A 122,220-nucleotide genomic window follows, 5' to 3' on the forward strand; every position below is an offset into this window, starting at 1 on the left:
GTGAGCTCAATAAAGACCATAGATAATTCCTTTTTGAATCCCCAGGGCAGAAAGAAAGCATGTTTGCTGAGTGAATGAATGAAGACCAGGCCTCAGTCTAACTCAGAAAGGTAGATTTACTACATTTAGTAGCTGACAGAGCCCGGGTTTATGGTGAGGGTTTTGCTTCACAGTTTCAGTCTGTTAACTTGGTCTAAATGTTTGGACTACCCTTGAAGAAGCTATGGGTTTATATTTTGACAACCAGTATTTAGATTAGCCATGAGTTAAGACTTAGAAATGTTTTTCCAAATCCCAAAATGTGGCTCTGTCAGGCCAAGGAACTGCTTGCTCTTGATCTGTTTGAATCAACCAGGAAGGAATCTAGTCTTTTTTTTTTTTTTTGTCCACTCAGATCTGTTCCAGAGGATCATCCATCTCATAGTTCTTGACCTTTTAAACCTAGTGAGATAACTGCCACCCCCACCCCAGCCAGACACACCCTGGACCTTGTCATGACTGATTCAGCTCAGAAATGCTAACATACCAGCCTCTGGCTAGAATTTCCTAGCCTTCAGCCTGCCTACTTCTTCCACTCCCCATTTCCCTGCCCTCTGACATCATGGCTTGCTGGGTCTCTTTTGTAAGCCCCAGCCCATGAGTGGCCTCCTTTCTTCTTCCCCTTTCACAGGGAGATGCTCCTCCTCCTGTCTGAGGCGGTCCCTCACCTGGGCACTGGACTCCACCTCTCCTAAACCCTGGGCACTCTGCACCATCAGCATCTCCTTTTCCTACTCCTCCAGTCTTTCCTCTGGCTCTTTCCCTCCCACACATAAACGCTGTCTGGTTTCTCTCACCTTTATGGCTTCCTTCCTCCATCTATCAGCCAATTGAGGCTCTGGGACCAATGGAGAGATGCCAAGTCCTTTGCCCATTTTTGAATGAGATTGTTTGTCTTTTTGTTGTCAACTTGTAGGCGTTCTTTCTGTAGTCCCGATGGCAGCCCTTTATCAGATATGATGTGCAAATATTTTCTGCCATTCCACAGGTTGCCCTTTTACTCCGATAGTGTGCTTTCATGCATAAAAGTTTTTAATTTTTATGTAGTCCATTCTATCTGTCTCTTCTATTGTTTGTGCTTTTGGTGTCCTACTTTCCAATAAGCTTTCAAACACAGAAATTTATAACCTTTCGCCCTCCCGGTGTTAATCCCCTGATGGTTCCTTTTTCAAAGTCCTTAATGATCTAGCCTCTGTACTTCTTCAGTCTCACCTCTTGCTAATAACTCCACCCCAATATACTTACCAAGGCATTCTGAGTTACCACATAGCTCTGAGCACTCACCGTGTTCTCTGACATCACCATGTCTCCGCACTTGCTAGTCCCACTTCCTCACCCTTTTTGCTTTTCACTAAACCTTTCATTCACCTCTCTCTCTCTTTTTCTTTCAAACAGAGGTAGAGAAACATTGATGTGTGGGAGCTACATCAATCAGTTGCCTCTCACACACCCTAAACTAGGGACCTGGCCCGCAACCCAGGCATGTCCCCTGACCAGGAGTCAACCTGGCGACCCTTCAGTTTTCAGGCTGGCACTCAATCCACTGAGCCACACCAGCCAGGATTCATTCGTCTCTTAAGACTTCTTCAAGTACCTTCTCCTCTGGGAAGACTTTTTTTGCTTTTCCTGGAGTTAGATGCCTTCTTTGGTCTTCCATTGTTTAGTTTTACTGTAACGCTTATTAGACTGTGTTTTAATTCTTTCCCGTTTCCTGTCCCTCCAAGCGGACTACAGATTCCTTAAAGGCAGGGACCCTATCCCTATCGTGTCATCTGCATGCTGCTCAAACTTGGTTAAACAGTTGAACTGGGATCTCGGCCACTGGTTAGGTGCTTTGACCTTGAGCAAACTAGTTAAATTCTGTGGGCCTCAGTTTTCTCATATGATTATTGTGATAATTAATTGAGATTAAGTTTTAAAAGTGCTTGGTGCTTACTTTAGCCCAGAGTAAATGCTTAATAAAAATAAGCTGTTATTATCATCAATTGGTTGAGTTGGTTTCTCAAACTCTAATCAGTTGTATGACTTCAGACAAAATTCTTAAACTCCTGGGGCCTCAGGTTTTCCTTCTGTAAAATGAGGTGTTTGTGTTGGATTATATTTAACAGTGGTTCTCAAACTAGGCTGCATGTTGCAATCATCTAGGGAGCTTTAAAACTACGGACATCTAACAGAGAATATTTTGATGGTTGCCAGATGGGAGGTGAACTGGGGAGATGGGTGAAAAAGGGGAAGGTATGAAGTGTACAGATTGCCAGTTATAAAAAGCCATGGGGATGTCAGGTGCAGCATAGGCCATACAGTCAATAGCACTGTAACAACTATGTATGGCGTTGGATGGGTACTACTAGACATGGGTGTGATCACTTCATAAATTATATGAATGTCTAATCATGATGTTATACCCCTGACATTAATATATTATATGTCAACTGTAAGTGGAAAATTTTTAAAAGTACTGATATCTAGGTCTATCTCCCAAGATTAGGCGTGAAGTCCAGCTGGGCATCGGTATTTTTTAAAAGCTCCCTTGGTGATTCTAATGTTCTGCCAGAATTGAGAACCTCCGTTCTAAAGTTTCTTCCAGATTTAACACACTGGACAGTTGAGCTGCCAGGATTCCCTGGAGGCTGGGGAATGGAATGTCTCCCATCAGTCTGCATTGTCATCTTTTGTCAGTTTAGCAGGAAGCATTATCAGATAGGCTCACTAAGCTAGGATTTCAAGAGTATTTATGGATTCCTGAATATTGAATCCTTAGCAGGGTCCACCATCCTGGAGAGACCTGGGGCACCTGAGAAATAGAAAATATTGTCTCTTCCCTACCCTCACTGCTCTAACCCAAGGCCTAGGAATCTATCCTGGAATGTTACACTGTGGACTCCTAGTCAGGCTAAAGGAGAGGGTGGAGGTATTGCCAGTGGAAACTGGGTCCTTGTGGTGTCACAAGAAAAGCATTTTGGGGACCACACATGGGAGGATGAGGTATGGCGGTAAGATTTATTGAAGCTGGAGCAAACACAAAGGACTGTCCCTGGTATAGCTCTGTACCACTGTGGAAGAAGTCCATCCAGCCTTGTCTTCATCAAGCCCAGAAGAAAGGCCAGGGTCCAGAAATTCTGCTCTATTGGTTTAGTCCATGCAGCCTCTGTTCCCAGCTGCGCTTTGGCTGGCACTGCATTGCTGTAACCCAGGCTCATGCTAAGAGCCTGTGCTTGGCGCCTGCGCTTGGAGTCCACATAGGTGCTGGGCCCTCATGGCTTCTATGGAGAGAAAACACGCGAGTGCATGAGTGCACAGATGAACACGTGTTACTGAGTGAGTGGATGAGTGAGCAAGAGAGAAAACTGCCTTTGTTAGGCTAATTATGTTGTCTCAGGCTTGGGAAGGACCAGGTGCTCTTTGAAACTAACTAATCAATTTTCCAACCCTTCATGGGCTTGTGCTAGACCCTTCCCTTAAATAGTCTATTGCTTACATCTTTTGTGGTTCTATGTCCCTCATCCAATCTGATCCATTTCCCAGGCTAGGTACTTCCCCGTGTGGTCTCCATCTTGGCTCCTACCGCACTTGGCTCATGTCAGAAGGACCGTCCACTGTGCCTGTGCTGACCTGCCCTGCACCATCATGGCTTGTACTGTGCGTTTATCCAGCAGGAGAATTGCTCCCCCCATCCCTCTCAATCCCCTGGTACTGGGCCAGCAGTCCCCCAGGAAGATTCTTCCTGCTCACTCGAGGATGGCTCAGGGATGGCCTTGGGATTAAGTCCTAAGGGCAGAGGATGCTGGTGGTCTCCTGGAGAGTCTGTTGATGCTGAAACTTCTTAATGAAGCAGGCTTAATGTCCTATTCAACTTCCTAGTAAATCAGGCTTAATATCTGGTTCCCTTTGCTCCCTTCCTTTATTAAAAACTAGCTGACTATGCTAACAGAGGGAAGGATCCTTGGTATAAACTTGGGGAAATTTGGGACTAGGAGGAGGTAGTGGCTGAGAGTCACAGATAATCATTTATTTACAGTATTTTAACACCATATCCACAGCCATTACTTATTTGATTTCCAAAGCAACCTTGAGAAGTGCAGAGCAGGAACTGCCTCCATTTTGCAGAAGGGAAAAACAAGCCACTGACTAGTTGAGGACCAAACCAGAAATTACACAGTGGCTTAGCAGCAGGGTCGGCACGATAGCCTCTGTGCCCTGACTCCCCCTCCTGGTCTTTCTCACTGTGTCTGGAAAGAAAAACTCTGCATACTAAGTTTGAGATCATAGAAAACATATATGCCTATGTTGGCTTCCCTCCCTGGTTCCTGGCACAGAGCTGCTTAAACCCTTGTAATTCCTAGGCAATAAGAGTATCTTTTGTTCTAATGAGGTGACTCTGGGTGGGCTCCTTCCTGGATGAGGGTTGGTTATGAGAAAGACCAAGCCATGATAAGAAGTTTGGAAACTTCAATCCTGCTCCCCATTTTCTTAGGAAGGAAGAAGGGCTGGAAATAGAGTTAATGATCATAACTATGTGATAAAGTCTCCCTCCAAATCCAAAAAGTATGGAGTTCAGGGAGCTTCCAGATTGTTGGACACATCTACATACTGGGAGGAAGATGCACCTCCGCTCCATGGGGCCAGAAGCTCCTGTGCTCAGGATGCTTCCAGACCTTGCCCTGTACGACACAGTGGTTACTCTTCGTCTGGCTGCTCATCTGTATCCTTTAACAAACTGGTAAACATGTTCCCCTGAGTCCTGTGAGCTGTTCTAGCAAATAATTGAATCCAAGGAGTTGAAAACGGGAACCTCCAATTTGGCTACAAATTGGACAGAAGTTTTGGGTAACCTGGGGACCTACTCCCTGTGATTGGCATCTGAAGTGAGGGGCATTCTTGTGGGACCGAGCCTCTGATTTGTGGGTTCTGACACTCTCTCTAGGTAGATAGTGTCAGAATTGAGTTAAAGTATAAGATCCCTCACTGGAAACCCCCCACATATCACTCTGGTGCTAGAGTGTTGTGAGTGTGGCAGTAGTGTCAGAGGAAAGAAAGGCAGGAGGAGGACTAGAAAGCTTTTCTAAAACATCCAGGTGGCTCAGAGTCCTTCTTGTGTCCTTAAAATTGGAGCCGAGGTTCTAAATGGCTCCATCAGATGCAACAGGATCAACTACAATGATCCCTCCCAACTCCCGGGTGGTCTCTCCACCTCTGAACATAGCAGCGCTCTCTGAAGTCATTAACAGATGCCTTCGGTTTTGCAGAGTGGGAGGTGTTTAGTAGTGGCTTTGAGGCTTGCACGTCCAGAGAGGTGTTTAGTTAATGTACCTAGTGTGTCCAGGAACACTCAGAGGGCCATATAGAGCAATGTTAACCAAATGCTGGGTCATACATAGAATGGAAAAACCAGAAAAGGGAGTGGTTTTTTACTAAGCTCCATTTAACTTAAAGCTCTGTCCTTCATTCTGAGAACATGCCCTTCTTACTTTTTTGGTGTTAAAATTGCCTTTCGTGAAACATTAATGGTAGTAGATGGTAGTTTATTTTAACATCCTGAACTTCATGGTTAAAAGATGACCACCCTATGTGAATCCTCAAAATTGCTTTTGAAATGTTGCCGATCCAAAGAATCCCAACAACACTCACAATTTTGGAGGGCCACGTGCCTCAACTCCTCAGGGGTATGGGAGGCCGCAGAGAGAGCCTAACCTTGAGAGTGGTGGTAAAACATCGAACAGTAAAAGAATTAAAATGCCTGTAGCTGGGCTTTGCCACCTGTACGTTCATGTAGAAAGAAAAGTGCCATTGCCACTTTGGTGTTATTTAAGGAACATTGATATAGTGCTTACTAAATGCCTAGCTCCATCTCACATGCTGTAAAAATATGACCTCATTTAATGTTCATCAAACCTGTGAGGTAGCTGCTATTGCCTTCACCTTCATTTTAAAGATGAGGAAACTAAGACATGAGAGTATTGGAGAGACTTACCCAAGGTCACAGCTAGTTAGCAGCAGAACCTGAAGTTGAAGCCAGGGAGTCTGGTTCTGGAATCCATGCTCTTAATCCCTACACCGTGCTGTCTGGTTACAAGGAATTTCAGGCTTTCATGGCACGTAATGATCTATTTTCAGCCTCTGATTCCATAGACAGAAGCTGCCTATGAACTAAGCTGTCTGATCTGTATTGAGCGGCTGTCAATGAGCTCTTCTGAGCCCTTCCCACCACACTGCTGGGAGAATCAGAGCAGGCAGCTGGCCCTTGGCAGAGCCTGGCAAAACAACAGTGGCAAAAGCAATGAACTTTTGATAAGGTCAGCAAGCCCTGGTAGCGTGGAACCTGAGTCTGTGTAAAGGCCTTCTGAGAGGTACTGTGGAGCCTGCATTGATAGTTTTCAAACATTTTTTTAAAGCAATCAAACCCCTTTTCAAACATAGACATGTAGGCGGTTAACGCACACACACACACACCTCTATGTGGGATCCCTTCTTAAAACAGATCAAAGTGGAGGTGTGTTGACACAGAAGTGAGATCCAGCTGACGTCACTCTCTCACTCCTTATGCGCTATTGAGGAACACAAGTTGAAAACCATTGCTCCAGGCCAGAGTTTCCTGAAGCATGTCCTACAAATTATTAGTCTCATAAGATACCTATTAGGAAAAAAAAGCTTCATGGTCAAATGCATTTGGCAAAGTCTGGATGTTCTATCTTTGCTTTGAGATTTACAGTTACTTATTAGCAGATAAGGAGCCAGAAGTTCTGGAAGGGGGTGAAAGCACTGGTAATCCACAATTTCCCCTAAAAAATGGATGAATCGTGTTACATGTGCACAATGGAATACTATAGAGCAATGAAAACAGACAAATGATGGCCACATAGGGATGCGTCTTACAGATATAATGTTAGGTGAAAGAAGCCAGTCACAACACCATGTATACTGTGTAACTCCATTTATATAAAGTCCAAAAACAGGCAAACGCACACGTGCGCGGATTCACACGTCAGAATGGTCATTGTCCACGGGAGGTGAAGCAGAGCCTGGGAGGGAGCATGAGGTGAGTTTTGAAGCTCCTGGTTGTGTGTTATATCTTGATCTGGGCGGTAATCACATGGTGTGTTTACTTTGTGAAAATGACGTGTGTACTTTTGGCATGTATGTTCATATGTTATCCTTCATTTAAGAAAAAAATGGGAAAACGAACAAAGCACAGCAACACTGAAGAGACCAAAAAATAAATGTACATGAATTTGGCTCTTCAAAATATAATCTGTCCTTTAAAAAAATTTTTTTTTAAGATTCTGCAGGTTTTTGGAACCAGTTTACCGGGCTCAAAGACAAGACTCCTGGGAACCGGGAGGGCAGAAATCTGAAACGGGTTTCAGTGGGTTCAGATCAAGGGGTCACGGGCCCCGTGTCCCCGTGTTCCTCCTGAAAGCTCCAGGGGAGAGTCAGTTTCCTGGCCTTTTCCAGCTTCTAGAGTCTGCAGGTGTTCAGCTCGTGGCCCCCTTCCATTTGAATAGCTAGCAATGATCACCAAGACGTTCTCACCTCTCATCACCCTGTCACCGATTCTTGGCCTTCCCTCTTTCACATTTAAAGACCCTTGTGATTGTATTCAATCCACCTGGAAAATCCAGGATACTCTCCCTCTGTAAGGTCAACTGACTCGCAAACGTAATTCCATCTGCTACCTTAATTCGCTTTGCCGTGTCACTGTAACAGTCTCAGGTTCCAGGGATTAGGCCATTGTTCTGTTTACCACAGCTGCTAAGGAATTAGATGCAGATCCTAGTACTTAACCTCGTCTCTCTCCTAAATTTCTTTCAGATGGTATTGATCTGACCCCAAAATTCATTGAAAAGAACTCTTTTGGGTTTGCTGCAAGCAAAAATTAATACGCTGAACATATCTATCACTCAAATGAGAGAAGATTTATCTACTTCTAACTCAATAGGACACTCATTACAAGAGTTCCATAGATGCCGGGCCAGGGAGGACCTCAGCTTGCAGCAGGCTTGGAAAGCTGGCTGGGTCTTGGGGACTGCACCCTGTTCCTGCCAAGGAAATGCAGTCACTGAGGGCTGGTATCTGACATCTGAAGTGGAGCCAAGAAAAGGGATTAAGAGACTGGTGTTCTGAACTGTGAGGTGACGTGGGAGTTTCTAATCCCTGCTTCTGCAGCCATGAATCAGTTTCTTTGTTCGGGTTGATTGTAGTTTCTGCAGCATCAGAAGGCTATTGTTCTCAGTGGAACCTTGGGCTAGCAAACAAGGAAGAGACCCAAAAAGTCAGTTGTTGCCTGGGCAGCAGGCAGCAGGAAGTGGTACAGATCAGCTGCTGCCATGGCAACATTGATTACTGTCACAAGCAGGCAAGAGGTAGGTAGTTAGCATTGTCAGAGAACACATGGACCACCTGCATCAAAATTAGCTGGAAGTTTGTTTAAATTTCAAATTTTCAGGCCATGTGGCTAGAGACCAGGATAGGCTCTGAAATTTGCATTTTATATAGCTCCCCAGGCAACCCTTATTCCTGGTACATTTTGAGAACCACTGATTGAAGAAAATAATGCATTACTGTTACAAATCCCTATCAAACCCCTATTGTATATCCTTGGGTGAGGCCTCACCCCTGTGGTCTGAGAACCAGAGCCACTTTCTTGCTTACAAAGGCCCAATCTTAAAAAGACAAAGTGGATGTTCAATATCCTTGGGAAGGACTAGGGTGGGACCAAGCAGGGGTCAGCCTGAGCCAGCAGCCCTGGAGAGGATGGCTTAATTGCGGGACTAAGTTGCTGATACCACTGAGAAGTATTATTCTCTCTCTAGGGAGGTGCACTGCGCGAGAAAACCCCCAAGGATCCAGGCTCATGATGTTTCTGAGAATCATGGCCGTCGTGAGCCACTGTTGCTGATGAGAGTGTGTTCTTATCCCTTACATGAGTTAAGAACGAGCGCATTACTGGATGTATGAAATTCAAAGTGTTGTTTTTGTGTTTCTTTAACACGTACTTGTAACTCCAGTTCTGGGCAGATGTCTGGATTGCTAGCTGTGAAAACTCGTGACTGCCTGTGGAGGATCCCCTTCTCCCTGTCAAAGATCCACTTTTGCTCAGATCTCCCTTCCACCCCCCAGTGACAAAATATGATTAATCACTGTGTGTGCCTTGCTTGGCAATGATTATTGGTCCAGAGGTTCAATGTGTGTCCTAACTCATTCCAGGTACGTTGAAGGGAAGGACTTGGAGTTGGTGGCAGAGGAGAGATACTTCGGTCTTTTGTTGACATGAGCAGGGAAACCTGTAGCCATTCTACATGCACGAGGGGAAGCTCTTCTAGGATGAAGGCCGCACGGCAGGCAGCAGGGCACAGGGGCAAAATGTGTTCCTCATAGCAGTGTCAATTACTGAAACGGGTACCCTGGAGTCTACCATGCCTCTGGACTTTCTTTTTGTTTAAGCCTGATTTAACAGGTTTTCCTGTTACTTATGGTCATAAGTTTCCTAATGCCTACAGTCGCTGGTTTGCTTTGAACTCTCTGGTTTATGCATTTCATATGTGAAATGTAAAAAAGTAAAAAAGAGAAGAGAAATAGACTGTAAGCTGTAGACTTAACTGTACTTACCAAAGAATTGGCTTTCTGAACAGACAAGTAAATGCTCTTTCTCATTCTGACATTACTATGCCTTCGTGTTTGGTATGCGTGCTGCTTAACCCAAATGTGTGAAAAGTGGGCTGTAGTTCTGTTGGGGGGGCTGTTGGATCTGGTGTCACAGTGAAGAAGTGTTCCATTTTAAGTCCAATAACATCACTTGTTTAGATGGACATTTAGAGGCCAAGGTTGGAACAGCCGGTGACATATCAGATATACCTGGAAACAAATTGTGCTAGTGTCTTACTCAGGTTCCTGCCCCAAGAGACTGCTATTGAGTTCACAAGGTAGAGAACAGGGATATAAAAATTAGAGCCCTGGTGTGCCTCCTTAAAAAAATTAGTCAAACTTACAGCGTTGTAAAAGGCGTTAAAATAAAATCCACTCATGCCCTGCCCTGGCTGGTGTGGCTCAGTGGATTGACTGCTGGCCTGTGAACTGAAAGGTTGCCAATTCAATTCCCAGTCAAGGCATGTGCCTGGGTTGTGGGCCAGGTCCCTAGCTGGGAGTGTGCGAGAGGCGACTGATTAATGTATCTCTCACACATTGATGTCTCTCTTTTTCTCTCTCCCTTCCTTCCTCTCTCTCTAAAAATGAATAAATAAACACTTTGTGGGGGGGATTAAAATATTTTATTTATTTATTTTTAGAGAGAGGGGAAGGGAGGGAGAAAGAGAGAAACATCAATGTGTGATTGCCTCTCATGTGCCCCTCACCAGGGACCCGGCCTGCAACCCAGGCATGTGCCCCAACTGGGAATTGAACCTGTGACCCATTGGTTCACAGGTCATCGCTCAATCCACTGAGCCACACCAGCCAGGGCAAAAAAAATTTTTTCTAAATAATAAACCCCACTCAATCCCCCCCCACATTCATTTAGTTATTAATTTATTTTAAAATACATATTGAACGCCTAGTGTACCAGACCTTGGGCTAGGTGCTGTAGCCCCTCTCAGTAGATAAGACAGACACTATCCTTCCCCTCCTAGGGCTTACAACCTAATGAGAAGGCAACTATTAAAAATATGATCACACAAATACTTATTTAATTGCAGTTGTGTAAGTAGAGGGAAGGGAATGGAAGGTACAGGGCAGCAGGGCAGGCTAGAGGGCTTAGAGAAGGCCTCTGTGAGTAACATTCGAGCTAGGCCCACAGGAAGAATAGAGTTCCAAAGGTGAAAAAAGCTTTTTAGGCAGAGGAAACAGTACACGCAGGGGCATGGGGACCAGGAACTGAAACGTGGCAATTGGGAAGGAGCCCAGTGAACTTGGAGATAATGGTCCTGTTTATGTATTTGATTCCCTTTTTCAAAAGTTTTTTGAATTTTCTTACTGTGATAAAATATATGTAACATAAAATTTGCCATTTCAACCATTTTTCAAGTGTACAATTTAGTGGCAGTGCATTCAGTGTTTGCAACCATTCCCGCTGTCCATTTTCAAAACTGTTTTGTCATCCCAGGCAGAAGCTCTGTGCCCATTAAGCAATATCTCCTCATTCTTCCCTCCCTCCAACTTCCAGCAACCTCTAATCTACTTTCTGCCTCTGAGAATTTGCCTGTTCTAGATATTTCACATAAGTGGGATCATATATTTGTCCTCTTGTGTCTGGCTTATTTTATTTAGCATAATGTTTTCGAAGGTCATCTGTGAAGCAGGTACCTAGCAGGTACCAGAACTTCTCATTTTTATGACTGAATAATGTTGGGAACTGTCCCGCCTGGTTTCGGGAGCTATAACCCCACGGACAGGCGAAAAGGCCCCATAGCTAGGGGACCTTGGAACCATAAACCACTAAGGAGACAAAACTTATCCTCCTGGCAGGGGTGCAGCCTCTGCCTCCTTTACTTCATCCTGCCTGGCCTCTGGAGGACGGCTGGATAGTCAGTGACGGGTAAGATTCCTCAAGGAAGGAGCAACCTAAGACAGACACAGCTGCGAAGGGACCATCAGGGAAGGACTTAGGGGATTGTGGAGGAGGGACAAAAGACCCTCACCCCTTGGCTTTATCATAGCCTGAGTCCTCATTCTATCTGTAAAGAGTCTCCTAATCTCTTGGCTGCCTTGCTTCCCCCACCTGATTCAAGCCTGAAATAATGCCAAAGCGGGGTGCAGCCCTGTGCCAGAACCGGCAGATCCTGTCAGGGGGCAATCAGGCCTAGCAAAGAATGCATAAAGTCCTGTGAAAACTGCTTTGCTAAGATGCCCTCAATTTAAATGTTAAGGGTCCAAGCACAAATAAGTTTGTTTCCCAAGGTTTTACAGCTGATTGGTGTCTACCAGACCCTGACTCAGAAAGAACCCCCACAATCCCAGAAAAGTTATCTGTAAACCATACCTCCTTTCTTTGACATGCATCCCTATGCAAGCTAAACTCAATAAAAGCTCATTGAGAGAGAGACTTGACACCTTTCTCCTCTGAGAGACTGGTCAGCCTTTCCTCCCCAAGCAGATCATGTCTTGGTAGACTTATTCTCATCCACAGCGGCCGGGGGAGCTCTGCAGGTGGAGCCCCCCCAAAGAATAATATTTCAAATAATAATAACTGTGTGTGTGTATTTTGTTTTTCCATTCATGTATTTTTTTTTGGTTTTTAAAAAAATATATATTTATTGATTATGCTATTACAGTTGTCCCATTCCCCCCCTTCAGTCTACTCCTTCCTGCCCACCCCCTCCCTGCCACATTCCCCCCCTATAGTTCATGTCCATGGGTCATACTTATAAGTTCTTTGGCTTCTACATTTCCTATACTATTCTTACCCTCCCCCTGTCTATTTTATACCTACCATTTATGCTACTTATTCTCTGTACCTTTCCCCACTCTCTCCCCCTCCCACTCCCCTGTTGATAACCCTCCATGTGGTCTCCATTTCTGTGGCTCTGTTCCTGTTCTAGTTGTTTGCTTAGTTTGCTTTTGTTTTTGTTTTAGGTGTGGTTGTTAATAACTGTGAGTTTGCTGTCATTTTTACTGTTCATATTTTTTATCTTCTTTTTCTTAGATAAATCCCTTTAACATTTCATATAATAAGGGCTTGGTGATGATGAACTTCTTTAACTTGACCTTATCTGAGAAGCACTTTATCTTCCCTTCCATTCTAAATGACAGCTTTGCTGGATAGAGCAATCTTGGATGTAGGTCCTTGCCTTTCGTGACTTGGAATACTTCTTGCCAGCCCCTTCTGGCCTGTAAAGTCTCTTTGGAGAAATCAGCTGACAGTCTTATGGGAAGACCTTTGTAGGTAACTGTCTCCTTTTCTCTTGCTGCTTCTAAGATTCTCTTGTTTAATCTTGGCTAGTGTAATTATGATGTGCCTTGGTGTTTTCCTCCTTGGGTCCAGCTTCTTTGGGACTCTCTGAGCTTCCTGGACTTCCTGGAAGTCTATTTCCTTTGCCAGATTAGGGAAGTTCTCCTTCATTATCTGTTCAAATAAGTTTTCAATTTTTTGTTCTTCCTCTTCTCCTTCTGGCACCCCTATAATTCGGATGTTGGAACATTTCAAGATGTCCTGGAGATTCCTAAGCCTCTCCTCATTTTTCTGAATTCTTGTTTCTTCATTCTTTACTGGTTGGATGTTTCTTTCTTCCTTCTGGTCCACACCGTTGATTTGAGTCCCAGTTTCCTTCGCATCACTATTGGTTCCCTGTACATTTTCCTTTGTTTCTCTTAGCACAGCCTTCATTTTTTCATCTAATTTGCAACCAAATTCAACCAATTCTGTGAGCATCCTGATTACCAGTGTTTTGAACTATGCACCTGATAGATGGGCTATCTCTTTGTTGCTTAGTTGTATTATTTCTGGAGCTTTGATCTGTTCTTTCATTTGGGCCTTTTTTTTTTTTTTTTGTCTTGGCAGGCCTGTTACATAAAGGGGCAGAGCCTTAGGTGTTCACCAGGGTGGGGTAACGCTGGTTGCTGCACTGTGACACTGTACATGGGGGAGGGGCCTGCTCCACTCTCTGCTGGATTTCAGTCACTCCCTCCACTACCCACAATCAAATTGGGCCCCTCTGGTGCTGATTCCCAAGTGGGTGGGCCTGCACGCTCCAGGCCCCCGTGGGTCTCTCCAACGACCTCTCCTGTGAGGCTGGGAGTTTCTCCTGCTGCTGCCTCACCCCCATGGGTGTTTTCAATCAGAGGTTTGAGGCTTTATTTCCCCGCTCTGGAGCCCTGGGTTGCACGGTCTGCTTCGCTCCCCTGCCATTTCCTCCGGGTTTATCATGCGAGAATGTGGGGTCGCAGGGTCTGCTAGCTGTCGCACTGCCTGCCCCCACAGTCCGCCCTCTCTGGGTCTGCCAGCCACTGCCTTGCTGCAAGTCCTCTGCACCCCGGCTGCCTGTCTCCGCCCCTCCTGCTGGTCTGGATGAATGTTTCTTCATCTTCTTGGTTGTCGGGCTTTCAGGCAGTTCTATTTTCTGTCAGTTCTAGTTGTTTTTTGTTTTTAAATTGTTTTTGTCCTTCTTTTGGTTGTGCGAGGAGACACAGTTTATCTACCTACGCCTCCATCTTGGCCAGAAGCCCCGAAAACTCCATTCATGTATTGATGGACATTTGGGTTGCTTCCACCTTTTGGCTATTGTGAATAATGCTGCTATGATGGGATACAATTATCTGAGTCTGTGTTTTTAATTCTTTTGTATATACTACCCGGAAGTGCAATTGCTGGATCATATGGTGACTTTCTGCTTAGCCTATTTTTTTTTAAAATTATTTTTAGAAGGAGAGGAAGGGAGGGAGAAAGGAAAAAGAAACATCAATGTGCAAGAGAAACATCTGTCTCTTGCATGCCCCCAGCTGGGGACATGGCCTGCAACCCAGGCATGCACCCTGACTGGGAATTGAACCAGCAGTTTTTTGGTTTGCAGGCCAGTGCTCAGTCCCCTGAGCCACAACAGCCAGGGCTATATTTAGCTTTTTGAGTAACCACCAAACTGTTTTCTACAGAGGCTACACCATTTTACATTCCTACCAGCAATGCAAGAGGGGTCCCATTGCTCTACATCCTTGCCAACACTTACCTCTCTCTACTTTTTTGTTATTGTTATTACATCTATCATAGCAGGTAGGAAGTAGTATCTCTAAGTATCTGATTTTGACTCTACTGTCTTCTCAGGAATCCATCTCTCTTGGAACTCTGAAGCTCTTTGGGGTTATTAATCTGGCATACCTTCATGTTTTACCCCTCTCTAATTTCCAAAATAGGTGTTCAGCCACCCTGGGGTAAAGTGTAGCTGGGGAATCAATTGGGATCTCCAGTGTCTATCACCTGGTAGGTGTTTCATAAATAAAACAATTGTGGTAAGTGTTGCAGATCTCATCTCTCTCACTTTGTAAAAACTCAAGGGTGGTTTCCAACAGGCACCTAAGAAATTTGTGCTTGATTCAAATGAATTAATTTTCATGAAGGTATGAGGCAATTGATTGATTGGTTACATTCCATTCATTTAAAATGCAGATCTGATCCCTGCTCCTTCTCTGCTTTATGCCCTCAATTGCTCTCCGTGGCACTTAAGGTAAGGCTCCAGATCACATATATGGCCAACAATGCCCCGTGAGGTCCACTTGCTTCCTTCCAGGACTGTTTTTTGACCAGTTTCTCCCTTTCTCTCTGGGCTTCTGAACACTCCATAGATACACAAGGCTCATCCTAACTTTAGGGCCTTTGTACCTATTGGTCCCTATTTCAACAATTCCCCACTCCTTCAAGCCAACCCCTCTCCCTTTGTGCTTAAGTCCCACTCATCCTTCAGGTTTCAGCTGAAATGTAGTTCTTCAGGGAAATGTCTCCTGACCCTCTCCCTACTCCAAAATGTAACCCTCATAGCACCTTTTACTTTTATTACATAGCACTCACCCAAATGGTAGTAAAACAATTGTTTATTTATTTAAAGCCCCTCTTCCCAAGCAGAAACCTCCAGGAGGGCAGAAACTCATGTCTGATCAGTGTTAGGCACATGGTAGGAGCTCTATGTGTATTTTTGGAGAGACGTTGGTGCTCCTGAGTATATTATGTGTGTCCTCTCTCTCAGGATGAATTAGATATTTCTTATCTAGACCAAATGTTTTCAAATTATCTCCTCTCATACTGTCTGTACTGGCACTTACCACGGTAAGTGCAGACCCTATGCTATCAGAGAAAGAAGGAACTCCAAGCTGATTGGAAGGAACTCAGACCAAATGCTTTCTGGCAGAAAGGTTTCTGGGCAGCAGGAGGCTGTTCCTAGGCCCCAGGCCAGGGTGTTGAGCAATGTTTGCATTTCTCTGAGAGCTCCTGCCAAGAAGCAGAGATCTGATGAGTGACCTGTAAGTGCAGCTCCCATTCTGGGTGACGCAGAGTTTATGGTATTATGGGGGAAATGGTGTTGGTTAGAGGAAAGAGACAGCCACGCCGTGCTTGAGCAGGATGTTTGCTGAGAGGCCATCCAAGGCCACAGTAGGGTGGCTTCTCTTGCCAAGCACTGCCCAGGCACTTCAGGCAGTGTTAGGTTAGAGACCCCACGCAAGCTGCTTTCAGCTCCTCATTGCTTCCTCAGGCTCCCCAAACCTCTTTTAGAAGGCTGTTCACAGTTGCCACGGCTTCTTTTACTCTTCCAAGTCATGAAGCCAAATGTCCTACCCTTTTGCTTTTTTTTGCACTTTTAAAAATAAATTTTTGGTTATAAAAGCAATACATGAATACATTTATCTTCTAAAACAGCTGTCCCCAACCTTTTGGCACCAGGGACTGGTTTCCTGAAAGTGGTGGGTGTTAGTGTTAGATGTAGGGGTGGGGGTGGGGGTGGGGATGTCAGGAGGGGAGCTCAGGTGAGCTTCTAGCTCCTCTGCTGTGGAAGGGACTGGGGGGAGACAAGAGGTGGAGCTCAGACAAGAGGTGGAGCTCAGGCAAGAGCTTTGCTAGTGCCCCTGCCCGGGGTTGGGGACCCCTGTTCTAAAACATTACAACTATACCCTCTACATCCCTTGTTGCTGGGCCACAGCCCAGAGTCTCAGGGAGTGACCACATCAGCCAGGGCTAACATTTTATTTTAAAATAATTTAAATTTGCAGAACAGTTGTAAAGATAGTATAGAAAGTTTCGGTATACCCTTCAGCCTCTCCTAATGTTAACAGCTTATATAACCCTGGTTCAATGATCAAAACTAAGAAATTAACATTGGTACAAGTTTATTAACTAAACTATAGACTTTATTAGAACTTTACCAGTTTTTCGACTAATGTCTTCTCTTCTGTTCCAGGATCCATCCAGGGTCCCACGTTGCATTTAGTTGTCTTGTTTCCATAGTCCCCTCCAGTCTGTGACAGTTCTCAGTTTTTCCTTGGCTTTCCTTGACCTTACACTTTTGAAGAGTCCAGCTCAGGTATTTCGTAGAATATCCCTCAGTTTGGGTTTGTCTGATGAGTTTTCATGATTCGACTGAAGTTAGGCATTTTGGGGAAGAATTTTTGACAATATCAGTTATGTTCATACATCGTTTGCTATTTCATTCAATAATATGATTTTGAGATATTTCTATATTATCATATAGACCAGTCACTTCTTTTAAATTCTCTACACAATTCTATTATATGAGTATTCTACATTCTGTTTAGCCATTCCCCTACTGGTGGGCATTTAGGTTGATTCCAAATTTTCTTTATTTGCAATGTTATAGTAACTATCTTTGTACATAACTCCATGCTTCTCAAAACTCCATATCCACGTGGAGTTATGGTAGATAACTAGAAATAACATTGCTGAGACATGGATTTAATAGATGTCCAGTTGCCCTGTGCCAGTTTACATTCTTCTGACATCACGAAGCTTGAAAATTGTTGCCAATGACCATTTTAATTTCCATTTCCCTGGTTACTACTGATCTTAGGCATTGTTTTGTGTATTTACTTGTTAATTTGTACTTCCTTTTGGGTGAACTACCTATTTATATTCTTTGCACATTTTTCTAGTGGATTTTTTTCTTATTTATTTGTTAAAAAGTCCTTTATATGTTCCAGATACAAAACCTTTGTTTTATGTATTACAAATTTTTTTTTACTAGATGTTATCGCTTAACTTTGTTTCTCATTTTTTTGAGTTATTCCAATTCCCTGATATTTTAAATTGTTCTTTCAGATTTTCTGAAGCAAAGATCTTGATTATAAAAATAATATATGAGCTCTGTCCAGAAGGTACCCAGCCATGTACTATGAAAAAGAGACATTTATTGAAGAAGATACAAGATACAAGAGATAATTGTGCATAGGATAATGATGCCTCAGTCCCCTTCAAAGTAAGCACCTTGGGACTTCACACAGTTCTCCCAATTGCCATGAGCTGCCTCACTGTATTTTCCTGAATCTCACTGATGGTCTGAAATATCTTCCCTTTCAAAGGTGATTTTAGTTTTGAGAAAAGGCAGAAGTAGCAGGATGCCAAATCTGGGCTGAGTCACCTGGGTGATTTGATGTTTCTCAAAAAATCTCTGTGCAGGACATGATGCATGAACGGGCGTGTTGTCGTGATGAAGCTGCCAATCACCACTTGCCTGTAGCTGCGGCCTTCTAAATCATCCGAATAGTTCTGTGGAGGAATGTTCAAGCTTAACACAAAATTTGATGCAGGTTCGTGGTTTTACTTACGCAGGCATTTTGAATGTGATGGCCACATAATACACATGCTCACTCAATTGCGTCTACCGCCGCCACTGACTAGTTCAGTGAAGTCGTCACTGTTCACGCATGCACATTCCAGTCCACTCTCCTTGGCTGCCAGGTTACATCAGTGTTGTACAAACTGTTCTCATTATATCATCTGTGGCTGGACTTTTTCTGGACAGATCTTGTAAACAACATAGGCAATCTGGGAAATTATGGAAAAACATAAATAGAAACCACCTCAAGTCTTGTCACTGAAAGAAAATCACTATTCACCCAATTTCCTTCTAGTCTTGTGTATATGTGTGTGCACATGTACATTTTTTGCTCAGTTGAGACCACATTGTGCGCACACACACACACACACACAATTTGCACAGTGTCGTGGGCTTTAGACACAAACCCTGGCCATTTCCAAATGCACCTTGATTGTGATGGTTTTAGACTAATTTCCAACTTCAATTCCTTTTTTCCACATATCCTGAAAAATCTAATAGGTGAGAGGTCCAAGGCCTGTCCTCAGCTGACCTGAACTGAAGTTGGCTCAAAAATACAAGAGAGTGTAGACATGCTCCAACAGAGCACATATTAAAAATCTTGGAGGTTTTAGTTGACTGCAAGCTCAGTCAGTCAATAGCAGATGCCAAGAACTTTATTGTGTGAATGCAAAGCAGTGAGTCCTACGAAGAGAAAGTTACAGTCTTTCTTTGCTCTGATGGTGCCATACACTTTTGGTTCAGTTTTGGGTGACATACTCTCAAAGAGCCACAATCAGACTGAGTAGGTGCATGAGGAGTATGAGGATAAAGACCTTTAAAACCCAGTCAAAGGAGGAACAGTGGAAGGAGTGGGAGATACTGGTCTGGAGTAGAAGGTCAAGGGAGAGATTAGATCTGTTTTCTCTCTGAGGTTCCAAATGATAGGACTTGGGTCAGAGGGTGGAAGTTTCAGAAAAATTTTCAAACTGGTCAGAATTGCTGAGACCAAGGGTTGCATTGCTCTGGAAATAGTGGGCTTTCTGTCTTCTTGCAGATGCAAATTGGTGGTAGGTGGTGGGGAGGTCTGTCAACATTTCTTAAGTGCTATGTGCCAGGGTTGTGCTGAGGACCTTCCATTTTCTTTTTTGCTAATAATTAAAAAAAAATTTCAGCGCTGGCTGGTGTGGCTCAGTAGATTGTGCTAGCCTGAGAGCCAAGGGGTCGCTGGTTCGATTCCCAGTCAGGGCACATGCCTTGGTTGCGGGCCAGGTCCCCAGTGGGGGGGCGCGTGAGAGGCAACCACACATTGCTATTCCTCTCTTTCTCCCTTCCTCCCTTCCCCTCTCTCTAAAAATAATAAAATCTTTTTAAAAAATTTTCAATTACAGTTGACATACAATATTATCTTAGTTTCAGGTGTACAAATAGTGATTAGACATTTATATAACTTATGATCACTCTAACATGTCTACTACCCATCTGACACTGTACATAGTTATTAAGATATTGAATATATTCCCTATTCTGTACTTTTTATCCCTATCCTGTTTTTATAACTGGCAATTTGTACTTCTTAATCCCTTCGCCTTTTCACCTATTCCCCCCAATCCCTCTCCCATCTGTCAACCATCAAAACCTTTGTGTCTATGAATTTGTTTCTGTTTTGTTTGCTCATTTACTTATTTATTTTAGATTCTACATATGTGTGAAATCATACCATACATATGAGTGACAAATACCATACATATGGTATTTGTCTTTCTCTGTCTGACTTCACTTAGCATTATACCCTCTAGGCCCATCTATATCGTCACAAATGGCAAGATTTCATATTCTTTTTTATGGATGAGTAATATTCCACCGTGTGTATATGTACCACGTCTTTATCCATTTGTCTCTTCATAGACACTTAGGTTGCTTCCATATCTTGGCTATAGTAAATAGTATGGCAGTGAACGTAGTGGTACATATGTCTTTTCAAGTTTGTGTTTTGGGTTTTTTTGGATAAGTACCCAGAAGTGGGATTGTTGGGTCATGTGGTAATTCTATTTTTAATTTTTTGAGGAACCTCCATACTGTTTTCCATAGTGATTGCGCCAATTTACAATCTCACCAACAGTGCATGAGTGTTCCCTTTTCTCCACATCCTCACCTTATTTTATTTTTTTCCATCACCATTTATCCCCCCATACCCTCTTCCACCTCCACCTACCTCTGTCCCCCCAAAAATTGCCACACTGTTGTTTGTTGATTTATTGATGATAGCCATCCTGACATCCTGACAAGTGTGAGCTGATATCTCATTATGATTTTAATTTGCATTTCCCTGATGATTAGTGATGTTGTACCTGTATGATCAATTAATCTATGAGAAAGAAGGAAAGAATATACAATGGAGTAAAGACAGTCTCTTCAATACAAATGGAAAAGAATGAAACTGGACAACTTTCTTACACCATATACAAGAATATACTCAAAATGGATTGACTTAAATGTTAACACCTGAAACCATGGAACTCCTAGAAGAAAACATAAGCAGTAAACTCTCTGACATTGCTTTTAGCAATATTGGTTTGGATATGTCTCCTTGGGCAAGGGAAACAACAGAAAGACTAAACAAATGGGACTATATTAAACTAAAGAGTTTTTTGCACAGCAAAGGAAATCATCAACAGAACGAAAAGACAACCTACTGAATGAAAGAAGATATTCACCAATGATACATCCAACAAGGGGTTAGTATTCAAAACATATAAAGAACTCATACAACTTCAACACCAATAGAACCAAACAATTCGATTACAAAAATGAGCAGAGGACCTAAACAGGCATTTCTCCAATGAGGACATACAGATGGCCAACAGACGTATGGAAAAATACTCAACTTCCCTCTATTATTTCATTCTGCCAACACCCTATGACGTAGGTACCATTGTTATCTATGCCGATATTATAGATGAGAGAAATGGGTATTGTGAGGTCAAGTAACCCTCCCAATGTCAATTTGTTAGCAGTGGAACTTGGATTACAAACAGTTTTGACACACTCCAAAGGGGGTACTTCTGGTCATCATTGGGATTCAGGCCTGATATGGGGGTCTGGACCCGAGGGGCCTTGAAATCCGTGGGACTCCAAGACTCTGTGACTGGGAAAAATGATGCCTCCTCCCCCCACTAAGGGAAAGGCTCAGAGAGTAAGCCGAAGCGGGAGAAACTGGCGAGGTAGTCCGGCGCCCTGTCGAGGGACCCCTGGCAGAAGGCCTAGGGATGTAGACATAAAGGACATGTAAGGGTTGTCAGCGTGCGTCACCCCACAGCTCGCCAACTACCGCTGTGCTCTCGTTTGAAGAATCCCAGCCCGGTGCGAGTAACGGAGGCGCAGGACCTCATCGCCGCTTCTCTCGGGCGGCACCGCTAGGGAGCGTCGCTGAAGCCCTGTTCTGCGGCAGAGCCGGAGGTCGGAACAGCGCCCTCATCCCTGGCCGGTGGGCGGGGGGCGTGGCCAGGCGGCGGTGGTGAGGAGGGTGCGCACCCAGACGGCTGCGGCAGTTGCGCGCCAGGATTGCTGCTGTGCGGTGAGGGCGGTGAGTATAGCGGCTTCCTCGGGCTGCAGGGAGGGGAAGGAGGGGTCTAGCGAGCGAGTTTGGGAGGAAGGAGGGTAGCGAGGCCCAGCGTATTACTCGGGCCGGGGGGTGGGGGGGCAGCCTCCCAGCCCCCCACCCCGAGTCCCTGCGCCCCTCAGCCCCCTCTCTCTCACGCCCGAACCCCCTGTGGGCCCACGCGACCTCGCGCCCGCGTCTTCCCACGCTCCGCAGCCCCGGATCCCTGCGCAGCCCCTTCTTCCTTGCTGCGGCGACGCCCCCAGCCTCACGTCACGCTCGCGCCATTGTTTCTCCGCTCTGCTAGTTCGGACCCGCCTTCGCTCCGGATCGTGGCCCTTCGCCTCCTCTTAGCCAACCTTGCTGCGTTCTTTCCTGCCCCCGCCTGCCCCGGCAGTTTTCTCACGGTGGTGGCAGCCCCCATCCCGCGTCAGGGAGACACCCCTTTAGGTCTGCCTTTTTCTGGGCGACGCCGGGTGTCCTCCCATCCGCACCCGAGGCCAGCCTGTCCGCCCAGCTTACCCGGGCTTCCCACCCCTTGCCCGTTCCCGGTCCGCCCGAGAAGCTGTCGGGGGCTGTGGTAGGACGCAAGACTAACGGCTTTTTGCAAGAGCCACAAGAAGTTGATGGCCCGCGTGCCAGTTTTGTCCTTTGCAGCACTTCCTGGAAAGCTCACAGCGAATGGCAAGCCGCCATAAAAACGTACTTATTTCCAGATCGTTCCCGAGTCAGGGGTCATCTGTTCAGTGGCGGTCCATTTCTTTCCCTTTCCTGGGGACCTCTGAAACCGGACAGCCGAGAGTGAGATGCAGATTTGGGGCCCAAACCATGAGTAGTAAGCACATTTGGGGGGCTTGACTCCAGTAGGCCTCAAGCTGGTGTCAGATTTATCCCCGCGCCCCCCCCCCCCCAACCTCGTGCTTTCGGCTTTTGGGCCGTTGTGTTGGAGAGTTGTAAAGTACAGTGCTCTGCAATGACTGGTCACCATTTCGGGGCGCGCGCGTATACGTGCACGCGCGCGCCTGCGTGTCTTGGGGACAGGTTTTTTCATGACGTTTGTACACTGTTCATTTTGTCTCTCAAGGCAGCGGATGGAAACGCTGCTGGCTGTATTGTGAAAGAGAGAATGTTGAAACAGTGCCAATTATGTGGCGACTTCATGTTGTCCAGGTCTTTTAAATATTTACCACGACACTTCAACCATAATTAGATTTCTCTTGATGAAGACATCCAGGTCTCAAGAGGTTTAGTTAAAGAAGACACAGCTAGTTGGCAGTTAAAATCAACTCCATATGCCGGGCTGGTGGTAGCACACACAGGCTTTACTTCTGAAATGCATGTCTGTTGCAATGCAAGCCACTACATCTCAGCAGTATAGGTTGCTGTGTTACCCTCATTAATCCAGAACTTACACTTTTAGAGTTTAGTAATCATCTAGTCTGTAAAGTAAGAGGGCTGAAGGAGATGTTCTGCAAGGTTTCATTTAGTGCTAAGATCTGATTCCATTGTATGAAAATTTACAATCAGCTGCAACTTCCCAAAAGTTTATAATTGCAGACAGGTTTATATAGATGGTATTTACTTACGTTAACTGCAGGCCTTACTGTAGTGACATTAGGTGTATATGCCCAAGGAAAGCCAAGTTAAAGTGGAATGTTAGGAGGGATAATTTATTCATCTGTCTCTAAGTTATTTCTACTGTTTCATGGGGAAAGAAGGCACACAAAACATATTTTTAATGTGTCTTTTTGTTGCTTAACTCTCTTACCAGAAGTGTAATTCAATGAAATACTAAAAAACCCAGCTTTATCATATTTATAATTATGCTTTTTTCCAGTTCGAGATCCAGTGTCCTCGCTACCTCCCATCTTCCCAGCTTCTTCCCAGCTGCTGAAAAGCTAAATTGATTTTGAAATATGAAGTATTTCAAACATACAGAAAATAATGTAATGATCATCTAATTACAGACCCTCATATTTAGTTCATGCGTTTTTCCCCCATTTTCTAATTGTGCTCACTTTTCATTATACAGGGTCTGGCACACATAATGCCCCCTTTTTTATTACAAAATCATAAGCATGTAATGCTGTAATGTAACATTATCACACTAAAGCACACCATATGACATTCTAGATGAAATGTCCGAATTGCTGTCCATCTCGTGCGAGACATTCATGTCCCCTGCCAATCACACTCAAGCCTTACTTCTGCTGGACCCTGTATATTTTTTGAAGGGATCAAATTACAGATACAGTTGCAGCCAGTATGAATCTTTGCTATCTCATTCCCCTCACTCTGTCCTAGCGGTACACACTGTCATAGAATTCAGTAATTATTATTCCCATAACACGTATATGTCCACAAAAGTACATATCCTCTTGAATGGGATTCTTCAACTTGCTTTTTTGTTCAATATTTCTTAAAAATTACTAAATTTATTGGGGTGACATTGGTTAATAGGATCATACAGGTTTCAGGTGTACCTTCTTGTACACTAGATCTGTATATTCCACTGTGTGCCCACCACCTAAAGTCAAACCATCTTCTGTCACTGTGTATTAGGTCCTTCCCACTTCCCACCCTCTTCCCTTTGGCAACCACCGCATTGCTGTCTGTGTCCACAAGTTTCAGTTTTATATCCCACATGTGAGTGAAATCATATGGCTCTTAGCTACTTAATTTAGTATAATAATCTTTTTGTTTTGTTTTAAGGAATTTTTATTAAGCTCCTCAGCACCAGGCACGTGGAGAGGATCTGAGCACCCGTAGGTTCTGGGGGACTGTGCACTTTGGCGGGTTCCACCTCGCCTTTCTTGCTTTGGCAAAGCGTAGCATAATGTTCTTCAGGGCCATCATGTTAAGGTCCATCCAAGACAAATGGCAGTATTTTGTCTTTATTGGTAGTATTACATTGTGTATATGTATCACATCTTCTTTATCCAGTCCCCTATTGAAAGGCACTTGGGTTGTGTCCAGGTCTTGGTCACAGTGAGTAATGCTGCAGTGAACATAGGGGTGTATGTATCTTTGTGGATGCATATTTCCAAGTAGATACCCAGGAGAGATTGCCATGTCATATGGTAACTCTGTTCTTACTTTTTTGAGGAATCTCCAGACACTCTTCCACAGTGGCGGTACCAGTCTGCATTCCCACCAGCAGTGAATGAGGGTTCCCTTTTCTCCACAACCTCTCCAAACTTGTTATTTGTCTTGTTGATAACAACATTGGTTTTTGATATATATCCATGTTGATAGATGTATCTTTATGGACGTTTGGGTATTTCTGATTTTTTTTGCTATTTTTAACTGCTGTAAGAAACATTCTTGGATATGTCATCCTGTTTACATGTGTGAGAGAGAATTCTAAACCTAGGGAATTCTTAGGTATAGGGGTAAAAGGATCTTCAACTTTATTACATAATGCCAAATTATTTTCCAAAGTACTAAATACAAAATTTCCATTAGCAGATTGTGAGAGTTCCCATTTTGTAAAAAGGATTATTCATTTTTACAGAGAAGAGAAGGGAGGGAGAGAAACATCAATGTACGAGAGAAACATTGATCAGTTAACTCTCGAACCTGCCCCTGACCGGCCAGGGACTGAACCCGAAACCCAGGCATGTGCCCTGACCAAGAATTGAACTGGAGACCTTTTGTTTTGCAGGATGATGCCCAACCAACTGAACCACACCAGTCAGGCATGAGAGTTCCCATTTTGCCATATCCTTACAAACATTGATATTGTCAGACTTTTAATTTTAATTTTTTAAAAAGGTTTTATTTACCCTTAGAGTAGAAGGGAGGGAGAAAGAAAGGGAGAGAAAAACCAGTGTATGATTGCCTCTTGAGCACCCTCCACTGGGGACCTGGCATGCAACCCAGGCACATGCCCTGACTGGGAATCAAACCAGCGACACTTTGGTTCACAGGCTGGCACTCAGTCCACTGAGCCACACCAGCCAGGTCTGTCTGTAGCTGTCTTTATACTTTATACTAATCCTCTCTCAGTTATGGTGTTGCATATATCTTCTCACTGTATGGTTTCTCTTAATATTTTGTTGTGTAGAGGTTTTACATTTAAAAAATTTTTTTCTTATTTATTTTTTAGAGAGAGGGGAAGGAAGGGAGAAGAGAGGGAGACACACCTCTATATGTGAGAGAGACATCTCTTGGTTGCCTCTCACATGCCCCCCAACTGGGGACCTGTCCTGCAGCCTAGGCTTGTGCCCTGACTGGGAATCAAACTGGCGTCCTCTTGGGTCACTGGCCGGTGCTTAATCCACTGAGCCACACCAGCCAGGTCAGGTTTTACATTTTTACTTCAGCTTTTTATTTGAAAAATTTTAGTCCTACAGAAAACTGCAATAATACTTTAAGAATATACTTAGACACTTCACCTGGACTCACCAGTTGTTAACATTTTGCCACGTTTATCAATACTTTCATATTTACATTTTTTCCCTGAACCATATAAAAGTAAGTTGGAGATACCATGATACTTTACCCCCCAAAAGATTTAGTTGCATATTCTAAGAACAGTGATGTCCTATAGACTGCAGTACAATCACCACATTTAACATGGATGCATTATTATCTAATACCCAGTGCATATTGAAAATTTCTTAGTGGTCCCAGTAATGACCTTAACAGCTCTTCTTCAGCCCTACCCCTGGTCCAGGATCTAGCCATATGTCATGAATTGCATTTAGTTGTCATGTCCCTTTAGTTACTTTCAAGCCATAAAAACTCTCCAACTTTTTGTTTGCATAGTACTGGTATATTTGAAGAGTACAGGCCAGTTGTTTTGTAGAATGTCCCTCAATTTGGATTTGTGTGGTCATTTCCTCATTTTTTAATTTATTTTATTTTTTATTCTTCCCCCCTGTGCCCTGGGACATTTTCATATGCTTTTTAAGGGAGAGAGAGAAACATGGATGCAAGTAAAGGAGCCATTGGTTGCCTCCCTATGCACCCAGACTGTGGAACCATACCCAGACTGGGGATCTGTGCTGGGGCCAAGGGTTGCTGGTTCCCGAGCCCTGATGGAATGAGTCTGCAACCTAGGCTTGTGCCCTGACCTGGAATCGAACCTGCAACCTTTTGGTTGTGGGATGACCCTCCAACCATTGAGTTACACTGACCAGGGCTTCTTATGTTTTGATTCAGATGAAATGTTTTGGCAGGAATAAGCTTTACGTTTTAATACAGTCAAATTTGTCCCTCTTTACAGTTTGTGTTATCTTTTATCCTAGAAAGCCTTCCCTGCCTTGATGCCAAAGGCTGTTAGTCTCTATTTTCTTCTAAAAGTTAAATGGTTTTGCTTTTCATATGTAGGTTTACATATGGTGTTATTATTTCTTAGCCTACCTTTAATATGCTGTTCATTTAAGATTTGTGTTACACATTGTTTTTCTGTTACTTTTTTTGTCATAAAATTACTCCATAAATTCATGAGGACAAGAGAGCTTATGTTAGGTTCTAAATTTGGGCCATGTAGAGAGTAAAAATTTAGACATCTATTATAGTCTAAATGTTTTACACCACAGATTTCCATAACTTTACAGTTTTTTTCCCCCCTAGAGTAATTTGCCCGTAAAGATGAGTATTACATATATTTTACTAGTTACCCATGGAAAACATTTGGCACACTTTTTTTAACTAGTCATGTTAGAATCCAGTTAGACATGTGTGTATCTAGTTTATGTTTTAGAGTTGCTAAGTAAGGCATCTAAAAGCATATAGGTTGGACCAGGTCAACATTCTGTATCAAAATTGTAAGAATTTTGCCCTGGCCAGGTCGCTCATTTGGTTGGAGTGTTGTCCCTGCACCCCAAAAGGTTGAGGGTTCGATCCCCCTTTGGGGTGTGTATGGGAGGGAACCGATTGATGTTTCTCTTTCACATCAGTGTTTTTCTCTCTCTCAAGTCATTGAGGATGTCCTTGGGTGAAAATTAAAAAAATTGTAAGAATTTTAGGATATATCTATGAGTGTAACTGGTATCATGATATAAATAAGACCAAGCTGTAATTTGGAGGGTAAACATTAGTCTTTCACAAATCTGAAGTCAGTAAATGCCATATTTTTAGCCTTGAATTATTCTGTCGTAGGTTTGATGAGATAATTTTGTGTAGAACTAAGAGTTTTCAGGGGAACAAAAACACCTACAGATAGTAGATTAGATTTAAGATACTTAGATTAACATGAAAAAAATGTGTGAAATTGTATAGCCCTTGGCACCTAATGAGTACTCTGAAAGTAGAAAGCTATTATAAAATTTCTTTAAACATCAAGTAACTGCATTGTGCAGAGGCTGCAGGCATTAAACACCATGGGCTCTAGCATCATAAATAATTTCTTAAGGACTGCGTGTCAGCCACTATTCTTAGCACCTTGCACTTATTATAATGTACTGAATCTGACCGTTTGGGAGTGGAAGAAACTGAAGTGATTGTATAATTTGTTAAGTCATAGAGCTCACTAATGTTGGAGCCAGGTTTGAACCCACGCATTATGGCTCCAGAATCTTCACCACAGGTAATTCTATGACCTTGGTCAAATTATTTAACTTCCCTATGCTGTTTTCTACTTTGTATAATGAAGGTAATAAGTACCTAATTCATACTGTTGCTGTGAGAAGTCAAATAGGTAAAACATGTATGGTGCTTAGAATAACACATAAAAAAAGTGACCATTCAATAATAAATGTTAGCTATTATAATTTTAGCATTATTAAGGCATTGAATACATGCATATCTCTGAATTTTCACCAAATAAATGGACTAAGCCATAATGTGAATTTATATACAAAAAGGTGGAAGTACTGTGGTGATTATTTCTGCCTTCCTGATTTTTTTGTCTTTATTTTGTAAGAGGAAAGATAACAGCTAAAACAAAGTTAAACCTGAATGGTGAGTAGGAGCTCATTTGGTAAGAAAATGAATTTAAAAAAATAAAGCAGAATTTTTTTACCTGCTTTTTAAAAAAAATTTCCTCACCCAAGAATATGTTCATTGATTTTGGAGAGGAAGAGAGATGGGGGTAGAGAGAGGTGGAGGAGAGAACAGGGTGGGGGAAGAGGGGAGAGAGGACCAGGGGTCGGGGGGAGACAGAGACAGACAGACATCAATCAGTTGCCTCTCATACACGGCTCACAACCTAGGTATGTGCCGGGATCAGCGGAATCAAACCCACAACCTTTTTTGGTGTACAGGACGATGCTGCAACCAACTGAGCCACCTGGCCAGGGCTTTACATACTTTTTAAAAGAATGTTCAAGAATCACTACTAAAGTCACAAAGTATGTTTTGGCTGAATGTAAAAACTGGCACTGTTACCTTTATGCTTTTGAAAGACCTTAGTTATTTATAGCTGTGTTTTGAAGAAATAGATGGCATACATACCCTCAAGCCCACTCTTTTAAAATGTTTTCTTTACGTGCTCTCTTACTCCTTTGTGTCAGTAACCATGTACTGAAGGTCTGGTATTACTCAAAACATTCAGTTAGAAGCAACCTTAATATGCTGATAAAGAATGAGTAGCATACTGTGTGGTATGGAAGAAGTAATGGAATTCTAGGAATAACAGCAGTAGAATGTTCAGGAGAACACAAGTTCAGGTCTTTTTTGTATAATTTTGAAACTTTAGAAACATAGAAACAAATTTACTGTGTTTTTTCAGACCATAAGACGCACCTAGGTTTTAGAGGAGGAAAATGGGGAAAATTTTGAAGCAAAAAGTGTGGTAAAATATTTAGTAACATAAATAACGCCCCCCCCCCCCCACGAGCCAGGTAAGCTACATTCGGACTATAAGATACACCCCCATTTTCCTCCCAAATTTGGGGGGTGCATCTTATAGTTCGAAAATATGGTATGTGTCCTAGTTACAGTTTCACATTAGAGATTGGAATATGTCGTTGCTTGAAGAAGAAAAACAAGTTGTCAAGGCAACAGGTAGTGCATTTCTCACTTGACAAGAGCTCAGTTTTATTTTCCATCAGTGTGATCAAGGAACTTTTGTTCTAAGGCCTGATGTTGCAACATTAGCAACATAGTACATTAATCAAGCCAGGAATCTTACTCATTTCTGAACCAAGAGTAAGATTTCATAAAGATTTCATTTGGAGTATTAAAAGGAACTTGTACAATATTCTTGCATTTTCAGAATTAGTGTCTGAAAGGCAAAGAGCTCAAGTCTAAATATTTAAGAGTTCCTTTATTTCTGCCAGTGTGTATCAGACTGTTCAAGGAACTGGGGATACAGAACCAGACACAGTAAGTCTCACCCTCATGGAGCTTACATTTTAGAGAAAGGGATTGACAGTGCACAAACTGTCAAATATGTTTATGTCTGGAAGTGTTAATGTGCAAAAAAGAAAAAGCAGGGTGAGATAATAGCAAGTGATATGTATAGATAGGTTAAGTGCAATTCTGTTTGAATTTGTTAGCCGTCTGCATCACTTGGTGTGCAAACTGAAGTTGGGCTTTGATGGGAATGTATAGTACAAGTTGGGGCAAATGATGTAAAGAACTCTGAATGAGAATAGCAAAATGAAAAATGAACAAAACCTCCTTGTCATGGACTATTTAAAACTATTTACTTGCTCATGTGTCAAGGACTAAGGTTATGAAGGGCCCTGTGTGAAGTGTGCTACTTAATATGGTACCAGGAATGCAGATGGAGGATATGGCTTTAACTTTTCCTCTTCCATAAAGTAAGCTATTTTAATATGTGTAATATGCAATTAAAGTTGTATTTATGAGGACTAAGATAAATTTCAGGTTGGTGAGAAGTTTGAAGAAACCATTCAGCATTATCCTTTCCATTTAAGTTTCAGAGCAGTGTTCAGTGTTCTTAAAATGAGAATGGTTGATTATAAAACTTGTAAGTATCAGACTTTATATTTGAAACACAAAATTAATTCCGATGAAGTTTAGTAAAACATTGAGTGTTCATATTTACTTGTTGTTATCATTACTATCTACATGGACACACTTCCTGAATTGAAAAATGAGTATTTGGTAGGACCTCCCCATCACCAAAAGGGTGGAGAAAATCAGATCAGTGGTCTTTCAGGGTGAAAAAAACATGAGTTTTCTATTTTTAGCTCATTCTTTAAAAATTTCTGTTTGTTTAATAATGTGAATACTATATTGGACGAACATGCTCAGAAGTTTTCCCAATAGGATGTTACTGAAGAAAGTTTGTCTAAATCACAGTGCCATGATTATGCCATGATATATTCTGTCGGAGCTATAGAGCGGGGGATATTTCACAATACTAATTAAACATATTTGGGTCACTAAAAAGAAAAACAAAAATGAATATTTGATTCAAACTGCCATGTGTATGAAACACTTTGCCAAATAGACCTTTGCCACAAGTGAATTATTGACATGACCAGAAACAGACATTTATCGTGGCTTTGCTAACCAGGCTGCAGGTTGCTAACCAGAATTGCCCCACAGTTTCAGTTATTCTTTGCTTCCTGTTTGTGACAGTTGCCCAAAGCTGTCTGGGGCAGCTGGTTTCCCTTTCTTTGAAGAGGAGGATGATGTTACTGGTGAAGGGAATTGTGTATCTTTTGCCCATGAATTATTGTTAAAGTGTGAGACTACAATATTTTAAATGCTTAAGAGTTCACTTCAGTTGTTAACTCTTGTATTTTTCATGCTGGATGCTTTGTATTGTAATAGAATTACCTAACTATACCATTACTGTTTGAAAAGAATTAAAATGTTAGAGCTATTTATTATTAATTGCTGCTGTACCTTATTGAAAAAAATACCCTTTAAACTTGACACTGTAAACAGGTGACAGATGAAATAAATGTTTACCTTATTGGAACTATTTTTTTTTCCTGTGTCGAAGAATCATTATTTTTAATTTTATTGTCACTATGAAGTACAGTTAAGTGTTAGGTAGACTGTCTCTGGATATAGTTCAAAAGTCTGTCATAGTAATGCTGAGATGCATTAGAGAAGATCATAGGAAAACTGTCATATGAAGAATTGTGTGAAGATAACGATTTAAGAAAATCTCATCTTTTACCTTCACATAACTGTGTAGACTTCACGGCAGATTTTATCCCATGTTAGTGATAATACGATTATTTCATTATGTTTACATTGTTAGTTGAATAAAGTTTTGTGTGACCCTTGCTGAAAGTATAAGTTGAATTTTTAAAATAAGTTGTATTTTGTTTAATTCAAGAGAGTGCTAGGATTTTTTTTTCTTGCAAATAATTTGAAGAAAAAAATATATGGGGAAAATCTCTTCTTAGTGTAATTATTAGCTCTAACTTGTTGGGAAAGAGAAAAGAATCAAGACTTTTTTAAAAATTAAAAAAATTTTTTTTAAGATTCTATTTCTTTATTTTTAGAGAGAGGAGAAGGGAGGGAGAAAGAGAGGGAGAGAAACATCTGTATGTGAGAGAAACATGGATTGGTTGCCTCTTGCATGCCCCCAACGGGGGACCGGGCCTGCAACCCAGGTGTGTGCTGTTACAGGGAATCAAACCAGTGACCTTTTGTTTTGCAGGAGGACACCCAACCCACTGAAGCACACCAATGAGTGCTTAATTTTTTGAGATAATTCCATACTGCTTTCCACAGTGGCTGTACCAATCTGCATTCTTACCAATAAATAGTGCAGAAGAGTTCTCCTTTCTCCACATCCTCCCCAGCACTTGCTCTTTGTTGATTTACTTATGATAGCTATTCTGACAATTGTAAGGTGATACCTCATTGTGGTTTTAATTTGCATTTTTCTGATTAGTGACATTTAGCATTTTTTCATATGTCTATTGGCCATCTGTTTGTCCTCTTTGAAGAAGTGTCTATTTCAGATTCTTGGCACATATTTTAATTGGGTAGTTTGATGTTTTGGTGGTGTTTTACAAGTTTTTAAAATAAATTTTGGATTTTAATTCTATCAAATGTATCATTGGTGAATATGTTCTCCCATTCAGTGGGTTGTCTTTTCATTTTGTTAATGGTTTCCTTTGCTATGCAAAATCTTTTTATTTCCCTTTCCTGGGAAGATATATCAGAAAAAAAATAATTGTTGTAAGCAATGTCCAAGATTTTACTGCCTGTCAAAATAATTTCTTATTTTAAAAAGATTTTACTTATTTATTTTTAGAAGGGGGAGGAGGAGAGAGAGGGAGAGAAATATTGATGTGTAAGAGATTTATTTATTTTTTGGAGAGGGAAAGGGAGGGAGAAAGACAGAAACATCGATGTGCAATAGAAACATCAATTGGTTGCCTCTGGTATGCAGACCAGTAACCCTGCAGCTTGCGGAATGATGCCCAACTCACTGAGCCCCACCAGTCAGGGCTGGAACACATTTTAAAATCATTGCCATTTTTACCCATCCCTTCCACTTTTATGTTTTTGTCATTATTATTATTTTTTTATTTTCTTATCCTCACCAGTGGACATGCTTACTGATTTTAGAGAGAGGGGAAGGGCGGGGGAGAGAGAGAGGAGAGAAACACTGATGCAAGAGAGAAACATCAATCGGTTGCCTCTCATACATATCCCGACTGGGGACTGAACCTGTAACCTAGACATGTACCCTGACTGGAAATTGAACCTGTGACCTTACAGTTTACAGGAGATACTCCCACCAACTGAACCATACTGGCCAGAGCAATTTTTGTCATTATTTTTTCATTCTTGTGTGTGTGTGTGTGTGTGTGTGTGTTATCCCTTAATTTATGTTATAATTACACATGATTTTCCTACTTTTGGCTTTTAACTTTTGTACTAGTTTTGGTTCTAAACTAGTTGTACTTCTTTTGTTTTTGTTAGGTGTTTGCCTGTATCTGTGCGCATTTTTTTCTTTATTTTCTTATTCATAGTATTGATTTTGCCCTGGCTGGTGTGGCTTAGTAGATTGAGAACTGGCCTGTGTACTGAGAGGTCACTGGTTTGATTCCCAGTCAGGGCACGTGCCTGGGTTGCAGCCCAGTTGAGGGTGTGTGAGAGGCAACCAATCGATGTTTGTCTCATGTTATTGTTTTCTTTTTCTTTTTCTTAAAGAGGTTCCTTTAACATTTTTAGTAATACTGGTTTGGTGATGATCAACTCCTTCAGCTTTTTCTTGTCTGGGAAGCTCTCTGTCTCTAAATGATAGCCTTGCTACACAGAGTAACCTTGACTGCAGGTCCGTCCTTTTCATCACTTTTGCACCAGTCCTTTCAGACCTGTGATGTTTCTGTTGAGAAATCCGCTAACAGTCTTAATGGGAGCTCCCTTGTAGGTAAATGCTTTTTTCTTGCTGCTTTTAAGATTCTCTCTTTAGTCTTTAACCTTTGGCATTTAAATGATGTCTTGGTGTGGCCTTTTTGGGTTTATCTTGTTTGGGACTGCACTTTCTGGACTTGTGTATCCTTCACTAGGCTAGGGAAGTTTTCAGTCATTGTTTCTTCAAATAGGTATTTAACTCCTTGCTGTCTCTCTTGTTCTGATACCTCTTGTTATGCTTCGTGTTCTCCCAGAGGTCCCTTAAACTATCCTCATTTCTTTTTATTCTTTTTTTCTTTTTGCTGTTATGATTGGGTGTTGTTCTTTGGTAATCTGCTTGAGTTTATCTAATGTATTCTTCATTTCAGTTATTGTAGTCTTCATTTCTAAATAGTTGTTTGTTTTTTATCTCCTTTTTTATGTTTCTTATCCCTGTTGAGATTTCTTACCGAGATAATCTGTTCTTCCCTTCACTTCATTGAGCAGCCTTATGGCCTGTTTTTGAACTCTGCATATGGTAGATCACTTGTCTCTATTATGTTTAGTTGTTTTTCTGGAGATTTGTCTTGTTCTTTCATTTGGGACATATTTCTTTGTCTCATTTTGGTTGCCTCCCTCTGTTTGTTTCTGTGTATTAGGTAATTTGCTGTGTCTCCCAATCTTGGCAGGGTGACCTTATGTAGTAGGTGTCCTGTGGGGCTCAGGGGCGAAGTCTCCCTGTTGATCTAACCTGGGTGCTCCAGAGGTGTCTCTTGTGTGGGTTGTGTTTACCCTCCTATTGTTGTTGAGTCTTGATTATTGTTCCCCACCAGTGAATGGGATTGACCCTCAGGCCAACTGGCTGTAACTACTGGCCTGTGGGAGCTGACCTCATGGAGTGGGATTTGATTTAGCAGCTCTCTGGTGCCTACCAAGCCCACCCTTTGGGTGTATTTGCAGGGCTAATTTGATGTGTATCTGTGTGGTCTGAAGTTGGCCACCAGGTATGGTGGTTCTGGGGCCTTTTGGGGTAGAGGCCATGGTGTGGATCAGGATCTACACCTGGTTATAGTTGCAAAGTGAGCTACGGTTGGTAGATGCCTGTGGCTTGGAGGACCCTTGGAGTGGTTATGCTTTGAACTGAGGGTGGCTGCCACTAGTGCTGGGCTTGGGGCTACTTGGCCAAGAAACACAAGGCACACAGAGACCAACCGCTGCTTGTCTGCAGTTTGTAGACATTGGATAGATTCTAGTCTGCAGTGCAGGCCCAGGCTGGTTGCTTGTGTGGATTAGCTTCTCAAAGGTTCAAGCTGGGTGTGTGAATTGGATGGGCTTCATTGGGTCTCAGAATCACCAGGGTGGAGAGAAAGCCCTATTTGCCAGGTTAGTGGAGACTCAGATTTGGTGCCCACTTGGGCCTCAGGCTTTGTGTGGGAGGGCTCAACAGAGGAACAATGGCACTTGCTGGCACTTTAGTCTGGGAGAGATTTGTTCCTCCAGCCTGTGCCCTGAAAGCAGACAATTTAGTTCCTCTCCATATGTCTCTGGCATTTTCTGAGCTGCTGTTCCTACTTGGAGCTTAGAGCCAGTGTTTGTGAATCTGTGCTTTTGCGTTTTAAGATGACACCTGTGTCTACAGCAGCCCTCCATCTCACCAACAGACAGCTATTGTGGGAACTCCTCTCCCTGTATGTGGATGGGACTTGCAAAGTAAGATACCCCTTCAGATTCATCCCCTGCACATGGGTGTGGGACCAGTCCATTTTGCATCTCAAGCCCCCCTGCCAGTCTTGAGGTGACTTCTTTATATCCTTAGTTATAGGAGTTCTGTTCAGTGAGGCTGGTGGTTCTCAAGGGTGGTGGTTCTCTAATTTTGTTGTCATTATGATGTGGTTGTGGGAGGAGGCAAGCATAGCGTTTACCTACCATGCCATCTTGCCTGGAAGTCCCCAACTGGTGCTTCTTTAGTAAGAATTTACCTTCCCTGTAATTTTTTTTTAAAGATTTTATTTATTTATTTTTAGAGAGGGGAAGGGAGGGAGAAAGAGAAGGAGAGAAACACCAATGTGTGGTTGCCTCTCATGCACCCCTGACCAGGGACCTGGCCCACAACCCAGGCATGTGCCCCAACTGGGAATCATACTGGCTACTCTTTGGTTCACAGGCCCAATAAACTGAGCTACACCAGCCAGGGCGCCTTTGATTTTTAAAAAACAAAATTTATTTGGGTAACATTGATTAATAATAATATGCAAATTTCAGGTGTACAATTTTTTAATATGACATCTGTATACTCTATTCTGTGTCTAGCTGCTTTTTAATGTTTTCTCTTTATCACTCTTTTCAAGGAATTTGATTCTGATGTGTTTTGGCAGAAAGCCCGAAAAGTCTAAATTCAGGATCGATTATAAAGAACTGACACATAGCCTTATTCAAATTCATAAGAGCTTTAATAGAAGAAATTTACAGTATTTTGCTGTATATAATGTGCACCCACATTTTTGGCCCAAACTTTCAGGGAAAAAAATCTTTTGTTTTAATTTTTTAATTCATTTTTAATTTATATTTAGATCCTTGTTTTTAGTATTATAAAGGAACTTTAGTATTTATTTTTGAACATTATGGTACAAGAAATTTTATGTAACAAATAATTTTAAAGACACGAGAGTGGATACAAGGTATGTGAGGTACTACCCATGTATAATGCACATCCTTATTTTTCCCTCAAAAATTTGGGGTGGGGGCACATTATACACAGGAAAATACAGTACATACACAGGTAGAGCAGCTGCTTGTTCCCAGTGGTGGCTGGCTGGGAAGAAATCCACTCCCCTCTCAGGACAGGGTATTTTTTTTATAGGGGGTTAATAGTAAAACCATATGGTGGGTAGTCATGGTAGACCACCATGAACAATGCATTTCTTAGTTAACAGATAACATCAGGCAGTTATCACACTCTCTACATTCATTAACCTCCTTCCTGGGGGCCATGACATTTGGGTGGCATTCCTGCGTTCTGGATAGTCAGCCAAGCCTGAGGCTACAGAGAGTTAAACAGTCACAGAGGTTAAACAGTCCAATATTTCCTGGGGCCTTTACTGCTGGAGCCATATTGCATCTCTAACCTAACCCTACAGTGTGCCCTGGTGTAATTTTCTTGTTTCTTGTGCTTGGAGTTTACTGTTTTCTTAGATGTGTGGATTTATAGTCTTCATTAAATTTGTTTATTTTTTACCCACTATTTAAAAAAAATTTTTTTGTCTTTCTTTGTGGCCTCCAATTACATGTATATTAAGCTGCTTGAAACCATTGCATAGCTCACTGATACTCTGTTAATTTCTTTTAGTCTTTTTTCTATTTTAGTTTGGATAGTTTCTATTCCTGTGCTTTCAAGTTCACTAATCTCCAATTCTAATCTGCCCTTGGTCCTATCTAGAGTATTTTTCTTTTCAGATATTGTGCTTGTTATTTCTAGATATTTGATTTGAGTCTCTTTTTTTATTTGTCATGTTTGTCCTTAACATTTTCAGTCTTTGTATTATTTGAATTATATATTATATGTTATTCAATTATAATAACTTTGAGTATTAATTCTATCCCTTGTGTCACTTACTGGTTTGTTTCTCCTCATTGTGGATTATATTTTCTGTTTCTTTGAATGCCCGATGCTGGATATTTTTGTGTTCATGTGAATCTTCTTCAGCAGTTTTTTGTCATGATAAGTTACTTGGAAGCAGTTTGATCCTTTCAGGTCTTTTAACCTTCGGTAGGCAGGACCAGAACAGTGTTAGTCTAGGTAATTTTGCCCCACTATAGTTTCAAAACCATTCCAACTACTTTACTTAATACTGTGTAAGTAGTTCTTCAGTGATTGGGACAGGAACTATTCCCAGCTTGTGTGAGCTTCAGAGATTGTTCCCTTTAAACCTTTGGGCTGGTTCTCTTTCAGGACTCAGGTGGTTTTCTCACCACTTGTGTGCTAATCAATATGCAGATAAGATGAGAGGGTTTACCCTTTGCATCTCCTAATTTTATTTTATTTTTTTAAAGACTTCATTTATTCTTAGAGAGGAGGGAGGGAGAAAGAGAGGGGGAGAAGAGAAGGAGAGAAACATCGATATGTGACAGAAAAATCAACTGATTGCCTCTTACACAGCCCACAACACAGGCATGTACCCTGAGCAGGAATTGAACCAGCAACCTTTCAGTTCATAGGCCGACGCTCAGTCTACTGAGCCACACCAGCCAGGGTAGATCTCCTAATTTTTAAATACAAAAAGTAAGAGGTAGACTTCTGTGATACTGTTTGAGATTTTTGAAAATTTGAATGTGCCTAAGGTCTTAACATTAAATAAACAAATTTTATTTTCTATGCTTTATTTTATTCACTATAATGGCTGTAGAACTCAGGTTAGAGTCTTTCTTTAATGGCATGACTATTCTGGGATCTCATAATTTATCCTAGAATACGAATTTTACTTCTGAGTCTTATTTAAACTTATGTAAGATAATAGTCCTGGTCCACTCTCCCACCCCCACCAAAAATGAAAAAAAAAATCATTGAAGTTCAATTGTAACACTCTTCTTTTAAAAATTCTCCTTTTTTGGTTGACAAAATAGTCTGAATTTGCTACATGAATTTTTTTTAAATTAAAAAAACTTCAGTATATTTAGATTAAATTATAATAATCTAGCAAATAACTTCTCAAGTTAATTTTATACTTGAATAAGATTTTATCTGGACTCTCTCATAAGTACCAGTGCTTTTATTCTGTAAACATTGTTTAAAAATCTTGATTACTTAAAAAATATTACAGACCAAGTATATGAGCATATCCCAAAGAATTGAAAACTGGCATTCAAGCAGCTACATTGTTAAATACATGCTCATAGTAATGCTATTTATAATAGTCGAAAAGGTGGAAATAGTCCAAATGTCTATCAACAGTAGCATGGATAAACAGGTAGTGGTAATATTTATTATTCCGTCATAAAAAGGAATGAAATGTCTGAGACATAGTACAACATGGATGAAACTTGACAATATTATGTAAAGTGAAAGGTCGATACAAAAGGTTACATATTATATGATTCTATTTACATGAAATTTCCAGAATAGGTAGATCCATAGAGGCAGAATCCAGAATAGTGTTTGCCGGGGGCTGAGGGTTAGGGGAAGTAAGAAGAAACTTCTTAATGGGTAAGGGGTTTTGCTTTGTAGTGATGGAAATATTTTGGAACTTGATAGAGCTGGTGGTTGCCTAACATAATAATGTGCTAAATTCCATTGACTTACTTTAAAATAATTAATTTTCTTATGAGAATTTTGCCTCAATAAATTATTCAAAAAGCTACAAAGATGGTTTATTTAAAAATTGACTTAATGTCATAAATGGTTAGTATTTTCAAAATTGGAAATAAATTAGGTTGCAGATGTTTCATATACATTGGTATTTTAACTTGTTAATTACAGGTAACATTCAATATTCTATTAGTCTCAGGTGTATTGCATAGTAGTTAGACATTTATATAACTTAGCAAAAACAAAAATAGATGTTTTATTATAAAAGACAATGAAATCAGAAAATACCAATAAATACAAAAGAAGTTATAAAGCATAATAAATTTTTTTCCAGAAATGGAAAAATGTCCCTGAAGAGTTCTATAGGTATATGTTTTAGTAGTAGTCAGTGTCTAATAATAAACACTCAGTTTTATATGTTCTGTTTAGCTGCATTAAATGATTTTTAAGTTTAAAGATGAGATAATTCTGATTACTTTTAATGTTGGCACTCAAAAGCAAAGATATAGCGGAAAAGAAAAATAAATGAGACAAAATGATTTGCAAAATGCATTAGCTTATGAATGTGATGTAGACTCCAGTTGTAGTGATGGTGACACACAATCTCGCAGCACCAAACACGCCCCAGACCCTAGTCTGTCTGTCTGTTTTGACAAACATTGGTACTTTAATAAAATGTTATAAATTTTTATCTTTAAAAGGATATTTTCCATTCTTTTTAAAATATTTTATTCATTTATTTTTAGAGAGAGGGAAAGGGAGGGAAAGAAACATCAGTGTGCAAGACATACATCAGTTGGTTGTCTCTCATCGATTGGTTGTCTCTTGCACACCCCCAACCGGGGATCTGGCCTGTAACCCAGGCATGTGACCTGACTGGGAATCGAACCTGTGACGTTTTGGTTCTCAGGTCGGCATTCAGTCCACTGAGCCACACCTGCCAGGGCAAGGATATTTTTCATTCTTATTTAAAACTATTTACAGATTAAAATCTTAAAATAGTAACAAAACCTAGAATGGTGCCTAGTAAAGTATTTAAGGTAGGTAGATAGCTGCTCACCTCGTTTTAGATGTTCACTAATGAGATGAAATGTTTTAGTTTATTTCTTGTAGTCTTTTATACCAGCTGAAAAATAATTCTTATGTAAAAATATAAAAGTATGAAAAAATTAGAAATCAGCACAATACATTATTTGCCATTGATTAAGCTTGGTATGTTGATCAGGATTTAAAAATTGTTTATACATTTTGAAACATGTAAACTGAAAATTTTGTATTTCCATAAACCTGTGGTGTCAGTCCCTTTTCTAGAATTTAGGATTAAATTTAGTTATGCTTTCATATTTTGAAATGATATATATAATCTTTCTGTATAGAAATCACTATATAAAACAATTTTCTAAGTTTACATAGTTTAGATGTGTCAGTATATTTTTTTAGTATATTTACCATATTCAGTATATTTAAATAGATAATTATATCAGACATTTGCAAGTTAGAGTTTTTCTAATTTTTAAAAAAATCAGTTATTAGCATATAAGTACCAGTATTAATCTTACTAAATTACAATACTGATTTTCTTTTCTAGAATTCAGCATACAATTAAAATGACAACCTCCTGGAGTGATCGGTTACAGAATGCCGCAGATCTGCCTGCTAACATGGATAAACAGGCCTTGAAAAAGTATCGGCGGGAAGCCTACCATCGGTAAGTATTTTGTTTTCAAAACAACTATATAAAGTGAGCACGTTACTGTCATATTTTTTAGAGAAATATTGGTTGGACTTTTTTTTTTTTTTAAGATTTTATTTATTTATTCTTAGCGGGGAAGGGAAGGAGAAGGAGAGGGAAAGAAACATCAGTGTGTGGTTGCCTGTCACACGCCCCCTACTGGGGACCTGGCCGGCAACCCAGATATGTGTCCTGACTGGGAATCAAACCAGCAACCCTTTGGTTCACAGGCTGGCTTATTGTCATTTTTCAGATGATGAAATTAATGTATAGAATTGTGTAGGTAAATTTAGTTTATATAGCAAGTTTACGGTTCAAACCTAGTCCAGAGTCTACCAGGGGTGTCCAACCCATGGGCTGCATGCGGCCCAGGATGGCTAACAATGTGGCCCAACACAAAATCGTAAATCTACTTAAAACCTTTTTTTGCTCATCAGTTTCTGTTAGTGTTTGTGTATTAAATGTGTGGCCGAAGACAACTCTTCTTCTTTAGTGTGGTCCAGAGACGCCAAAAGGTTACACACCCCGGGTAGACTCTGAACCACTGGCACATCATACTGCTGCTGCCGCCGCCTTTCTTTGTAAATTTCTCACTGCTGCGTATTAATAAAAGTCCTTAGTAGCAGAAAGTCTTCAGCTGCTAGAAAATTGCCCCTTAATAAGAATGAAATTCTTAATTGATGTTTACCAAAACATTATAATTTTTAAATTGATTTTTAAAATTGTGTCTGTTAGCTACTATGTGTTGAATTGAATGTGGGTAACTCTGGTATTAGCAATGTTTTCTTATATTAAGACTTTAAAAATTTCCTCACATTATTTTTCCTTTAAATGTTTAAAATATATTTTTGATTTATTTGCCACTTTTAGTAGATTCAATTAAATGGCTGCTTCTCCCTAACTCTTAAGTAGCTTAGATACTTGGAAGTAGGTACTGCATTTAGGAATCATTTGTTTTTGGATAGAAATTATAAGTTTATACTTTCTGTGAACTTAACAGGTAGAAAGATCTGGGGCCTCCTAGAACTATCTCTGCTTCCCATTTTAAGAAAACCAGGAAGAAGTAGAAAATGCTTGGTGTATTTGTAGTGTAAAAATGTTGTATGAGAACTCTAGGCAGTCAGCCACAACTCATACTTACTTATCTGTTATCTGGGGGCTAGATGCAGGGGTGTCCAACCTTTTGGCATCTCTGCGCCAACCTAGAAGAAGAGTTGTCTTGGGCCACACATTAAATACATTGCAACACATACTCACAAAAAAAATCTCAATGTTTGCAGGTTGGACACCTCTGGGAGGAAAGAGGAAATACCACTTTTAAAATCTTGCTGGAAGATGTCTAAAGTATTAGTTTAAACAGGCAACTTAAAATAATTCTGACCAAAAAATAATTGATTCCATTCTTCTGTGTGTGCAAAACTAAGTCAGAATTAGGTAACATTTTAGTATTTCAGAAGAATTAATATTTTGAAGAGAATAGTTATTTGATATCAAATGATTCTGAAAGTTAATTATTGTATTAATAGTTGGCTTTTAAAGTAGACTGGTGACATTTCTCTGATGGTAGGTCACTCACTATGTAGCTTTTTAAAAATTTTATTTACCAAAATGTTAATGTTTACATTGTAAAAAATAATGTAATATAAGGACAAGTATTGTAAGTACATATTGTACTTCATAATAATCTTTGAAAACTTATGTCAAGAGATAGTTCAAGATGAAAAATTAAAATGCAGCTTTCAAAAGTGAAAAGCTTTATATCAAATCAATTAATTTGTGGTGTATAGAAACTTACCACTTTTCTGAATAACCTTCCTATCAGCCTGTGTCACATTCTCGGGAGGATGCAAATGGTGAACTCTGAACATCGCAAAATGTGCTAATTTTTGCACTCTTGAATTTAAAATGTGTACTGTTTTTTCCCCCCAAATTTCAAATAATCCTTTCTGCTTTTTTCTTTTTGCTCTCTATGTTCATTGGGAATGCTCGTAACTTCTACATTCTTGATTTGGTGTGGTTAAAGGGGTTTTATGTTTTCTCACCATTCAAAACAATTTCAAGTATTTGCTGAATGGGTTGAACAACAATTTCGTGCAGTGGAAGTCATCCTTTTTCATCAGTTTCTTCCAACAAATATTTATATTTCACATACTCCTGGAGCTCAAGAATGTGACCTAAATTAAACACGGGCTGACAACAAATCTCTGTCTTGACAAGGTAGAAGCTCCAGTCCAACCCACTATTGGCAGTGTACTCATTTACCTTGTTTTATGGCTCCCAGTTTTCTGTTGGTGCAAATTTACCAAAGAAAGAAAAATAAGCCATATTTATACTAGTGGTATGCTCCAAGTAACCAAAAGATTTAATTTATATTGAATTTTTGTACATAATTTTAATAATTAAGACTTAGGAAATGCACACAACTGATTTTATCTGCTTTAAAAATGTAAATGTGGGGGAGTTCTGGCCAAGATGGATGTGTAGGTAGAGACCCTTTGCTTCCTCATGCAACCAAAAGGAGGATAACAACCAATCTGAAATGAATAAACAACCAGAAAATCAAACTGCATGGAACTCTGACAACAAAGGAATTAAAAAATCAACCAGAATAACCAGACCAGTAAGGCAGTGGACCGTGCAGGCCAGCCAACTCAGAAAAACAAGGGACACTTGGACCTTGGGGGTGGGGCTAGCTGCCGAGCTCAGAGGGCTGCACAGGAGGGGCTGACTTAAGGGGCCTCAGAGGTGGCTAGGGACTACGGCTGGGGGTGCCTGGGTAGGAGAAGCTCCCAGTCTCACACAAGAGTCCAAGAGTCCTTTGAAAAGTGCACTAGAGACGAGCAGGCTAGCCACACCTTTCCCACTCTGGCCCCTCCCCCACAGGCAGCGCCACAAAGAGGGTTGCCTTGCCCAGGTGAGGATTTTGGGGGCAGGATAGAGGGGGGAAATTGGGAAACTGTAATAGCATAATCAATAAAAAGTATTTTATAAAAGGGAAAAAATGTAAATGTGTAAGTCAAATACAGAGTGTATGATACGTTGGATGTAGGAACATTTGTGAAGATGACAAAATACAAGATTATAACTCTGGAATTAGTTCTAAGCAGTGTAAAAGAAGTGAACAGTTGGAGTCAGAATCGGAAGAGCTGGTTCAGGTTTTGTGATTTGTGATCCTGGGGAGGCCATTTTGCCTCTCTAGGTGGTGGTTTCTTCAGCTGTAAACAGATGGGATTAAATAGGAAGATCTCTAAGGTTTCTTCCAACTTTAAAAACTGTGCTCAAAAAATGTTTCTTGCTTTGAACTTAATAATTGCTTACTTGGGAGCTTATGATCCACAACTGCGTGTTAGAGTCTTTTAAAATTTTTATTTGTTGATTTTAGAGAGGAAAGGAGACAGGAAGACAGAGAGATTTATTACACTTAGTTATGCATTCATTCGTTAATTCCTGTATGTGCCCTGACTGGGGAGTGAACCTGCAACCTTGGCATATCAGGATGATGCTCTAACCACAGGTGGCAAACGCAAGGCCCGAGGGCCGAATGATCTATCTGGCCTGGCACCTTGTTTCTACCTGGTGGCAGCACCGAGCTCCTTGCCCCTAGTTAAGGAGTAGTTACATTTATACAGCCGTAGAATTACATTTTGCCCTTCCAAGGCAACCCCAAGGCTGATGTGGCCCTTGGTGAAAGTGAGTTTGACACCCCTGGTCTAACCAACTGAGCAACCTGGCCAGGGCAATGTTAGAGTCTTTAATCAACTGATCTGCAAGCATTTACTGAACTAACTCCTACTAGTCACTGGCTCAGTAGGTCATTATTTCAGCCCTCGTAACAGTTCTCTAGTGCGTAGGAAACTGGGTATTTCATAACAAATTAATCTAACTCTATCAAATAGAAACATCTGCTGACTATGTAAGCATTTCTAGATGTTTAGGCTGCTGTTATTCCTTAAATTCTGAAAAGGTAAAAACATTTCAGGTTCCCATCAAAGTGAAGACTCAAAATCAGTCAGTGGTACTAATGATTCTGTGCAGTGTGTGAGACATGTTGCTAAATATGCATGGGAATTAAAGTGTGAAACAGAGTGTTTACATGTATCCATATAAATGAAACATGTAACATGCATTTGGAAGACATTTATATGGATAGAGGTGTTTTATGTTTGCTGTTTAATTATTTGCTTTGCCTTTTTGCTATAAAGTAAACATTTGGTTATGATGTAACATCAGTGGAAACAAGGGTTAGAATTATGCAATGAAGAGAGATCATGTGGTAAACATCAAGTGTCCTAATTGTATTTAATGTCATAGCCTGAGTGTACTTCTGACTCATTTGGGATGGTATTTCCTGGAAGATTTTAGACAGGCTCAGTGCTCAACATTCTTCATATAGTGAAATCTGAAATAATACAAGTAGAAAAATGTCTCGGAGCTTTATCTCTGAGCCCCGCGTCCGCCACGGATGAGAATAAGTCTACCAAGACATGATCTGCTTGGGGAGGAGAGGTGGCTGATCTCTCAAAGGAGAAGGGCCAAGAGCCTTTTCCTCCATGGGCTTTTATTAGGTTCATTTTGCACAGGAATACAGGTAAAGCTCATCAATCATTGTCAGGCAGTAAGGGTCAAACAATACATAACTTACAGAGAACTTTGAGGTCCTGTTCTGAGTTACGGTCAGTTAGTTAAAGGGCTTATAAAACTTTGGGCGCCAGACTCATTTCAGGCCTGGACCCTTATCATTTAAGCTGAGGGTATAAACAAAGCAGGTTTCACAGGATTTTATGCATTCTTTCTGAGGCCTGATTCCCCAGGGAATCCGCCCCTCCCAGCACAGGACTGCACTGCCCTCTGTTATTGTTTCAGGCTCGAGTCAGGCAGGGGAAGTCAGGCAGCCAAGAGATTAGGAGACTTCTTGCAGACAGAATGAGGACTCAGGCAATGCCAAAGCCGAGGGGCGAGGGTCCATCACCCCCTTTTTCTATAGCCCCCTGAGTCCTTCCCTGTGGGCCTTTTCCGTGACCATGCCTGTCTTAGGTTGTTCCTCCCTTGAGGAATATTACCCGTCATTGGCTAACTGGTCAGGCTCGGGGCCAAGCAGGGTGAAGTAAAGGAGGTAGAGGCAGAGCCCCTGCTGAGGAGATAAGCTTTGTCTCTGTAGTGGCTTACGGTCCCAAGGTCTCTGACTCAGCCTTAGACATGGGGGTTACAGCTTCTGAAACCAGGCAGGGCGGTTCCCAACATCAAAACACCTTGATAGATTTGAATTTTTAGATCACTGGAAACATTTCTATATTGTAGTAAAGTATACACAACATAAAATTACCATCTTTACCATTTGTTAAGTGATCAGTGGTATTAAGTACATTCACATTGTGCATCCCTATAACTTTTTTCATCTTGTAAAATTGGAATTTTATACCTATTAAACAATAACTCCCCATTCTCCTTGTCCTCCAGCCCCTGGAAGACAACCACCATTATACTTTGTCTTTATGATTTTGACCATTCAAAGTACTTCATATGAGTGGAATCATATAGTATTTGTCTTTTTGTGATTGGCTTATTTCACTGAGCACATTGTTTTCAAGTTTCATTCATTGTAGCATATTGCAAAATTTCCTTTTAATATAAAAAATGGGTTTTTGAACTCTTGTAGGTATTTGCTTTCGTTAATTAAAAATTTTAAATAGAAATCATTTAGAAGACATTTATTTTAGTTTCCTAGTTAAGGCAATTTATAGAGTATTCTGTTTCCAGGGCTTTTTATTAAAGACATTTATTAGAGATGGTAATTTATCATTGGCTCATTTAGGTAGACTGTTGTGAACATTTATGATAAACTGTCCATTGTATGTGATGCCTTAGAATTCACTTACAGAAGAAGGTATATATTTTTAGTTAAGTAAATAAACATCCAACTTCTAGCTTTTTTTCTTGCTTAATAACTAGTCTTCTAAATTTCAATATAGAAATGTTGGTCATGTGTCCTTATTAAGAAACTAGCCTTCAAAATGTATGACTGTTCTTCCATTTCCTTGTTATGGTTGTTGAGTCTTCTTGGCTGGTTAATCATCAGGCCAAGCCCTTCACTGAAATATGTTTTGCTATATGGTCAAGAGATAGGCTGAGCTGCTCAGGTGTTACAGCGGCGTGAGTCGGGGAGGTTAGACCTCTTAAACAGTTCCTTGTTTAACACCTGGATTCTCATAGTGATCGATACAGACCAGAATCTGTATCTACCAAATCCAAGAATGGAACAGTTTCATTTTTCATCTTCTTTCCATGTTGACTGTGCCCATGATGCTGAAGTCAGGTATTTGGTTTTACCCTTTTAAATTTTTTATGGTTACAGTATAGAAGAATTTCTACAAGTGAGTTGGCTCTTTCTTTGTGAAAACAGTTTATGAATTCAGAAGTGGGGGTTTTTAAATCATGGTGAACTGAAGTTTGATAGTAATTAGGCTTGTGAATTTTTTATTTACCCGTCTTTACCTTATTTTAAAAGAAATTTCAGTCACTTTATATTTAAAGTTCTTTGTATACTTAATCTGAAATCATTTTTAATTGAAATTTAGGTCTCCAAAGCCATACTATTTTTATTTAAACCTGTTGAATAAGTTTATTCTCTAGTAAAAGGAAATTTATTGTATATGCTTAAGGAGTAGAAAGGAATTTGAATAAAAATTATTTTGTAGAACCTGCAGCTTGATGCAGTAGTAGAATTAGAACTATTGAGGATTTTTTTAACCTCAAATTAAAAGCAAGCATTAGGTTTTATGCAGAAGGGACTGCGAGTTTGATGAATTTTATTTTTCTCTTAACCTCTTACAGATATCACATGAATGTCATTCAGCTTTTTAGTTGTGTTATTCATCAGGTTTAATTAACTTGTCATTTTAGTGTGGGTACAAATATTCAGATTGGTAAGTTGTTAAAATTTCAATAGACATTTTATAAATTCAGAATCACACAGGAAATATAGGTTCTCAGGAATGCCAAGGAACCAACTTTTTCTTTTTCTTTTCCTTTTTCTTTTTCCTTTCCTTTTTCTTTCCATTTTTTCTTTCCTGTTCTTTTCTCTCTTCTCTTCCTCTCAGATTTTTTAAAATATATTTATTGATTATGCTATTACAGTTGTCCCATTCCCCCCCTCTTACTCCACTCCATCCTGTCCACCCCCTCCCTCCCACCTTCCCCCCCTATAGTTCATGTCCATGGGTCATACTTGTAAGTTCTTTGGCTTCTACATTTCCTACACTATTATTACCCTCCCCCTGTCTATTTTCCACCTATCATCTATGCTACTTATTCTCTGTACCTTCCCCTCCTCCCCCTCCCACTCCCCTATTGACAACCCTCCATGTGATCTCCATCTCTATGGTTCTGTTCCTGTTCTAGTTGTTTGCCTAGTTTGCTCTTGTTTTTGTTTTAGGTGTGGTCATTAATAACTGAGTTTGCTGTCATTTTTACTGTTCATATTTTTTATCTTCTTTTTCTTAGATAAATCCCTTTAACATTTCATATAATAAGGGCTTGGTGATGATGAACTTCTTTAACTTGACCTTATCTGAGAAGCACTTTATCTTCTCTTCCATTCTAAATGATAGCTTTGCTGGATACAGTAATCTTGGATGTAGGTCCTTGCCTTTCATGACTTGGAATACTTCTTGCCAGCCCCTTCTGGCCTGTAAGGTCTCTTTTGAGAAATCAGCTGACAGTCTTATGGGAAGACCTTTGTAGGTAACTATGTCCTTTTCTCTTGCTGCTTCTAAGATTCTCTCCTTCTGTTTCATCTTGGGGAATGTAATTCTGATGTGCCTTGGTGTGTTCCTCCTTGGGTCCAGCTTCTTTGGGAGTCTCTGAGCTTCCTGGACTTCCTGGAAGTCTATTTCCTTTGCCAGATTAGGGAAGTTCTCCTTCATTATTTGTTCAAATAAGTTTTCAATATTTTGTTCTTCCTCTTCTCCTTCTGGCACCCCTATACTTCGGGTGTTGGAACGTTTCAAGATGTCCTGGAGGTTCCTAAGCCTCTCCTCATTTTTCCGAATTCTTGTTTCTTCATTCTTTTCTGGTTGGATGTTTCTTTCTTCCTTCTGGTCCACACCGTTGATGTGAGTCCCAGTTTCCTTCGCCTCACTATTGGTTCCCTGTACATTTTCCTTTGTTTCTCTTAGCATAGGCTTCATTTTTTCATCTGGTTTTCGAACAGATTCAACCAACTCTGTGAGCGTCTTGATAACCAGTGTTTTGAACTGTGCATCCGATAGGTTGGCTATCTCTTCCTCGCTTAGCTGTATTTTTTCTGGAGCTTTGAAGTGTTCTGTCATTTGGGCCTTTTTTTTTTTTTTTTGTCTTGGCTCGTCTGTTACTTAAAGGGGCGGAGCCTTAGGTGTTCACCTGGGCGGGGTAATGCTGGTCACTGTGCTGTGACGCTGTATGTGGGGGAGGGGCCGAGAGGGAGCAATGGCACCCACTCTACTCTCCTCCGGACTCCAATCTTTCACTCCGCTACCCAGAATCAAACTGGGCCCCTCTGGTGCTGGTTCCCGAGTGGGTGGGCTTGTGCACACTCTAGGCCCCTGTGGGTCTCTCCAACGACCTCTCCTGCTGCCGCCCCAACCGCCACGGGCATTTTCAATCAAAGGTTTGAGGCTTTATTTCCCCGTGCTGGAGCCCTGGGTTACGTGGTCTACTTCCCTCCCCGCCGTTTGTTGGTTTATCTGTGAGCGAATGTGGGGCCTTGGGGTCTGCCAGTGTTCAGACTGCCTGCCCCGTTCGTCCCACACTCCGCCAGTCTCAGTCCTGCCACGGCAACAGGAGTCCTCTCCGCCCCAGCTGCCCGTCTCCGCCCCTCCTACCAGTCTGGATGAATGTTTATTTTTTATTTCCTTGGTGTCGGGCTTCCTTGCCGTTGGATTTCCTGTCAGTTCTGGTTGTGGGAGGAGGCACAGTGTGTCTGCCTACGCTGCCATCTTGGTTCTTGTCTCTTCCTCTCAGATTTATTTTTACAGAGAGGAGAAGGAAAGGAGAGAAACATCCATCGGTTGCCTCTTGCACAGACACCCCCAGTTGGGGCCTTGGCCTGCAAACCAGGCATGTTCTCTGACTCGGCATCAACCCAGCAGCATTTTAGTTTGTGAGACGTTGCCCAGCCCACTGAGCCACGCTGGTCAGGGCAGGAGATATGTTTCTTAAATGATGGACAGATGGCGTGTCTCTAGTCAGAATGAGAATGAGGTAGAGTATGAGAACTCTGTTAAAAATTTTTGGTTAGTATAGCATTCTGATGCTTTGATTAGTGTTTCATATTTCTAGGGCAGTGATTTTCAACCTTTTTCATGTAGTGGCACACATAAACTAACTACTAAAATTCTGTAGCACACCACAAAGTATATTTTTTTGCCGATCTGACAAAAAAATAGGTATAATTTTTATTTAGTCATACCAGATGACTATTGTGTTGGCGGTTATCATTTTTTTTTTGACAATCTAAGGGAAAAGTGGTCAGGCATTGCATGTTTTAAAAACTCCTGCAGCACACTTGAAAATCACTATTCTAGGAAGTGACAAATGAGGATTCAGGATTAGTAAGATTTTTTTAGGCTGTTTATTTCATCCAAAACATTTCATCTTTGGAATACTATTTAGTAATAAAAGGGCATGAACTGTTGATACAGACAGCTTAGATATATCTCAAGCAAATTATGCTGGGTTAATAAAGTCAATAATAAAGGTTATATATTGTGTGATTTCATGTTATAACATTCTTAAAATGACAAAATTAAGAAGATTGAGAACAGAGTTGTGGTTGCCAGTAATTAGGGATTGCAGTGATACTACTTATAGACTACAGATTTTCTAAACTTTCAAAAGAAGATACTGGATTCAGAAACATTCTCAATTTGTTTCTCTGTCACCATTCCTTCTATGCTTCTTCCCAAACTAGTGTACCTAGAAGTAAAGTGAAAAGGAGGAGTGGCGGCGGCAGCAGCAAGGAAGAGAGAGAGAAAAAAGATAATAGGTCTTTGATTTAATGAAATCCTCAGTAAACAGGCTGAGGAAATGCTCTTCATCTTCGGATAGCATATCTCACCATCTTCTGTATGGCTTCTTTTATTCATTGTAACCCCTGAGAGACAGATCTATTCATCCATGTTTTGGTGTGTATCAGTGATTTGTTCTTTTAATTACTGTGTAGGATTCCATTGTATCAGTATACCACAATTTATTTATTGCTCTTCTGTTGATGAACCTTTGGGCTTTTTATAGTTTTTAGCTATTAAGTATAAAGCTATTACAGACTGAGAAAATATTTGTAAATCCCACATCTGATAAAGGACTTGTATCTAGAGTTTATAAATGACTTTTAAAATTTAACAATATGAAAACAACACAATGAAGAAATAGGCGAAAGACTGACTTGTCACTACAGAGGATGTATGTATAGCATAAAAGCACATGTTCAACATCATTAGCCATTAGGAAATGCAAGTTAAAACTGCAATGACTATTCCCATTATCATGGCTATAATAAAAAAAATACTGACAATATCAAGTGTTACCAAGGATGCGGAGCAACTGGAACTCTAGTACGTTTCTGGTAAAAGGCAAAATAGTATAGCCACACTGCAAAACAGTTTGGTAGTGTCTTAAAATGTTAGAGACATTTACCATATGACTCAGAAGTCTTACTCCTGGATATTTATTTACCCTAGAGAAGTGAAAATTTATGGTTGTGCAAAAAACAGTACATGAATAATGTTTATAGTATTTTTATTTAAAATTGCTTCAAATTAGAAACAACCCAAATATCCTTCAGTAGTGAATACATAAATAAGATACACTACCTCTATACAATGAACTATAACCCAGGCAAAAGGAATTGTTGATACACAGCAACTTGGATGACTTCCAGAGACATAATGCTGAGTTAGAGAAGCCAGTCTCAAAAGGTTACATGCTGTATGATTCTATTTATATGACATTCACAAAGACAAAATTATGATAATGGAGAACAAATCAGTGGGTCGTAGGAATTCTCAGAGGAGGGGAAATGTGACTACAAAAGGAGAGTAACATTGATGTAAGAGAGAAACATCAACTCGTTGCCTCTGACATGCCCCCAACCGGGCACCTGGCCTGCAACCCAGGTATGTGCTCTGACCTGGAATCAGACCAGTGACATTTCATTTTGCGGGATGACGCCCAGCCCACTGAGCCACACCAGTCAAAGCAAGATTTAGTAAATATATATATTTTTTAAGGTTTTATTTATTTTTAGAGAGAGGGGAAATGAGGGAGAAAGAGAAGGAGAGAAACATCAGTGTATGGTTTCCTCTTGCGTGCTCCCTACCGGGGACCTGGTCTGCAACCCAGGCATGCACCCTGATTGGGAATCTAACCAGTAACCCTTTGGTTCACAGGTTGGCCCTCAGTCCACTGAGCCACACCAGCCAGGACAAGATTTAGTAAATATTTCTTGAATATATGAACAGAGTTTGAAACAGCTATTCGTTTTCAGACAATACGTTATCTTTTGCACAGGAAGTTCTTTTTAAAAAAATTTTTTTTAAAGATTTTATTTATTTAATTTTAGAGAAGGGAAGGGAGAGAGACAGACAGGGAGAGAAACATCAATGTATGGTTGCCTCTTCTGCACCCTCCACTGGGGCCCTGGCCTGCATGTGCCCTGACTGGGAATTGAATAGGCAACCCTTTGGTTCGCAGGCTGGCACTCAATCCACTGAGCTACACCAGCCAGGGAGCACAGGAATTTCTTATCAGTATATATGTGTGTCTTCTGTTCACATGAGAATTTTTGCTTTCCTTTCTGTTTTGCAAGTAGTAAAGTCTTTTTTTAAAATACATTTTATTGATTATGCTATTACAGTTGTCCCACTTTACCCCCTTTATTCCTCTCCGCCCTGCACACCCCCTCCCACCCGCATTCCTCCCCTTTAGTTCATGTCCATGAGCCGTACACATAAGTTCTTTGGCTTCTACATTTCCTATACTATTCTTAACCTCCCCTTGTCTATGTTCTACGTACTATTATGCTACTTATTCTCTGAACCTTCCCTCCCTCCCCCTCCCACTACCCCACTGATAACCCTCCATGTGATCTCCATTTCTGTGATTCTGTTCCCGTTCCAGGTATTTGCTTAGTTTGTTTTTTTTCTTTAGGTTCAGTAATAGCTGTGAGTTTGTTGTCATTTTACCGTTCATATTTTTTATCTTCTTTTTCTTAGATAAATCCCTTTAACATTTCATATAATAAGGGCTTGGTGATGATGAACTCCTTTAACTTGACCTTATCTGGAAAGCACTTTATCTGCCCTTCCATTCTAAATAAAAGCTTTGCTGGATAGAGTAATCTTGGATGTAGGTCCTTACTTTTCATGACTTGGAATACTTCTTCCCAGCCCCTTCTTGCCTGCAAGGTTTCTTTTGTGAAATCAGGTTATACTCTTATGGGAAGACCTTTGTAGGTAACTGTCTCCTTTTCTCTTGCTGCTTTTAAGATTCTCTCCTTATCTTTAATCTTGGCTAATGTAATTATGATGTTGGTGTTTTCCTCCTTGGGTCCAACTTCTTTGGGTTTCTCTGAGCTTCCTGGACTTCCTGGAAGTCTATTTCCTTTGCCAGATTAGGGAAGTTCTCCTTCATTATTTGTTCAAATAAGTTTTCAGTTTCTCGTTCTTCCTCTTCTCCTTCTGGCACCCCTATAATTCGATGTTGGAATGTTTAAAGATGTCCTGGAGGTTCCTAAGCCTCTCCTCATTTTTCTGAATTCTTGTTTCTTCATTGTGTTCTGGTTGAATGTTTCTTTCTTCCTTCTGCTCCAAAACGTTGATTTTTGAGTCCTGGTTTCCTTCTGGTCACTGTTGGTTCCCTGTAGATGTTTCTTTATTTCGTGTAATGTGACCTTCATTGCTGCCTGGGTCTTTTTTATGCTGTTGAAGTACCCAGTGAGTTCCTGGAACATCTTGATAACCAGTGTTCTGAACTGTGTATCTGATAGGTGGCTATCTCTTCATCGCTTAGTTGTATTTTTTCTGGGGCTTTGAACTGTTCATTTGGGTCTTTTTTTCCCCCTCAGCGTGCCTGTTACGTACTAAGGGGCGGAGCCTTAGGTGTTCACCAGGGTGGGGCAACCCACCACTGCTGCGTTGTGATGTGTGTGGGGGGGGGGAGGGGGGGAGGGATCCGAAAGGGAATAATGATGCTTGCTCAGCTCCAGCTGGCTCTCAGTCACTTCCCCCACCACCCACAAGCAAATTGGGCCCTTCTCGTGCTGATTCCCGGGTGGGTGGGCTTGTGCACGCTCTAGGCCCCTGTGGGTCTCTCCAAGGAACTCTCCTGTGAGGCTGCGAGCGTCTCTCACTGTAGCCTCAACCCCCACAGGAGTTTTCAGTCAGAGGTTTGAGGCTTCATTTCCCCTGGCAGGAGCCCTGGGTTGTGCGGTCTGTCTCGCTGCCCAGTTGTTCCTCCCGGTTTATCTGCACGCGAATGTGGGACCGCCCTCTCTGTCAGCCCCCTTTCGGGGTCCGCCAGCTGCCGCCTTGCTGCAAGTCCTCTCTGCCCAGCTGCCCCTGTCCGCCCCTCCTACCGGTCTGGTTGAATGTTTCTTTAAATCCTTTGTTGTCGGACTTCCATACAGTTTGGTTTTCTGTCAGTTCTAGTTGTTTTTTTGTTTTTAAATTTGTTGTTGTCCTTCTTTTGGTTGTGCAAGGAGGCACAGTGTGTCTACCTATGCCTCCATCTTGGCTGGCAGTCTGCAAGTAGCAAAGTCTTAAAATAGTAATTACATGTACGTATTTCCACCACATTTAGCAGTGATGCCCAAGATGAGAATCAAGAGAAGCCATGAGAAATTGGCAATCTTAAGGATTAGATTATTTTTCCATGTTTATTTCATATTCTTGTATTTATAGAATTTGGTTTGAGGATTGTCAGTGAAAGGCCTTCATGTTTATGGACAATTTGAGAACTGAATTTTTCAAAAGTACTTTTCCAAGAGCTATATTGATAAGGTAATGCTTGACATCCAGTTACTTTCCTTGTAGTCCCACCCTCTTTAGTTAACAATAGTTCTTTGAGTGCTTACGTGTGACATACAACAACCCTACCCGATGTTATCTATGTTCCATAGATAAAAAAATCTCAGGCTTATGTTAAGTACTTCATTCAAGTTTCCAAAGCCGAAAAGTAGGGTGGCTGGGATTTAACTATAGTTGTTCAGTGCTCATTCTCTTTCCATTACACCATACTGCTTTCCTAAATAAACTGAAAATAATTGTAGTTTGAGTTCTTAGGTTTTCTTTTCTTAATCCTCATCTGATGATATGTTTACTGATTTTAGAGAGAGGAAGAGGGCAGCGGGGGGGAGAGACAGACAGACATCGATGGGTTGCCTCCTGCACGCACCCTGATGGGGGATTGAAGCCTCAACCTATGTATGTTCCCTGCTTTGGACTGGAACTTGCAAACTTTGGTGTACAGGACAATGCTCTAACCAACTGGACCACCTGGCCAGGGTGAATTTATAGTTTTTAATAGTTTTAGTTACTTGGTGACTAAACATTTTAATAACTAATAGAAACCTTTATGGTAAGATATTTAGGTAATATTTAAAGACTAAAGTTTTGTCCTGACTGTAGTAGCTCAGTTGGTTGGGTGTTGTCCTGTAAGGTGTAAGATGGCTGGTTCGATTCCCAGTCAGGGCACATGCCTGCGTTGGGGGTTTGGTCCTCTGTCAGGGTGTGTACGAGAGGTCACCAGTCAATGTTTCTCTCTCACATCAATGTTTCTCTCCCTCTCTTTCTTCCTCCCTTCCTCTTTCTAAAAATAAATAATAAAATCTTTTTAAAAAGTAGATCTTTTTTTAAATTTCAAGTTTTAATTCAAAGAGTATTTCTTTAAGGTATGTACATTTTATTTTTAATTTGAACCACCACTAGGAGGATTTATTTGTCGTCTCAATGTTCTTAGACTTTAGCACACTTGTTTATTCCTTTCCCTGTTGCATAATCCCTATGCATTATATTGGTCCAGAGGCAGGAATGTTGCAGATATTTTTCTTTCAAACCTCAATTTGCTCTGGGGTTTGGAATTAACCTTTAGAATGTACTGGATTTATCCTCCATATGCCAAAGATCAGTAAGTTTCTTTTTACATGAGCTGAAATTTTCAGGCGATTGAGTAACAGATGTTTTCCTTAAAAGCAGTTCATGATCAGAGAAAAAGACTTCAGTGTGGAAATACTTTAGGTTTCTCCTGTAATACGATTGGCACATAACTTTCTCCTCTTGTAGTTCAAATTGTTCATATTTTTGGAAAGGAGGAAATAACTAAACTGATAATTGAAACATTATATGTCCTGTTGGTTTTTTCCCCCCAGAGTAAACTGAAAAGGATTTGGACTGAGTAGGGCACTCCATTCTGTGAAACTCACATTGTTTGCGTACTGTTGGCAGGCCTCGTTAGGGGGTAAATTTGCTTTTTCTGTGTGTTTGCCAGTAATGATTCCTGTCTTTTTACCGGAACTTGCCATTTGGATTTTCTCCTTCCTAAACTGGCCAGTCTTAAACAGTCAGACCGTTAGTTATTTTTCCTTTTTTCTCTGTTATTCTTAGGTTTTCAAGTATTTAATAAGCTGAGGATATTGGTCACTGAGATACTGACTGGTTAGGGTTCGGCATGGTGCCCGAGTTTGTTGGGCCTCACAGGGCCCGAGTTCTCTGTGCTCTAACAAATGAGCTACAGTTCTCAAGAGATCAGTGAAGCTTGTTTGTTGATCCTGTATTCTCATCCAGAGGAGGTAGATCTTTGAGAATGTCTCAGGAAGGGTAAGTGAGTTTGTTCTTTTTCCTTCATTTTTCTCAGCAAAGAGGTGTTCTAGTCATCTGAGTGAATTGGAAGATTAATAAGCAGTGCTACCAGTCAGTGGAGGTAGAGGGAGAGAGTGATAGAAATTTAGCTGAAAGCTTACATTGTTAGTATTTCACATGTAATATACTGTGAAGTTACTATTGCTATTTTGAAAAACAGCATTGAGGGTGGATAATCTTAATAGGAATTTAGTGGGTTTAAACATGCTTTTTACTCTGCAGTAAACTCCTTTTGGTTTTTTGGTAGAAAGTATTTATGAAGACTGGAAGCAGTCAGGGATGTCTTACGAAAGAGTTTTACAAAGAAGTGAGTGAAGTTTAAAAATTCAAAGGTATTTTAAAATAAATGGTACCTTTAGAAAATGGGGGGAAAAGAAAATAGTGTGAAAGATTGAGTGAACAGCCTATGATTTTCTTTCCTTCTGGGCATTGTAGGCAAAAAATAAATTTTTTTGAACCCCCTCTTTTTCTTTACTATGTAAAATAGTCCTGTTATTTATTTATTTATTTTTTATTGTTTAAATATCTCTCGTGCTTCAGAATCTGAATTGCTGCTGATTTTCTTGTGACCACTATAATAGGTGACAGGTAAGTTAATGTCTGCATACTGTTACTTCATTTTTAGCCTTCAGGCATAACTAGACTTCAGAGAGACATTTCCTGTGATTAAATAAGACATCACTCCAAAACGGTCTCTAAAAATACAGTAAAATTTTGATTTTGTGGAGGCTCTTAATATTTCCTTATTCTTTGTCCTATTAGAAATTTTCAGGTAGTTTCAGAGCATTGTGCATATAATTTATTTTAATCTAATTGTGTATTGATTATGAGCAAAATAAAATTGGCCTACTTTACTGCTATTTTTAAACCTCATTATTGGATAAAGAAAACTAAACTATGGTACATATCTGCAGTTGTTAAACAATTTTTATGATAAAGATTATCACGGATGCTGCTATATTTGTTAGTCTTTTACACATAGTTGTTTATAAAGCTGGTCGTTAGATTCAAGAAGAACTGAATTTCTGGGTGCAGTCAAAAATCTTAGGAAGTAAGTAGTACTAATTTTCCCCTTGTGGTAAAGCATATCTTAGAATGGGTTAGTCAGATAAATACACACCAAAGGACACTATAAGGGCTGAGAGATACTCTTTTACATTTATTTCTAGGGGCCCCTAGGGCAATTCCTTTACTGTCTGAATAGGTAGGGAGCCAAGTGCACTTGAAATGCATGGATCACATAAATGGAATCAGTTAGCTTTTATTCTCCTTTGTTATCTTTAGAAGTAAATGGATAAATTTTGTGCCTTGAGATGAAAATAATTCTTATATTTACAAATTCTGCATGTATGATATTTTGACACGTAGTACAGTCTGTCATTTGATGTCTATGAAATATTTCCCTAATAGTTATAGGAAAAGATTGTTAAAAGAGTTAAGTCACCAGAAGTTACACTTGAGCCTTATTTAAACATACGGTAATTGAGACTGTGGTATTAGTGTAAGGATAGACTCACATAGATCATGAAACCTAATAGGGAGTTTGTAGATACACACACACACATATAGTCAATTGATTTTCAGCAAGGAGGCCAAAGTAATTTCATATAGAAAAAGTACAAACCTCAACCTTTACTTCAAACCATATAAAAATAACGCAAAATGGATCATAGACCTAAATATAAGTTGAAAGGAATGTGTAGGCAAAAATCTTTGTGACTTTGAATGAGGTAAAGATTTCTTAGATAAAACACATAAAAACATGAGAGACAAAATTGATAAATTGGGCTTGATCAAAAATTAAAAAAACAAACTGGTTCCTGAAGGACACCATTAATAAAACACTGGGAGAAAATATTCTCAATACATATATATCTGATAAAAGACTTATATTAAAAATATATGAAGAATTTTTACAATACAACAGTAAAGCAAACAACCCAGTTTAAAAATGGGCAAAAGACTTGAATAGATAGTTACAAAAAGATATGGCCAATGGGCACTTGAAATGATGTTCTACATCATTAATCACTAAGGAAATATATATTAAGACCTCAATAAGATACCACTGCACCTACTAGAGTGACTAAATTAACTAATTAGAGTGATTTCCAACCCTTTTCATCTCATGGCACACATAATTACTAAAATTTTGCAGCACACCAAAAACCATAATTTTTGCCAATCTGACAAAAAAAAGGTATAATTTTTATTCACACTGGATGGCCACTATGTTGGCTGTTGTCATTTTTAAATTGCACAATCTAAGGGAACAGAGAGGTCAGTGCCCCTGACTAAATAGTCAGGCATTGCATGTTTTAAAAATTCTTGTGGCACACCAGTTGAAAATGATGAACTAGAATGACTAAAATGAAAAACACTGACTACGTGGAGCAGCAGGAACTGTCATGCATTGCTGATGAGAATGCCAAATAGAAACAGTTTTTAAAGTTAAACTTACCATATGACCTATTAATTCCGTTTGTAGGTATTTAAGAGAAATGAAAGCGTATGTCTACACAGATTTGTATGTGACTGTTCATTGCAGCATTATTTATAATAGTCAATTCTGGGAACAATCCAAAATACCCATGAACTGAATGAACAAATTGTAGTATTATCCATACAATGGAATACTACTCAGTAATAAAAGAACTAATTATGATACATGAATGAATCTCAGAAATACTTTGCTAAAAAAAAGGGCGCAAACGTCAATTACAGTGCTGTTTGATTCCATTTATAAAAAACCTGTACTGGACTTCTGGTCAAGATGGCAGTGTAGGAAGACATGGCTCACCTCTTTGTACAACCACATCAGAATTACAACTAAAATATAGAACAGCCGTCACTCAGAACCATCAATAATTGAATCGAATGGGAGTCTGACAACCATGGAATTAAAGAAACCACAGCCATCCATACTGGTAGGAGGGATGCAGATGCAGAACAGGTTGGTCCCTCACCCACGGGTGGTGAGTAAAAATTCGGGAGGGATATCTTGGGATAACTCTGACCCAGGGTTCCATGCCAGGAAGAAAAGTCCCCACAACTTCTGGCTGCAAAAACCAGCAGGGATTGAGTCAGTGGAAGAAAATGTGTGAGCCCCAAGCAGTTCCTCTTAACCAACACACAGACTCACCCACTCAGACTCACTTTCTCTGAGCTTCAGCCCTGGGACAGCAGCTTGAATGGCACCAGTGGTGTAGAGGGAGAAGCTGAAGTGTTTGGCATCAAGGGGAGCAGAGGCCATTGTCCCTTTTCTAAACCCTCCCCCCACAGAGCCACAGAGCCAGCAAGCTGGTGCCATATTTGAGACTCCCATCAACCTGACTAACACTCTTTGACCCTCCTTGGAGATCTCCAGAGACTGCCATACCCAGTTTATGGCCCCTCCCAAGCCTCTTTTCCATATGAATGGCTGGTCTTGGCTTATGCTTCACAACTTTCTAAATCCTCTCAAACAAGCCTTAAGTGAGCCCCAGGCCTGGTATTAGCAGCAGCCAGCCTAGATTCACAGTTTAGCTTCACCTGGGAATCTCCAAGCCCAGCACAAGTAGCAGCCACCTCAGATTGCTTTACTGTGCAGGCTGGGTGGCCCTGGGCAAAACACAAGTCGGGGCTGAACTTGACCTGCAACACACGAGAAACCACAGGGCCAGTGCACCCAGTGGACAGCCACAGATCACGTTTGGAGCGCCACCACCCTGACCCTGCACAGCTGATCCTCCACAGAGGACAGAGGTTGGTTGGTAGTCAGTGGTCATAGTCAATTCTTGCAGCTGACTGATCTGGGTAAATCCCTCCCATTGATTTGCCAGCAGCAACCAAGGCTCAACTACAAGGGGAGGGTATACTCACAAATGGCACACCTTGAGTTACCCAGCTTGGGTGATAGGGGAGGCTGTGTCACTGGATCCTATAGGACATCTGCTACGTTAGGCCACACTACCAAGACATGGAATCAAAGCATCTCAACCTAATACATAGAAACAAACACAGGGAGGCTGCCAAAATGAGGAGGCAAAGAACATGGCCCAAATAAACAAACAGATCAAAACTCCAGAAAAAGAACTAAAGAAAATGGAGGTAGGTGATTTATCAGAAGCAGAGTTCAAAACACTGGTTATAAGAGTGCTCAAGGAGCTTAGTGAGAACCTCAACAGTGTAAAACAGATCTAGTCAGAAACAAAGGATATACTAATTGAGGTAAAAAACAATTTACAGGGGAACAACAATAGAATGGATGAAGCTGAGAATCAAATGAATGATTTGGAACATAAAGAAACAAAACACAACCACACAGAACAACAAGAAGAAAAAAGAATCCAAAAAATATATGAGGTTAGTATAAGCAGCCCCTGGGACAACTGCAAGCATTCCAACATTCACATCATTGGGATGCCAGAAGGAGAAGAGAAAGAGCAAGAAATTGGAAATCTATCTGAAAAAATAAGGAAAGAAAACTTCCCTTATTTGGTGAAGGAAATAGACATTCAAGTCCATGAAGCACAGAGAACCCCAAACAAAATGGATGCAAAGAGGCCCACTCCAAGACAGCTCATAATTAAAATGCCAAAGGTTAAAGATAAAGAGAGAATCTTAAAAGCAGCAAGAGAAAAGAAGTTAGTTACTTAGAGGGGAATTCCCATAAGACTATCAGCTGATTTCTCAAAAGAAACTTTGCAAGCTAGAAGGGACTGACAAGAAGTATTCAAAGTCATGAATGCCGGGACCTACAGCCCAGATTGGTCTACCCAGCAAAGCTATCATTTAGAATTGCAGGGTAGATAAAGAACTTCCCAGACAAGAAAAAACTAAAGGAGTTCATCACCAAACCATTATTATATGAAATGTTAAAGGGACTTATCTAAGAAAAAGAAGATCAAAACTATGAACAATAAATAAAATGATAGTACATACATATCTATCAACAGTCGAATCTAAAAAACAAGAAGAACAGAGACAGAATGATGGATATGGAGAGGGTTTTGATGGTTGCCAGATGGAAGGGGGGGTGGGGGAATGGGTATGAAGGTGATGGGATTAAGAAGTACAAATAGGTAGTTAAAGAATAACCATGGGGATGTAAAGTACAGTATAGGAAATGGAGAAGTCAAAAGAATTTATAGGCATGACCCATGGACGTGAACAATGGTGGGGGGATTGCTTGAGGGTGTGGGTTGTGTTTGGTGGAGGGAGGCAAAGAGGGAAGAGTTGGGACAACTGTAATAGCATAATTAATAAAATATGATTTTTTTTAAAAAGCGTGGGCTGATAAAATATATTCTTCCTGAGGATGTTCCTCAGAAAATATTAAATCAGATTAGTAGGCAGTTACTGGCTGGAATTTATGAAAACAAAAACTAATGCCACTAAAATAGTTTAATAATCTAATCAAAACTTCTTGCTGTGTCTCTATATCCATGGTATTTAAACTTTTACTTTTTAGGAATCCATTTCATAAGTTAGAAGGTTCTTACCTGTATTTTTTAGATCTAAGCACACTTTTTACTGAAGGATGGAGACACAAAGGCAGACAGACTATCTTGCCATTAAGTTTTTAAAATGATAGCTTAATTGAGATATACTTTGCATACCATTCAGTTCACCTTTCTTTTTAAAGTGTACATTTTAGTGGTTTTAATATATTTAGAACATTTTCATTACCCTCAAACTCTCCATTTCCTCCTCTTCACAGCCTCTGGCGACCACTAATTTTTATGTTTTTTTTTAACTTTGTAGTTTAAGATTAATTTTTAGCTCACTTAAATATTGTATTTGCTTTTTACAAGGCCCTATGCTAGGTATTGGATTAGACCTTTTTGAAATCTTTGGATTTTCTAAGTGAAAATTACCATAGGTACATATGTTTGTATCTGCCCTGTACTTAACTGTTTTCCTAAATTAGTTTTCTGATTTTTGTTTCTCATTATGTTTCTATTTTCTTTTGGGAAAACCTCTAGTTTATTCTGTGGGCCAGCGATTTTCAACCTTTTTCATCTTATGGTCTGCATAAAATAATTACTAAAACTGTAGTGCATCAAAAAATACATTTTTAAAAAAATAAGTAAAATTTTCTTTCATTCACACCGGATGGCTATTGTATTGGATGTTGTTATTTTTTAATTGGATAATCTAAGGGAAAGGAGGTCAGGGCCCCTGACTAAATGGGTGTTGCGTGTTTTAAAAATTCTTGAGACACGCTTGTTGAAAGTCACTGCTTTCAGCTGCTCTGTATTTATTACTTTGTATACTTTAATAATAACTTGAATTCTCTCTTTTAAAATATCTTTATCATCACCGATACTTTGTTCTAATGAGTGGAAAGCATTAAAGCCAATTTTGTGCAGTACCTGGTCTCAAAGTTTATAATCTAGTAAAGAACATGAGAACTACCTACATATTTTATGTATGTGACAAAATATAGTAAGTGCCAAAATAAAGGATTTTGCATATTCACTCTTACATAGTTCACTATTTTATAGAACTTATTTTTGGTGAAATCTCTTTAATCAGAAGAGTAGTCTGAAACCCAGAGGCAGTACTGTCCCAGTTCTGTGGCACAGCCAGAATAGTTTCTTGAAGGAATCACTCAAGATTCCTAGGTCTTGAAAAATAAAATAGAACTAACAAAGACATTTCAGGTATAAGGAATAGCAGAAACAAAGCTTCAGTGTGCCTTTAGGAAATACATGTAGTTCATCTTGAATATTAGAGCAAAAGGTGCATGATATGGAGAAGGTGAGATAAAACTGCTTTTGGAAAGATGGTGAAAGGTTTTGAAGTCCTTGAAGATACAAAAACTTGTGATTCATCAGTGGGGTAGGTAGTGAGAGATGTCTAGAGGTTATTAAGTAAGAGAGCAGCATGAGTGGAACTGGGCTTTGGGACAGTGCTTCTCAAACTAACGATGGTGGAAGGCCAGTTTTTAAAAAATTTCCAGTGTGCTTAAAGTAAGTATACTTATAAAATGTAATAAAAATGAAATACTAGAAAATGAAGAGACAAAATGTACATCTACATTTTTTATTATACATTTAACAAACAAAACTTTTCTGTCAAGTTGTTAAAAAGTTTTTAAATACTCGCAGTTTCTGTATATATCAAGTCAAGGATTAGTAACAGCTGTTCACAGGCCAGCTTTGGTCTGTGGACCACACTTGGAGCAGCACTACTTCAAAGCAGTTAATTTGGCATTGAGAACAATTGGGAGATGATTGCTAAATAGTGAGTTAATGAGGACTTGGACAGGTTGTTAGCAGTGTGAAAGATATGAAAGATATGGATTCCAGAGACATTTGGAAATTTAAATGAAGGCACATTAGGTGATTGAGATGATGTGGATTTAAGGGTGAGGAGAGAATAAAAAGATATTAACTAGATTTTAGGTTTAGGTGGGAAAATTAGAGTGCCAGTAGCACAGAAATAGGAATTAGTTTGGGGAGAAAATGCTAAGTTAAGTTTTCAACAAAAATTTACATTATAATACTTTTATTCTATCAAGGTAAACACACACACAGAGGGAGACACATTTTGCACTCTCAAAAAAGCACTTGTAACTTTTTCTTTTCTTTGATTGTAACAGACTTTGAGTATATAATTACACGAACCCATAACCAAAACATGCCCAAGAAGATTTTATACTTCTATCCTTAGTCTCATTTGTTGTTGCAGTAACTGCTGCTGGGCGCTCAGCCAGGAAATTGTGACTCCTAGGCAGTTGGAGGAGTTAGGGATACAGTTCACCATTGCCAAAGAAATTCTATTCCAAATGGATTTGTGTGGAGCAACAGTGATATCCAATGACAAGTTAAATTAGACACAGAGGTGTTTTCTCCAACACTGTCCCAGAAGATACATGCTGTTGAGGGTCTGGTTCAGACTAAAAACAGTCTTCGAAGTTAGGTTAGAACCATAAAAAAGAAATTTTACCAGGGACTTGAAGAAGAATTTTGTTATGTGACTTCAGGAACTAGTTGACTCAGATAGTTTTACACTTTGCAAAACGGCAACCAGTGACAGATGAGGTAATACTGCTTTAAATTATCAGTTAAATCTCAAAACCATTGAGTTTGCTATTTACAAAATTTCACATTTAGTAAATTGCATGTTCATGGTCCTTAAGTGTGAGAATACTAGATCCCTGTTTAATGCACATTTTATTAATAGTCTCATTTTTTATGATTGATATTTATGTTTATTCATATAGAATTTCTTCAGATTTAATGTCTTGCTACAGTAGGGAATGATAACGAAAGCTTTGTGTCATAGTAGGGTGTGATAATGAAAGTCTTTGTGTCGAAGTCTGTGCCTGGTTTTATAGTGTTCTTGTGTCTGTCTCCTAAAGATTGTTTTTTTTGTTAGTGCTCAAAGCTGTATCTTGCAAATGACTTAGTGTGTATGGAGGGATTTCTGGCTGCTAATTGCGTTTTAAGGTTGGATGCTTTAGTTCAGTCATGCTACTTAGAGTGGCCACGTTGTACTTTATTTAAAGCAACATTTGGGAAGTTAAGTCACAAATATATTCAAGCTGTTAAAGATAGAGGGTGGAGTATGTTTCACTGGTTAATAATTTAGAAAAGTGACATAAGGAAACAGGCATTGGCAAAAATACAGTTAAGGTCCTGGAACCAATAGATATGTTTGGATTCCCCAAGGCAGGTATCTTTTTATTTTAAATGTGTGGTGGGACAGTGATCCAGCCTTTTCTACGTAGTACTTTCTTTTGTTACAGCAAGATTAGCTTCCCTTGAAGACTGTATCCTGGAGACATGCATGGTATTTCTGGCTCAAGGCTGTTTCTCTGCTGAAGTCAGTGCATACTTTCAGGATTTGGATGTTTATTATATTTGTAAATTTTAGCATAAACTGTATTATTGCAGTTATCTATCATGTAGCTGTTTCATTTTGTTGTAACAGCTTTTCTTAGGCACTTCAGGTAATTGCACATAAATTAGACTGAATTTCCTATTGCCCCTTCCTCCCATGTTTTGTGGCATAAACTAGGGAAAGAACAGGAGAGATGAGAATATATGTGAGGTTTTTTTCTTTTGGTTTCATAATAGAAATGAATTAGAAAGGGACATAGAAATGACTGTTTCTGTTTTAAGTGCAGGAATTGCTTCTGTGGGTGAGGGTACTTACTTTGAATGAAAATGAAAAGATAAAGGATATTTGGTAAAAGATCTTCATAGAAAAATGTCGTATTTCCTTCCTAATTTTAGGCATTGAGAAAGTCTTCTCTAGCTCTGACTACTCCCTGAAGGGCAGCTTCTAGAACATTTGTCACAAAATGGTACCTGCTTTGTCGTAGGCATTTAACAAATGTGTTGATTGAATAAAGTAACTGGTCACAGAGGGAAGAATATGATTTGATAGATATTTAGCAGTGATTATTTTTATTAAAAAACAATAGATTTTTGTTACTGATATATGGGTAGTTTCTTTGTACCTTCAGCACTGATTGATATTAGCCAAATCTCTTTTCTTCCGTGATTTTCACTGTTCCAGAAACCAGCTCACAGCATTCTCCTATCAGAATCAAAGCTGTTTATTTTATTTTGTGGTCCTGCATATCTCCCCTGGATTGCATCACAAGGAAGAAAAATCTTCCCAGTCATTCTTGCTTGAATTCCCACAGAATATTTTAGGCATGTCAGCTGTTTGGGCTCTGAGCAAGGATTTGATACAGTTGGCCCCCTAGCCTGAATTGAAAGTGTGTTTGAAAAGCTAAGCTTCCGTACATAGTTTCCAGGTTAGAAACATTATTTTGTGTCTTTTACCCCTCTTGTGACTTCAAAAATATAAATGTACCTGGGAAAAATAATAATAAAGTAGATAGATATTTGGGGTAGTGGTATGTTTAAAAAAAGTTTGGACGGGTGTCATTTATTCTCTGGTTCCTTGTATTTTTCAGCTATCTGTTACTCCAGTAATTTTCAACTTGTGGCCACAAGAATTTTTAAAACATGCAATACCTGACTATTGACTCAGGGGCGCTGACCTCTTTTCCCTGAGATTGTCAAATAAAAAATGGCAACAGCCAACACAATAGCTGTCTAGTGTGAATGAATAAAAATTATACCTATTTTTGGTCAGATTGGCAAAAAATAAATATTTCTTGATGTGCCACAGAATTTTAGTAATTATTTTATGCATACCATGAGATGAAAAAGGTTGAAAATCGCTGTGTTACTTTCTTTTTCCCCTTTCCTCTACTATCAACCTAAGGCAAAGTAAATATTGATTTTCCAGAAGACTAGTGTTTTTTTAGGGAAAGAAAGTATAAATATTTTATATAACACCTCTCTCAGGAATTAAGAGTTTTATAGAGCTAATCGTACACTGTGAGATAAGTAATGATTTTTATATTTTTCAGAAAAGTTCTGAATTCAAGGGCCAACTGATTTTTAAGCTCTTCAAGTATTTTTAAGTTAATGTTTGGTTATTTGTCTGCATTTAAAATTGGCACATACACTTTAAAATGAGAGGAAATGTTTTCTATTAAAATTTAAAACAGTAACATAATGTGTGTTGGTGAAGCATTAGAAAGTCAATACCTAGATCAGTGGTTTCCAAACTTTCGAGTATTTCATCAGTTACAATATGTAATGTTCATTCCTGTACATACTTATTTATAATTTGTACTACTGTTCTTATTTATAGTAGAAAACATATACAAATTAGACATTTTTAAATGATGAAATAAATATAAGTAGGAGAGCTAATATTTTCTTTTTGCACCCCAGTAGAGTCGTCCGCATCCCCTGGTACAGTTCACTCTTTGGAGACTGTTGACTTAAACTTTAATGGGCGAGCCCAACCCAGGCATCTTTATTTTAACTAGTTTCCTAGGTGATTGAAAGCATTCTCATTTCTCACAGTTACTTATCAAATAAAGGCAAAGAAAAGATTTGCTGATAAGAGCATTCCTTCAGTAATTTTGGCCACAAAGCTTATTTTCAGAAGCGATTGAAACTTACCCCAAACACCATCATGATGATGATATACAGGACTGTTATATTTACAGTTTTCCCTGGCTTCATAGTGACCCTTCTGAAATTTGAATCAGATTGTTTCATTTCTTCAGATTCTGATCCTTTGTACTTACCTGTAGGATAACATCCATGCTCCCATAGCATGCAAAATCTTCATGATTTTGACCCCTGTTAACCTTTTTACCTTCATAGCTTTTAAAAATATATACATATATTTTTTATTGATTATGCTATGGTTGATTATACAGTTGTCCCAATTCTTCCCCCTATGCCCCCCTCCACAAATTTTCCCCAAATGCCACTTGTGTGCTTCCAGCTATTGCCCTGGTGCTTAGTTCTGGGGGTGTGAGTCGGCATGAGTCCTAAGTCCTTTGTGGGTCCTTTTAAGAGAAGTCTCTTGAGAATCCTGCAGTTTCTCCCATTGCCCCCCCTCCCCCCACTGATTTTTGCAGCCAGAAGTTATGGGAACTGACCTTCCTGGTGCTGGAACCCTGAGCTGAGTGGTCTGGTCTGGGGCTGGGATCGCTTGCTTCCGAGGTATCCTTCCCAATTTTTACCCACCACACGTGAATGTGGGACCACCCGTTCCACCACCTCTCAGCGTCTCCACCCCTCCTACCTATCTGGATGTATGTGGCTTCTTTAAGTCCTTGGTTGTCAGACTTCCATACAGCTTGATTTTCTGACGAATCTGGGTGAAATTTATTTTGTAGTCTAGTTTTAATTTTTTCTGTAGTTATGTGTAGTTTGCCCACACCACCATCTTGGCCGGATGTCCTTTTCATAGCTTGTCCTTTTCCTCCACCCTTGTTCCTCTAGAAAACCTTATTTTGCAAAAACAAACAGAAAAGCAAAACGAAAGAAAACTCAGTTTCAGCCACAATAAATGCATAGTTCACTCTAAATCTTGTCCTTGCTTGGTTATTCTGCCTTGATTGCCTTTGTTGCTTTGTTCTACTGGAAAACTTCTCATTGTTTAAGATTGAGCTCAGACACCTCTTCTGGTCCCTAAAGAACTGGTGCTCTCTCCTCCATGATATTTTGTAGCATTTACTGAATTGCTATAAGTTATTTGTTTATAAGTCCCTCTCCTGCTAGGCAGAATTTCTCAGGGGTAGAGATTCTAAGTTAAAACAGAAGTTCCATGAGGGCAGGTACTCACTGCCATAGCATAGTTCCTAACACTTAGTAGGCACTCAGTAATTTTTTTTTTAGTATTATATTTATTTTTCGAGAGAGGGAAAAGGAGAGAGAGAGGGAGAGAAGCATCATTGTGCTAGAGAAACATTGATCGGTTGTGGTTGCCTCTCGCATGCCCCCAACTGGGGACCTGGCCTTCAACCCAAGCATGTGCCCTGACTGGGAATCGAATTGGCAACCTTTTGGTTCACAGGTGCCAGCTCAGTCCACTGAGCCACACCAGCCAGGGCTCAATAAGTATTAATGTTTGTTGAATGAGTCTATATTTTTGTCTTTAGTATCTGACCCCTGGTAGGCTTATATGAAGCTTTGTGTAGCAGGAGGAGGCTCCAACCAACTGAGCTACCTGGCCAGCGCTAAGCTTTGTTTATTAAGTAAATTGCATATGAATGAGTGAGTGAATCATAAAATCTCAGAAATAAACTTATTTTGTGGGGTTATATTTTGAAAAAGAGAGCTAATTCTCGAAGTTTTGACTTCATGGCATTGTTAATACCAAAACACAAGAAAATCCATATGTTTTCACATAATATCTGATTTTATTGAAGGTATACAAATGATTTGAATAATTTTATTGTGACTTTTCATATTGGTGTTTCAATGAGAAGCTGTAGAAAGTAGCCAAATAATTCTATTAAACTTAATAATTTTTTTGGTTTCAGTGTTAATTGAGATATTTTTTACTCCTTTCTTTAGGGTGTTTGTGAACCGAAGTTTAGCCATGGAGAAAATAAAGTGTTTTGGTTTTGACATGGATTATACACTTGCTGGTGAGTAGCACTTTTTGATTGCTTAAGATTGCTTTGGATATATTATAGTGGGTCCACAGAAGTCAATTCAGTAAACACTTTTTGATTTAATAATATATTTAGCTGCCAGAGTGTCTTACTATGAAGCTGCTTTTGTTGAGATTTGAGAGTATTGAAATTACCAGATATCTCTGCCATTTAATTTGTACAGATAGGTAGAACAAGTGCTAAATTAGTTTAGAGAACCTGGTAAGAAATGACCCGGTGAAATAGTATATTTGTGTGTATTTGGGCACTTCTGCTTTCATTAAGCTGTTCCTCAAGGATGGAATTTTGTATCTCTCACTCTACCACAAGGTAGACAGACCTTCATCAGTTAATTTTAATATCATCTTTAAGACAAATGGAAAGTGTGTTCATTTTTCATTGAAATGATTGCACACATACTATGTAGACTTTAAAAACTAGAGCTATGAGCTTTGTTCGGTATCAAATAGACCTTAAACTCTAGCACTGTGCTGTTTTTTCCTTCCTGTCTTTAAGATATATTTGAAGTAATAATGCATTAGTCAATAGTTGCAACATGTTTTCAGAACTTACAAAGTTTTTGTTAAAATATTTGCAGTCTGGTACAGATGTTAATGAAAATGTCATTTAATTTAAGAGGTACAGATGAGGAACTGAGTTGAGCACGTGGACATATATGTGTGTGCATGCACGTGTGTACAGCTGTGACACTCCGAAAAGGAGCTTTCACAAGTTTTCTCTAAAACATACTGTTTTTAAACACAAAAACCTTTACATTGTGTAAGCTTACTTCAGGTAACTTTGATATAACAGTATTAGAAAACTGACTTCTGTCTGAATCTCAACTTGTTCAATTTAGGGTACAAATACAAATAATATAATGTTCAAAAATGAATAGTTGTAGTTTGTAGTCAGTTGCCACAGATATGGCCATAATATTTACCAAACAAATTATGTATCAAAAATATACACTGAGCCCTGGCCGGTATAGTTCATTTGGTTGGAGCATCATCCTGTAACCAAAAGGTTAATGGGGTCAAAAAGTGACAAACTCCCCCCCTTGGTTATTCAGACATTCTTATTGAAATAGTTCAATAAGTATTGAAAACCTGTAATGTGCCTGACATGTTTTATTACTGAGCATTGAGATAACTATATGTATTCCCGCAGAGTAATGAAAAAAATGAATTTTCTTATTTAGTGAAAAACATCACTGAATCTTAGTCTCTAAATTTGAAAAATAGCTCATTTGCTTTTTTTGTTTTTTGAACCCCACTTCATATTTTAATGATTACTCTTAGTCTGGACTGTAATATGATTTACTTATATATAATAGTGATTATTAACATTATCAAGCGCTTATCATAAGCCACACTCTAAGTGTTTTACACAGATTATTTCATTTAATACATGGGCTATTTTATTTACATTGCATATTTGATATTTGTAAAAACTCTATGAGGAAGACAGTATTATTGTCTCTATTTTACAGATGACACTTAAGACGTTAAGGACTTTCTTCAAGGACACAGCTATGATATAGTCGAAATAAGATTCAAACCTAAGCATACATGTACATGTACATAAGTTTAAACTATCATTTGAATAATGACAATTTATAGTGAGGTATAATTTCAAATCGATAGGCTCCCCCCCTTAAACAAAGAAAGCAGGACAAAGCACTTTGAAATCGACATCCCGAGAGAGAGAGACTGTATATTACTCCCACAATTCCATGTTGGGTGAAAAACATCATCGCTCTTCTTGTGGTATTGCCTCCACTTCACACTGCACACAGAAAACAAGTTTATTGACTTGTTACTCTCACCTGTTTGCCAGAATGTTATTCATTAAATTTATCTGTGAATAATTTGGTTATTTAAAAAACACACAAACTATATCCTTGAAGTGCTGAGGACTTTTCATCAGAAAAATGTGCCATAAAGTATACAGGCAAGACTAAAAGAAGTGGGTTTTTTTTTTGTTGTTTGTTTGTTTGTTTTTTAACACTTCTGAGTATTTGAGATAAATATCCCTGGAGTAAATGCAATAGGCTCACAGGGTAAATTCTTGAGAAGAGCCCGTTTTCTTTCGGAAGCATTCTCTGAGACATGGTTTTCTCTGTACAGTCTTGGGTACATCATTCCTCAGTGCAGTTTGTGTCACTTGCAGCTTGTTTACTTGCCTATAAGGGCAAAGCCTTTCTTTTTCACCTTTATATTCCCTGTGCTACCTAAAGCCTGGCATATAATAGGTGCCCAGTAAATATTTATTGAATGAACAGTTTGGGTGCATACATTTTAATGTATCAGTTTAAGACAGTCATGGTACTTTACCCAGGATACACTCATTACTCAATGAGATACCTTTAAATATGAACTTATAAAATTTTAATAAACATTTTTGAGGAATAAGTTACATACAGTGAAAAACATGCATTTTGAGTATGTAAATAATGAGTTTGACAAAATATATGTACCTCTGTTATCACCACCACAATCAAGCTTTGTTTCCATCGCTCAAAAAAGTGCCCTCATTGCCTCTTTGAAGTCAATTCTCTCTGCTGTCCCCTTTGCCCAAGGGTTTCGGTTACCATAAATTAATTTTCTTTTTCCAGAATTTCACATAAATGGAATCACATACTGTGTGCTCTTGTGTCTGGCTTCTTTGATCAGCGTAATGTTTCAGTGACTCATTCTTGTGTCTGTCAGTAAGTAGGGCTTTTTTGTTTGTTTGGTTTTTAACCCCTAACATTTTAAAACTTTATTTTGAAGTAACTTTTACAGAAGAGTTGTAAAAATAATAGAGTTTTCCTTTCTCCTAATGGCAGTATCTTATTTGATCATAGTATGATTGTAAAAATTAAGAAATAGATTGAAATGTTATGCATGTTTGAGAAGAATACCACAGAAATGATGTGCCCTTCTTAGAGAGCTATACCAGGGTCCATAGTTTTGATAGGTCGTATTATTAACTACTAGTAATTATGTAGTAGTAACTAGTAATTATGACTAGTAATATTAACCTGTCAATATTATGAAATTACCCTCTTTAAACTTTCCTTTTTATTTTTTTGGTGGGGGAGCCAAATTGTTTGAGTATAATTTGTTTATCTGTTGATGGACATTTGAATTGTTTCCAGTTTGAGGCTATTACGTATTAAGCTGTTGTGAGCACTGGTATATGGGTTTTTGTGGATGTTTATTTTTATTTCTTCTGGGTAAACATCCAGGAGTGGAATTGCTAGATTACAGTGTGGCGCAGTGGGTTGAGCGCCGGCCTGTGAACTGAAAGGTCACCAGTTCACCAGTTCCGTTCCCAGTCAGGGCACACGCCTGGGTTGCTGGCCAGGTTCCCAGTTAGGGGCATGCGAGAGGCAACTGATGTTTTCCTCACACATTAAAAATAAAATATTTTTCTTTCTAAAGAAATTGCTAAATTTTATATTTACCTTATAGGAACCTGACAAATGATTTTTCAAAGTAGTTACACTATTTTAAATTCTTAACCAGACAGCATAAAAATTTTAGTTGCTCCACTTTGCACTAACACTTGTTATCAGGACTTTGAATTTACCCATTCCAGCGAATGTACGGTGTTATCTCATTGTGATTTTTACTTTGTATTTCCCTGATAACTAGTGGTGTTTATAATCTCCATATGCTTATTAGCCATTTATATTTCTTTTGTGAAGTGCCTTTTCAAATGTCCATTTTTAAATTGTTTTTTTTGTCTTTTTATTATTGAGTTGTAGTTCTTTATTCTGGTCATCTGCAAATTATTTACTTTTTCCTTTCCAATCTGTATATCTTTATATCTTTATTAAAACTTTTTTTTTGGCTTATTGCACTGACATTTTAAATCTTATTACCATGTTGAACAGAGGTGTTGAGAATGACCTCTTTGCAGTGTCCTTGATCTTTGAGAATGTTCAGTTTTTCCACTGTTAAGTATGTTGTTGTAGGGTTTTTGTGGATGTTTTTTATCAGGTTGAGGCAGTTCCCTTTTACTCTTAGTTTTGTAGGAGTTTATTTTTAGCATAAATAAGTGCTTAATTTCATCAAATGCTTTTCTCCCTCTATTGATCTTTTTTTTTTAAGTCTGTTAAAAGGGTGAATGACATATTTGATAGAACTAACTAGTGAAGCCACCTGAGCTATGAGTTATTTTTGTTGGAAGGTATTAAATTTATACATTCAGCTTTTAAACATAGATCTAGAGCCAGCCAGAGTTTCTTCTTCTTGTATCTGTTTTGATAATTCGTATTCATTTCATGTAAATTTTAAACTTATTGGCATAAAGTTGATCATGGTAATCTTTTATTATAAGATCTGTAGTAATGATCTCTTTCTCATTCCTGATACGGTAATTTGTGTCTTTAAAACAATTTCCTTCATGAGTCTAGCTATAAATTTATCAATTTTATTAATTCTTCCTACCAAAGAAACTTGTTTCAGCAAATGCATGAGAATGAGGGAGATACAAATTTAAACGTGACTTTAAAGTAATTATACATATGAAGTTACAACCTGTTTTCATAATTACTGACTACAAAAAAGTAATTACTTACAAAACGAATACATTAAAGTAGTATCCAAATACTCCAGGCCCCATTATCTTTTAATTGGTTTATATATTTTTTATTAGGACCTAGGTAGTAACCATTTTTGTTCTATTATAATTTTTAAGTTTATGATTGTTTTGCTTCTGTGTTCTGTTAGCACCATTAACATTATTTCTTATGTTGTTAACCTACTGTCTTTCTGGCTTTCAAGCGTTTATGGAAAATGCCGGTTTTTGTCCTGGCTGGGTGGCTAGGTTGGTTGGAACATCATTGTCCCATATACCAAAAGATTGTGGGTTTGATTCCTAGTCAGGGCACATACCTACGCTGTGGGTTCTATCCCCAGTTGGGGTGCATATGGGAAGCAAACAATTGATGATGTTTCTCTCTCACTTTGATGGTTATCTCTCTCCCTCCCCTCCTTTGTCCCTAAAATCAATTAATATATCCATGGGTGAAGATTTAAAAAAAAAGAAAATGCCCATTTTCTGAGCAGAATGAAATATGGCACAATGCACTCCTTTAATTCCGCACCCCCCCCCCGTATGTTTTGACTTTAGAATTTGGGAATTCAGAGAAGAAGTGATTTCTTAATTTTTTTCGGTATTAACTCAGTATATTTTACATGCTTTTATAAGTAGTAGCTGTTATAATAAACAGTTACCTTCTTTGTTACTGTTAGGAATATTGTTATTCCTAACACAGAGGAGACATTCAATAAGCACATGATTTCTTTTATTAGGGGAAGGAGTAACCAATAAGTGTTAATTTTATCTGAAATGAATTGGCTATTCTGGCAAACAGAATTTTGTGTGATACGGAGTTACCATGTACAGCATAGATAGATTGCTAGTTTTGAGAGTTCCAATGTAGTGAAATTGACAGTGAGCCTAGTATTGATGCATCTGAAGTATGTGGTTAGGACATCACATCTCAAATGGCAGTCATGTTTTGGATTGTATATTTATTGAGAGAGGGAGGTTATTGGCTTAGGGCTTCCCTTATCATACTGTAAACTGCCTCACTTTGTTCTGAGAAAACATCTACATAGGGCTTCTCAAAGTTTTCCTTCCTTGTTTTCAAATGTGTGAAATTGTATGACTTTAATGGAAAGTGGGGGGGTGGAATGTAATTTTGGAGATGTAAGCAATTTTCATAAGGAAACAGCTCTGTTTTTTGATATTCTAGAAAATGGCCACAGAACACCTCCTTTTGGGGGGGGCGGTGTTTTATGATTTGATTTGGTTTTCATTACTCACTTTTTAAGATAGTTCATATCAATATATAAGAAAATTTGCTTTGGATGATCCCAGTATTTTTCAGAATATTGTTCTTCATGTCAGATATTGGGGTTCATAGAATTAGTGGTGAGTAATAATCATTTAGAGCTTTGATTTGTCACTAATAAATAAGAAGGTAAGTAAGGCAAGCATACATATATGGACTCTTAAGAGTTTTAAGCTCTATATATAATAAGACTGCAGTTGTAAAAAGTAAACTATTTTCCAAAAATAAACTATATAGACCTTTGGTAGAATGAAGTTGGGGAGGGGTATTTTTTTGTTTTAGTTTGGTAAAAGAAACTTATGGCCTTACTTGTATTTTTTTTTAATTTTTATGATTTGTAGTTATAGCATTCAGTAACATAATCCATTCTGATGGGAACCTCATTATCTTTGTCTCATCTGAATGCCACCTAATACCTTTAACAGTTTTTCAGAAACAATACCTTTGTCATTAGCTATCTTTATAATTAAAGTGAGCTATGCATAGTTTATTTGGAAGATTTCTATGTAAGATTGACATTTTTATATAAAATTTTAAAAACTTATCTATTGACATAAATTAATTTTTCCTGATTGTCTTGAACCTAAATCAGTTTTAATCCTGAAATCTGCCTGTAGGAGTAATGCCAGTATTGGTATTTAGCTCCTTATCTCTGTAATACTGTAGATTAACACTTTGTTTTTCTAATGAGATCATGTGTATTAATTATGCTTTAACCAGTGTGTCTACTAAATACAGTGGAGTTTATTTATGAAAGTCAGTGTATAGAATCTAGGTAATACTGAGTCTTATTTATGAGCTTTGCGACTGGCCAACCCGTGGACTGTATTTTATATAAAAAGTAATTGTCAGGCCTATTTATAATTCCCTCTTTGCACATGATGTATGTTAGTGTCAACAAGAGAAATTCCAAAGCTAAAGAAAGGTTAAAAGAGTTTATTTGAGACAAGTTTGAAGGCTAGACCCAGAAGCAAAACTCAAAGGTTTGAGAAAATGCTCCAGGAAATAGCAGTTTGCAGATCATTTTATACATTAGAATCAAAGGAAGAGAGGTAAGGGAGGTTCATGAAATCCATTGGTGGCATATTAAGGAGGTGGGCGAAAGTAAAGCAGGGAAACATCTAGGATTTGATAAAAAACAAAATGGATATTTCTTTTACATTGGCCGGTGCAAGATAGTTAACACTTAACATACATGGTTTACAGAAGTGTGCAGATAAATGATAACAATGAGAAGTGTTGGGGCCATTACCTCCCAGTGTGAGGGTATGCCGACTCTTGGCCTACTAGCATCTCAGTGTTATTTTCTTAATTTAATCCAAAGGGGAGGGGTCATAACGTATTGGTATAATGTTTAAATGAAATAATGTATGTAAAATGATAATGCAGTGAAAGTAGTTGTCTTGCTCTGACTGGTGATACTAAAGTATTAATATACTGAACTTGAACTTTGAGGAAAAATCTAAGGAATAAGGAGAATAATAGCAATATTAAATTCATTTACACTCCTGTATATTGTGGAAAAACCTGGAATGCTAGCTAGATAGATGGCAGTGGAATGAATAATCGCTTGTTTTTGAATTTTTAAGTACTGCAAATGATCATGAATCAATAGAAAGTTAAAGTTCTTATCTGAGCAGCTTATTAGTGAGAAGGTATTTGGCATAAGATTATGTTTCCATAGAAATTAAGCAGTGTTTCCAGTGAAGGGTTATTTCTCAGCAGGATCATGCTGAAGGAATAGATTTCTAAGAAAAGGTCCTTATTTAAATGAAAAATTTTCCTTTATGATAAAGGTATTACTGACATGCTTCTAATAAGTGCACGGGGAGTTGTTTTTTTGAAACAGTTAAGAATTCTTTTCAGTGTAAAGAAGTAGTTGGAACCTTCACGGTTCCACGAAAGGCTTCAACATTCAGTAAGGCAAGTTCTATGGAGTTGACATCGAAATTATATATGTAGAATTTAAAAATTTTCAGAAGTGTCTACCCCAAGCAAGAATAGGGCAACAGTTCGGGGTTGGGTGCTGTTTGTTAATATTTACTTAATGACTTTCACAAATACAGAGCTACTGTTGGTTTATTGGTTTAGGATTATGAAAATGTATTATTATTTCTAACTTGGCTGCTTTAGGAAATCTGAAGGCTAGCTGAACTGAAATAGTATAACCAAGTATTTACAGAAGAAGCCACATAGAGACTGGTAAGAAGGGTGGATACCCAGGTGTGGCAGTGACCAGAGGAATATGATGGCTGCAAAACTCCCTCCCCTCCTATGCAGGGGCCCCCAACCCCAGAACAACAGAGTTGGGAAGAGGAGCCCACATAGCATCTGGTGGTGAAAATCAGTGAGGATTCAGTATGCCTGGTAGACGCAGACACCATCTTTTCAGGGACGAGCACTTCTTTTTTTGCAGCACCAGCCTGGGAAGTGCACTACCCAGTCTGATTGCTGGTGAGCCCACTCTGCCATGCTCGGGTCCTGCAGAGGGGTTTGCTGGCTACAACCAGCAGTGACTGTGGGGGCCCTCTTTTCTGGGAAGGCTCTTGGTGAAGACCTAGAGAGTGACTAAACTGTGTGGCTTTGGAAAGGGCCAATCTCACCCATCTCCAGCACACAGCTGGCACCCCTTCCCACACCTGTTGAATCACTTGGCCAGCTCTGTCCTACTGAGCAATCAAGCAGGTAACCAGAGCGCCTTGCAGAGCTGGGACTTTTGACAGTGTCTCCAGGGCAGGTTTTTGTCTAGGAATCAGACAGGCGGTGGCTGAGTTATATGGTTACTTTGAGGTTAGGGGGAAAGGCCACTTCTTTCTCCCAAGTGAACTCATCCCACACTACCTTGAGAAGGGGAAGAAGTGCCCACTCCCATCCTATAGGCTTGTGGGCACTGCCCCCAATGGGAGACTTTTGGGATCAGCCCTGCCAAGTCCTGGATACCCTACCCCACTGGGCTCAGTTCCACAGGGGGATGGGAGAGCGGCTCAGGGGGTGGGGGCATTCAGAGGGTGATTCCCTTAGAGGCTATTGTCTAGTATTGGGGCTGGGCTGGCATCACCCCCAATGGGAGACTTTTGATCTGTCCCTATGAGCCTGGGACAGAGGGAACAGTTGGCTGCACCCATCCTGAAGCAAGCCCCTTCAGGGGGAACTAGAATTGGAGCCTCTGTCAGAGACTGAGTGCTTTGGCTCTGATACGGGCCACTTTCCCCTCATTGAGTGCCTGACTTGTGATCCCTATGCAGGGACCCACTAGCCCTGTTCTCTTGACTGTGGTTGCCATGCTCTAGTGAGCTCACAACCTGTGAAAGGGGCTGTGGTTTGTGCCCAGTCTGGCCCCACTCTAGTCTTTTTTTGGAAGACTCTGGAGGAGAACCAGGCAACCTCAGAGGACAGGTGGAGGCAGACTTCAGGGAGCCCTGTTCCTTTTACAGATCTGCCCCCAGCTCTAAGCTGGTAGAAGCCGACCCTTATACACAGATTGGCCCCTCCCACACACGCCCAGGCCAAGTAGATGCAGCCACAAACAATAAACAGCATAGTAGCTACACACAGGTAGCCCAAGGCTCATTGCACACATCATCTGACATTGACCTGTACCTGGACCCTGCCCAAGTGGACTCTGAACCAACACAACCAATGGTGGACTTCAGACAATACCAAAGCTTGACCCAACTAGCCCTCAAGCAGCACACCCAAAGTGGGATTGTGGCAGGCACCAGATCCTGCTGGGAACAATTCCGCCTCAGGGGACAGCACCTGCACAGCACTTCATACTTGGTGATTAAGGTTTACCCTTATAGTCAGCCAGTCTGAAGGGTTAACTCCACCCATGAAAGGGCCGACAGCATTCAAGACTCAACTACAACAGGGAGGTGCGCATAACCCACACGAAACATTCCTGGAACATGGAACGCAGGTGATATGGAAGATTGTACACTGAGCCCAACAAGACAGCTTCATCATAAAGCCATTAGAACATGTTTGGGAGTCATAGCAGATTTACCTAATACACAGAGACAAAATGGGGAGACAAAGAAATATGCCTCAAATAAAAGCACAAGAGAAATCCCTAGGAAGAGAATTAAATGAAAGGAATCAACCAAAATAACAGATGCAGTGTTTAAAACAGTGGTTATAAGGATGTTCAAGGACCTTAGGGGAAGAATGGACAATCTCATTGAGAACTTAAAGAGATAGCAAGCATTAAAAATTACACAGAAACCATAAAAAAGAACTAGTCAGAAATAAAGAATACAATATCTTAAATGAAAAATATACTAGAAGGAATCAATAGCAGGTTAGATTAGATGTAGCAGAGGATGGAGTCAGCAATTTAGAGGATAAGATAACAGTAAGCACCCCAACAGAATATCAAAAGGTAAAGAGAATTTTACAAAATGAGGAAGGTCTAAAGTCCTTTGGAACAACATCAGGTGCAACAACATTAGCATCATAGGAGTACCAGAAGAAGAAGAGTGAACAAGGGTTAGAGAACCTGTTTGAAGAAATAATGGCTGAAAACTTCTCTAACCTGGTGAAGGAAATGGTCACACAAATTCAGGGAGCATGGAGAGTCCCTCACCAAGACACATCATAATTAAAATGGCAAAGATTAAAGACAAAGAAAGAAGCATAAAGGCAATGAGAGAGATAGTTCCCTACAAGGTAGTTCCCATAGGCTATCAGCTGATTTCTCAACAGAAATATTTTAGTACAGAAGGGATTGGCATGAAGTATTCATAGTGATGAAAAGCCAGGGCCTGCAGCTAACACTACTCTATCCAGCAAGGCTATCATTTAAAATTGAAAATGAAATAAAGAGCTTCCCAGACCAAAAAAAAAAGGATGGGAGGCTAAGGGAATTCATTACCACCAAACCAGTATTGCAAGAAATGTTAAAGGGTCTACTTTAAGAAGAAGAAATACAGAGGGACATAATGTAAAGAATGAAATGACAATAAATAAGTACCTGTCAGCAATAACCTTAAATATAAATGGATTAAGTGCTCTAATCAGAAGACATATGGTAGGTGAATGGATAAGAATATATCTCCCATATATATGCTATCTACAAGAGACCCACTTCAGAATAAAAGATAGACACAGACTAAAAGTGAAGGGATGGGAAAAAATAATCCATGTAAATAGAAACAAACAAAATATCTGGGATAGCAATACTTATTCTGACAAAATAGACTTCAAAACAAAGGCTGTAATGAGACAAAGAAGGTCACTACATAATTCTAAATGGATCCATCGAACAAGAGGACACAATCCTTGTAAACAGATACACACCCTACATAGGAGAGCCTAAATATGTAAAGAAAATCCTGCTGGACATTAAGGGAGAGATTGACAGCAATACTGTCCTAGTAGGGGATTTTAACACTCCATTGTCTTCAATGGGTACATGTTCCAGACAAAAAACAAAGCAACAGCAACCTTAAATGACACACTAAATCAGATGGATTTAATTGATAAGCAGAATACAGATTCTTCATAAGTGCACATGGGACATTCTCAAAGATAGACCACATGTTAGGACACAAAATAAGTCTTAACAAATTCAGGAAGATTGAAATCATATCCAGCATCTTCTCTGACCACAATGATGTGACACTAGAAATCATCTACAACAAACTAAAAAACATTCAAATACGTGGAGGCAAAATAGTATGTTGTTAAACAACAAATGGGTTAGCAGTGAGATCAGGAAGAAATTTAAAAATTACCTGGAAACAAATGAAAATTAATACATGACAACCCCAAATCTTTAGGACACAGTGAAAGCGGTATTGAGAGGGAAGTATCTAACATTACAGGCCTGCCTCAAGAAGCAAGAAACATCTCAAATAAACAATCTAACCTTACACTTAAGAGAACTACAAAAAGAACAAACAGAGCCCAGGGTAAGTAGAAGGAAGGAAATAGTACAGATGAGAGTGGGAATAAAGGACATAAAAACTAAAAAAAAAAAAAAAAAAAAAAAATACCGAAGACAAATGAAACCAAGAACTGGTTCTTTGAAAAGACAAACAAGATTGATGAACCTTTATCCAGACTCATCAAGAAAAAAAGAGAAAAGATCCAAATAAATAAAATCAGAAATGAAAGAAGTAACAACTGACATAACAGAAATACAAAGGATTGTAAGAAAATACTTGCCAACAAATTGGACAACCTGGGCTAAATGGATAAATGCCAAGAAATATACAGTCTGCCAAAACTGAATCTGAAAGAATCAGAAAACCTGAACAGACCAATACAACTAATGAAATTGAAGCAGTAATTAAAAAAAAAAATCTCCCAGTAAACAAAAGCCCTAGACCAGATGGCTTCACAAGTCAGTTTTACCAAACAGACAAAGAAGAACCAACACCTGTCCTTGTCAAACTATTCCAAAAAAACTCAAAAGTAGGGAAGATCTCCAAGCTCTTTATGAGGCCAGCATTATCCTAATTCCAAAACCAGATGCAGACACTACAAAGAAAGAAAATTAGGCCAATATCCCTGATGATATAGGTGCTAAAATCCCTAACAAGATATTAGCAAACTGGATTCAGCAATACATTAAAAAGTTCACATGCCGTGATCAAGTGGGATTTATTCTAGGTTCAAGGTTGGTACAATATTCGCAAGTCAGTAAACATGGTACATCACATAAACAAAATGAAGGATAAGATTGCATGGTCATGTCAACGGATGCAGAAAAAGAATTTGATAAAATCCAGCACCATTTATGATAAAAACTCAGCAAAGTGAGAATAGAGGGATCATGATCATACATCAACATTATAAAGGGCATCTATGACAAACCCACAGCGAGCATTTCTCAATGGGCGAAAACTAAAAGCATTTCTCTTAATATCAGGAACAAGACAAGGATGTCCACTGTCATCACTGTTATTCAGTACACTAGCCACAGCAATCAGACAAGAAGAGGGAATAAAAGGCACCCAAATTGGAAGGGAAGAAGTAAAACTGTCAATATTCGGAGAACCAAGATGGCGGCGTAGGTAGACACACTGCGCCTCCTCGCACAACCAGAACTCACAGAAAAATCCAACGGCAAGGAAGTCCGACACCAAGGAGATAAAAAATAAACATTCATCCAGGGGGCGGAGACGGGCAACTGGGGCGGAGAGGACTCACGTTGCTGTGGCGGGACCGAGACTGGCGGAGTGTGGGACGAACGGGGCAGGCAGTCTGAGCACTAGCAGACCCTGCGGCCCTACAGTCACGCACAGATAAACCGAGAGGGCTGGACTCAGAGCGGGAGACTGGGGCAGGCAGAGCAGCGGGTAGCACCTGGCGGCCCCACATTCGCACATAGATAAACCAGGACAAATGGCGGGGAGCAAAGCAGGCCGTGTAACCCAGGGCTCCAGCACGGGGAAATAAAGCCTCAAACCTCTGATTGAAAACACCTGTGGGGGGTGGGGCAGCAGCAGGAGAGACTCCCAGCCTCACAGGAGAGGTCGTTGGAGAGACCCACAGGGGCCTAGGGCGTGCACAAGCCCACCCACTCGGGAACCAGCACCAGAGGGGCCCAATTTGATTGTGGGTAGCGGAGGGAGTGACTGAAAACCCGCAGAGAGTGGAGCGGGCGCCATTGCTCCCTCTCGGCCCCTCCCCCAAGTACAGCGTCACAGCGCAGCGACCAGCGTTACCCCGCCCCGGGGAACACCTAAAGCTCCGCCCCTTTAAGTAACAGAAGCACCAAGACAAAAAAAAAAAAAATGGCCCAAATGACAGAACACCTCAAAGCTCCAGAAATAATTCAACTAAGCAGCGAACAGATAGCCAACCTATCAGATGCACAGTTCAAAATACTGGTAATCAAGAAGCTCACAGAATTGGTTGAATTTGGTCGAAAACTAGATGAAAAAAATGAAGGCTATGCTAAGAGAGACAAAGGAAAATGTACAGGGAACCAATAGTGAGGCGAAGGAAACTGGGACTCAAATCAACGGTGTGGACCAGAAGGAAGAAAGAAACATCCAACCAGAAAAGAATGAAGAAACAAGAATTCAGAAAAATGAGGAGAGGCTTAGGAACCTCCAGGACATCTTGAAGCGTCCAACATCCGAATTATAGGGGTGCCAGAAGGAGAAGAGGAAGAACACAAAATTGAAAACGTACTTGAGCAAATAATGAAGGAGAACTTCCCTAATCTGGCAAAGGAAATAGACTTCCAGGAAGTCCAGGAAGCTCAGAGACTCCCAAAGAAGCTGGACCCAAGGAGGAACACACCAAGGCACATCAGAATTACATTCCCCAAGATGAAACAGAAGGAGAGAATCTTAGAAGCAGCATGAGAAAAGGACACAGTTACCTACAAAGGACTTCCCATAAGACTGTCAGCTGATTTCTCCAAAGAGACCTTACAGGCCAGAAGGGGCTGACAAGAAGTATTCCAAGTCATGAAAGGCAAGGACCTACATCCAAGATTGCTCTATCCAGCAAAGCTATCATTTAGAATGGAAGGGAAGATAAAGTGCTTCTCAGATAAGGTCAAGTTCAAGGAGTTCATCATCACCAAGCCCTTATTATATGAAATGTTAAAGGGACTTACCTAAGAAAAAGAAGATAAAAAATATGAACAGCAAAAATGACAGCAAACTCAGTTATTAACAACCACACCTAAAACAAAAACAAAAGCAAACTAAGCAAACAACTAGAACAGCAACAGAACCACAGAAATGGAGATCACATGGAGGGTTATCAATAGGGGAGCAGAAGGGGGAGAGTGGGGGGAAAGGTACAGAGAATAAGTAGCATAGATGATAGGTGGAAAATAGACAGGGGGAGGGTAAGAATAGTGTAGGAAATGTAGAAGCCAAAGAACTTACAAGTATGACCCATGGACATGAACTATAGGGGGGGAATGTGGGAGGGAGGGGGGTGGGCAGGATGGAGTGGAATGAGGGGGCGGGGGAATGGGACAACTGTAATAGCATAATCAATAAATATATTTAAAAAACTGTCAATATTCATAGATGACGTGATAGTGCACATAGAAAACCCTAAATACTCCACTAAAAACCTAATAGGTCTAATAAATGAAGTTGATAAAGTAGCAGGATACAAAATTAACATTCAGAAATTTTTATATACCAATAATTAACTATGAGAAATAGAAATTAAGAAAACAATTCTACTTTCTATTGCAAGAACAGTAACAAAAATAAGGTACCTAGGAATAAATTTAACCAAGGAGGTAAAAGACCTGTACTCAGAAAATTATAGGACATCAAAGAAAGAAATTGAAGAAGATACAAGTAAGTGGAAGCATATACTATGTTCATGGATTGGAATAATTAACATCATTAAAATGTCTGCTACTCAAATCAATCTGTAGATTCAATGAAATTCCTTTTAAAATACCAGTGGCTTTTTTCATGGGTCTAGGACAAATATTCCAAAGGTTGTCTAGAACCAAAAAGACTGTGAATAGTCTCAGCAATCTTGAGAAAGAAGAACAAAGTTGGAGGTATCACAATACATGATATCAACCTAAACTATTAGGCCACTGTAATCAAAACAGTCTGGTACTGGCATGAGAACAGGCACATAGATCAGTGGAACAGAACAGAGATCCCAGAAATAAACCCGCGCCTTTATGGCCAATTATTTGATAAAGGAAATGAGAGCATACAATAAAGACAGTTTCTTCAATAAATGGTTTGGGAAAATTGGACAGGTACATGCAAAAAAAATGAAACCAGACCACCAGAATAAACCATATACTAGATTAAACTCAAAATGGATAACAGACTTAAGTGTAAATTGCAAAACCACAAAAATCCTAGAAGAAAACATAGGCAGTAAAACCTTAGACACCTCTTATAGAAATATTTTTGCTGATAATATCTCCTAGGCAAGGAAAACAGAAAACATAAACAAATGGGACTACATCAAACTAAAGGAAACCCACTGTATGGGAGAACATATTTGCTAATGATGCATCTGATACAGGCTTAATTCCCAAATATATGAAGAACTTAAACAACTCAACACCAGAAACACAAACATTTCAATGAAAAAAAAAGGGCAAATGACCTGAATAGATATTTCTCTATAGAGGACATACAAAGGGGCAATCAACACATGAAAAAAAACTCAATGTCTCTCATCCTCAGAGAGATGCAAATTAAAACCACAATGAGATATCACCTCACACCTACCAGAAGGCTATCATCAATGAATCAACAAACAAGTGCTGGTGAGGATGTGGAGAAAAGGGAGTACTTGTTTACTGTTGGTGGGAATGCAGACTAGTGCAACCACTGTGGAAACAGTATAACAGTATGGAGTTTTGCCAAAAAATAAAAAATAGAACTACCTTTTGACCCAGCACTTCCACTTCTGGGAATATATCCTAAGAATCCTGAAACACTAGTTCGAGAGCATATATGCATCCCAGTGTTAATTGTAGCATTTTTTACAATAACCAAGATCTGGAAAGAGGCTGAGTGCCTATCAGTAGACGAGTAGATAAAAAAAGCAGCTGTGGTACATTTACACTATGGAATACTAGTACATGGCTGTAAAAAAAAAAAAGGAAATCTTACCTCTTATAACAGAATGGACGAACCTGTAGATTATTATGCTAAATGAAGTAAGTCAATTAGAGAAAGACAAATACTGTATGATCTCACTTATATGTGGAATCTAATGAAATAAACTGATGAATAAAACAGAAATATTGACATGGGTACACAGAACAGGATGAAAGCTGTCAGAGGGGAGGGGGTAGGGAGGACTGGATGAAAGAAGGTGAAGGGACAGAAAACAGTGTGGTGATAGTCCCAGGAAAGGGGTGGTGGGAGCTAGGTGGAGGTGGGCAAAGCGAGGGGATAAAGAGGAGACTTTGCTGGGGTGATAAGCACACGATGCAGTGTGCACATGATGTTTTATTGAGTTAGACACTTGGAAACTGTATGGTTTTGCGAACCTTTGTCATCCCAGTAAATTCAATTTTAAAAAATCTTGGGAGGGGCTAAAAATATATTTTAGACTGCTCCCTTTTGAATTTTTCTGCCCTCCTCTCCTTTTCTAGGCCACATCATTAGCCACTGGAAATGAAATCCAATTGACTCAAACCTAAGCACTTTGCGTTAACAAGCCTCAAGTGGGGGGAGAACATAGAATAAAGCTATTAAGAATACCAGGGGAGAAGTTAAGAGAAACTGGTTCTTGGTGTTGGTAAATCATATGGTTACCCAGCTACTAGCAGAAGCATCGCAGAACCTTTGATCTTCTCATCCTGTCCATTCATGAAGGGTATAGCGTTCCCCCATACCCACAGTTTTGCTTTCCACAGTTCTGTTACCAATAGTCAACAATAGTCCCCCAAAAACGTTAATTGGAAAATTCCAGAAATAAACAATTTGTAAGTTTTAAATTGCATGCCATCCTGAGTAGCATGATGAAATTTCATGCTGTCCTGCCTGAGATGTGAATCATCTATCCCTTGTCTGTCTTACCCACGCTGTACATGCTGCTCACCTGATTGATAGTCACTTAGCAGCCATCTCAGGTATCAAACCCACTGTTGTGGTATCGCAGTGCCTGTGTTCAAGTAACTCTTACCTTACTTAACAATGGCCCCAACGTGCAATTCGGATATTACGAAGAAAAGCACTTTGCAAGTGCTTCCTTTAAGTGAAAAGGTAAAAGTTTTTGACTTAGTAAGAAAAAATCATATGCTGAGGTTACTAAGACCTACAATAAGAACGAATCTTCTGTCTTTATAATCATGAAGAAGGAAAAATATTTGTGCTAGTTATGCTGTCGTACCTCAGATTGCAGAAGTTGCGGCCACAGTGTGTGATAAGTGCTCAGTTAAAATGGAAAAGGTATTAAATTCATGGATGGAAGACATAACAGAAAACATGTTCTGATTGACAGTAACGTGTTGTGCCAGAAAGCATTGAAAACTTCATCAAGGGATCCCCTAAACAAGTGACACCAAGCCTTTTACTGCAACTAAGTGATGGTTGCACAGATTCAGGAGTAGGTTTGGTGTTGTATCTCACGTCATCACAAGAATAAGAATGAGTGCAATACAATAAGATACTTAGAGCAAGCCCATATTTATATAACTTTTATTGCAGTATATTGTTATACAGTAGTTCTGTTTTATTATTAACTGCTATTAATCTCTTGAAGTGTCTGTTTTATATGTTAAACTTTATCATGGGTTTGTATAGGAAAAAACCACAGTGTATGTAGGGTTTAGTATTGTCCATGGTTTCAGGCATCCACTGGAGGTCTTGAAACTATTATGGATTACTCTGGTCTTGTTTTATTGTTACGGGAATTGATGGACTCACTTGACATTTAAATGAACATTTTTGCATGGTCTGCTTTTCTTGGACCATAGTCCAGGGCACTCAGATTATGTTTCTGCCAGCTATTATATATCCTCATCAGACTTGGTGGCCTTAGAGTCATATAAAGGGGTGAGGAAAACAGCCTAAAGGAATATTATACAGTATTGATGAACTGTCATTGAAGACATCTCAAACAGGCTAGAGTACCCTTTTCCTCCTTTTAAAAAAATCGTGATAAAACACACATAAAATTTATTATTTGAGCTATTTAAATGGGTAATTGAGTGACATGAAATACATCAATACTCTTATGCAACCCTCACAATTATCCGTTATAGAACTTTTCATTATCCAAACAGAAACTCTGTACCCATTGAGCAATAACTTCCCATTCCTGCCCCCCTCAACCCCTAGCAACCTCTAATTTACTTTCTGTCTCTGAATTTAATTATTTTACATATTTCATTAAGTGGAATCATATAATAGTTGTCCTTTTGTGTCTGGCTTACATCTCTTAGCATAACGTTTTTAAGTTTTGTCCATGTTGTAACAGGTATCAGAATCTCATTCCTCTTTAAGGCTGAATAGTATTTTATTGTATGTATATACCTCATTTTGTTTGTTCATCATCCATCACTGGACACTTGGGTTGCTTCCTTCTTTTGACTGTTGTGAATAATGCTACTGTGAACATTGGTACACAAGTGCCTGAGTCCCAGCTCTCAACTCTTCTGGGTATATACCCAGGGATGCAATTGCTGGATCGTATGGTAATCCTGTTTAGCTTTTTGAGGAATTGTCAAACGGTTTGCCAAAGTGACTTCACCATTTTATATTCCCACTAGCAATATATAAGGGTTCCTGTTTCTCCATGTCCTTGACAATGCTTATTTTCAGTTTTTTGTTGTTTTGATAGTAGTCATCCTAATGAGTATGGGGTGGTATATCATCGTGGTTTTGATTCACATTTCCCTAATGTTTAACAGATTGATGTTGAGCATCTTTCATGTGCTTATTAGCTATTTGTATATATAATTTGGAGAAAGGTCTGTTTGAGTCCTTTGTTTTGTTTTGTTTTTAATCCTCACCTTTGGACATTTTTTCATTGCCCAAAGAGAAAGAAAGGAAGGGAAAGAGAGAAACATTGATGCAAGAGAGAAGCATCCATTGGTTGCCATCCCCGTCCTCACTCAGCAGACCGGGGAACTGCATGCTCTAGGTAGGACCAGGTATCAAATCTGTAATCTAGGTATGTGCCCTGACCGGGGGATTGAACCCACAAACCTTTGGTTAGGGGACAACTGAGCCACACTGGCCAGGGCCCTTGTTCATTTTTAAATTGGGTTGTTTGGTTTGTTGTGTTGTAGGAGCTCTTTCAGTATTCTGGATATTAATCTTTATCAGGTATATGATTTGCACATTTACTCTCAAAGTAATTTTGAAAGAAGAATTTCAAATTTGTTTTGAGTAATTATTGCATTACTGGAGTAAGTATATATTGCCTTAGGACGTTTTTATTTTGAATGGGAGAAAGCTCATTTGGATAAGTTCAATTAATGCTTATTTTTTAAAACACATTATTGGGAGAGGAGGAGAAAAATAAAAGCCATTATTTTATGTCACAACTCGTATAACAGGTTTTTTTTTTCATTTCATAATTTTTTTGTTTATTATTTTGAGGTAGTGTGTCTTCTATAAAGAGAACTTATTTTGGAATAAATCTAGTGATCCTTAGGTAAAAAAATTTTTGTCTTTATTAATCTGTTTCTTTAACTACACTAAACTATTTTTTAAAAACTAAGCTATTTTTTGTAGCATCCCTAATTAAAAATTTTCTCGCATGTTTGCACTGTTTTATTTTCTTTGGCCCATCATAACGCTTTATGTGTTATTTTGATTTCCTACGAGTATTAATACATGATAATACTAAGCCAGTACTATCTTTCCAAAAGATCAGTGCCTTTGGTAGAACTGACTTTCTCATCAAGACTGTAAAATTGATAGCCTTAGTATATTTAAAGTATTTTTGAGCAATCCTTAATTTGGAAGGCTTTTATTGTAACTTCTTGCTGATAAAAGACTGTTCTGGTGTTGCATTGGCTTCTAAATGGGAAGGAAGGCTATTTAAGCAGCAAAGGGTCACCTGAACTACTTGATACATACAATTCTTTATGTGCATATATGTGGTACTTGTGTACACTTGTGCTATTTAAATAGTATCTGAAAGATGAGAGTTTAAAAATGTCTTAATGTGATAAAAGTTATTAAGTTGGGGGAGAATAAATTAGGGAGGACAGATGAAACAAGAATCCAAAATAATGATAATTGTTAAAGCTTGAGTGATGGGTTTGAAGCAGCTCAATTAATACTCTTTCTGCTTTTATGTATGACTTAAAAATATTAATAAAGTTAAATTAAAAATCAGGTGGAGAAAGCTGACAAAATGCCAACAAAGTAATTTTTTTAAAAAGACATTTAAATTTAAAGGTCTCTTAGTCTTTTCATTTCCATTTGAGATAGTCTTTATTTTGGCTATTGTTATTGCTTTTTCTTAACTCAAGTATTTCTTACACTACTTCCCTCAGGAAAGTGAAGTACTATTTCTGCAACGAAGCATGCTTTTGAGGTGGTCTCTCTATGTTAGGAAAGAATTTAAAAATGAGTGATACGCCAATGTGTTATATTGTGGATAAAAGTCCTTTGTATTAATTGAGATAAATACCCTCAGGACTATTATTTTTGGATATATATTTCATATATAACTTATAGGCAGCCCTATTTAATATACATAAGGCTACACTTAGTTCCCAAGCTTTGATTCCTTTTGTGTCATTGGCTGTATCGCAGTTACAGTTTTCACTGATTTTAAATTTATCTCTCTAAATTGCAGTGATATGTAGTTTGTTCCTAAAGCACTAGGAAATTTAAAAGATTATGTAATAAAACCCAATTCTATCTCCTCGTACATGGTGAATGAAAAAATAATTACCGGTGTTTATGATCTCTACTTTTCATTGCCAGTCATAAAAACATCCAAGTATAAGTCAGATACTTTTTGTGAATGTCATGTAAAAATCATTATTACAGAAGAAATATACCACTTTAACATGGAAAATGAAAACATTTAAATTGTTAAAGATTTTGCTTACTTTGGTTCAGTCACCAATTCAAATGGATACTGTAGCCAAGAAATCAAGAGAAAACTGAGGCTCACAAGGGCATCGGTGGGAGATAAGGAAAGAGCAAGAGCAAAGATGTCATTGCAGACCACATCTAGGATTGCCTATACCCTCTTATTTCCAGTCATAGACACACATCGTTTTATTGTGCTTTGCTTTATTGTGCTCCACGGATCAGTTGAGTTTTTTACAAATTAAAGGCAAGACCTTTCACAGCAAAAAGATTACGATTCACTTTACTGCAGTGATCTGAAACCAAACCAAATCCACAATATCTCTGAGGTATTCCTGTAAAATGTATGGATGCGACAGTTGGTGTGAGAAAAAGATTGATTCATTTGAAATATGCTGTTTAAGAAGAGCTGTGTGGATATCCTGGACTGCCAGGAAGACGAACAGGTGGGTCATTGGAGGCAAAAATGACAAAACTGAAATTGTCCTACTTTGGGCACATCAGGAGAAGACAGGGTTCTTTGGAAAAGACAGTGATGCTGGGAAAAATAGAAGGCAGCAGGAAAAGAGGAAGACCAGGAGATGGATTGACTCCATAAAAGAAGCTGTAGGAGTGAGTCTACAGAGCTGAGCAGGGCTGTTGACATCACTTGTGGACCTCAGGGCATTGTGGACATTGCCAGTTCATAGAGTTGCCAGGAGTTGGAGCAGATTCATGTAACACACACTACCATTTGTTTTATCAGTAAAATTACTAAAGTGAATAATTTTTAAAATATCATAGGCTGTTTTCAACATAGATGAAACACTTGTTTTCAACACTTGTTTTCAAAATAGTCCTAAGGTAATAGCTTAGCTACCTTTGATTTTCTTTTTTGTGCTTATATGTTCTCTGAATGCTTGCTTTATCAAGGGGATCATGGCCACCCAGAAAGGACAAATGGTAATGAAATCAAGCTGTGTAGCAAAGATTTAAGTTAAACCTTATGTATAAAACCTGCTGGGTCATGGAACTCTAGTAATTGTTTCCTGGCAGGTTATGAGATAACTGATTTGTTCAGTGCTTGGGAACATTTGTTTGGTTTGACAGTCATGCCAAGGAATCAAATTGAGATAATTACAGCTGTTAGGGCATTGTGGTAGGGGACCAAGTTAAGTGACTATATAAAGGTTTCTTTATTTCCTGTTTGTTATCCACTGCCTCAGTTTTCCCTGGAGATGAATAGAATAACATTAGTGGTTATTGAAGGATGGATTTATTTTCACCTGGATTTCCAATTCATTATGTACCTAAATTTTATTTTCTTCTTTAAGACTCATTGAAGAGTACAGTCAAAACATTTCAGTTAGCTGGGAGAACTTCCATGGAAATGTTTGGTCTAAAGTGTATACTAGAGTTTGCACACTAGTGGCCCATGAACCTAACTTAGACCACAGATGAGAGTTTGGCTCAAATAGGGTTTGTTAATTTTTAAAACTAGTTAAGTAGTTTAAAAGTCAGTAGCTAAAAATTGGGAGCTTACAAGTAAAAGTCTAGGCTGACTGTCATCACACAATTGACAACATATGGCTTACATTCCCACGGGGAAGTCAGCTACAACTGGGTAGCTACTTTTCTCTGATCCTGATATAGGTGTTTGGAACATATTACCTGAATCTGAGTCTCAGAAAGTTTGGTGAACTTTATAGTACCTTCAGATACTAGTTATAAAAATGTCTATATAAGCTTGAATAAATCATACATTGTTTTAAGAAAACTTCCTAAGCTGGGGTAATTGACCCCTTCTTCAATCCCTATTTCCTTAGTCACATTATGTTATTGATCTTCTAAAGTTTATTATAAATATCTAATCATGTATCTCTGTAGTGCACTATGAGCTCCTTCAGTCAAGGACCATGAGTTAGTTAGTTTTTTGTTCTCAGGAAAGTACGGTTGTCCCTTGGTATCTGCAGGGGATTGGTTCCAGGAGCCTTCCCCGTGGATACCAAAACCCAAGGGTGCTCAGGTGCCCTATATGAAATGGCCTAGTGTTTGCGTATAACCTGTATTGGCATGTAGGCTACAGCAGGGTGTGCCTACACATCGCTTCATTCTTGTGGATTCAGTGTAGTGCTCTCTTCATGGCAAGTTCAAGTTTTGCTTTTTGGAACTTTCTGGAATTTCCCCTCCCCCCCAATATTTTCTATCGGTGGTCTGTTGAATCTGCAGGTACAAAACCCATGCATTATGGAGGACCAATTGTACCTGATACACAGTAGGCATCCAAATACTTGTTACATTTTGCTAACATTAGTACAGACATTTGAGTGTGATGATCTGTTATTTTGAGGGGAAAATGGTACTTATTAGCTATATCATTAGCTATATCAATTTTTTTTATTAAAATGAGCTCCTTTGATTAAAGAGCATTTTTAAAGTTACTTCACTGATTTTCAATTTTCCTGTTTTAAATAGAAAATATACTCTATATACAAGTTCCTAGTAAGTGTGAAGGTTCTTGAGAATAATTTGAGTTAGGCAATCTTTTTACATTTTATTTTAAAATACACATTCTTCTAATTCAGTAATTTTTAAACAAATAAATCTTAATTACCATTTAATTTTGCTTTGTGTAGTAAATTGTAATTGATGGTCTTTCAAATTCCACTTGTTTACTTACTTACATATCTAACCATTTGGGAGTTATTTTTATTTTATATTACTAAAAATATTGTATGGTATCTAGTTTTTGTATTTTATGTAAATTAAAATTGAGATAGTTTTTAGAAATTTTCTACATCTTTCTTTTCATCTTCACCTGAGGATATGTTCACTGATTTGAGAGAAAGAAACATAATGTGGGAGAGAAACTTTGGTCAGTTGCCTTTTGTATGGGCCCCAGAGATCGAACCCGCAGTCTTTTTGGTGCATGGGATGAAGCAGAGCCACCCGGCCAGGGCTCAACATCCTTTTTTAGATCATTTTTGATCTCAGGTTATTATGTCTGTTACTGTGTTAGGGTCTTCAAATAATTTTGAAAAGTAGAAAAAGTCCACTAGTATCTGTTTATATGAGAATTGGAGAGATTTTATTTAAAATTTACTTAATTAAAACTTTCTAGTTACAGTCTCGAGAACCAACATTGTATAGCTTAAATAACTAGAGAATGTTGATGTTGACTACATTTATAGCATAAAAGCAAATAACTATTCTTGGGTGGTTGGGTTGGATTTTGTTTTCTTAGTGGCTGATGGTGGTTTCTCCTAGTTGTAATGTTCTTAGGACTTTTCGACATTACATGTAGTAATTCCTGCTTTTTTATTTAGTAGTATCCCCCTTTCACAAAAAAATCCAGGAGTTGAAGGAATCTAACCATATGTTTAGCCTAAATGTGTCTAGGGAAAAATGACTCCCTATAAAGCTAAAATAATACATATCTTAAAAGCGTCAGTAGCTTTAACAGTTCTTCACGTATCTTTGAGTCAGTATTTTACTAGACTGGGTAGTTTCTTTTACACTGTGAAAGTAGAATAATATGACTCCATTTACTAAGGGCAAATATCCACTAACAATCAAAATTAAAATTTTTACCTTCTATTCCACATTTAGACACCTGGTTAGGTTTTTAGCAGCATGAAGTCGGTTCTTTGTGTATACCATGAGGACAAATTTAGATGTTGGAAGGGTGGAAAAATAGGTAGGTAAGTATAGATAGACTTAGTTTAAATTGGTACTTAAAAGCCAGATGAGACTGCTCTGGTTCATTCTTATAATCTTTATTTAGTCTGTTTCAATTTTAAACACTTTACCAGCTGCATTAAGTTTCTACCAAATTAACCTGAAATATGCTAAAGAAAATAAACTAAGACAAAATAAATTAATTTTTCCCCTTGACTTAACATTTCAGGATCAGACTTGGCTGGTATTCCAGACCTAGGGTGACAGAAAAGTAAATAATGCACAGTACTTAGGCTTATTTTCAATAGCGATACTTTGTTATGGCCAATTATGAATTTTAGGAGTGGTCTCAGGCTTCTAAGTAGGAGGGGGCAGCAGCTCCTATAAATACCAGTTTCCAAATGGTGTCTCTCCGTTCCAGCCCATCACAACAGTTTTAAAACCTGTTTTTGTTTTTGTTTTGTTTTGTTGCTTTATTTTGTTTTTTAACAGGAGAGCCAGTGTAACTCCTTCAAGACTGGAGTGACACACTCTGCATCTGCGTCTGCCTCATGTGAGTTCTCATTTTGGCAGCAGCACTCAGCGAGGCTGGAACCTCTGTAGAGGTTTGCCCTTTTTTCCCCCCTCAAATCTGCAAACTACTACCACAGTGTGTCTTGGTAGCAAAGGTAAAAAGTGCATGAGAATTCCAGACTCCCTGCAGAAAGTTTCTGGCTCGGTTCAAAGGCACTGTCCCCGCTAACCTAAATTCTGTCTTTATGGACAGCATCTACTCAAACAGAACTCACAGCTTTCATCCCCACAACATGCAGTGGCAATCTTTTGAAGAACTGTTTTTTTTCCTTGCAGATGATGATGGAGTAAAGAATATCTTTAAGTGCTCTCAAGTAGCTTTAGCTTTCAAAGCTTTGGTTGTTCTCTTTATAGGCTAGTTACGTAACCTGAGAACACCATGTGCTGCCCAAGTGGCTGAAGCAGTCCTCCTTTTTGGACTCTGGCCCTTGAAATAACTTTTTCCTTTGTCTTTGGATATTGGGTAAATTAGGATAGGCCTGAGGACTTTGTCAAGGAAGAAATAAGCAGTACTTGTGTGAGGTTATGCGTACTCTGAAGCTACTGGCTCTGTTTTGGGAAGTCAGCTGAAAGAGTCGAGCTTGAAACTGCATCATTTTCTGGCCAGTTTTGCGAGAGAAATTGAAATTAGAGCCTTTGCAGCTGTGGAGAGACATAGGGCTCTATAGTCCGAGGTAGTATGTATGGTTCTCCACAATGTCAAGGCTGGCCTAGTTTATAAAAGGAGTTTTACTCTGTTTATTTATTTACTTATTTTTCAAGGAGTGGTGGTACTTTGTAGGCTTCAAGAGTCATTTTTGCCACCAGGTCAGAACAAGTTGTGATTATTCCCCAGGAGACATTTAGAACAAAACACCTAAACTCTTGCCCGTGCAGCTGCAGTGCTGGTCCTCCAGCCCGGTTGTGCTTTGTCAGTTCCCTGGCAGAGGATTTAATGGCCTGGGAGTTCATGTTACTGAAATGATTATCTGGGAAGCTTATGAGAAAATGTCAATAGCTCGTAGTTCTTGCTGATTAATATAGAGCTTAGTGAAACAGACAGTGTGGTCAAAGTGGAACTTTGGAGACACTGCTAAATCCATTACCATCTGCAACTAGAGCAATTTACTTGGACTAGTAAAAGAAATTGGAGGGATACTAGTGCATTTCAACACCCAAGCTTAAGTTTTGATGGGCTATGTAATCTAGAAATTCATTTTTTATAGCAGCCATGTAGTGTATCCCGCCACAGAGAGCTTTGGATGAGACTCAGGGAGACCTAAATTTTGGCTTCAGCTGTTGGTTTCACTTGCTGTATAACTTCAGGTCAGCAAATAGGGAAAATATATCACATTTTTGGGAAGTACCCTAAACTCATTGAGAGGAAGAAATTCGAAGTATTTATTTATATAGGTGGAATTTTTAGAAAGTCACCTCAGTTCTGCCCTGGAGTAAACACAATGTGGTAAGTGTGCAGGGTTTTTCCTGCCATTCTAGGGTTTGTCCTAGCAAAATGGGGATTTGAGATTCCCTCCCCCTCTCCCCATTGAGATTCTCCTCTCAATGAATAAATTGATTTGGGTTTCAACCCAAACTGTCTCACAAACACAGGTTTTAATCATTATTACTCCATCAGATGTTCTATAATTACCTGATTCTCTAGGGAAATGGCTCATTTTTGGGGTGAGCCGCATAGGGGTGATTAAGGGTTGTTTTTTTGTCTCTCATTCTTAAAGCATACCCGGCAAATTGTCCTCCGAAAACTTAATAATTGAGAACACTTTATGTGGGCCAAATCATATAAAAGTCAATGGATTATCCAAATTGGTTAGCTATACTGGAATTTTGTCTCATTAACTGTTGTTTGAAATAAATGGGGCTTTGTAGATTGAGAAGTAATTTTTATTTTATGGAAATTTTGTTAAAATGTTATTTACTTTCAATTGGGGTGGAAGCACTGTGTGGGGTGTGAGATGTTATTTTATATTCTCAAACTAATTCAAATTGACATCAGTGGATACCATGCTTTCTTGCTTTTATGATAATATATCTGCTTTTACCCTTTTAATGTATATGAATATTTAACACTTCCTTTACCACAGTGTATATAACATCTGGATGTAAGAATTCCACACTTGAAGCTTCAGAAAGTACTTTTGGGGGGGTGAGGATGGGGCTGAAATTGAGGGGAGGGAAGAAATATAGCTAGTTTTGAAAATATTAAGCATAGGCATTAAATTATTGATACCCCTGAGACAACAAAAGAAATGGCAGCTTTTTTGGACATTGTCCTGATGATACTCGTCATCTCCTAAAGGACTCCAAAATTCTAGGCTTTTTAAATATGACAAGCGTTTACTAAAGGACTCTGAACATTCCCCTTGCTTTTTTAAAATTTCAATTTGATTTAAAAAAATAGATTAAAATACGTTAATACATTTAAATGTATTAGTAATATAAATGTAATACATTTACATTTAAATGTATTAACGTATTTTAAAATTAAATGTAAAATACATTTAAAATGCATTAGTATGTTACAAGTTTTAAGAAGTATAAAAGGAGGTACATACGTCTTCTTTCTTCCTTCCCCTGTCTCTTAGCCACTCATCTCCCTTTTGTGGAGGCAGCCGTTTTTGTGGTTTCTTTTACGTATTGTCAGAAATATTCTAAAGGATTGCTTTCGGAAAGGGAAAGTTGAATTGTACTCATTAAAACGTTAGCATTGACTTGGATAGGCAGAATAATTGCGATGAAAAAAAATTAGTTTGAGCCACAGGCTATATGTTAATCATAGATAGGAGAACTATAATAATGTAGTGATGATAGTTGCATTATTATGAGACTATAGGAATAGAATGGATTTGTTTTTGGCCTCATTTGGCATTTAGCAAAATAGCAGGTCTTTTCCCTCATTCCCCACCCCCAATATGGCTTACCCACTTCTAGACACTGGTGGGAGGGATGCTTACCTAAATACCTCATATGGAAGAAACCTCATTAAAGGAGCAACATTTTCTTCATGCTGAACTGCAGTGATGATTATAAAAAGTCTTTTTCATCATAGAAAATTTCAGACATATAATATAGAGAAACCCCCATATTCCAAAATCCGTTTTATTTCACCTGTAAAAAACAGTATGCTGCTTTGACAGATAAGGAGATTGTATTTTATACATACACTTGCACATCCTAACCCTTCCATAATCATGTCTAATAAAATGAGTCATAATTCTTTAAAGTCACACCATTTCACATCCCAATTTTCCTAATTATCTCAGATATGTCTTTTATGGTTGACTTTGCAGTAACAACTTGTATAATGCAATTTGCTGACTATAACATTGGTAGGGCTGGTAAGAAGACAAGTTAATCCTGACAAATAGAATTATGCTGATTGAAGAAAGAATATAAAGCAGCTACCAAGCCAAATAGGAATTCCAAAAATAGCCTGGATTTTTAAAAAAGCTCATTTTGAAGGATTCGTACACCAGTTATGCACACTAGCGAAGCCTTCAACATATATAGACCTCTCTATCTAGTTTTATACTTTACTTACATTCTCATGGTTCATATCGTAATTGTGCATATTGGTTTTGTTCCCTCCCTTTAGATTGTGGGCATGAAAGAATAGACAAGTAGGAAAAAAAAATGTTTGGATGAGGTTTCTTAAGAATGAAGGAACTATTCTGAGATATCTGCTGCTCCTACTATAACATGACCTGTTTCTGCAGACTAACAGTTGAGTTCTCTGATTACTTGGGGCAGTACAAAACATGGATTTGGGGCAAAATGAAGAAAATGGCAGATTTAGGAAGAAGGAGGAATTAGGAAAGAGTAGAAATTCACTTATTTGCCTTCTATTTGAATCGGTTATTGTTTTAATAAGAACCTCTTCTTTGCGCAGTGTACAAGTCCCCGGAGTATGAGTCCCTTGGGTTTGAGCTTACTGTGGAGAGATTGGTTTCTATCGGCTATCCTCAGGAGCTGCTCAGCTTTGCTTATGATTCTACATTCCCTACCAGGTAATTTTTCAAGATTTTTTTTTGGATTAAGGGCACTTTATCCCAAAATTAGTGATTCCAAATGCATCCTGGAACCCCCCCCCCCTCGACCCCTGCCTTTGAGGGTTTCTTTCTTTTTATTTATTTATTTATTTATTTTTGGTTGGTTGATTCTACAGTTACCAAGGACTTTTTATGTATACCATATCTTTTGTGTTCTTGAATTAAACTTAGTTTATTGTTATTGAAGAAGATCCATTTATGGAAAAGAGAAGGAGTTAAGTTGATGGGCAGTAATCAGTCACAGGTGCCCCTACCTTTGGTTGGTGGAGAGCAGTTACGTGTTTAGCTACACACTGATGTTGGTAGTCAGCAGCCTCCTGACAGTTTGCATTAATGGGTTTGATAGGAACGACTTAAGATGAAGAAAGATGGCGTTTATTTGAGATGTCACCATCATAAGGGCCCATAAACAGCATCTAATAGAGAGAAACAAAAGCCAGCTCAGTTGTCCAAGAAAATTAAAAGACTGTTTCAGAATGGAACCAGCTGTATTAAGAGGAATTATAGATTATACTTTGTTTGATTAAGCTTATTCCTTACAGAAAACAGTTGTGATTCTTTATCTAGAGTAAATATTTTTTAGTTGCTCTGGAATTAGTTTTTACAATTTCATTCATATACTTTAGTCTTAGGTTATGTTTTTGCCATAAAGCTTGAATAAGATGAGTTTGGTTCATGGTGATTGAGTAATATAAGATTATTGCCTGCATTACTTTGCATCATTCATAATGTTTTCATTTTCACATAGGGGACTTGTGTTTGATACGTTATATGGAAATCTTTTGAAAGTTGATGCCTATGGAAACCTCTTGGTCTGTGCACATGGATTTAACTTCATAAGGGGGTGAGTACAAAGAAACCTTTTAGCCCCTTTCTAGTGTTTTTTTGTAGTCAAACAATATGAAGATGACAGTGTCTCCCTGGATTTAATATACTTTCCTATTTTTTTTAAATTTGTTTTTAAAGCAAGATACTTTTTTTAAAAAATGATTTTATTTATTTATCTTTAGAGACAGATGAAGGGAGGGAGAAAGAGAGAGAGAGAAACATCAATGTGTGGTTGCCTCTCATGTACCTCCACCGGGACCGGGACCGTAACCCAGGAGTGTTCCCTGACTGGGAATCAAACCAGCAACGCTTTGGTTTGCAGGCCGGCACTCAATCCACTGAGCCACTAGTCAGGGCCCTATTTTTTAATTATTGAAGAGCAATTTTTAACATAAAGATACTTAATTATGTATTAGGCATTTGAACCCGAAACTGACTTACAAATACAGTTAGCAGTTACATTTTGTTTAAAATAAGTGCTTTCTGCCCTGACTTGTGTGGCGCAGTTGGTTGGGTGTTGTCCTTCAGAGTGAAAGATCACGGGTTCGATTCCCAGTCAGGGTTTATGCCTAGGTTGTGGTTTGGTCCCTGGTTGGGGTGCGAGAGGCAACTAACTGTTCAGTGTTTTTCTCTCACATCGATGTTTCTCTCCCCCTCTTTCTCCCTCCCTTCTTCTCTCAAAAAATAAAATCTTTTTAAAAAATAAGTGCTTTCTAATGGTACAGCATCCAACAAAGCTAATCTTGAAACTTGCCCCCTCAAAAACTGTAGGTGCTTTGCCTTATTTGAAATTCTAAGATTTTTGTATTCTCCTTTTTAATGTACTTCTCAGGTAGCTGCTTTGAATAGGTATGTATGTAAAAGTGCTTTGAAAAATTTAAAACTACGACAGTGTAAATGACTAAGATTTTTAACAGCTAATAACATTATTTTTTAACATTCTAATGAATAGCTTCAGTATTTGATTATGGTGTTAAATTTTTTTAAAACATGGGATTAAAAATGAATGCAGGGTGATCATATTTAAAACAATAAGCTTTATTTTCATAATTAGAATATTTCCACCATTGTTACTAATTCGGACTTTCCACCCTAGTAACAGCAGATAAAATTTAGTGTCTAATGTTTTTGGTGAAACATCCCAATTTTCTCTTTAGAAATCACAATACTGCAATTTGACAGCTTCTATACTTGTGGCTTTATAGTTATGCACCTTCCCCACCATTGTACTCCCTCATTTATCACTGACGTGTATTAGGGGCAGAGCAACTCTTAAAACCAAAGCAGGGTGTGTGTCAGTCTCTCATGTGACTTTGCTAGGTATTATTCTCAACGGCAAAGTAGTCAAAACCGCACAGTCTACATTGAAATTTAGTCAAAGAGACAATGTCTTTTCGCTAAATACATTTGTGATAAGAGGCACAAATTAATCGAAACTGTACTAGAGTTTTCTTTAAATCTGAGGTCACATTAAGGCCCTACTTAGAATTGAAGCATCATTTATGCAAGACTCTTCAGCTGGTATTACATCGGCTCAAAGATTTCCAAGTGTATATAGTGAGGAAAGTGTGAAGTAAATACCCATCTTGACGTATCCGGACAGGCCTTTCTTTCACTGTTCATCTCTGCTCTTCTTTACTGTGCCTCTCATGAGGGGTCTGTTCAAAATCCATGAATTATCAGGTTGCAGGATTTAGAACATAAAGTGATAGCAACCTAAGCTATTTTACATGTGGATATTGTCACTATAATTCAGAATCTCAGTGAAGATGAACCAACATTCTATTAATGTCTGAAAAGGGATTTTTGTGTTATAGGAGGAGGGGTAGTCAAAGTAGAAAAGGGTGAGAAGCAGTTCTATAAATTAGTACTACTATTCAATTTACTAACTCAAACCCACAGGCCTTCTTTCTTCCCCAACTAAGCCAGTAATGTTTCCAAATAGTTCCTTTGGAAATACATTTAGTAGTGTTTCCAAAATAATTCACTTAGGAGTAAATGCAGAATCATTCAAATCATTTCACCAACACTTGACACTGTACAGCCTTTTAGAGTCAAAGGAAAAGCCCGTGGAGAAGAGGAGAGGCTGAATATGGGGGATGAGGGAGGGAGAGTCACCACAGTATATTGTGGACAAGGCCGGAGGGGACGTCAGGGCTCCAGCAGGGAACGTAGCACCTTACACGCCTTGCCAGTGAGTTGAAGCCTCTTTTTTGGACAATGACAAAGGCTTTTAAAGTTTTAGCATAGGATAATACTGAGATCAAATCTTTATTCCATGGGTTGCAGAAAGTTAGCAGTAGTCTAGTATTCCTTCTTTTATGATACATTACCTCCCCCCAAATTAATTTTTATTTAAAAGATAGATTAGCATGATTTGACACTTAATTTAAACAAAATATAATTGTTTATTTATAAGTCAGTTTGGGTTCTAATTGCCTAATAACTGTTATCTATCCCTAATGTAAAAAATTGCTCTCTAATGATGGTGGGAATAGGAAAGTATAAAGGGACAGTGTCATCTTACTAAACCTGACTGAAGAAAGCATATCATTACTATTCCCTTTCACCTTAATTTTCATTGTAGAAAATCTTGGAAGGCTAGAGGATGAGGTATTCTCCAGAGTTATCCTTTATTGGAACTTTATTTCAGATGGGTGACACAGACAGGAAGCAATGTGATTTTATATTCCTAACTGGAGTTTATGCCAATTGTAGGTAACAGACTCAACCAGGAATTGACCCAGGTTACTCTTTAAATGTGACGTTCTTTATTTAGATTAATTATCTCCATAAATTGACCATGAGAATTGTGCGTTTTTATAGTTCAGTTTTTCTCCCTTTCAGTTTCTCTGTAATATTTTTATTAATACTGTCCCTTTCCTCTTCTTGCGGTGTTCTATTTCACTCTCCAAGGTTCACGTGCATCTCTAACGACTTCTGTTTCGCTGGCTTTTTTTCTTTTAAACCCTGAATGTCCTCCATGGGTGTGTTCTCAGTCTTCCCTTTCTTTGTGCGTGTAAGTGCTCTCCCCTAGTCCAGCATCTTCGCGACGTCACATACTGCCTGCACACAGGTGTCATCTGTCCAGTCTGAATTGCTGTTTCAGGATCTCGACCTATGTTTCTAAATGCCTGTAAAAATCTTTTACTTTGAGCTTAATGTACCTAAAATAAAACTCCTCTTCCATCTACTTCTGATCCAGTTTCATATTTCTGTTAATGGAACCACCACCCTCTGACAGACACCTTAATGTAAACATCATTATCTTCATTTTTTTATTGAACATCATTACCTTTGATTTTTATGTCCCTCATCTGCCATATCCAATCAGATGCCTGGTCTTGTTCATTTTACTTTGACAATCTCTCTTGAGTACATTCTTCCCTTTGATTTCCTTTGCTCCCACTCTAGAATAGGCCCCTACTGCTCTCATCCAGACTGCGGCAATAACACTTACCTGATTTTGTAGTCTTTTATCTCTGTGTCAGTTAGCTTTTGTGCATAATAAATCACTTCAGAACTTAGTAGTTTAAACAATGATCATTTCATTTAGCTCAAAATTTTGAGAGTCAGCTGGACAGTTCTGGGGTTCCTCAACTGATCTGGAATGGCCTTTCATCTGGCAGTTGGCAGGCTGTCGGCTAGGGTGCCTCATTTCTGCGTGCAGCCTTTCCCCTCCGGCAGGTCAGCTCACTCAGTCACACAGTAGTGTCGGAGGTCCACGTGCAGCAAGAGCAGGCAAGCCCCAGTGCACAAGGGTCTTTGAAGTCGCTTTGGATCCTGTTCATTGCTGTTCAAGCCTATATTCAAGGACGCAGTTTCATAATCGGAGGGACCACAAAGTCATATTACAAAGAAATAGGAAGGATTTGTAGCTATTTTTGCAGTATATCACATCTGTTTTTCCATTTTTTTCTGAAACTGCAGCCGATTTAATATTTTTACAATTCGGCCTGCTGGTTTTATCCCTCTGCTTAAACATTGTCACTGATGCTTTCTTGCCCTTTAGCAAAGCATGAGAACAATGGCATGATCGGCCTCAGTTTGTCTTTAGTTTTATTTTTCTCTGCTCCCCTTTCTCTATGCAATTGGACTGGTGTCTGAATTGGTCTACCTAGCCTTTAAGGACCAGCTCACATGCCACCACTTTCAGGAATTCCCTAGATTTTGCTCTCCTCGCTCCCCCATTTACCTGTCTCAACCCCAAGTTGAAATGGTCTCCCCTTCCTCAGTTTTCTCATAGCTCTTTGCACCTTTATTGTGCAGTTATGGAGTTACAGTTTTTTGCCTTGTTACAATTGTCCCTTACCAGACTGAAAACTTTTTAAGGGCAGGAACCAGAGCTTGTTTATCCGTATGTGTAATACTTCAAAATCTGCCTTGCATGTAGCCATCAGAATATTTGAATGAATTTTCGAGTGGTGAATATTTCTCACAGTTACTATAATGTTCGTTTTCTAAGTATTGATTACATTTTTTTTCTTTCAGACCAGAAACTAGAGAGCAGTATCCAAATAAATTTATCCAACGAGATGACACTGAAAGATTTTACATTCTGAATACACTATTCAACCTACCAGGTAGACTCATTCTATGCTTTTATATGCTGATGCTTTCTCCTCTTCCCATGGAGATTATTTGTCTTTGCTCAAGGGAGATAGATAAAATAAGTTTGAATTATTTCACTTATAGCTTATGAATATCTATTCTTCATTTTTCAGAGACCTACCTGTTGGCCTGCCTAGTAGATTTTTTTACTAATTGTCCTAGATATACCAGGTATGTATATACTATAATTTTTTTCCAATTGATTTTTAAAAAATTAATGTGCAGGGTTTTAGAGAACTGGCCATTGTAGGTCTTTTCTGCTTTTCTGAAGTGAATTTAGTGCTAGTGAGAGATGCCTCATTGCCAGCCTGAGAGATGGGACAGCACCGGCAGCTCCATGCAGGCTCTCATCTCCCCCTCGGCCCCTCTCCTTGCCAGTGTGCTGCCGTTTGGAAGGGACCACTTCTGATTGGCTTCTCCTGGGAATGAAGACGGCCTGCAGAGGTGCTAATTGTGACAACTGAGTGGGAGGTTTGTGTGATGATTATCTGTCCAGACAGAATTACACTAAAACCCCCCTACTCATTTCACAGCGGCTACCCAAGAGCCATTCAGGGACAGTAATTTAGTTTCATTCCCAGGCCCACCCAGCAAGATTTGATTGAGGGATAAATACTGTTTATCTTCCCTGAAGTAAAATTTGCTTAAATCTCAGAACAAGTTATCCTCTCATTTTTAGGGAATTATGTAACCGCTGCTGAAAGTTCAGCCATATGTGCCAGAATTTGCTAACTTCCTGTCCTCTTTAGGTCTTACCCACTTCAAGGCACTGAATTTGGTAGAGCACTAAGTCACTAAGCTAAGTAGAAAATAGGCAGTACCTTTGTATTCAGAGACAACATCAGAAAAGTCAGGGTGGAGAGAACTTAAATTATCAGTTTTAACTTTTAAATGTTTCTTTGATAGGAACCTTTTTCTTAAAAGTGATGAATAAAGGAACGTGATATTTTTGCAGCTGGCCTTTTAGCTTCCATTCAGTATAGTCTATCACTTTGCATTTGTTCACAGTTACTATATTCCATTGAACACTACAGTCATCTCTGGTGATCAAAATGAATTTTCATTAGAGAGTAATTATTTTCGTAATTAGCCAGTGCCTTTATCCATGTGGTAATGGAAACGTTGGGTCCCTGGGCAGTGTGTGATATTTTATTTACCCTCCTTTGGATTCCCTGTCATGTTCTTTTCATCTTTCTATAGCTGTGAAACAGGATTTAAAGATGGGGATCTCTTCATGTCTTACCGGAGTATGTTCCAGGACGTCAGGGATGCTGTTGACTGGGTTCATTACAAGGTACCTAGGAGCTGCTGCTGTACCTGCTTTCTCATTGGCATGTGTTTTATGTGGTCTGACAGTAACTTCCCAAATGTAAACAGAGCAGAATTTTTCTTCTTAAAAAACAAAAACAAAAAAACCCATGGATTTGCCCCCTAGTGACAGCTCTCTATAATATTTTTGTTCTTGCCTTTGATGGTCCTGCTTTCAGAGGTAAAGCTGATCTTTCCTCAATGGTGGTGCTTGGTTTCTAGCTCGTATTTCAGTTTGTATATATTCCAAACATACTTAGAAGATATTTTAGTATTAATATTATACTTGCTGTATCCTGTGGAGATAATTGTGGTCCATATTGCTTCTTTCAAATACCTCCCACTTGACTGATAACATTATCAAGTATTATTATATTTACATTTACTACAAATTGTACTAATCAAATATGAGATGCCTTTAGATTTCTAGTTTAAAATAAAAATAGTTTTGTGTTTTAAATACATTCTGGAGGCAGAGTTGCCGCAAATCACACATGCCGCTTTGTTCGGCCCTTCTCCAGTACGTCTGTTTTTCCGTTCTGGTCAATACTTAGAGGTACCTGGGTTGCTAGTTGACACAGTTTGTCTTATAAACTGTTAAAAACTGGTTTTGTTCTTTTCTTATTTCCTTTTTCTTCCCCTAGGGCTCCCTTAAGGAAAAGACAGTTGAAAATCTTGAGAAGTATGTCGTTAAAGATGTAAGTAATAAGGGGAAATCTACACAATAGCTTATTTTACCTGTTAGGGAAATGAATACAATCACAAGCCTATTTATAATAAAATGCACAAGGGAAGGTATTCCTTTGTCTTGGCATAATATATGCCAAGTATAATTACCAAGAATTTTAGCCAGCGCGCAGGTGTTAGTATAGTTTTTCCTATTTGTGGGTGGGCAGGAAGGCCTAGTATTCCATTCGTCCTCATCACTCTAGTTGGAATAGTGGCTGGAGTGGTTACTTTGTGCACACCGGTGTGCTGAGTGAGTGCATGCGCTGTCCCATTTCATCTTTTTTTACCCTGAATTAGGTAGGTATCAGTACCTCTGCTTCATAGATGAATAAACTGAGGAATACAGGGATTAAATAACTTGACCAAATTCATACGGTTAGTAAGTAGTAACCCAAATCATAACCACTGTGTTAGATTGTCTAAAAAAATGTATATATATGCAACTTATTTAAATTATCTTTAACCTATCAACAGGAAATAATCAGGGAAGTTTTAAATACCTTAAAAGGCATTAGTGGAAAACCTCATAAAATTCAGAAAGATCTGTAGTTCAGTTAATAGTATTGTGTCAGTGTGAATACCTTAGTTTTGGTACCTGTGATGTGGTTATGTAGGACATTAATAGTAAGGGAAGCTGGACGAAGAATATATGGGAACCCTCTACTATTTTCACAACTTTTCTTTAAGTCTGAAATTATTTCAAAGGAAAATGTAAATATACACACACTCCTTCCTTTTCTTACAGAGGAAAAGTAGCATAATGCAATATTTTCTCAAAGTACTTTGGTAAAGATTATTTACTATTTTCAGTCTTTGTACCTCCTATTTCTACTCTCACCCCAATCCTTGTTGTTTCAAAAAGAACACTGAGGGGTTCAGGAGAGGTCCAGGGAATTTAAGTAAAGGACCTATTTACTGTGAGAGAAGGAAAACGCTGATTTTCTCTCTGGTTATATGAGGGTTAGAATTTCCTTATGTATCTGCACATTTCTAGATTGTATCCTACATGTGTCATTTCAGTTCTGCAAGGTGTTTTTTTAAATGAAAGTGTATACAGTGAAGCTGTATCTGATATTCTGCATCTAGAGGATTTTGCTGGTGGTGTTTAAAATCAGCTTCTCCTAACTTCCCTAATCTGGCAAAGGAAAGAGACTTCCAGGAAGTCCAGGAAGCTCAGAGAGTCCCAAAGAAGCTGGACCCAAGGAGGAAAACACCAAGGCACATCAGAATTACATTACCCAAGATTAAACAGAAAGAGAGAATCTTAGAAGCAGCAAGAGAAAAGGACATAGTTACCTACAAAGTAGTTCCCATAAGACTGTCAGCTGATTTCTCCAAAGAGACCTTACAGGCAAGAAGGGGCTGGCAAGAAGTATTCCAAGTCATGAAAGGCAAGGACCTACATCCAAGATTGCTCTATCCAGCAAAGCTTTCATTTAGAATGGAAGGGAAGATAAAGTGCTTTTCAGATAAGGTCAAGTTCAAGGAGTTCATCATCACCAAGCCCTTATTATATGAAATGTTAAAGGGATTTATCTAAGAAAAAGAAGATAAAAAATATGAACAGTAAAAATGACAGCAAACTCACAGTTATTAATGACCACACCTAAAACAAAAACAAAAGCAAGCTAAGCAAACAACTAGAACAGGAACAGAACCACAGAAATGGAGATCACATGGAGGGTTATCAACAGGGGAGTTGGGGGGGGAAGGTACAGAGAATAAGTATCCTAAATGGTAGGTATAAAATAGACAGGGGGAGGTTAAGAATAGTATAGGAAATGTAGAAGCCAAAGAACTTACATGCATGACCCATGGACATGAACTATAGGGGGGGAATGTGGGAGGGAGGGGGTGTGCAGGATGGAGTGGAGTGAAGGGGGGGAGAATGGGACAACTGTAATAGCATAATCAATAAAATATATTTAAAAAATAAAAAGTAAAATCAGGTTCTCCTGATCTCTTAACACATCTAATTCACATAATAAGATTACAAGGTAAATCAAACTCTTTCCTAAGGCAAACATGAGGAAGGCAGAGATATGCTTTTAATAAGCATATACTCATTTATATTTATCATTTTATATATAAAATTTATTGTATACACCATGTATATTATATATGTTAAGTACTTAATTTATGCATAGCAATAATGTGGTCTTCTAAATGCAGAAGTCTTGTAATCATCCAACCAAGCCTTACAGGGCATTCCTGTTCTTATTTCAGTGGACAAGAGTCCAATATATGACTGTTCCACAGTAAATGAATATGTATTTGTGTTTCATTGTTTCACTCATCATTATATTACATTTCAGGGGAAACTGCCTTTGCTTCTGAGCCGAATGAAGGAAGTAGGGAAAGTATTTCTTGCCACCAACAGTGACTATAAATATACAGATGTAAGTGCTTAATATTCATATTTATTTATACAGAGGAATTATTTTGGCGTAAAGAACTGTAGAGATAACAAGGAAGATAATAGTGTATTAAGGGTAGTTTTTACCATTTCATTTGAAAGCCGTGGAAAGAGCAAAAATATATAGCACAAGGGCTGCACTGGAGTGATTGTCAAGTTTTTCTAAATATTTGACTATTTTCCCTGATTGCAATTAACTACTTGAACATTTTAACTTGCGGGTTATTTAAAACATTTGTGCTTATCAAAATGGCTTCTGTGTCTCTTTGGCAAATCATTTATAAAACTTAAGCCACCCTTTTATTGCACATGCTCTCCCTCCCTGCTGTTGGGAGCCAGACAGCAACAGATGGTGCAGAGCTGTTTTGATTCTTAGCCCTCAAAATTTACTACCGCTTAACATAGATGTTTTTTTGCCATGATTAAAGTATGTAGAAAAGCTGCTTGAACTCCTTAACCTCATCTTACTTTTGCTAAGACAGTTACAAATTCATAGTACTAGCAAGAAGCTCAGTGCTTCCCAATCCTCTTTATGTAAAACCTTGACTTTGAAACCTGGTGATTTGCGATAGACAGTTTTACAAAGTCGGTGGTTCATTGGCTTAGTTGGTCTACGAACAGTAGGGAAAAGGCCAAAGTGTGTTATTTCCTTGTGAGCCATTAGTTTCTCTATGCTCTTACCTTGAAACACTGTTGCCTCCAAAAATGTGCTCCGGTGCAGTAGGAGAGTTGGGTAGGGATGGGTGGATGAATCTGTACAAAACTGTCTCCTGGAAGGAATTCGTGTCCTACTGAGAATGTCAGAAGCTTTTGTATCTTTGTTTGTTGTGATGGAGCATCCATTTCTGGCTCTCACGGCTGTGATTTTAGAGGAAATGAGAATGTGATGAACCCTATATTGAAAACACTTGTCTTACGAAAAGCCTGTGTGCGATTCTCTTTCGGTAGTGTTTTATATCTTTTGTAGAGGTAGTATTTGAACCTTACGTTGGATTTTTTTTTTCCAGAAAATTATGACTTACCTGTTTGATTTCCCACATGGCCCCAAGGTACTCTATATAAATTACTAGACCATCACTTTAGTAATAATGAATGCATTTAATCAGCCTGGAATACGGACATTAAGGAATTGGTCAGGACCCATTCAGGAATCTTCATTAACGTGAGAAATAAATAGCAGTGCTGTTTTATAACTGAAAGTTGCTCACAATCTGAAAACTTTGTAGTCAGAAATGAAAGCGATATTCACATGGCGTTTAATAGGGTGGGATCAGAAAACTTTATGCCCAAGAACTTCTATGCAGAGTTGTTAGGTTTGGGATTTGCAGGTTGAGGAAGATAACTGATTAAAAGAAACAGAAAATATGTATATTTCTGACAACTTCTAGATTCTGCTATTAGCTATTGATGAGTTCTTTGTTAAGGGAACAGTTAACCTTGATGTTTAGCAGAGAAGTCTTTATATCTGCAGTACAGCTACACTTAGGTTTAAGTAATATTCTTTGCAGTTTAATCACATACTTAATCCTAGGCTTTTTTGGAATAAATATCAGTAAATCTCTATTTTGAGATCATCCAGAAACACAGCATTCATTGCTCTTCAATTTGACCTTAAAAGGTTAATGCTGTGGTTCGGTTTCAGGATGGAAATAATGTCAATGGGCATAGCTTTTATGTCATGCTGTGGTCAGCCTGCAGTACGAGCCCCAGGCCACTGTGTACCCAGAGCCGTCAGTCTGAGGTCTTACCCAGGAAAATCTCGTAGTCCCACGTCAGTTTGTGTACTTCAGTTCTGATGCTTATCTGCCTCTCTCTTAATTTGTCTCTTGGGTATTGATCAGGATCTCTTTAGCCCCCCTGAGCTCACTCTTGTAGCCCGTTTCACAGTGTGAGCACACTTTCTTTCATATATTAAATCTCTGTGAAATAAGTAGATGGAATGATTTAAAATGTAGTAGAGATTATTAGATACAATATGTTTTCTGCATTTCTTGCATCTGAGTGAGATTAAATATTAGTGCCTTAAGGTTAGGAGTGATGTTTCAGCTTTTGCTGTCTCTCCTCCATCATCAGCCTGGGAGCTCCCATCGCCCGTGGCAGTCTTACTTTGACCTGATCTTGGTGGATGCGCGCAAACCGCTCTTTTTCGGAGAGGGCACAGTCCTGCGTCAGGTGGATACTGTAAGTTGAGAGGATGGTCTGTCTGCTAGTACGTGTTTGCCCTTCCCCTACTCATATTGTCCCTAAGGAAACAGGTATTTTTAACTACTTAGCTGTGTTTCTCTTTTGAAATTATTCTAAGACTTTTTGTGTTAATTGAGATAGCCAAATAATTTTTAAAAATATAATTTAAGAGTGCCTTTCATTTGGTGGCCTAGGCAAGTAGCATCTCGGGTAGAGATTGTGACAGAATGATCGTTACAAAGTCCATACTCTCTTCTCCCAGAAAACCGGCAAGCTGAAAATCGGCACCTACACGGGCCCCTTGCAGCATGGCATCGTGTACTCCGGAGGTGAGTTGCAGATCTCCCGTCGTGTCTTCGCTCAGGCCTCACCATGAAAGCATGGAGGTCCTCCTGGCATGGCGGCACACCCGCCCTTTAGTGTTCTAAAGAGACCACCTGCTGAAGGTGAATGCTTCAGTTGTCTCCCAGTGGCACCGGAGTCCGGGAGCATGGGCTCGAGAAGTTGTTAGTCTGTCCTAGCGAATCTTCGATTTTCACTAAAAGGTTCTGTTGTATCCTCACCGTTCTTTGACCTATTTGAGGCTTTTTCTCAGTGGCCTGGAATCATTTGGGGTGGTTCTCAGGGGGTCCTCGAGGAGCCTCTGCAGACACAGATACATGTTTTGTTGGTGTGAGAAACCGTTGAACAGCCAACTTAATGGCACATTTGTGAGGAGAAACAGCGGCAACACTTCTGAGGGTTATAGCTGTCACTGGCGCTGTGACACGCAGTGTTGTTGCTCTCGGATCTGGTGACCAAGAGCTCTGGTCACCACACAGGAGCTGAAGGTTTTTGTCTTAGAGGCAATAGAAAGAATGATAAAAAGACAGCTGAGGGTCTGTGTCTTTAAGAAAGGTGAGCCCTTTTTCTAGAGTGTTCCTCACATAATTGTAAGAATAAAATTAAGCAGCACAGCGTTTGCTGGCTGTGGTACTGGGAATGCTGATTTTCTAATATGGGGACATTTTTGTTCTCTCATTGTTCTGTCATTTCAGGTTCATCTGATACAATATGTGATCTGTTGGGAGCCAAGGGCAAGGATATTTTGTATATTGGAGATCACATTTTTGGGGACATTTTAAAATCAAAGAAACGGCAAGGGTGGCGAACTTTCTTGGTGATTCCTGAACTCGCACAGGAGCTTCACGTCTGGACTGATAAGAGTTGTAAGGAGCCACTGCTCACTTTATGCAGCTCTGACATGGCTAGTTTATGTGCGTGGCCAGCTGCGAATCGGTTCCCTTCGATGAACTATCACTTGTATGTAGGGCTTAGAGGTGGTCAAAAGATGGAACCTAATGTTTGCCAGCCTTCTTCCCAGATAGCCAGATAGTTCACACACGTCCAGGATATGGGGAAATAGGAGAGGTTATCTTGCTGAGTTTCTTTTTGATCCCCTTTAAGTACAAAATGTCACTCCCTGAGTTCTGTTACTGCAGCAGCCAACCTGTGAGCCCCTCCCTAGTCCTGTTTGTCCAGCCATGCTGCCAGCTCTGGTCTCTGCTGCCAGCTCATGTCTGCAGACATGAGTCCGTGGCTTTGATGGCTCTCCGCGTTAACCACCTCTTGGTATTTTTCATTCGCTCTTCTGAGAAGCAGAGAATGGGGCCAGATTCCATTCTCTGAACTGAGTTACACTGTGGACGCCAAAACGAGAGCTGTGGGTTTAGTTACGTGAGGATGTTTGACACACAAGTTCTTGGGCCAGTCCTAGCCAGCCCCACCCAGTGTGGTGAAAGGTACCACCTGCCTTCAGGCGAGCCAGAGTCACCCTTTGCCTCAGTTTCCTCAAATGTGAAAATGAGGATAATACCACCTACCTCATAAAGCTGATGAGACTTAACTGGGGTGGTATGTGGATAAAGATACAAGTAACAGCCCTTCTCAACCATGGCTCCTCATCTGACCCACAGCACAGAGAAAATGATTAAATGACTTTCCATTATCCCCAAGATGGCAGATAAAGACAATTTGTTTTATACAGTGATTACATTAAGGCTTAATTCTCTTTGGGGAGCCCGAGTGCAGGAAAGCATGCAGCCGATGCTGGCCGTTGGTGGTGTTTCTACTTATCTGTGGAATTTTCTTGGTAGCCTTTCATTCACATTTTCAACTTTCCACCTATGAAGTGTTAGGAATCTAATTGATTTGGCTCTGTTTCCTACACTTGTAACTCCGGACAAGTCACCTCATTCTGTGCTAGTATTTGTTTTGCTGACACACCTAAGATACCGTGTGAATTGGCACTTTGTAAGCGGAGAAGGCTCAGCATGTAGTTGGAAGCAGAGCTGCAGTCAGTGATGTTTCAATGGGAGGAAGGCAGTTAAAGAGGAACTCGTGGTGTTTGCCGCCAGATTGCAGGCAGGGGAGCTATGGGTTTTGCTGAAGGGGGAGAAGGAAGTTATTTTATGCATTCACTTATGGCTTTATTTTTCAGTCATATCTGCAACCTTTTCACACAATTTCAGCAGTAGTTTAAAACTGGGTGCTTTTTATTTGATTTAAAATATTTTCCTTTTTCTTCCAAACCTTAACTAGCACTTTTTGAAGAACTTCAGAGCTTGGATATTTTCTTGGCTGAGCTCTACAAGTAAGTTTTTTTCCTAATTTTAAAGTTTTATCCCCTAAAACTCTTCTGCCTTTTTGGGAGTTACCTGGGCATAAGTGATGTCCTTTCTAGAGATTTTCACTGGGTTTTCTGTCTCCAGGCACCTGGACAGCAGCAGCAATGAGCGCCCAGACATTAGCTCCATCCAGAGACGTATTAAGGTATCCCAGTGGGATTTGGGAGAAAACTTGCAAAATAAAATTTAAGTGATTTTCATATTTCTGACTTTGTACAGGGACTGGCACATAGCCAGTACTCAATAAGTTTTTTTTTTTAATGAGCTGACACTCGCTCTTGCTCTTGTTTTAGAAAGTAACTCATGACATGGACATGTGCTATGGGATGATGGGGAGCCTGTTCCGCAGTGGCTCCCGACAAACCCTCTTTGCCAGTCAGGTGATGCGCTATGCTGATCTCTACGCAGCGTCTTTCATCAATCTGCTGTATTACCCATTCAGCTACCTCTTCAGAGCTGCCCATGTCTTGGTGAGTTGATACCACTTTAAGCTCCTGTTTGTAGTTAAGATACCCTTAAGACTAAGATCTGCAACCAGATTTGTGGGATGGCACAGGAGAGTTTGGATTACTCCTTTCTGATGGGCAAAGCCCAAGGGTAGGTTGCATAAAAAGGAGTCTTTGAGAAAGTATCTCAAGATAGAATGTTACAGGGTATAACTTTACTCTAAAATCTACTAGTGCAGGCTGTTTGAATAGTAAAGACTTTCCCCTTTTGTTAGTACTAAATGAGAGAAATGTGGTGTTTCATATTCTTACGTTCTAGCACTGTTTTTGCTATGAAATAGGAAAAGGATCTCTTCTCTCTCATCTTACCCAGCTTCAGGCTGTAGTAAATGACCTGGGCACAGTCTTGAGGGTTGAGGGGAGAGAGGATAGGCAGCTTTTAGGGAGTTGCAGGAAGACACTTCCATATGTAAACTGCCTTGGCCTCTGGTCTCTGCGCATGGCCCCCTGAAGAGGGAGAGGGCAGCAACTGTGGTGACAGGGAAGTCGGGAGGCTTCCCAGCTCTGAGAGTGCAGTCACCACTGCTTTCCCGGGACTTGAGTGACTGTAGTCAAGTAGCATTTTAAAATTTTGCTGGAAAGTGGAAACATGAGACTGAAGATCTTTTAAAAGAACCAAAGCCTCAAGAATTAGTAAGCTGTGTGGGGTGCATTGCTGCTGAGAATTATATTCATGTAATGATCACCCAACAGTGAAGTGGAACTTGTTTTTGAGCAGTGACAAGTCAAACAGTAAAGTTTCCTGTTGATATTTACCCAATAGATCTTGACTGTTTCCAGAAAGTTTAGACACAAAGAAATAAACTGAAGGGGAAGGCTTTGTCCTACAAGTTGTGATGGTGAATTCCATCTGATTTCTAAGGAAGAGTGGGAAAAAGTATAAGCAGCTCACTGTGGAGCAGTCCTTTCAGGAAGATGGGTTAGGAAGGACAGTGTTAGTTTCAGCTGGAGGAGATGGACAAATAAAAAGTCGTTAAAGGCTGGAACACTAAGAGCAGCCTCAGCTGAGGGCGGAACACCAGTGTGCTCACTAGTCGTGGGCTGATTCAGAGAGGGTTCTTCACACGGCAGGCCCGCAGCTGATCCTTAGACCTCTTCAACCAAATACCAGAGCCCCACAGTGGAAGGCTCATGATGGCATTGCTTTAAAGGTGGGTTGGAACTCAGTCAACGATTTAATTTTATCTGCTGGCGGAGACTGTAAATACAGGGTGTGGGACAGTGCAGCCGTGCGGCCACCCGCTGTACAATCCACAATCCGCAGCCTCGTGAGCATCCCATTACCTCTGGGCTCCAGATGGAGACATGTTTGCTGGCGGGTTGTTTCATACTTGCCGCCTGTGTGATAAAACTGGGTGGGCACATGCTTTAGAAAAGCCCACCACTGGCAGCAGACCGAATGTTGCCTGGTCAGCTGGCGGCACTCAGGTTGCTGAAGCCTGCGGAAATGGACATGCTCTTTTTGCACACAACATGGAACAACCTTGGGAGTGGAAAATTTTTTAAGTATCATTAATCAAAAGAAAGACCATGCAGGTTTATACTGTTCTTAACGATGCAGTGCATTTACTGGAATTCTGTGGTAGAATATTAAAGCATCTTTGAACTATTAAAATGAGGGAGAGGAGGTAGGATTTGGAAAATAACCGTTTCGCTCCACCTGCTCTCTGAACCCCTGGCTTTGTTCTAGATGCCTCACGAGTCAACGGTGGAACACACACACGTAGACATCAACGAGGTGGAGTCCCCCCTTGCCACCCGGAACCGCACCTCAGTGGATTTTAAAGATACTGACTACAAGCGGCACCAGTTGACACGGTCGATTAGTGAGATTAAACCCCCCAACCTCTTCCCACTGGCCCCCCAGGAAATCACACACTGCCATGATGAAGATGATGATGAGGAGGAGGAGGAGGAGGAGGAAGAATAAGGAAGAACATCAAAACTCTGAGCACCCATTAAACAAGTTCTAGCAGGAGCAGACCATGTCCCTGTCTGGGTTCTAGCGGGAGGGGGCACTGCATTAAAGGTGTATCTGCAAGTTTCTGAAGACCTTAAGATATTCTAATCATAGGGAGATACTCGTTTTCGTTTTGTGTGTCTGCACTCTTCACAGATGGTTCAGAATTGTAATGGAATCTGTATTGGGAAAAAGTAAGGGTAAAGCGGGGCTGAACTACATGCAGACAGATGGCTCTGTCGCTGCTTGTGACCCTGTTTCACCATCAGTGTGGTGGGGGGTCTGGAGTGGAAGGAGGATGCAGAGGTGATCCCCAAATCTGTTGTGTTACAAACTGCTCTTCCTCCCAAACCCATCTTTTCAGTGCATTGCGTAGTGCTGGGTGTCACTGGGGAAACACATTGTTTCCGTGATCAGACGTAGTTTTCTGCCAGGTTCCTTTTACAAGCTTATGGGTGTCCTCAGTGACTGGTGAGGCTGTGGTCTGTTGGTGGCTTTGCGAAAGTGTCCTCTGCTTGCTGTGTAGCTGATTTGGAGTGGACTGCAACAATTTCATTTTGAGGGAAAAGTCTTCATCTGTTCCTACATTTCTGTAATCGATACCAAAAATGTCCCCCTCCCCCCTCCAACAAAAAAACAATCTTTTTCTCACCTGGCGAAAGTCTATAGAGAGAATTTAGCTGAAAGAGGACAAAGGAGCAAGCCACAAAAAGAAAAGGAAACTTCTTGTGTTACAGCATAGCGGAGTGAAGTCCATTAGTGTGGGCTGTCCTGTGTGGCCCGTGTCGCCCCGTCCCAGCCCTCACTGTCCTCTGGAGCTGAAGGCTGCATTTCAGTGTCAAGCAGTAGAAGGTGGGGAGTGGGCTCTGGAAGCCGGGGCGCAATGTGGCGAGGGTGTGACTGACCGCTGTGCACTGCAGGGGGTCTGCCCCCTCTCCGTGCGTGGGGGAGCGTTTGTACCGGCAGTGTGGACTCTCACTTCACCTCCATATACTTACTCTTGTTGTCATTGCTCTACTTGGGAGGGTAGCTTAGCTGCTCTAGAGTTCAATAAATACAATATTTCTAACACTGACTTGGTTCCCTTTGTTGTGGCACAGCTGTAATTACGCTTGGGTTTAGATTTAACTCAGTGACATCAGTTTGACATGGCCTTCCCAAAAGAAGACGTCTGGCGTGACTGATCAGTGGTTAAATTTAGAGCACTTAAAACAGGCCTTGATTTTTTCATGGAAAGTTTTTTGGTACAGGACTATAAGGTAAGATTTTTTCCCCTTTTAAAAAATTCATTTTACAGGTAGGAAACAGTAATTTAGCCAAGGCCCTATTACCTCACCACTTGTATTATCTATGGCTCTACACCAAGTCACATCAATAATCAAATACTGTCTTGCTTTAAATTTTAGAAAATGGGTTTATCGTCACCCTAGTTGTTATTACTCTCCAGACAGAGATGTTGCCCAGTTTGACATGGTCGAAAATTTTCTCAAAGCCAGCGAATTTCTAAATGAGTTGTTACAACTACAGAGCTAACTTACAATAAAAAATGTACATACCTGCCCTTTTACTGCAAGGACCAACACGAGCACTTTGCTTTAATCTACCACACTTCTGGCGTTGTCCACATACGATCTAGGTAACAGTCTCCTTTTAGTCAGATGTCTCCCTGGCAGTGGGTCCGAAGACTGAGGAGTGGAAGACACGACTGGAGTAAGACTTCCACAGCTCGTTACAGCCTTCTCCAGGGTCACCGAAGTATTTTAAAGAGCTCAGATTCCATAAGCATCTGAGACTCAGAGCAGAGTGTGGCTTCCCTGTTAGTGTTGTTGGGAGAGCGAGCTGGGGAGTGCGTGGTCCGTGGGCGGGAACCCACGGCAGCTGCAGCAGGGCGCGTCTCTGTTGCCCGTAGTTAAAGGAAGCTGGACTTCCCCCTCCCTTAGAAAAACAACAAAAACCTGAGGCATTTTAGACTTTGAGAAGACAGGTCTCCCAACTCTTCAGAATTTCTTTCCTGGGTACTTGAAAAACAGTGTTCCGGCTTTGTAAAGTACCAGGTGCCACTTCTGGGGTGCTAGATTGAACTCCCAGTCTTAGGGCATGTACAGGCTAACAGGGACGCTGCTCCCACCTCCCCACCCCTCCATCCCCGGCAGCTGGTCAGACGCACTGCAGAACCCAGCCCCACTGGGTTCCCTCTGCAAGAAGACTCGCCCCATATATCATCTCCAGAGATGGCCAGTTCCAGCTCAAATGGTGTATTTCACAAAAGTCAGTTTCGACCTTAGATTTCCTCCTACCTATGTGTAGCTCTGCTGAGACCTAAAATAAGAAAGCAAGTCCTTCAAGCTACCCTTTCTAGGCACTTTTAGGAGAAACGGTTCTTAGAACTAGAATAACTTACAGCTACCAATCCTTTGGTCATGCTGGTATTGTTTTTAAGCAACCACTCTAAAGCCATGGGCACTGACATGTCAGGTTTAAAAGGACTTTGTCCATGCTTAGATATTTCTAAATCAGATTTATTTACTTAAGAAATACTTTGTCAACAAGTTTAAAGCCTTGCTTTTTTTTCCAAGGCTGCTAAGAGCATTTAAAAATACCCTGCTTATTCACCACAAATAGCTGGAGACAAACAGCTGCATATCTAAGTCTGCATTAAGGGTAGGAGCCTTGCCCACATTCCACGTCATGGAAACTATTTAATCTTCAATGGTGGGAAAAACGGTAACTGTGACCTAGCCGTTGCCATACAGTTTGAGGGCCCAGTTCCTCACTTGGTTTAGGAGTTTACGTCTCAGTACTTAGGTTTCTCATGACATTCTTTCTTGGTGACCAGAGCACAGAGCTCTTCAAGTTTTTCCCTCAAATGGAACAATCTCCAATGATATGCAGCTTAAGGAGACCCTGAGAATGAAATCAGTACTGGGGAGCTCCTTGAGCAGTCTTGAAAATAGAAGAAAAAGAGTGCTCCACCCCAGCGAGGAGGATGCGCACGCGTGCACCCAGCAGCCAGGGAGCAGAGCTGGGCGACTCTCAGGAGCCAGCAGCCCCCGGCCTGACTGCCACTGACAGGAGCAGCAAGCACTTCGCACTGTCCTCGCTGCTGAGCGCACGGACAGAGCAGAAGCCAGTAAAAAAAGCACTTGTTTACCCAACAAACAAGGCGACCTTTCTACTTAACCTAGCGGTCTCAGCCACTCTTCCTGTCCTCAGATACAGTGTCTCCATTCCAAGGCCATAACCATCTGATTTGTTGCAACAAAGGTACGTAATTTCAAGGCTAAAATATACACAGTAGTTTAAGTCCCTCTGAAGAGCTTTAACACAAAATACTCCCAATTAACCACAGAACAGGTCATCTCAAGCTTGCTGATGCTGGTACTGCAAGTCTAGGTCATCTGTATTTTCCAATTTAAAACAAAATGACCAGCTTTTGACCTGGTCCCTTTGTTTCTTACCACAAGATAAGATGGCTTTGCTCCATTTTATTACTAGAAAAAAGGTGGATTAGACGGATCACTTCATGATCCAAATTAGGTACAAATATGCCCCCAAACGCTTGCTCTCCCTCCGAGCTCTACTTTCCCCAAAGGCATTTCTAGCCAGGGCTGTAGACGAGGCCTGACAACTCTGGGCCAAGATAAACCTCACCACGTACAGTGGAGCCCAAGCAGCCAAGTGCACGTTCTTCCCATGAAAGATGATGACAGTCCTTTCAAGTCTCACAAGGTCCTGAGATACTGGGAAAGAGGCCTTGCCAAGCAAATCCTCCCAACAACAAACACGTTTGTTCAATGTCCAGTCTTTGGGAGAGGATTCTCGCCAGAGGTAACCTTGGACTTGTGGGTGGGTATTCTGAAGCAAGTTCATTTTAGGGCCCACTGCCCTCAAATCCATGACGTAGCAGAACTGTGGTAGGGAAGCTAAAAAGTCTCGTCTTAGGTTGGCCCACTGTTTTAGCGCTAGCACTGGGGCAGGAAAGCACTTTAACAAAGAATTCTGGCAACTGAGTTTCCCTTTGTATCCTTAGGCCTTACAATCATCCACCAGGAGAGCGCATGCCCCAGAATGTCACACACAGAGAGGGCCCTACAAGCAATCCTTTGTTCTGAAACTTCTTGAAAATAAAAGCACAGATGTGAGGATCTTGGAGAGAAAGTGATAAAAATTATACAAAGAAAGCAAAAGGTTACTTAGCTATCTAATTCAATTTTCTGGATTCAATAAGGAATCCTCTCTCTCAAGATGAATTACCTTTAGAAAATATCAAGTAAGTTTTCAGAAATCAAGCTGCGAAAAGGTCATTCAGTTTGCACCGCTCACTTCCTCTGCAAGAACCTCTGGGCACCACCTGTCCTCAGAAGCAGTGCACTGGCGCCCCGGGGAGTGCAGTTTGTTCGTGAAATACAAACCCCAGAGCTTTTCTCTCGATACAGCTTAGCGATAAACCAACACGTGGCTACTCCGTGGGCACGGACAGACAGCTTAGGCAAACCTCATCTCACAGGAGGAAAATTTGTCCGTTTTCCTTGAGACTGTCCTGATTGGACATCAGGATGCTGCTAGACAAAGTGAGTAAAGCAGGAAAACCAAGCCAACTGGGTGTGGATGTGCTGGAGACGTTCCTTCCCTGGACCCTGCTTGCTTCCTGCTCTGCATCCCAGGAAAGCAGACAGGCTCCCAGGAAGGTAACATTCCACTGAAATACAGGTCTACCTTCTACCTTCAAAAAGCTGGGGATAGTGATGGGGGAGGTGGGATGGTGGTTAAGTCAGGCAGTGTCTCAAGCCAATCTCGCCAGCAGTTCTTCACTGAAAATGGAGACAAAGTGGAAGAAAAAGGGATCCCGAAAAGATGTGGGCTAGGAGTGGATCGCCATAGGGCTGTGGGCCTCGACCAGAAGATCTTCAGGGTCTGGTGACGTGAGTGAGGAGGGGAAGATGCAACAGAAGCCTTGGCAAGAAGTGGTGGAAGAGGATGTGGCCCACCTGGAACAGTAAGGGAATGTGAGACGCCCACTGAATCCTGAATGTGACTCACTGTACTTACACCCGCTGTTTGTAACTCGGGGTGAGCCCCGAGTGCCTGCTGCATCCCTGCTCCTCCCTGGGCTTTATGTAGCACGGGAGGCTCCACAGAGCCATTTCCATCTTCAAGAACCAACCAGCCAACCGAGAGGCCTGGATGAGGCCTTTGGTCTTGCCTAGAAAAAACAGCTTAGCTATTTACCCAGCTGAACTGTGTGTTCCTAGTGACTGAGCAGAAAATTTCACAGGCAAATTTAGATATCCTCAGTGTCCGTCCCTAAAATGAACTGATGGGGGACAAGTTACAGTCCTTGCAAAGGGTCACCCCCTGGAATTGGCTGTATCAGGCTGTAAGTTGGAGGCACAGTTCTCAGC

General features: G+C 39.7%; 1 protein-coding gene across 9 annotated transcripts; it reads left to right on the top strand.

Moving 5' to 3' along the window:
* Window positions 1-21,762: 21,762 nt before the first annotated feature.
* NT5C2 (5'-nucleotidase, cytosolic II) lies at window positions 21,763-117,893 on the top strand. 9 transcript variants are annotated; one of them, XM_071221157.1, is made up of 19 exons: window positions 21,824-21,864; window positions 41,001-41,120; window positions 69,931-70,004; window positions 95,484-95,544; window positions 99,451-99,568; window positions 100,359-100,454; window positions 104,930-105,021; window positions 105,163-105,220; window positions 106,250-106,343; window positions 107,002-107,055; window positions 109,402-109,485; window positions 110,510-110,551; window positions 111,576-111,683; window positions 111,949-112,015; window positions 112,724-112,894; window positions 114,267-114,318; window positions 114,437-114,497; window positions 114,646-114,822; window positions 116,549-117,893. In XM_071221157.1, the coding sequence occupies exons 9-19, from the start codon at window positions 106,284-106,286 to the stop codon at window positions 116,786-116,788; spliced, it is 1,116 nt and encodes a 371-aa protein (XP_071077258.1). In that variant the 5' UTR covers window positions 21,824-21,864; window positions 41,001-41,120; window positions 69,931-70,004; window positions 95,484-95,544; window positions 99,451-99,568; window positions 100,359-100,454; window positions 104,930-105,021; window positions 105,163-105,220; window positions 106,250-106,283; the 3' UTR covers window positions 116,789-117,893. The 9 variants fall into 9 exon arrangements, with proteins under 9 accessions (XP_024411438.1, XP_024411439.1, XP_071077258.1 ...); XM_024555670.4 differs by lacking the exon at window positions 95,484-95,544 and having other exon boundaries at window positions 21,763-21,864; window positions 112,724-112,942; XM_024555671.4 differs by lacking the exon at window positions 95,484-95,544 and having other exon boundaries at window positions 21,764-21,864.
* The last annotated feature ends 4,327 nt before the right edge of the window (window positions 117,894-122,220 follow it).

Source organism: Desmodus rotundus, chromosome 4, assembly GCF_022682495.2.
Source record: "Desmodus rotundus isolate HL8 chromosome 4, HLdesRot8A.1, whole genome shotgun sequence".
NCBI classification, from domain to species: domain Eukaryota; kingdom Metazoa; phylum Chordata; class Mammalia; order Chiroptera; family Phyllostomidae; genus Desmodus; species Desmodus rotundus.

What these genes read in the sequence shown, in the direction of transcription:
- NT5C2 (XM_024555670.4), top strand. Translation starts at nt 41,020, where the DNA reads ATGACAACCTCCTGGAGTGATCGGTTACAGAATGCCGCAGATCTGCCT. An exon ending in CATGGATTATACACTTGCTG is followed by an intron (nt 70,005 to 99,450) that starts GTGAGTAGCACT and finishes TTCTTTGCGCAG; the next exon opens with TGTACAAGTCCCCGGAGTAT. An exon ending in ATTTCCCACATGGCCCCAAG is followed by an intron (nt 110,552 to 111,575) that starts GTACTCTATATA and finishes CTCCATCATCAG; the next exon opens with CCTGGGAGCTCCCATCGCCC.